This window comes from Hirundo rustica, chromosome 4, assembly GCF_015227805.2.
Source record: "Hirundo rustica isolate bHirRus1 chromosome 4, bHirRus1.pri.v3, whole genome shotgun sequence".
In the NCBI taxonomy this organism is placed as follows: domain Eukaryota; kingdom Metazoa; phylum Chordata; class Aves; order Passeriformes; family Hirundinidae; genus Hirundo; species Hirundo rustica.
In genome coordinates, this window is record NC_053453.1 from 7,148,096 (window position 1) to 7,292,274 (window position 144,179).

Genomic DNA, 144,179 nt, shown 5'->3' on the forward strand with positions numbered 1-144,179 from the left:
CCTTCTCTTCCCATTATATTTTCCAAATAAAATGGAATGGAATTTTTTGACAGCTGTGACAGACTTTCCTGTATGACTCTTCTCAGCTCTGCTTCCAAATAGTTTATCATTATGTTGTTGAACATTCTCCCAGGCAGTCTAATGGTGTATCTGGTGCAGTGCTAACATAGTGGGACACAAACCAATACCGTAGACATTATTTACCTTATAATAAGCAAACTGCATTTTCCAACAATTAAGCAAGTGTAAACGGAAATATTTGAGCTGTCTTATGCTATTTTTTCTTTCTGTTAATGATGTAATAGGAGGGGAAGTTTCCATTTTCCCATAAGAGATAAATTTTGGAAGCATTTTACCGTTCACTAAAAAATCAGCTGTCTGTGACCTCTTCTAGTGCTCTGCCAAAATATACTTACAGCAACCTCCCCCTTTTCTTCCACATGGAATCACATTAGAAAACTGTTATTTGATGCCATAAAACAATGTGAATCAGTCTGTTATGTGTTCACTTGATTAAACGGAATACATTTTATTGCTGCATTTGCATGCTTTTCTTTGAAATCTGGAGTCAAGCAACTGAATCTCTTTGAGGATTAAGCACATTTTAGTGGTGTCTGTATAAATTATTGGCAAATTAGCAGAACATCATTGTCTCAGCTTTGACTGTGCTTGCTAGGGGGGAAATGCACAAAGAATGTGTTTTGGCTTGGCTCTGATTGTGTTAGTTGGTGTTTGTAATGCAGAATGCAATTGATTAAGGTTTGGGGAAAACTATGTGTCTTAGAGCCACAGTGGGAAATTACTGAGTAGCTTCAATGATCTGTAATCTTTGTTCAAAGAAAGGATTTGACTATTTGCTTTTGAAAAATAGGTTTTGGGATTCTTTGATAGTAGAGGGGAGAGTTTTTGTCCTTCCAGAGGCAGTAGTACCAGTAAAATCAAGGTTTTTAATTATAATCAGGTAGCAATGTGTGTCACCACTTAGGAGCCCGTGGTTGTTGACTCTTCTCCAGCAGTGACCCACACAGATGCTTCAGTGTAAGTGTAGAAGCAGCTACAATTCATGCTGACACACCAGTGGAGATGGCATTTACTCATCAGCAAGGAATGCTGCTGGTTTGTATCATGAAGCATGGAGGACTTAAATAGCTAACTTAAATAATATTCCACAACTTCTCTGGGAAGCACATTATAGTCCCTTGCCACCCTACCAGTATCTTCTCCTAGCATGCAATCTAAATATCCCGTTTTGGTTTACAACCATTCCCCCTTGTTCTATTACTATCTGCCCATATAAAAAGTAACTTTTTAATAAGCCCCCCCTTAGATACTGGAAGACTGCAATGAGGTGTCCCCAGAGCCTTCTCTTGTAAGTGATAACCTCAAGAGAACTCTTGTGAAGTTCTGCTTATCTTTGGTGGTGTTCTCTCTTAGTCTTTCCCCTTGTGTGCTACATTCACTGAATCCCTTGTTTTTATTTCTTGTTGAAGTCTTCTGAACTGTGCTGCTTTGGTAAGATGTAAGGGGAGAGGAATAGAAATAAAAGGAGGTCAGGCTTATCCTAGAATACATAGTGCGTGTCACAGTGTAGAGTGACACTCTCAGTCCCCTGGCTGGGTGTGCCCACAATGAAGTCATGCATCAGGAATGAGGGACACACAAAAATAGAGTTGATCATAGGCTGCCATTGTCATTCCTCTGGATCTGTAGAGTTGCAGAAAGAATTAATTCTGAGAGAGAATTCATCAGAAAAAATTCTCTAAGGTCCATGTACTGTGAGGCTGCTGCTGTAACATCTTCTAAAAACCACAGCAGGGTTTTGTGATGTGTATTTGCAACACCATCCTTTTCCTCTTGCTAAACCAGCCCAGCCTAGTCCTGGCCTTTTTTTTCTTGCAGTAAGAAAGCTCAATTTTTGCCTGTGTTTGTATTGCTGAGAGGCTTTGAGGCGGCTCTGGATAAACAGCTCCTGACCTTTGTCTTGCAGACTGCAGGTGTTAATGAGTAGGCAATGGCACCATGGACATCAGACTGTATTTGGTGATGAGTTAAGGGTTTGTTTTGGTCTCCCTTACTCTAATTGTGCTAATTGGGGGGATAATTGCAGTGGAAACCTCCTTAAACAGAGATGAAATTTCTGCATGTTGTCAGGATATTTTGGACATCTTTTTTTTTCTGATTTCCGGAATTTGTTCCATACTGGGAAGACATAATATATTTTAAATAGTTTTTGATTTTTAAATTTGGAAAGGCAGTCCACTTTTAAATTGGTTTGGCTCTGAGTGAAACCAGCTGTGTTCAATTAATTAACAAAAAACAGTCACTTGAAGAAAAACCAGAATATTTTGGTTTTCCACAGTAGACTTTGGCCTTGCTTTCAAAATTCATTAAAGATTTAAAAACCAAATAACTCTTCTAGGAAAACCAAACCACCAAAAACCTCACCCAAACCCATGAACAAAGACAAAAAACCCACAAATTTATTTCAGATTGGCCTGCAATAAACTTTTTGAGTCTTAATTTTCTATTCTGATCACTTTTTTACAAACCTTTCTGTTTGTGATTTTTAGCAGAGACCTGAGGTACTTGGAACTTATGACATCTGGATAAAAACCTAAAGTTTTCTTCAGCCTCCAGTTAGGCATTGTAGATGCTGAGTTAAGCCTTGTTCTCATCAACATTTCCTTTGATTTCAGCATTTTACTCCCGAGTGTGCAGGGCTCAGAGCCGTGTGATTTCTCTCAAGGCCCACAGTCAGGGTACTTGGGAGGAGCTGCGAAAGGACCCCCTCTGCTTTGAGGTGAATTGCTCAAATCTTTAAATATGACAGGAGCAATAGACTAGAAAATGTTTGTACTCTAAACTCAATTTTTACATAAATGGCTACAAAAACTATAAAGTGTTATAAATAGAGAAACTAAAATAGTGATGTGAGACAACAGCAAAGAGGAAAAAGAAAATAAAATTCCCTTTCTGTCATGTACAGTTTGTTCTTTTAGTTATAGAAGAATGTAGAATAACTCTCCAGGTCAGGACCTGGGAATTGCTTTAGAAAAGACAGGGACCTATCAGAGGGTTAGTTGGAATATTGGCATCTGTTCTGACCACTGAAAATTGTTGGCTACAACTTGGGGAAGTACCATATAAAACCCCTTGATTTCCTGTAGGTGGGTCCTTTTTCTTCTTCCTTTGGCCAGAGGGAGACAGGTAACATCGAGCTGGGCCTGCTGCTCCCTCCTTTTGGGAGAGCTGGCCTGAGGCCTGGCCGGGTTCCATCGGCTCCCGGGTGAAGGGGGGGGAAGGAGAAGTTGCTGCTTTACAACAACTACTTTCTCTAAACTTCCCTGGAGCAGGGAGAGATCTCTGATGGGCCCTGATGAGAGCTATGGGCACCATTTAGGCTGAGACCACCCCGATTTACACTGAGGGGTGGGCTGAGAAGGCATTTATGATCCTGCCTGTTTTTTTGTGATTCCGGACTGCCTGAGTGCTCCGATCTCTGATGTTTCTGTGAGTTCTTCCTCCCTCACCAGTGCGGCCTTGAACATCTAACACTATGAGCTACAGAGAGAGAGACAAAGACTCTGAGCAGATTTAACCCTTTCCTGGCAACATGAAGCTTCCAGAGCTTAGCTCTTCTCTGAGACAGTAAGAAAGGACAGAGTGAGCATAAGGGAAGAAAACAGCATGAAGTCAGTAGAGCAAGAGTGAAAAGACTATTGGGACTGAGGGCTGAAGAGCTGGTTGTTCCATTTTTATTTGAGCCATGGAAATGAACTCTATATTTAGATCATTCCTTTAAATCATGAGAAAGATATGCATTTGGGGAGATGATTGTTTTGATTTGTGTGTGGATTTGAGCAAAGGTGTTTGTAATGGACTAAGTAATATTAATCTTATAATCTTATATGCTTGAACAAAGATAAAGATGATAAGCTCTCTGCGCCAGTAAAGAAGTGAGACGATATCTCTGTACCTTGAGGTGAAGAATCCTTTGCTTTGGTTTTATTAATCTTTAAAAGGTGACACCCCAGTATGCAAAAGTCTAAGACCCATGACCCATAAGCAGCTTGGGAAACTGCTCCTGGGAGGGTCACAAAAGCAGGTTTCTCTGGGCGGTTGTTTTTTGTAACAGTTAAAAAACCCACAAGAGAACTGTTCTAGGTTGTCAGTGGGATCCATGACTCTAAGAGAGACTCTTCCCCTAAAAAATTGATAAAAGACTATCAGATAGTAAAACTGACTGAAAATTACAAGTTTTGTCTCTTTATGTTGTTTTGTAGGAAAGTGAATAGTTTGTAAGGGAAGGGAAGAGTTTTTAAAGTTTCATTCTGTTTTAGTTTTTTTCCAACTTTTTATTTTTCTATTCTTTTAGTGTGTAGTAATAAAACTATTCGTTAATTTTTAAGGTTGAGCCTGCTCAACCTTAAAACCTCAACCTCACCCTGCCTCCTAGTCTCTCTCCCACAGAAAGAATAAGTACTAAGACCAGAATTTAGTGAATGTGAAACCACTACACTTAAAAGGTTTTCATGCCAGTGTGGTGTGGAAGGTCTCTCCTTTGTCATTTTCATTTTCTGTCCTCTTGTGTTTTGAAACTGCATTACTTCGTCAGTCAATACCAAACAATCTGCATCCATTGGCATCCAATGCAAAGTAGTGAAAGGCTTTCAAGACAAAGCCAAATAAAGTACAAGAATGTCAGGAGCATTCAGTGGTTTGGAAGTCCAGAACTCTGCATGTTTTAGTTATTGTTTTTTTTTTTTGTATGAAAGCCCCACATGCAAGTGGCTTTCAAGCCAGCTAAGTATTCATAGCAGGTGTTCAGACACAGACACTGGGTCGTTTTCTCAATAGTGTCATCAAAATGAATGAAAGCTCCAGCACAGTGAGATCCTCACCTGCTATAAATTAACTTCAGTAATGTCAGTTTAGATTCTGGGGCTGGAATTTATTTGACACAATGTCTTAATTTTTAGTGCAAACTCTGTGACCTGAGCAAGCTGTGCTCGCCTTTATTTGGAGAGTTTCATCCCTGCCTGAAGTGTCTGCCTGAGATAAGCCAGGATAATTATGCCTACTTCCTTCCACTGAGTACAAAGGGAGAGGGGAGACGTCTCAGATGTAGCTATTTACTTTGTTCTTGTAAACAATGAGTGCTAGATGAGGTACATTTGACCCTGATTGTGGCTTTCCATAAAAATTGAGAAGAAACTCGCATTGGCCTCAGCATTTTTAAGAGCTCCATAAAGATGAGATGTCAGAATTATGGTCAGATATTCTGACCTTTTGTCACACTGTGACCAGCCTCTTCGTCCACAAAAGGGCACACCAAAGTCAAATAAATGTAGCTTCTCAACCTGAGGTGCTTTAAGAAGTCTTAATTTAGAAAGGAAGACTTCAAGCCTGTCAAAACTTGACTCTGGGCCCTGCAGGAGGAAACTAGCCTGAGACATCAGGCATGCCAGAGGTTGTGGAGAGGAAGAAGCTGAATGCAGCGCTCTGCATGTAGGGCAGGCTGATCTATGGCTGTTCTGGGGAAAGTCACAGGGATTCCTGTTCTGGACAGCTCTATGATGCAGGGGCTTAAATGGCTGCCTCTGTCATGGAAGTGTTGATATCAAGAGATCTTTGCTGGTGGACGTGGGGATATTTAGAAAATACAAGCATCCATCTATGAGTAGGAATTTCAAGAACCTGCATCTTTAATTTTTGCATTCCAAATAACAACTACTTCCTTTGCCAGTTCAGCCCTAAAGGATTTGCAGCTTTCCAGAAATGTGTAAAAACATCTGCAAGTGCAGGAGAATTGGGCTCCAGAGAACCTGTACATCCCACACTATGTATCCATAGTGTCTGACTTTCAATCCTCATTGGAGTTGCCTTTGAAGTCAATGAGAATTTTGCTATTGACCTCAGCTGGAATGAGATCAATGGGAACAAGCCCTTAGGTAAATATGCTCAGGCACATTAATCAAAGGTGTGTTTGTTTCCTTAATGACTTTTTGGACCTGGCAGAAGAGAGAATTCCAGATTGTTTCAATAGAGTGAGGGCTGCTTTAAGAGTGCAGTTTCAAAAGCCAGACTTTTAAGATATTTTGCAGTTGTCTAAGTAGGTGGTATGTGTGTCTTGAAGCATTAGGTTGGAACACAAAGGTCACCCCAGGGACATGTGTACATGTCTCCCGCATTTCTCTTTTTTGACTTTCTGGTCTCTGTGGTGCTCCAATTACCTTTTGCAGCACTGTTGATGCAGACAAGCTGAACCAGCTTTGTTTTGGCTGGAGATAATAAATAGTCTTAGCTAATTTTCTGACAGATTTTATTCCAACCTAATCTAAGTTCTCTTTGTTTTTATATGCTACCAATCCATTGTGTGCATGACGGCATTTAGTTGTGCCAAATGAGTGAGCCAGGAGTCAAAAATGCTTTGCTAATATCTCATTAAGATGAAATTAGACATTTTCACTTTTGAAAATTACCCTATATTTTAAAAGCAGAAAGAGAAATTGAGATGCTTTAATAATGTGTTTTTTTTTTTTTTTTTAAGAAGAGAGAATTTCTGTGTGACCTTGAAAAAGCAATAATCATAAGCACATATATTGTTATGTGGATTTTATAACACAGCACTGACCAACACACAAAAACCTGTGTACAAACACTCCAGACTTCTTATCCTTTTTACCTAACCTCCTCTCTAGAAAAATGTAATGACCTTGAGAGAGTAAGGAACAAAAATGAAACCATGCTGAAAAACTTTTATCTTTTTATTACTGGTGCCTTTACACTAATACTGCTGTTTTGTGCTGAGAAAACCAATCTGTTACACGTAAGGTAACTGTAATATACAACATAGAAATGCAGTCTAAGTTAATTACAACAAGGAGCTACAAAAAAAATTTGTAGGAAAGAAGTCACCTAACATTGCAACTGTGCTTGCAACAATCACTCCCTTACTGCAGGACTATGCACATTGTGAACCATGGTTATTTACACATCCCTTACAACCGTTAACAACAGAATGGCTAAAATCAGTCTAAAAAGTTCCAGAACGTCACTATATACTGTACAATCCTCAAAAATAATTTATTACACTGTATCTAAAAAAAGGTACTAATTTTGCTTGGATGTCTTTTGTTTTCTGGTGTTCTCTGGAGTGCACAACATGTGCAAAATTTTGCCTAACAGTCTAAAAACTCAAGAACTGAACCACAAGCCACAATCACAGAGACGAAGTGGTGGAGTCCAGAACTTCCCTCCCGTTGCACACGGTTGGCACGTACATACTGGCAGATGCTGGAATAGAAAAAAGGGAAAAATCAAGTGACTTCAGGACAGCAAAAAGGAGCAGCACACAGGATTTGAATTTGTGTGGGTCTGGACCATCTCACCCCATTTAACCAAGGTGCCTAATGAAAACTCACTGTCCGTGTCAGCAGCTGAGCTGATGGAGGTGCTGCTTGCACCTCTACATGGCAACTCAGACCTCAGGCTGAAGCATCCTCTGAAGAAACCTGTTTTCACTTTGCTGCCCACTGGGTGGTTACACTTCTCCAAGAACCATCAGAATAAAATACTTTGTTTTTTTTAACGATTCTGTGCCACTGAGTCTCAGTTTATAGCACTTTGCATGGTAGTGTGAATTAATACAGCTCTAATGGTGCTAAAATATCTCAGTAAAAAACCCCAAACCTTTGAATTTTATGTGTTTTATTGGCAAGAAATGCTAAGGTCTGATCCTTTGAGCTTTCACATAATTGCGGCAGACACTCGTGAAGAAAATACATGTTGTTTTACATATGGGAGATAATCTACCATATTAGAATTCTGTGTTAATCACCTTTTAATTAATAAAAATAATCATTATAAGAACATAGTAGGTGAAGTGAAGAATTTTTTTTATAACTGAATTTAAAAGCAAGATTGTTTCTCACCTAATCACAGTAATTTCTGCCTATAATACACTTCACTTCTAGGAGCTCTGGATCAGGATTCAGTATGCATCCAGAAGTGACGACCAGATTCTGATAAACTTGTTTACATGGTATAACATTTTATACATCAGTTTTTCATTGCTTTAGTGGTATTAGGTGACAATTGAATCAGAGTATAACAATCTGTTTCCAAATGTATTTGTGTTTTGAGCAAAGAATATATTACCCCATTCTGCTTAAGTCTTGTGGATTTTAATTTAAAAGCAAACTGTTTTGACCATCTTTATTAAAATTATCCATTGGGCATCAGGAAGGTGTTTTCAGATACTCTGTGGCATCTCTGCTCAGGGCACCATAAAGCTGCTTTTTGAAAGATCCTTTAGGTTAATGGTATCAGTGACCCAGAGAAATGTGATGTCTTCATCAAAGAAAACACATGGCAAGCAATGGCTTAGTAAACTCAATCATCCAGTGTAAAAAGCAATTTATGCACCTGACAAGGGCATGCTCAATCTTCCACATCTGGTGCTGGCTGCACTCTCAGTTGCACACTAGTTCTGTAAAGATGCTCAGTATAGTTTTTAGAAAAAAAATATTCTTTCTTCAAATCCACTGGTATTTTTTATTCTTTCACTGACTGAATAAATATTTCATGGAAAACAGAATTGCTTTAACAAAAGAAATTTAGAGTCATCTACTGGACTAACCTACTACTCAGAGGGCAGGACATCTTCCTGAATTTGGAGAGCCAAGAACAAGCCCCTCCTCTGGATTAGGTCAATGGAATTTAATCTCTCACAACATGGAATTGTGTTGTGAGTCACAGATGTGGAGCAACTGTTGTATGTAAAAGACCACAGGGCATCATGTCTGTGATTTGTAAAAATGAATTTCTATTTTGTATTCTGGTTCTGAATTCTATTTTTAACTGGGTATAGCGTGGCAGCACAATGACCTAATTTTTTTTTTTTTTTTTTTTTTTTTTTTTTTTTTTTTTTATTGCTGTTATTTTTATTTCTACTTTTTGTTAGAGAATAGAAAAATCATTTCTACTCAGGAAACCTGATTCAAATCCCTGTTCTACTGCAGTATGGCTACAGGCAAAAGTATTTTGTTTCCATGAACTTCAGTCACTTAACCAGAATTTTTTAGCTTCAGGCTTTTTTTTTTTTTTTTTTTTTTTTTTTTTGAAGTCCAACACACCGACAAGCATGAATAGCTCAAATACTATGGTAACTGGGTCAGGAGGATATCAAAATTGGACAGAAATATATGATGGTAGGTGAGAAATGAGTGGCCTTGCCTTTTAAGTTTCCAGGCTTCCTGCACAGCATGCAGCTCTCTTCTAGTACTGGGATGCAGTTATTAACTCTGCTGGGTGGAGTAAAGTGTTCACAGCGAGCATCCAGCTCTCCTGAGACAGAACAAAAAACCTTACTTTTCATTACAGACCTCAGCAGTGTTAATCACTGGCCCTGCAGGGTTCTGAGCTGCACTCCGTGCCTTATAGCAGCCGCCAAGGGATTTCCTGGAATACTGCTGGATATGCAAGAGACTTCATTTTGTGTTGAGAGCAAGGACAAAAGTGTGACACCAGCATAAGTTGTGATTTGGCCCAAGTTCATGCTTTTGATCTCCCTCTTCCTGGCTGTCCCTCCTTTTGCTTAGATAATCCAAGGAAAGGAACCAGAGGTGCAATGGGAGAGCCCAGCACTGCCATGGTGACCTTGCAGCTTTGCCTACACAGCCAAGAGCAGGCAGGTCTGAATCTGCTGTCAGTGTGCCACTTAGAATCATGGAGTCATAGAATATCCTGTCTTGGAAGGGACCCCCAAGGATCACTGAGTCCAGTTCCCGGCTGTGCACAGGTCAGCTCCAAGAATCACACCATGTGCCTGAGAGCATTCTCTACTCAGGCTCACAGCTGGACAGCTGTGAGTTAATCTCAGTTATGTCAGAGCTAGTTTGGAGCCAGGACTGGGAAAAACATTCAGAGGGAAAAAAAATTGCCAGTCTGGCTCTAAACAGTAGGTTCAATTCTCTTTCTGACCCCTGTGCAGGTTGCCTGGAGGAGCTCAGCTCTGTGTGCAGATCTCCATATGGATGTAACTTGGAAAAATTACATCTAGTTTGAATTGTGAAGGTACTTATGAATTCAGAAAGGTGAGTTCTCCGTGAAGTTTTATGGGTGCTGAAGCCTATAACAGAGGAAAATGGGGGAATATCCCAATGGGGGAGACACTGCTGGGGCAGCAGAATTTATGCGGCATGCTGCCAAATGGGAATTTGCAGAACCAAAACCATGTGTACAAATATATACATTTCAAAACATGTCATATACCTAAGCATGCTTTCACTCTGCCTCTATTTGGCTTAAATCCATATTCTTTTTTTAGTCCAGACTTCAGCTCTCAAAATGATCAAAGCTAGACACTATCACTTTGACTACCCAAAAGCATCATGAGTGCCACCTTTTCTCAGAGTGTTTGACCAGTTTTCATGGCTGAGAAAGCTGTGTTAAAAACTGTTTATTTGTCACTTGCTTTCAAGTGCCACTATGCTCATGGCATTCATGATCAATGGAGTGAAGAGGTGGTGGCAGCCCTGAGATGCAATGGAGGTGGGAATCCATGAAGATAGGAAAAATGCTGACCTCTAGAGCTCTGATAATGTATAAAAATGGGCTTTTCAAAGTTACTAGAATGCCCTAAAGCTAATTTTGATGAGTTTGATATTAAGAAGTCTCTGAATGATGAAAATGCCATCGAGACCAAAATAAAAACAATCTGACAGCCCCAGGAGTGATGAGTGGAATATTTTAGACAAAGATTAGAACCAATTTGGATGGCAACCTTTTTGGTGCTTTATAAATGACTAGCCAGTTAAGAAAAATAATGGAAATTTATTTAAAATAGCTTACAAATTAATGGAAGGGAGTAAGGGCAGATTTTTCATCTTGAAAACATTGTCACTGTGATAGACACTGTTATTTTCCCAAATAATTGTCCTAGATGGAAACTGTAGGGCTGGTTCCTTTGTGTGTGATGGACGTTTTAACCCTACTTCCATGTCTTTCCATGGTCTAAAAAGCCCAACACGTTGAGCAGCCCTCATTCAATTAGGTGTAAGCAGTAAAAGTAAATAACTGCAGCAACCTTTCCCAAACAATGAAGTTGTAAGAGATCGTAAGTCTGGATTTTTATGCTTTTCTTAATGTCCTCAAGCTATTTGCAAGCTTGAAAATGCAGGTTTTAATGTGAAGATGTACACTTAGGATGTCTCTCAGCTGCAGGCAGGCTTACACACACATGTGCTATCCAGCTATTAAAATAAAAGTATCAAATTCCAAAATGCAATCCAGAATCTAGTACAAAGTGTTTATGAATCAAAATTATTTCTGACTAAACCCATTCCATAGCATGAGAGTATTAAAAAACTTGGAAACACGACTTGCACAAAATTGATAAGGAATGGTAAGAATCTCATTGGACTTACCATTTCACCAAGGTACCACACTTCTAAGAGGTTTTGGGAATTGATAGGTGTTTTGGGAGTGTTCAGCATTTCAGGCACATAGTGCCATCTCATTCAATTTTCCAAAATAGCAAGGAGTCTGGTGTCAGGACTGGATGCAATCCAGACACTGGGGACCAATAGAGCCATGTGGCTGAACTCTTGTTAAGGGACCCTGGGCATTCTTGCTGTGTGTTTTGGCATGGGAGAGCCAGGGATGGCTGGGCTTCCTTCACTTCCTAATCCCTGCTAATGTGATGCATAGCAGGGTGCCAAGTTACTTCCTTGCCCTGACATCTGAAGTGCCAAAGCTTTTGAAACAATTTTGAAATTTAGGTGGCACTCAAAAATCTCAGGCTAGGTTGTTGTGAACTTGCTGGAAAAGCCTTGCTCTGTGTCTCTCCTTTCCTCTTTATGACTGTAGTGTGCTTTTCAATTAGATTTCCAGGGTGTCCAGAGAGCTCAATGAATGGGGTGCTGTGTGCTCCCATCTTTGATGAATTAAGTTATTTAAAGCTAGACAAAGAAAAAAACCCAAACAAATATACAGATGACTTTTTTTTTTTTTTTTTTTTTTTTTTTTTTTTTTTTTTTTTTTTTTTTAAATTCATAAAACTGTCTGGGCACTTCACCCAGAAAAGGAGTGACAGCCTCAAAACAAAATCACAGCTGTGAACCTGCTTGTGATGAAGAGAGTGAAGATGAAGAAAAGAAGGGAATCAGAGCAAATGAGCTGTCCTTGCAACAGAACACTGATTGCTTCTCCAGGCTGTGGCACTGACAAAGGCTATTGATCATGCTCCGCATACAGATGCAGTTTATGGCATCCCTTGGATGCATTTTCTGCAGACTTGGAGCCTTTCCTTATAATGCAGGTGATGAGCCATTGAGAGCACGCTGCATTGTGGCCTGGATCCTGCCAGCGTGCTGCTCTGACAGGAATGCTCCGAGGTGATCTGCTCCTGTCACACTGCCTGAGTGACAGTCAGACACAGGCTCTGCTTGGTGTGTGCATCAGCCCGCGGTCAGTGCCCGCCAAAAACTTCCTGCTGACTTCAGTGAGCTTCAGAGCAGGCTCTGAGCTGACTCCCATACAAGGGGGTTGAGTTTTCCTCTCCAGACACAAACAAAATGATGCTTTCACAGGGTTACATAGCTCAGCCCACCCATCTTTACCCAAACTCACCACAACCCCATGGAAAGGTGGCAGCCTGGTTACTTACACTGGGAGTAAGTGGTCCCGGTGCCGCTGACGCTGAACCTGTTGAGGTGGAGTCTGTGAGTGACCACGTTCTTCTGGGGCTGGAAAAGGATGATGTGCACCTTGGGTGCAAACAAGCAGCCCAGCACAACAAAGCCACTGAGACTCACAGAGATGCACATGGTGGTGGTTTGCACCTAGGAGAGAGTGGGCACAAAGCACAGTGTTTCACTGTGGAAAGCTCTGAAATGCAAAATGTCAGAAACATTACTACATAACAGCACGAACCACAGTCCTGGGGGTTTGCAGTAGTGCAGGCTGGTGTGAACCTCTGTTGCATCCTTATCATCCACAATCCCAGTATCATGGGAATGTAGTGCTGGTGCTGGTGGTGCCCTGTGCCTCTGCATGTCAGGGAGAGATTGCTTGAATGTGTTCTCCCTCGTTTTAGTACAGAAAGGATAGATCTGTTCTCTTTCTCTCCTACTCTTGGTCTCTAACTTGATGAGAGAACTCTGTAATATTTGTCATGCAGTATCTGAGCAATGTTGGCTGCAGTGGGAACCAGCTCACACAGAGTGTACATTATGTGGGTTTACATCAGGTGTCTCATGCAAAGCACCCAACTGAAAACCAGTTTAGTTTCTAGCTCCAGTCCTAATTAGAGAACTTGAGCAAGTCCTTGAAGAAATATACATGTGATTTGGAGTAAAGATAACGTCTGGTGACTGTTTCAGACTGGGTCTGAAAGGTGTCCTGATTTTGAGACATCACTTTTTGGGCTCAGAAATGAATTGTTTGTAAGGTTAGAGGATTTTAAAATAGTTGCCTTGGGGCATTTGTTAATGTAGCTTTGCTGGTACTATCTTTTATTGTTTTTATTCAATAGCATAACTAGGTGCCAGTTTACTGCCTCATTTTCAGTTTATATTCTTTTCTTCCAAGCAGATTTCTTAATTAACATGTTGAATTAAACTGCTTTAAACTCTGCTGCTTAATTCGAATGATTATACATCTACAGCTAATTTTTCCTTAGTTACACTCCTGCAGTTCTTTGAGATTAGCCATCTTCCATGGGAATGCTTCTCATATCTCCTCATCAGAAATAATTGTTGCAAATTGGAAAATAGAGTAGGGAATGGACATTGTTGCTTTACATATATTCTGAGCACAATTGGTGTTTTGTCATCAATGAGGCCAAGTAATGTGATCATTTAATAATCACTTTTTGCACAACGTGGATGTTGCAAGCACCATGAAATGCGCTCAGCTTTCACAAGTTGAGTGAACATGGAGGATCCAACAGATCCTGCGTGAGAAAGGAACACCTCAGCTTCACATTCTCCTTCACCTCTCTGTGTTTTTTCCACACACCTGTGCTGTCAGGTCAGGTGGATATGGAACTGGGTGCTCTAAGGGTAAGGCAAGACAGGAGTTTTCTTATAAAACAAGAGTAAATGAAGCTACCTTTATTTTCATTAGTTTCAAGTTATGGGTTTTTTCTCTATCAAAGCTCTCTTCCCTCACCCTGTTTTTCCTACAGTGTGTACAGCCCAGAGCAGCTCAGCTGTGCTGCCATAATTATACACTCAATCAATTAAATGATTTGTGTTAAAAATAGCTCCATCCCACAGGGCTCCTTTTAATCCAGGTCACTCCAATGGTTCAGTGTGTAACCCGGCCTCACAGACTGGACTGGTGTGCTGGCAGAGGGGAGGAAATCCCCCTGGACCATGTGTTCTGCTAAGGCACATGGAGAACAGGAAGGTGATTCAGGACAGCCAGCACAGCTTCACCAAGGCTAAAGATGCATTTATCTGGAATTCTGTAACGTCTTTGATAGGTGCCCCCCCAGCACCATTCTCTCTAAACTGGAGAGATGTGGATTTGATGGGTGGGCTGTTAGATGAATAAGAAATTGGTTGGATGGTCACATCCAGAGGACAATGACTCAGAGTCCTGATGGGCATCAGTGACAAGTGGTGTCCTTCAAGTGTCCACATTTGGACTGGTGTTATACAATATCACCATAAATTACATAGATGAAGGGATCAAGTGTATCCTCAGCAAACTTGCAGATAACTCCAGGCTGAGTGGGGCTGTTTCTAAGACTGTTTATAGGTGATGCTACCAGACTAGGCCTACATTAGGACAGCACAAGTTGATTCAGAGTCAACATGTGACATTGCATGGAAACTAAATATGGGCTTCTTGAAGGAACCACATAAGTGTAGACTCGTCATGAAAACAGCAAAAAGACATTTAAAGCATCTTCCCTGATTCTGTAGTACTTGAGTTGGTTTATTTGGAACCTTGTATAAAAATTCAGTGCCTACAAGTGGTTTTGAAAACTCCACTCAGGAGATAAGGCTGTAAAATTCTCTTTGAACAATCAAGTCATGCTCTTCTTGGCCATTACTGTCTGTACTGCCCACTCATGTGACTGTCTGCACTGCTATTTCCCTCCTATGTCTGTCTTCCTGATTGCTTTGGGTGTCCTGAGCTGTTCCCTGGTGCCTTCCTTAAACTTTTCCTTCATTAGCTTCAATCCATTACTTGCTATTCTAACTCCTCCTGAGACTGAATAATCCCTTCCTCTCGTTTTGTTGCCTTGAAATTATTTATGGTCTGTGATCACGTCTCCCTGGGTTTACTCTTGTCTAGACTAAATATATTTAGCTCTTTTACTGTCACTCTGCATGTCTCACTGCGTCATTTGTTACTTATCCTTCTTTTCTAGAGGTTTTTCAGTACATTTCCTAAGCTGAGTAAAATAGTATTAAATATATTATTCCAGGGTGGCCACACCAAAAGTATGTTAAGTGACATTATTAGCTCCACAGTTTTATATACTATTTCATGTGCCTACTAATGGCAATAACACCCTCCCTAAGGTAATCTACCTTTCTTCTGGGCAGAAAGTTGAACTAATTCTCTGCAAACTGCTGCAAGGGCCAACTCCCACAGTCACTTCTCACATCATAATAACTGTGAGATTTCCAGTGGAGCAGATCTGAATCTTTTTTCTCAGACAATTTCCTTCTGTTCAAAAATATGATTTTATTGAACTTGAAGCTTTGCAACACTATCTGACAATTTAAACAGTTTAATGTTTCTAAAGTTTGCTGGTGAGGTTGACCAATTCTTGCTGCTCAGTGAGGTATGTGTTTTTTAAAATGCAGAAAGAATAAGAAGTTCTGTATTTAAGTATAAGATTTGTTGATTTTTTTTAACAACCCTGTTTCAAAGGAAATTTTGAAATTCTATCCTTACATTTTTTATTTGGAAGGAAATATCATGTTTTAATATCAGATTCTTTTGCAGAAGAAGACTGGTTAGTACAGATTTTATTTTAAGCCAAATTTCTTCCAAATAACTCATTATGACTAATTTTAGGTCATGATCTACTGGTTTTTTTTGTTTAGACTTTGACTTCAGATAGTGACGAACCCAAATGAATACTTAATTCATATGTTATGCCTCTACTGCAATCAGACTAATGATATTAATCCCTTCCAGCTCTGACTGCACATGCTCTTTTTGAAATGAGACCACTTTTCTTAGAAGTAAGCCGAAATCTGATAACATTGAAAGAGAACTTTTGTTTGCAAGGGACCCAGGGCGCAAAATAAGTGAAAAAAAGCCTTTAGTGAATGCTGACATGGTCCTCTAAAGTGTTGCATATGATTTATGGAAACGGATGCCCAAGGACTTACTCTGTAGTCACTGGATGTCACATAAAATATAGGGAGGAAGGCCAGCCAAATGATGCACGTTGTGTACATTGTGAAACCGATAAACTTGGCTTCGTTGAAGTTCTCTGGACATTTCCTGGTTTTGAAGGCATAGACAGTGCATAAAACCACGAGGATGACATCATAGGTTAAGGACATTAACATACTGGAATCTTTGACGTTGCATTTCAGGATGACCGTCTCTCTCTTCTCAGGAAGTGTGTATCGCCTGGTGCCCGGTGCCTCCAAGATGAGCCACACGGACACCACCACCACCTGCACCAAAATCAGACTCAGGCAGATGAATACCTGAGAGCTGGGGCTGATGAACTTGGGCCTCTGAGCACCATTCTTTACGCCGTCAAATATTCTGGCAATGCAGTTCGTTTTTGTCAGGAGGGCAGAGTAGCAGACTGCGAAGGAACTTCCCAGCCCCAAACGGCGGAGGGTGCAGATGGCTGGAGAAGGCTTGGCTATGAAGAAGAAAGTCATGCTGTAAGACAGGAAGACCCCAAAGAGCAATATGTAGCACAGTTCACGGCCTGAGGCTTTGACGAGGGGTGTGTTGTTGTGCTTGATGAACACTCCAATGACCATGAAAGTACAAATAAAGCCCAGGCATGCAATGGTAACAGGACCTATTGCCCAAGCATCTTCCCACTTGATGTAGTCTTCTGGTAGGTCATAGCAACCAGTCAGGTCAGCTGTGGGCCATTTTCCAGGCCCACAGTCTGCACAAGTGAATTCATCAGCCAGGTACTCATAAGTTTCACAGGGAATACAAATCCAACAGCAGACATCTCCAGGTTGCATATTCTTCATCTCATTAGGAGCGCAGGGGTCACTGCACTGGGAGACAGGGACAGAGTTCCTGGACCAGTGGATAGAGTCTACCTCCAGCGACAAAGTTTCTGCCCACTGACCAACCTTCACGTAGGAGTATCTGTCTCCAGTGAACTGGAAATTGAACACGTTGTATCGTCCTATCCCATCTCCATAGGCATCGAATTTGACAATACTGTCTGCATCATTGGGAGGGTTGAATGGAGCTGTGGGAAAAAAAAAAAGAAAGAAAGAGAGAAATGCTATTACTAAAGCTACGTATGATATCTTTTCATCCCTTTGGCAAGCACAGGCACCTGACAGCTTGCAGAATACAATTTAAGGCAAGTCAAGAAGTTTATGTTTGCCTCAGTTTTGAACTTGGAAGAAGAGCTCAGATAATGGAACTCTATTCCACTTTACATTTATAAACCTAAGATGACCAATGTCCTTACTTTATTTTGTCTTGGATGCAAATCAGTTCTCTAATTATTTCTCCCAGTATGCATCACTGTTGTCTCTCACATTTTCTCTTGAAAGAAAGAGGTCTGCTTCCAAGTGTCAGCATTCTTTGGTGAAACTTGCCTGCCATGTGTCTTGGGTTATGTAACCTAAAAATGTGTATTCTATTTCATCTGTTGAAAGCTGGGTTTTGGGAGATGTTTTTTCCTTCTCTTGTAATTCCACGTGGGAGGGGGACAGATGTCTTTTGATAATGGCCAGCCATTAAAACCAGATGGGGCAGTGTTTCTTATCTCTTTCACCACCCCTCCATCCTCCAGGGGGACATCTTCTGATAATGGGCCATTAGGGCCCACCAGTGACATGACACCTTCCATCATCCCATTGTGAGATGCTCCACCCAGTAGGGGAGGAGCCAGCTGTTCCCAGCTAGATGAAAACCAGGACTGAAGGACACAAGGTATCCTGTTTTTCCACTGGATGCCTGGAGGAGGACTGGACCCATCTTGTCACCTCTGGACTTTCTACAGGACCATCTCTACTCCACAGAACCACATCTGTTAGTCCAGGGGGATTTATTTGGACTGCTTCCAACACCCTGACCACCAGGGTGCCAGGTCATATCCCTGACTCTGCCAGGGTTTTTGCCAGGGTTTTTGTTTGCTTGCGGGTTTTTTTTTTGGTTTTTTTTTTTGTGGTTTTTTTTTTTTTTTTTTTCTTTTTTTTTTGGTACTACTAAATGTATATTTTCCTTTTTTAATATTCTTAGTAAAGAACTGTTGCTCCTATCCCATATCTTTGCCTCAAAGCCCCTAATTGCAAAATTTTAATAATTTGGCGGGAAGGGTGTTTACATTCTCCATTCCAAGGGAGGATCTAGCTTTCCTTGGCAGACAACTGTCTTTCAAAACCAAGACACCATGATATAAGAAAAATTAAATGGACAGGGCATTAAATGTCAGTTTTGATGCCAACAGTCTGGAGTGCGGTTGAACAGAGGATTCATTTTTAGGATGATGGAGAAGTAACTGTAAAGTCCTCAACAATTTCTTACTACGTCTTTTTCTCTTCTCCCTGTGTTGTAGGCAGTTATGAAACCATTCTATTTTGCTTCACTTTTACCAGTTTCTGATATTTCTTGTATGGTCTGAGGTGCCCAGCACATGCTGCTTTGGTCCTGTGTCTTGTTTGGCAAACAGATGAAAAAACCACAAGCTGGATCTGGGATCTTCTGTGAAATCAATATTGTAATACTTCTAACTGGTAAGCTCTGGAGAGTTTTGTTTTTTCTCCAGCTGAGGCTTATCCAGGGAATGAAGAAATATTAAAAATCTGTGAGGAAATTGCATTTACCATGTGATTTATTGGTCACTTGCTGTAGCATCAAAGGTAAAAAGCTTTACAGGCAGGAAGCAAAAGGATTATTTTTACCATTGATGAACAATAAAAGTGATTTTATTTCCCAGTGCTTTGGCCACTGTCGTTGCTGGAATGAATCTCTTTCCCTGCCTCTGTGCCCATGCTGTGCTTGAGCTTGAGCAATATTGTATAAGGGTGTAATATCCTCCTCCACTTCAATCTCCAGATACTGTGGATTTCATGGGGTAGATTTATTTAGCTTCTTTAAAACACCAAGACCAACTTCTTTCACCTTATTCCTGCACAACATTATCTTATTTTGTAGTACTCTGGCTAAGGTCAGTAAAACGGACACTGGGTTTTGGCGCAGAAACCCCAGCTGGAGGGATGAAATTGTCATCTGCGCATCCTCAGTGCTGCAATTGGAGTGCATTTCTTTCCCAACTTTCTGCATATTGTAGGGTAAAGTCGGAATATAATTTACAGCCACCTATACTCTCTTCTGAGTCAAGACTCTGCTTGTTCTCATCCCTGCCCTCTCCCGCTCCTTCCCACCTCAGCTGTGTCAGCCACAGTGGTGAACAGCCTTGGTTTGCAGGATTAGAGTCATGCAATTACAGAATAATTTAGGTAGGAAGGGTTCACCAGCAGGGTTCTCTGATCCAACCCCCCTGCTCAAGCAGGGACATCCCAGAGCATATGGCACAGATTCATCCAGACAGTTCTGGAATATCTTCAGTGTGGGAGGCTCCACACCCTCTTAGGCAACCTGTTCCAGTGCTTGGTCACTGCACATAAAAGTTCTTTCTCATGTTCACTAGTTCCAGTTTCTATCCTTTGCCTCTGTCTTATGGCCATTGAGAAGAGCCTGGCTCCCTTCAGACACCCACATGCACTGATGAAGTCTCCTCTCAATTATGCCTTCTAAAGGCTGAAAGAGCCCAACTCAGCCTTTCCCCATAAGACACACAATGCAGTTTCCTTATCATCTTTACACCCCTCTGCTGGGCTTGCCCCAGGAGCTCCATGTCTTTCCTGTACTGTACAAATTAGGACTGGGTAGCCCAGGAACTTGTAAGAAGTTTATTTTTATTTTATTTTATTTTATTTTATTTTATTTTATTTTATTTTATTTTATTTTATTTTATTTTATTGTCACTGTTGGCATCTAATTGTAACACCCTGTAGTCCAACAAGACCTCTGAGAACACAAAAATTAAGAGCAGCATAATCCTGCCCCAAATGGCCAGTCCTGGTGGAAGTGACATGCTCTAAATTAAACAGGCAGATAAATTTGAAATATAGGTCAACAAGAAGAATATTAAGCAGCTTTCCTCCTCTCCCTTCTCCTCCTCATGCACAGGCATGCAAGTTCCCTCATCCAGGAGCAGCATTAAAACGAAATCATAATGCAGCACTTAACAGCTCCTCAATAATGTGCTGTCATTACCAGTGTCTTCTTTCATTATTCATAACACTTATACAGATTGTAGAAGCTGTTAACACAGCAGCCCAGCTTTATTCACTTCAGTGCTATCCAGGCCAGATGCAGAGGTGGGCTGAGAGCCTGTGACTGCTGCTGGCCCCAGTGGAGCTGCAGGTCAGGAAGACAAACTGCACACTGGTTGTTTGACATCTTCTGTCTAGTGCATAACTTGAAGACCACAAGCACCTCAGTGCAAGTTACCTGAGGGTCTGAAACAGCAGCATTTTTCAGGAAAGAATTCCCTCTGTGTAACATGTTTAACAACATCTTAAAGAAGATAGAATATTTTGTCATTTAAATAGAGGAAAGTATTTTCCTTAGATTTAGCGGGTAGGTCCAGAAGGCAAAGCAGATAATCTCACACAGAGGTAGTTGAAGCTCAAGGATAATTGCCTTCCACAGGGCTGTTCCCACGCTACAAGAAACAAAAGATTTTTGTAGGACAACATGTTCTAAGTTAACCAAAGCTTGTAGCTTGAAACATTCATTTTTAGTGGCTGCTGATAGAGGGAAATAAATCACCCTCTTTCAGATGGAAAGGATGAAATCATTTAACCAAACAATGATATATTAAATTATAGTATGGTGAGCCAAAGCCTACAAATGAGCCCACTGGGTGGCAGCAATTAATATACCCACTGATTACATATAAAATCCCTATGGCATTTTAGTGTATCATTTATCAACTTGTTCTAGATCCTGTAGGATCACTTCCAAAAAGTAATGTTTTCACAAAATATGATATAATAATAATCATAAAATTAAGATGCATATAGGCAAGAAAGATGCTTATCACAAGAAAGCAGGATCTTATGTTTTAGAGTAAAAATAATGGCTTTTGCAAATTGGTTTTCCCACAGATGATGTCAGGCTGTCATAAATCACTGCAAATTTTTTTATGTCTCAGTTTTGAGAGGAAACCTACAATCTTTATAGCAGGTGTTTCTGGCAGGTCTATTTCAGAGTTGTAGCTCAGCTCGTTGCATTCATCCCTTGGGAGAAGACAGACAAGAGTCTCTGGATCTTATCAGCTGCTAGCTAAGAGGCTGAGTGGCAATATGAACTTTGCTTCCTTTGAGCCTTTGAATATTCTCCTTCCCTTGCACTTCATGAAATGAATTAGCCCTGTGTAAAGCAGTTATACAAGAGGAATTCTGTAAAAGGAGTTATCAAGGAATATAAAGGATAATTAAAAAAGGCTTAAAGCAGTGATGCTTTGTGTTCCAGCTTGCAGCATTTCAGGGATGAAGATGCAACAGCAGCGACTTTTATAAGAGCAGGAGGGCAGAAGACTGGAACCCTGGTACAGGGAGCTCAACTCTGTCATCTCCCTGGAGAAATCCTACTGGAGGAGAGGATTCCAGATTCCATTGTGCAAGTGGAGGACAAACTCCTTCAGCTTTGGATAAGAGAGGAATAACTGCAGATTTATGACTAATTTAGTAGCAGATGCAGATAAGAACATAAAATAACATCATAGGTTTTATGTAGTGAATTATGTCATTTGTTTCCATCTTCTTAAGTGGCATGAATTTTTCCAACAGTCACATAACTTGCAAAAATATGCTTATCTGCTGTTGGAAGCAGGTGAGTTGCTTTTATTTAAAAATCATTAATATTTTTGGTGTCACTGATGTAGAGCTCTTGGTGACATGAAAAATTTCAGAAAGAAAGTTCTGAAGGGGAGATTTATTTTATCTGGGCAAAACCTCTGTTTGAAGAGGTAGTATGAGAAACATATTTAAATACTTCTAATTCTGCACATTGCCTCAGCTGAGTGAAAAATACTCCAGGATTTTTTAATAATGAGATGAGGAAAACAAAGCAGTTTTCATCCTAATTAGGCACTGGAAATCTTTTAAGAGGCTGAGCAGGCGAGGGGAATATGCGTGTCATCTTAACTGGCTTAGAATCAGACGGTGTTTTGTTTGTCAGCAATATCCATGGGCCAGGAAGGATATTTTGCATAGAGTCTTGCATGTGTCTGGCACAGATTTAAGTGTGTAGGTGTTATCAAAAACATTCTCAGTAACAGTTCCTGGTAGGAATAACAACAGATATCCCTACATCTAAGAACATTCTTCATGTCCAGTAAAACACACATCTGTTCTTTGTTTGCAGAGTGTATTCTTTCTAAACGAGGTGCAGATCACAGAGACACAGATCACTAGCTAGGAGGAAATTCATTTATAGCAAGGCTTGAGGAAAGCATTGCAGTTTTTCAGCTTGGCAGTTGGCAAAGCTGGGAGATTTCATGTGGTTTAGAAAGAGATGTGAAGAGGACTATTGGGTGCACTGAAGGTACCTTCTTCCATAGCTTGTTGGCCTCAAAGACCATGAGGAGATAGTGATTAAATAAAAATGGAAGAGTAAAGAGGCAACAGGCTGGAGGTTCAGAAAAGTTGAGTAAAACCTCCTTAGTCTCACTAGATGGTGTGGGGGTGGGGCCTGACCGTATTGGGGTGCACCCTTATATGGGTGTGGGGCAGGGCCTGACCTTATGTGGGCATGCCCATATGTAGTGGTGTGAGAGTTGTTTTATTGCGTTATTAAGTTATTTTTGTAAGATTTTAAAGTTATTTTTGTAATGGTTCAGTCCACTGTACCCCCCTGTGTTTTGTAATAGTTTTCCCCCTTATGAGTTAGATAATTAAGCAGATGTTTTCTGTCAGTCATTCCTTCCCTGCACCTAGCCCTGTCAGTTCCCTCCCTCTCCTCGTGGTTGCCCTGTCTGTCACTTCGAGACCCTTCCCTGGATTCTGGAAAGATCCAGGAGAGGTGTCGAGTGGTAGGCTGGTGCCCAGGGAATCCCCTCCTACCCTCCTGTGATTTGTTAATGGTTCAGAAGTTGACACCCCTGTTACCACCCCTGTGTTCCCTGGTTGGCTGACCCGTTGTCAGCCCTCCCCCGTTTATAAGTGGCTGTCAAGCTTTGATCTCTGCTCTCTTTGGGCAGCAGTGGTCTGAGGCGGAGCTCTTTGCCGGACTCCCCTTAATAAACTACCTTCTACCCTGCCTAAAGAGAGACGACTCTTTTTCCGTCGCCGCCATCACAACTCCATCAGGTCCACTTGCTGGTGTGGGGAGCCAAGAGCCCACCGGGAGGAGGTTACTCGCCCTGCCTGTAACCCCGACCGATCCTCGTAGTAGCAGTGCAGAACTGAGCTAGCCTGCACGCCCGCCAGGTGTGAGAGGACACTGCTATATCCATATATGGGTGTGAGGCAGGGCCTGACCTTATATGGGTGCACCCTTATATGGGTGTGGGGGGCAGGGCCTGACCTTATATGGGCGTGCCCATGGGCAAAACCTCCAAACTTATGATTTAAGACTGAAAAATAAGACATTTTTTATGTAACAGAAAAATACAGTTATTTTTTAATCCCCTCCCTATTCTTCCTGTTACATATCCAGGGCAATGCCTTTTAAAACACTTTAACAAAGAGCCTAGATAATAATATAACAGGATATGGTGTGTTTGTCCAATGGGCTCATCTGTATGTATGATGCCTTGAAAAGTATCAGAAAAGACCCTGAGAATGCACATTTCTTTTCGTTCTCTCTAATTTTTAGCTCAATATGGCTTGTTGAGGTCAAAGTGACTTATTTCTGCTTGGATGAGCACTTAGACTGAGCAACAGAGACCTGATGCACCCACTCCAGTTTCTGCTTCAGCACAGTGCAGCTGGTTTCATACCTGATTGACAGAAGGCACATTGAAATTTGGCAAATTAAAAGTTAGTATGGGGAAAGATCAGAGTGAAGTGTCACTGGATTGTACCTCTCCACAATTAACAAAATACTGGTTTCCCCAGAGACAAACAGTCACTTTTAACCTCTGCACCACTGTCTCTGGATGTGTTTGGGTCATATGCAGCATTGCTTCTTCTCATTTAAGAAATGAATGAGACAAATGAGACAGATTAGTCCCCTACAAGTGTAATTTTCCTATCTATGTCTACAGTTTTTCCATTCAGGTTTCTCTCTTAGGCCAGACACTTGCTGTAGGGAATTTTAAAACTAGGCATAGACCCCCACCACTTTTGCTCTGGTCAGAGACAAAAATGTTTTCCTCAGGCCTTGTTACAAAAATCTACCAAGGGATATATGTGGATGAGTTAGTTATCCCAAACTTGTGCCCTTCAAAAGAGAATGAGTATTTCTAGTGTTCACTTTAGACCGGTATCTAGAATAGCCCAGCCAAACAGATCTGTGGAGCACCATGAGTCTATCTGAAATACGTCCACTATTTATGTATCCAAAATCAAGGGAGATGAACAGCACCAATGTCTGGAACAGAAAGGCCCAGAGCTGGAGCGCCAAGTGGTTGCAGCATGTCCAAGCTGTCTGCAGTGTATCTGAGAGCAGGTGTCTCACGAGCTGTCTGCACAGGCTGCTGTGGGGGCTATCAGAGAGAACACTCTGGGAACATTTGCAAAAGAAAATAACAAGGGTCTGAAAAACTAGAAGAATTCCTTCAGCTTGTCATTATCCTCATTATACTCAGCCTGGCTGAGCAAAGAACTCCCAGGCTACCTTTCCTGTGAATTGCTTGCCTCAAGCATAGTGTTTTACATTTCCAGGTGTGTGTTGTCCTCTTGCTTGTGCTGCTCTTGGGCATAGATGTGGTCTTTAGGATGTGGGGAGAATGAACTAGATGCTGAGTTGCAAACCTTCATCAAGGAAACTGTGAAATTGCCCTTGTTCTTTTAAAGGGAATTTAAGGGATTAAAAAAAGAATTTCTTCTTTCTTAAAGCATTTGGATTTTGAGACATGGAAGGTAAAAGCATGTAAAAATTCTGCACTCCTTTTATTTCTCCTTAAAAATACAAAAAATCTCCCCTGAAATTAAAAATATTTCTTGCAGCTTTTTGGTTAAGGTTGTATTAGTTTAAATAAAACAAATACTTATGGAAAATAATCCAAAATGTTTTTCTTTTTTTTAAAATAAGTCTGCTGGGTTGACAATTAATATGAGTAATTCGAGAGATGCCAACATAGAAATGCCTTTCAATTGATACCATTCTTTTAATTTAAGTTTATCCACTTAAAGAAATGGTTGGCACAAGAGGCAAAATGCTTGCAATGTAATTCAAACCAGCAATCAACTTGCAATTACAAAGGAAATTAAACCATGACTTCAAACTGCCTAACTCCTCCCTCAGGCCAGCTCACTCTTTTGTACACAGAAGCAAGGGGAACTCACTCCCATTATGAAGAATTATGGCCACATAATTTTTTTTGGTGTTTAGGGTGACAACACATCAGCTCAGGAGCTGGAACTGTGAGTTCTGGGCTAGCCTTTGGTAGCTCCGGAAATGTTTTGATCTGAGGAAAATTTGAGTCAGCTGGTGACTTCTCTTTCAGTTGCTGAATATCAGTGTTGCTCTCAGAGTTTGTGGTTTTGGTTGTGACTTTCTGCCAGTTCAGGGGCTATGGGTACCCTGTGACCCAAATTGAACATTTGGGTGAGGGACACTCCCATGTAACCTCAGAGGTGGGGACTGGTGCCATGCCTGTTACCCCTCTCTTCCCAGTACATCAGAGGTGCAGCTGGAAGAGATTGAAGATGTGTTTTAATTTTCCTAAAATTTACTTTTGGACTAAGTTGGGGACATGGTTATATCACAGGGTCATGAATCCTTCTCTTTTTGGAGGCACTGTTCTATGATGTGCTAATTCCACCCCCAGACTGCATACTGTCTAAGGAAGTGTAAAATACCTAATAATATTTTTGTCCTTCTTTGTCATCCTGAAAGAAATATGAATAGATTTACTTGTTAGGATATTAAAGGAAGTTGGTTAAAACATTCTCTCCTCTTTGGGCACTTGAGGATTAGAGAGGTGTTTCCAGACACAGCTCTGAATAATTTAGTTCGGTAGTTTGCCCTTAGAGATCAGAAGCAAATGAACCGTGAAATAGACCCTCTGGACGTTATTTCCTAATTGACTTGATAGGAAGCCTCTCCCAAATCAGATGTACTGACATAGATTTAATTATTTATACTGCAATGCTATTATTTAGTAGTAGTAATATTGTAGCTGTGACAAAGATGCAAGAAATTTCAGGTGTCTAAGAAAGACAGTATTTCTTATTAGACTTACAGATGGAAGAAGTGCACAAGCTTTCAGGCCCAAGGTCACTCTATTAGGTCATCAGCACCATTGCTCAATAAATTTGATCTTCATTTATTCTGAAAGAACAACTTGGCTTGGAGTTTAGTATATCAGGTTTTTATTTCCTGCTGGAAACACAATTTCTCTTTGCAAACAGCCTCATTACTATCCATTTGCAGAGTAATTGCTGAAAGCTTTTTGTTCACTTCTTTAAAAGTATAGAGTTCAGAAGCACAAGGTCTGACTGAGATGCAAGACAAGATATGACAAAAAGATGTTATGCCAAAAGCTTATTTCTTTTCCAGATATGTGGGCAGTCTAATAAAGGTATTGCCTCTTCCTACAAATCTTATGATTCTATGCTATTATTCTTGTTAAGGAGCTACTGAAAACTCTCAGCAATCACCCTACAAATTGCTAATAATGAGGTAATTTGCAAAATGAAATTGTATTTGCAGTAGGAAAATAAAACCCTAAGTAGTGAATTCTAAGGAGTGCATGTATTTGAAATAATTGAAGCTCAAATTTATTGAACATTTTGTGGAAAAAAAGGAGCTGTGGAATTCCTCAGAGCTGGAATAAAGACACAATACCACAGTGAAACACAGGAACCTTTAGGCTCAGACATATTACACAGCTCAGTTATAGCATTTGGCACATCTGACATAATGCTGGTGGAGGACAAAGAATTGGAGTACAGCTGGAAAGGTAAATGTTTCACTCATCACATGGTGTAAGATTCTGGAGTGGATCAGTTTTCTCTAGGAATATAATATGTGAATGAAAAAAGTGACCTATATTTCTTGAACATAAGTTTAATTAGAGTGCCTATTTTGGGAGTGCAGTTGTCTTACAGATCTCCTATGGAGAGTGGAAACAAAATTGGCACCTCCAAAGGTGGGCTCTGGCTAATGTGAGGTGCCATCAGGGAGGTGGTTAACTTCCTTCATCAGTAATTCTCCAGATATACTACAAAAGTGTGTCAAAGAGTATGTGACAGCTGGGTAGCTTCAATTTTGGCCACTGATGGAGAAATAAAACTAATGTTTTCAGTAAGGCCCACCACACACATTGAATGTGTTCATCTTCCTTTGTAAAGGTATGGGTCTTGATTTTATTTTTACTCTTTTCTATATAATAAAGCAGTGGCTGGAAATGCACATTTACTGAAATTGCAAGTTAATTCAGTATATTCAACAGAGTCCATCTCAGCTGATCAAATGCTGAGTCAACCAGAGAGGTGGAAGTGGGCTTCTCACAACAATGAATTCCAGTCAAAAGAAAGTGAGATAAAGGTTAACTCCTGGCTTTTAAGGTTATTCCTGCATATCACACACTGTGGAGTCCTGTTTTTGTTGCCACAAAAAAGCAACAACACACAAGGTAAGGGCAACGTCACCTCTTCCAACATCTTCAGTGTTCATTTGTTGTGTTATGCTACAACACACAACCTGCACATCCTATTAATACTTGCAAATTCTTCTGTTCTCAGGGACAGAAGATAAAGCTGAGAGCACAGATTCATTTTTGCTAATGCTTTGCTCCACTGAATCAGTTCAGCAACAGCCATCACTGGACCTCAGGGGAAAATGTAAAATGAAAATGTTGATTTATTTGCCTGTATTATGGTGGAAGCAGAGACACATTGATAGGATTAGACTGATAAAATGTTTCAGAGATCTAGAAAAGACATTAACAGTACTGCCTCAAACCTTCCTTTGACTTGAGATAATTTCTTCTCCAAAGAGCCTTTAAAGATTGGCTTTTTATTCTTTCAGTTACTGAGGCATTAACTAGCCATTAGCTATTTATTCAAATGGTTGTGCAAAGATAATGGAGGAAGTTTAACAAACTTTTCAGAACGTTTTCATCAGTTCCTAATACCAGTTTCATAGTTTTTATTTCATCCACTGTCTGTGTGGTGGAGTCCTATCCTGGTACAGCAGGCCGGTCTTTGACACAAAGCTGATCACTTGGAGCAGTGATCAGCTGCTGCATTCATCAGGACAATAGAGAAATGTCATGGAAAAAAATGTCCTTTTACAGAAACAACAGGTAACATTTATTTATAGGGGCACATGCTATATAGTTATTTATGTCAAGGAAAGGAACCACAAGAGCACAACCTTTTGCTGTTACAGGCAATGACATAACTGCTGCTTAGGCTAGAAGAGTCCAGCAACCACACCCATAAATTTCTGCATATGATCAGGCATGTCCTACTGTTTTGGAGCAAATTTAAGACTTCTTGTAAAAATTAGAGCAACAGAGAAAGTGCTCCCACTGGAAGAGAGCAGGAAGTTCTGTAGCAGAAGCACAGGAAGATGGTTGAGGCTCCAGAGCTGCACATGAACTGTTAGCTACTGATCACTACACAAATTCAGCCTTGGGAAGAAGAGAAGGTGGTTTTTAGGGCATAATTAATATAAAGAAGAGCATGTTTGCAGCATGTGCAAAATGTCCTGTGGATGGTGAAAAAACAAAATGCAGTAACAAGAAGGTTCAAGGCCTCTCTAAGAAAAAGAACCGGGACTGTCCCCTGATCGTGGATGCTGGAACTCATCACTTCTGCTACCTGAACACCAGGAGGTTCTCCCTTTCCTTTGGTGTGTAAAGACCACTGATTTTGGATTTGCTACTCTTTGTTCACTCTTTATAAATGCAATCTCAACAATCATACGTCAAGTATTATTTCTTATTACAGAACTGGGTTAAGTAAAATAAAATTTTAAAGAACAGTGGGTGAGTGCTCCTGTGAATATGCATGTTCATGCCTCTCTGTGTGTTTTCCAATACATACAGCAAATGTGCTTAATACTGGGTCACAGAATCAATGTGATATCTAATGTAGCCCCTAGGAATCACATTCCACCCTGAAAATCTATATTCTCTCAGCTACAGTGTTACATGGGATTTCTGTAGCACGTACATTCTGCACGAGGACTCTTTTCAAGCCTGGGCTTCCCTCAGCTTTCTCACACCAGTAGTTTCCCTGTTACCCCTGAGCACAGTGCAATCCCTTCCCTGAATGAAACTGTGGTGTTGTCTTTACTGAGCCTCATATTTCAGCCAGAGAACTGGTAAATATTTCATATGTACAACGCAATTGTTGCCTTGCTTATTCCATCAAAATGTCTGGAATCTGTGTATAGCAGCAGGTAGAAAAATGTACTGCATGAAGCCTCCACTGACTTGAGGAGCAATTGCAGATACACATTTAAAAAGTCAATACTTCTCAGCCTTCAGAAATGGTCTTGAATTTCTTCTGTAAGAAATGTGCTAGGTGTATACATGTCATTAGCCTAGAAGAGATGAGATGATTCATATTGCCAAGTAGAAAGGTGGGTTTATACAAGAAAAGCAAAACCAGGAGATGAAATTCAGATGCAAGACTCAAGGGGCAGGGGTCTTCAGACTGCGAGGTACAAAAACCTCTGCTTTCCATCTACTGGGTGTTTGCAAACACTATTTCCATCCCCACAGCTTCTGGCCCTGAGCTGTTCTCCGCATGCATTCAGGAAAGAGAGAGTTTTTGTGTGGAGACCCTACATAACAAATTACTGACCTTGGTAATTTCTTTACAAAATACATGCCTGAAGTTTAAGAATTTGTATTTTGAGACATGGTCCTTTCTGGCTTAGTGCTGAACCCATTTTCATCCCAACAGTGAGCAGGTGAGCTGTCCATGAATGGAACAAAAAGCAAAAGAACGAATCAAAAGATTGCTCCTTTAGCCATGCTACAGCTAGGATTTAATGGACATTTCTGTTAGAAGTTTCTCTGCCTCTGACAGCGCTGTGCATGAATATGTGTCTTGCTCCCCTTGCCTTGAAGAATTTTAATATTCTTTGTCTTCACTTGTTATATGCTCAGACAAATACACTTTCATGACAGGAAGAAGGAAACAAAAGGAAATGACTCATCCAGATAACAACAATGAAATATATTTTTACATTATATTCTATATCTGCTAACTAAATAACCATAAATATTGCAGTGATGCCAAGGCAGATATTTTCTGAAATGCTTTTAGAGGTGTTTAGAAACTTGGCTCTGACAAATGAGGAAATGAAAGTCACACACATTTGTCTGTTAGGTCCATCCAGTTTGCAGTTGATGGGAGTTGTGTAGAAGATCAGTTTGTGAAGAACATGCATATGTAAAAGGAGCTTCTGCTCCATGAAGATATAGAGGTGGTTGTTTTTGAAAAAATGGGAAAAAATTTAGGAAAAATATGTTAGTGGAAAACATAAACAATGGCTGTTTTGAGTTTGGGTTGAGTTCCTTTGTCTCTTTTTATAGACAAACAGGCCTGTATCACTGAGTGGTGGTGTTTTTTTCACAGAGAATCAGAAATGGAAAAGACAAACTTGAAGGGAATAGTTCAGGCTTTGCAGAAATCTTAAATAGATTCACATGGTCATCTGGGCTACAGTTTAAGAAGTACAAATACAGCAGCTGGCTTGGGACAGGTTCATCTGCAAACTTGTTACGTGGAATTGATGGAGAATTCAGGCCATGATGCACATCTAGATAGCAGCACCAGGCTGGGCTGGATGTCAGTGTCTCACTAATGCAGCTGTACTGGTCTTGTCCGTGTTTCTGTTTAACCACTGCTAGCCTGGAAATATCTTTGTACTGTGCTCGACTGGGCAAAGAAAATGTCTTCCAGGGATGTAGTGAAATTAAGGTTAATTCAGGAGAAAAAATACTTTTCTATAGATTATGCTTTCACTTCTGCCTTTGTAGTGTAATTATTAGCTGCCAACAAGGACATAGGTTTTGTAAAAATAACATAACATTTAGTTATATTTGGCATTAGACATCTGGATTTGTTACTTTCTGTAGTTTTCTTCATCACCTTTTGAAAAGATGAGTTTTCTTGGAGACTCACTGGAAGGCCAGGACACACCTGGATTACCCAAAAGAGTAGAATGCAATCACCTTCTTGTGTGTTGTCCTCATCCTCAACACTTCTGTGGTCTTGTTCTGAGCACAGCCTTTGCATTTGTCAGCCCCTATTGTAGTATCTCATCATGCAAGTGAGACTAACAGATATTAGATATGCAAGTGCCAAAGTGCTCTTCTGTAACAGGTTGTATAGAGAAGAATCACGTCTTTCCATGGGCTTTTCAGAGCCAAATTAGGTGCTAAAATGTAAGGGATAGGATCCTGAACCAAAGTCTTCTTTCTCACCTGATAGCTTCTCCTTCAAGGTCACAGGAAACAGAAGCAGACCTAACATCTCTTTTCTTATGTGTAAACATTTCTCCCAGGTAAATCTGCATGGAGAATAAGAATATAATCCCATGGTATGTCCTGGATTGCCCCCTTACAGTAAAACCCAGTAGGACTGAAAAGGGAATGTGCATAGCTGGGAGATGAAAAGGTTGTATGAGACTTCCTACTCCTCTGAGGATTTGTACAGAACCTGGGTGTTTGGGATTCACGTATCATTTGCCAGCAAAACAAAAGATAAAATAATAACTATTATAAAACAAGCAGCAGGCAAACACAGGAGCCTAATTTAGAGAAATTAGGTTACCAAGCTTTCTGTCTCTCAAATATGTGATCTGAAAGAAAATCATTGCTGTTTGTCAGTCATGGGTTTCTCCACAAACACAGGGTGTCTAAACTCATCCTCATTTACACACTCACATGGATGCTGTGAAATCTAGAGATTCATGGCTGCCTAAAGGCTACATTATTAATAGGAGATAAGCAGCTGACCATAAATTGCATACAAGGCATAGACTATATAATTTTATGTTCAGTATTTCGTAGCTCAGCTGAAGTGGTGGGTTTAAATATTCAAACAGAGGAAACTGAGATGGAGATCTAGCTGCAATTTTAGGGATGCCAAAGTACTTCTACCTAAAAATGCCAGTATAACAAGTTTGGGGCTGTTGCTGGCCTGTGCTTTCTGCAGGCTTTCCAGGAATGACACCCAGCTGGGTAAAGGCCAAAGGCAACATACTTCCAGAGACTTCCTGAGGACTATGGAGAAAAGCTGTTGCTACTCTGTGTCCTGCTAATGCTGCATTTCCCATTTTTCTGTCCATGGGAGCTCAGTGCCCATGTCAGGCAGAGGGCAGTGGCAGCAGGCAGTGGTGGCAGCAGGCAGTGGTGGCAGCAGACAGTGGTGACAGTGGTGGCACCAGGCAAAGGCTCCTTGCCCCTGAGTTAGATGGGGAGCAATCATCGAGCACACATTGGCCTCAGCTGCTGGAGCTTATCTCAAGGGGTAAAACCACTATTCAACCACTGCTCCTGTTCACTCAGGCTAATTACTGTAAATTAGTGACAGAGGAGAGCATGAAACAGCAGCTTTTTATGATGGTCTCTGGCTTGATACCAGATGCCATTAACAGGTAGGTCACTGACCTGCTATTATAGTGGGAGAAGTTTTAATGGAAATTTTATTTGGAACATGTGTCCTAGAGATGACAACACCTGTGTCCCTCTGGCAGCCCTGGTATCCAATTGAGAGGGTGCAGTGAGTGACACATATCACATAGTACAGATCAGTTGCCTGCCATCATGATACCTCAAACCTAAACTAGGTGTTGAAAAGGTTCTACAGTATTTTAGTTTCAACTAAAGACCTGAGCGAATTAATCTGATTGCACAGCTGCCTTACCTTTCAGCAGGAAGTTAGACTAGATACCACCCAACTTACTTTAATCTTTAATTTTATGATTTTATATATTATGAATCTATAGCACACACAATTAAAAAATCTATATAAATGCATCTATATAACTATATAAATATAGAAATATATACACATACTAAAATCTTCAGGACAACTAAGTAGAGGTTGGCGTATTTACTCTTGAAGGGTAAATTTACCCAAAGTAAAGGAACAGCAGATCTCATCATGCTTGTGAAGAGAGGAGGAAGAAGAAAGTAGATGGGGGCATCAGGATTACCAGGCCTTCCAAATCTCACTGTGTGTCTCAATTTACACCAGTGTAACTCTAATACAAAGAGAAAATGGGAAAATACTGTGCAGGTTCAACTGTTCCTCTGCTCTGAAACAGCAAATCTCAAGTGTGCTTTCAGAGACTGTCCCTTAGCTGCTTGCAAGGTTTTAAACACTATGACACATTTGTGGTCCCAGGAAAAGGCAGTAATTTCTTCCTATAAATCCTAGACATCTTTTTCATGTGTATTTTTAATTAGTATCTTGGGGAATTTGCTCATTTTCCTTGCCTTTATTAGCTACAAATCCATCATGTATTCTACAAATAAGCATCACAAGGAAGGCTATGAGGACCTCACTGCTGACTCAGTGCTGAAGGCAAGGGGGATCTGACCTGATGAGGAGGAGCTCCTTGGGTGATATGATGGGGTAGCAGGGCCATCTGCTGCAGAGCCTGGGCTGTGAGCTCTGGCTTAGGCTGCACAGGTACTCCCTGTAAGCTCATAGCTGGCCTTTGAAGTTTTTGCAGCTGTAATCTGCTCATGATAGCAAGTGCAACATTCTTTTGGTCTGTGCTCCATGCAGCCACACTGAGCATTGAGTTTTGAAGTGCACCTTCAACAGGAAATATTTATGGCTAAATCCCAGAGCAGGGATCATGCAATGCTGCTGTGCTCAGAAGTAAGGTGACATCTGCTTGTTGCAGACCATGACTTAAGCTCTTTCTTACTTGGATGGAGCAGAAATGATGGAAAGGGTCTGTGAAATTGTGTTCCGACAACAGAAGTTACCAGTGTTCAAGAATAAATGAGAAAGTGAATTTGTGCTTCTGCTCCATATTATTTCAGTGTTGGCTGGGGCAGAGTGAGGAGGAAGAGAAGGAAAAAAATGAACCACATAGAAATGCAAGACTAGGTAAGAATAAAAGTTTTGTCTTAAAGTCCAGTGGAGGAAAGGGGACAAATTGGACCTTACAACCCTTTTCTCATTTGGAGTAGTTGTTCTGGTTTGTCAGGGGAGACGACTTGCCCAGGCTAGACTAGTTTTGATGATGCAGGCTTTGTTCTTCCAAGTGTACTACTTTAGCCAAATTCCTCCAACCAATAACTGTACAGGTGCAGGAAACTGCATAAGATATGTGGACATGCACACATCCCAAAATCCAGCCCCCCTCTGCCCATATGCTCCCATGCTAGACTGAGGGCAGGGTTAGTCCTGTTAGACCATCAGCACTTCTAACTGGAGTGGGAAAAGCTGGAGCCCAGCCCCACACTCCTGGATGACAAGGCTGTTATCCTGCAAAACCAGGTAAGCAACCCTGGAGCTAATGCTGGTCTTTCATTATCACTGCCACCCTTCCTCACCTCCAGTCCAATGTCCTGGAGGAGCAGCTACACCAGGGAGCAACATGTAGGGCACAGCTGTGCAGGACCCTGCCACTTTTTTATCCCAAATGATGGACACCCCTCTCACACTGTCCTGGCACTTGTCAAATGTGAAGCTTGCAGTAGTGCTGTGGGCAATGACAACACTGCTTTTCTGTGTTCTGCTGGTGGCTTAAACAAGCTGAAATAGTCAGCAAAGCTGTTTGCTGCACTGTCCCCTCCACCCTTGCGAGGGGGCAAGGCTTCTTCATCCCTGGATTCGTAAAACTCCCAGGAGCTCCTCTGTATGCTGCCCTTCACCAGGCAATGCTGGGCATGGCAATAAGTTGAGTTTACTCTGCTCTGTGCCATGGAGACCTTTACTTTTGTTCAGCACTTCTTTGTTGTTCTGGTAATACAAGTTAACAGCCTCTTGAACCGGCATCCCTTTATCAGCAGAAAACCACCACGATTTAGAACATCAAGAGCTGTACTTGTGCCTTCAGGAGGGAATGTAGAGGACGGGAAGATCAAGAAGATGAACCAGCCTATATCTCTTTGAAAGGCCAAACAAACACTGAAATTGATAAGTGCATTTATCTAGGGGCTGGACTTTGCATTCTCACATCCTGCTGCTGGAAGATGGAATTAGGCACAGGAATCTCTTTTGTCCTTTGCTGAAAAGATCCCGGATATGACGACATTTACCATAAATGTCTTACTGACTTGCAAGAAAATAATGTGCCCGGTGTATCTCACAGACAATAAGGAGTGAAATCTCACCATCTTCATTCCACGCTGCAGTTCTGTGGAGTTATTTCAATTTAATGAAAAAGCCAAAAAAAGTCAGAATCCAGAGATATTAGTGAAATACCTGTCACACAGCATGTCAGCAGCAGTGGCAGCACAAGAATGTACAAATCCTGGCCAGCCCCATACAACCACCGTGCTGTTAGCTGCTCCCAGAGTATTTATTTGCAAATCACATTATTGGTGTTCCTGAGAGTCTCACTTCAGACTTTCAGCTAAATGGCAAGTGAAAATAAACCTTGACCACTCTATACTCCATTTGTAGTCAGCAGCAAGAGATCTAGGGGCAAATGATATCTCCACGGGCTGGAGAACACTCTGTAAGCGCTGATCCCCTCCATTACCTGTAATCAAAGACTAATCAAAACTAATTTGACTGCAAAGGGTAAATGTCTAGAATTGCTCCATCCCACACCAGTCACAGAAACGTACCCAATCATTTACTCAAACTTGTGTGTGTGTGAAATACACCATGTTCCAGGAAACTGGGATGAGACATTCAGGGCCGTTTGTTTGATTTCTTCCATCATTTCTTTCTTTGATTTCTATGCTAACAGGGCTTATCTATGTGGACCCCCACCTTTCAGCATAGGAGGCATTACTTAAATAGCTGCTTGCTATTTAAGCTATGCTATTTCAACTATGCTATTTAACCTAATGCTAAATTAGGTTATCACTGTTCTGTTTCTTGCCTGCTGCCTTGTGGTGGGTGTGGATTGCTACCCAGGCTAAAGAAGAGAGAAAATCCACAACCTGACTTGGTTGCAGTGCAGCTGCTGGACTGGTAACTTCCATGCCACCCTCTCTCTGTACTGGGAAAACGTTCTCACGTTTGGAGGTAGAAATATGAGACCATCATTGATCAAATGTGCCATGCGACAAGGCCCTCATATTGCATTAACAGCTCACCCAAAGGTTTTCTTGAGCCAGGAAAGAGCAAAGAATAATTATTGGTCCCATAGAAATCAATAACAAGCCTTATATGTATTAAAATCTCACATATGTATTAATTTTTCATACTCTTCTGAAAAGAAGAAGGTGTGGAAGATTTGCTTAATAACTCCCTACATAAAAATCAGTCACCGGCTCAAAAAATAACTTACATTAAAACAGGGATTCACATTATAATAGAAAACCTAATAATAAAGAAGGGAGATGAGCAAATCATGTTGTAACCTGGTAAGAAAATGTATATGGAACAAAGCCACTGGAAAAGAACTTGACAGGTTTCTTAGTGTTTTAAATTGGAAATGAAAATGAATGGAAAATAGAGCTCTTCAGAGTTTCAAAGATTTCCATGCTGATTTTTAATCAAATTAATTTGGTTAAAGAAAGAAACTTCTGTTTTCAAAACTGAAAAATTACAGGCTTCAAATTTTTTTCCAGCTTGAACAGCTTCAACTCCCAATTCATAAAAATATAAAAGATTTCAGTCAAAATTAAAACTAATTTTTCTGGCTCTAGATAAATAAAAAACTTTCCTGAGATTTTGGTCAAAGAAAATTGGGGTCATTTTGACTTTATATCTAGACATTGAATGGGAAAATTCTTGGGTGTTTAAAAATATCTGCGTGTTAGAAAAATGATTAAGAATCCTTATTTGAACAAAGGTTGCTTAGTCTTAAGGCTGGAATCTATCAATAGTGTTTTCATTTAACTGCATAAAAATACCTGTAGTGTCAGAAAAATCTTCAAAATAATTGAAGTTTAAAATATTGAAGTGCCTACTCATTTAGGTTGGTCATTACAGTCGTGAAGTATCTCCCTGGCAGGGACAGAAGCACACCACTACGTTCCCTCCTGATCAGCATGCCAGGAACCAGCTCCTATGAAGTGCTGTCCTCCTAAAACCAATTGATTTCAACAATTTAAACGCATTCAAGTATCTCTGAGGGTAAGTGCAGGCAAGCGAGAAAATAGTTTTTATGTTGTAAGTGATATGAGGAGGGGAAGGAGAAAGGGTTATTCTTTATTTCCAGAGCTCTAACCCCCAAATTTTGCTTCATTCTGACTTAAGTACTTGGCTACACCAGTTGCACCCCACTGGGAGCTTGAGAAGCACCAGGGATGTGGTCGGTAGTATCTAGAGGTCATCTGAGTCAAATGCTGAGAACTCCACTAAAGGAGGGAAAAGTTCAGGCTCCAATGTGACAATTTTATATAGTTTTCAGTGTTATTAGCATTGTGCAATTTCTGAAGATCTCTTGGGTTTGAGCATGCTGCATCCTACACATGTTTATCCTTCAGTTCCTGTTGGAGCTTGTTCTCACTCAAAACACAGCGTGGTGGTTCCTTGCTATCAACTCAGTCAGTTAAAAATATCAGTTTCATAATACATAGAAATGCAAGTACAACCTAGATGCTTCAGAAGAAACTCAGACAGGTGGCAACAAGAAGACAGGATGTTCTACACTTGTGTCCTCTGTAGATCTATTTGACTTCACTAAGGTGTAATATTGTTATGGCATAGTATTAATAATAAACTCATCCATATGATGTGGCAAAACCACAGAGATGCTACGTGCTGTGCAGCCAGTCCCCATGAAATTTGCTCATATCATTCCCAGATTGACCACCCTCCTCCACATCTCCTGCACATGTTTATAGTTTTTTTATACTTTGCTGTTAAACCTCTAGTTCTGCAGCACAGGTAATGGCACTACTCCATATATTTAAATAGTTTGTGTGCATCTGGTTCTATGACAGTAATTATTACTTTACTATTGCAAGGACATTGGCCATGGTCCAGCAATTATGTAAATTCATAGCAAAGCGAGGGAGAGAAGGCCAAGTCTTGGCATGGGAATAGCAGGTGGCTGCCTGGTGTAACAGGTGGTGAAAGGACCATTGGCTTTCAGACATGCCCAAACTGGCTGTGAATTAAATGGGTGTTGGTTTGTGGAATTTTAGAGGATGGAGTGCAACATTGCCAGGATCAGCTGTTGTTACCTTCACCTCTTCCTTCTGCTGGTAGCAGGAGGAGCATCAATCTGTTTTTTTTTTTAGGGTTCTGACCAAACTCTTCTTCCCTCTCCTTTCTGCCTTCTTGTGACAGGAATGGTCTTACCTGTGTACCACCCTGGTCTGAACAGTGTAAATAGTTGCTACCAGGAATTTGGCTAGCTGTTACCATGTCTGATGAACATTTCTTTAATTACAATGCTTAATTACATTCTGTAGGTACCAAAAGAGGAATTATTATTACCTGTAAAGTTTACTTTCAGAAGATAATCTTTGTACAGCTTCCTGCCATCCAGATGCTTCATGGCATCACAGAGTTTGGTGGTGTTTGGACAGAGAGTCCTCTGCATTTTATGCAAGGCATGAGCCATTGCATACACAGCATTCACAACAAACATGATCTTGGATTCTTGCTCGTAGTTGGAACTGTTGATGGTGAAGTGCTTTTCACAAGCCTTTTTATGTGGTTTCCGGTTCTGCAGGTTGCACTGGAACTTTTGCTCCCAGAAGTCCTTGAACCAGGGGTTGCGTCTGTTGTTGTAAGGGCTGAGGCTTTGGAAGTACTTGTCAAACTCTTTAACTGGATGGGAAGCAAGTTCCAAGGTTATGGCTCCAGAGGCTATGTGCTCATTGCCCTTGACAATGCTCTCCTGTGCTCCCCACCCGTCACTGGCAATCCAGGTAAAGGACACATTGAAGCGGTTGGCAGCTGCGATGAGCTCCCGGGAGTCGTCGCCTCGCATGAAGAGCACCACCACCCTGGCGTTGGGTTTCTGGAGCAGCTCTCTGATCACGCCGTCGTAAGACTTCCTGATGTTGGACCGCCCCACCTTCTCGGAGGTGGCGATGCAGATGTTGCGCAGGCGAGCTTCCTGCTCAAAGGCCTCGATCCCCGTCTCCCCATAGTCCCCTTCGGAAGCCACTGTTGACACGTAAGTCCAGTTGAAATACCGCAGGATTTCAGCCATGGCTTTTGCTTGGTAGAAGTCTGGGGGCACTGTCCGTGCAAAATAATCGTAGCGGGATTTGTCGCTCAGCTTGGCACTGGTGGAGGCGTAGCTTATCTGGGGGATCTGGAAGAGTCTGAGCAAATTTGCCACCTGGAGACAGAGCAGGATGCATGCATTATTAAAGAGTGGTATTTATAAAATGGGACAGAATTATTTAGGGAAAGGCATTGACAGTGTTTTTTAATGAGAGATGTTCTGACGATCACAGATTGAGGGTGTTGACTGAGGATGTTGTTAATAAACTCCAGCAAAAGCGTTACACTGAGCATATGCACAAATCCTGTTCTGATGCCCAGTTAATTCCCTGAGCCCTGCTGGGACTGTAACGGACCTTTATTTTCGTGAAACTGAGTCTGTTTAAACAACACATAATTAGACACAAATGGACAATATATTTCAGTTTCAGACTGTTCCTTACTAAGGTCTGGGGATTTGTGTGCCTTTGCTGTCCATAGTGGGATTCATCTTCTCCAAGATTCATGGTATTTGATGACCAAATGCACTAATAAGACATAAATTTTTGTTTTGTGGAAATATCACAAATATACCTGCCTTTTTCAGAGCTTTCTTATCTCATTTATTCAGCCAAAGTCCCAACCTCTTCTATTTTTTACTCATTTGAATGTTTTTTCTGAGATATTCTGGCTGCAGACCAGCTGAGATGGCACATTTTTTGCATGTTAGTACTCTTCAAGTGTTTCACAATGTCACAGAATTGTAGAATTGTCTCAATTGGAAGACACCCTCAAGGATCATTGAATCCAACTTATAGGTGAATGGCCCATACAGGGACCAAACCTATGACCTTGGCATTACAAACACTATGCTCTACCCAACCGAGCTAATGTCATGTTGACCTACAGTTTTTAATAAATAATAAAAATTTTTACTAATATCTATTTGCCCTTCTGGTTTGATTTATGTGGTCCAAAGCCCTGCTTCTTCTTCTTCTTTTTTTTTTTTCCCCTTATGTGGCTATGTCCAATACTTAAATATTTCCAAATCTACTCTGCTGCTCCCACAGACGTGCAACTCTTGATCACATCTGGAAAGAAATGAAGAAAGGTAATGGCATTTTTTTCCTGTGATAATTTCTTAAATGACAAAGGGAAGAAGTTATGTCCAGCAAATTAAATTTAAAGTTAATCTTGCAGTAAAGCCTGATGAAACAGTTTGAAAAGCAATAATGTACTTGAGATTCCTGCAGAAGTGTACTTAAAATTCCCAAGGGAAACTTATTAAAAATTGCCCAATCATTTAATTTTTTTTTAATCTTCCCCAGATGTTTCTTTGACTACAGACTGTCTGCAAGAATTCAAAGGCAAAGGACTGTTCTGAAGAAATGTTGTAGAAGAGGCAAATTTTGAAGGCTCAGACATCAGTAGCAAATTAGACAGTCTGGTAAAAAAATCCAAAAAACAATAAGAATTTTATTGTTTTTCAGCAACCTGTATGACTTAGGGTTTTATAGATTTAGAGTCCACCTTTTCTGTAATGCAGACACTGAACTAGTGTCCTGCTGTAGCTCAGTCTGCCCTTGCAAACTGGTGTAATCTCATCCGGGTCAGACTCTGCTGCCAGCCATATATGCACAGGGACTTTCTCAACCTCTGGGCCACAAAGAACCGAGGACTTCAGGATGTTCTTATCCTCCTGTCCTTCTGGAACACCAGGGAAAGGCCAAGTACCCTGGTATCCCAGCTGTAGCTCTTGGGCTGAAATTTGCCTTCACAAAAATAACCATTGATAGTGGTTTATTTTAGTTTAAGCCAAAATTAAACCTTTTCTACAGCTTAGAAGGAGTATCCTGGGCTGTAGCTGGCACTGCAGTTTTGCCAGTGGGTACAGGCACAAGGCTGGGAAGTGCTGTGGCTGAGCGAGTTACTGTCCCCCAGAAAGCAGCTGTTGTGTTCTTAACCTCCCTGCTAGATGGTAACAGTCATTAAACTGCCGTATACTGGAAGTGTGGGATTTAATTTCCATCTGGTGATGGAAATGAACAGCTTTAAAGCAACATGACGGGCAGAGAGGCTTGTTCTGTCACCAAGGTACAATGGATGCTTTGAGCATTGTTAAGTCCCTGTGGCTTTGTAACTTTGATTACTTGCCTACATATCCACAGGGTCTGGTCCACATGTCCTCTCTCAAGAGCACTCTGATTTGGTAATAAGAATGTACTCCATGTAGCTATTCTGGAACATTTCCTGCAGAACTGTGTGGGCTGGAATTGCTATTCTTGTCTCAGTTTATTCTAGCAGGAATTATTTTATTTGTGCTAAAACATAATGAAGATCTGCACACATATCATTCCGCATTTCCCCACTGAAACTTGTTAAAGAAGTCCATTTTCAGCAGTTCAGGTAGTGCTGGTCAGTGAGTGGATGATCCTTCAGCTCACAGAAAGGTGCTCCTAACAAATATAGCAGCTTTAAAGTTAGTTTGGTATATATATTTTTTTTTCTGTTTGTTTGTGCCTTTTTTTAATTTTAATATTTTTTTTCTTTTAGTCTAAGCAGCAAATGCATTTATAGAACTACTCTCCCAGTTTACATGGGGGGACTCAACCTTGAAGGCCACCGCACTTCTAGGGACCCTGCAAACAACTGCAATTCAAATCCCCTGTGCTCTGGAAGAAGAAGGTTTGCATGTGTTTACAGCTGTTTGCTGTAAAGCTCTTCATTACAAACCTGGTAAATTTTTCATGGACTGAAAATTTTAAAATATAAGAAAGTCTGATTAATCATAAAGGATAGTGACCCAATCATCCCTGAGAACTATTACTGCTCATAGAATTAAATGAAATAGTATCTGTTATTCAGATCAGGACACTCTTCTTGACATTCTCAAGTGGGGATTTTCTGGAATATTGCAATGTCTTGATATTAGGGACTAATTTTTCAAAAAAGCTCGAGTCTCAGGCACTTAGCTGATGCAATTGATTTCAGAATAGTCCCTTTTTCCAGACTTTTTCATGCTCATATGAACATTTGATCACGAAAATGTTATCCTGGTTAAGAGACTAACAGGATAAGAGCACGGGTAGCAGGCTCTGCAGAGGAGCTGATATCTGGGACTATGTCTGCTCAGTGTAGTCGAGGACAGTGGGATGTAAACCAGAGTTATGTGCACTGAGATTGAACCAGCTGAGGCACACCTCCAGTGTAGCTCCATGCTGCCTTGGTATGTGTAGAACAGCTTTAAAATTGCAGCGCAGATCCAGCTTTTGCTAACTGAGATAATTTATTCTGGCAAAGCTCCAGGGAGCAATTTAATCAAGCTGTGGTGCATGCAATTAGTGCCTGAAATCCATATGTTGGCACTTAAGTAGCAGTAGTAGCCAGGTTTTTTCACTGTCAAAACTGGTGGGTTTTGCAGATACCTTTGAAGATAAATCTGGATGTTCTGCACCTGCAAACCAAAACAGTCACTTTGCACAGCTTGCTGTGAGCACAACACGTCGATGGAGTCCATATTCAGAGAGATGGGAAACATTTGTTTGCTCTTATGCTGCTGGGCTTACTAGTGCAGCCACTATCCTGTGGTCAAGTGTCCACTCCCCAGGCAAAGCTGGCTCTCACTAGCTGGGGATGGTGGGGGATTTGTTGCCCAACATGAGCATGGCAGTAAGTCCAGTGCCAGCCACGTCTCTCCATAGGGACATGCTGGCACCAGCTAATCCTGCAAATGGAGTGGCTGTGGCAGTGCCAGGGGAGACTAGCGTCATTTCCCTCTCCACATCTGTCACTTCTGCTTCTCTGAGCTGCAGGGACAGGATAAATTTTTGTGGGATATCGCCACTCTTGTTTAAAACACTGAAAATGGCTTCATAATAACCACCTGCAAGGAGCCATGAATTAGATACAGCTATCAAACACATGAACCTGGTTTCTGAGTGTATTTGTGGCCATTCAAGAACCCTACTGGTCAGTGGGGACCTCTATGTCTCGGTAACCACTATCTGTCTTATGATTTGTTGAATCTCATTGAGCATTCTCTTAACCTTCAAAAGATTTTTGTTGTTGTTGGCAGTAGGATTTATTCTCATGTTGTTGTTAAAATTTCCCTTTTTAATGGCTCAGAGATTATTACATGGATTTTTTTTAAATTTATATGGGACTGGAAAACACAGGAAATATTTTGGAGAAAAGAAGATAAATCTCAAAAGTGCTAGAACAGGTAGGGCGTCTTTATCATAACGCACAAGTGTGTATTGCACATTTGTTGGACAGAGGAGGCCCCTTGTTAGATGACAGTGCTCTCTGCCCTTCTGAAGTTTAACCATGCAAGAATCTCATGGCACTTAACGTGGCTTAATGAATCTAATTTCACAGAGCTCCTTTGAGACAGGAAAGAGCTACTCTGAACAGACAATAAATTAGGCTGCGGAGCAGAATAAGATTAAGGTAAAAGAGTTTTTCTCTACTGAGAAACTGGCCAAATTTCTGTCTCTGTGAGCTGCAATTTGTCCTAATGGAGATTCTGTTGCTGCCTTTGGTCTCCTGAGAAAGTCTTTCTATTTCTGGGAATAAGGTTCCCACAGCAAGACCATGGCAAGGCCACGTCTCAAGGCTTTTCTAAATTGTGTATCGTTGCTATAACACAGAGCCTGAGCTTTTGCTTTGAAGGAACATGGTCTGCTGCTAGTCTATGTTTCATCCATATTACTAAATGATGGTCATCTACCTTGTTGGCTTTTTGTCATTATTTGGGCTGTTGCAAGTCAAACAGCATCTAAAGCATTCATGCCAATATATAATACAGGGGGTTTTCTTATTTAAATGTTTCATGTTTCTTAAGTCTAAAAATATACCAAAAATTTTGGCAGAAAGAGCTATTTTAGAAAGGCAGGAAAGAAACACTGGTTCTTAATGGGCTGGGATGTGAGTGTGTGGTAGGTGGAAGGCACAAATCTAATGTGAAGACTAAATGTGGTACCTCTCTGGTCAACAGTCTCCACTGGCCTGTGCAGTCTTCCCACTGGTCCAGCTCCTGGGATGTAAATTTTTTCTCAGGTTAAAATCACCTCTTTTCCAATTTATAAGTATTTCCTTCTGTCCTCTGGTCCTACATCATGTTGATAAATACATTTACATTGTGTTCCTGAGAACAAACCTGTACCTATTGAAAAGCTGATATTAGGTTCTCACCAAATCTTCTCCAGGCTAAAAATGTGCAGTTCCCTTGATTTCTTTTTGTAGGGTTTGTGCTCCACACTCTCCTCCCCATGATTGTGTTTGTATTTATTGAATCATCCTTTTACCAAGGGACCCAAAGGTAGAGGTAATATTCTAGATGTGATCCAATGAGAATAGAATAAACAGAAATATTTATTTCCATCTATGTACTGGCTGTGTTTCTGAAGGTACAGCCCAGCAGGCTGTGAGCCTACTGAGCTGCCAGACTGTACCACTGGCAATAAATATGAGCAATACTGAGAAGCTGGGCTCCACCATAATTTTCCCTCTTCTCTTGGAATTTAGTAGTCTCCCACCTGGGGACAGTGTGACCCAGGGTGACTCAGTCTGGACACTTCTGACATACTCACAGAATTTGGGAGTATTTGGGAGGAGGAGAGTTCAGTGATGCAAATGCAGCTGCTCACCTTGGACCCAAGAAAAAATTCACTCCGGGCTAATTTGTTTTCAAAGGGAAATTGAGACCTTAAGGGCCTCACTGCTTTCAGAACTGAAAAACCTTTATCAGACTGAAACATCACCTCTCCCTAGCCCATTTTAAAACGGAGGGTGCCATCTCTAGGATATTACAGCAAGCACTATTAAAGGCAGTGACTGCACAGGGGTCGTGTCATGACCTGCAGCAGAAAGTACCAATTTGGCTTCAGCAGGACTCCAAGCACTGACCCCAGAAGGTCGCTGGGAATGCCAATATCCCAGTTCTTTAAATCATTAAAGGTCAGTGGTAAGGAACTCAGCCGGATTCAGTGAGGTCATTTAGGAGTCCCAGCCTGGCTTGTTCTCCTGTGGAATCTTCTGGTGCATTGCAGGACTGAAGCAGTGGTTTTCATCAGCTTTCTCATTCTTTGGTATTAAAAGGGCTGCTTCCTAACTGGTAAGTAATGTTCCTTAACAAAATTCCTTCCAAAAGGCAACTCAGGAAAAGATAATTCACTATCGAACAAATAAAAATGTCTGGCATTTTTTGTTAGCAGGAAGATGGGTGAAGGAAACATTATTTTTAGCCCTGCTCTTTTCCTGAAAATTTGGGCAATGAAGATGGGAAAAATATAGCTAAATATTTGCAGTGGACTCAATAGCTGTCACACAGAGAGAAGCAGTGTTTGAACTGTGAAATAACTTGATCTGCAAAATGAACATCAGAAATAAGGAATACTGTCAGAATGACAGCTAGGATTTCTGCACAGGACCTGGGAATTTCTTTTTATATTTGTGTCTGTCCTGTTGTAAAAAGTAAATGACGGAGGGCATGCAGAGAAATGTTGTGCTTTGAAGGAATTCTTTGGAAATATTTTTTCTTTTTTTCTGTAGGGGATGGCACAGTGAGCTGTAACATATACACTCTGCCTCCATACAGCATTCCTGTTGGAGTGAAGTAAGCTGAGAACCAAATTTCCACTCTGAAAAGAGACCTGTGCAGAAGACCTTGCTTTGCATGAGGAGTGCAACTCTTCTCTGAGACTTCATAAACCTGCCTGTGACTCCTGTCCCATTTACACCTGATCAGAAAAGGTACTAAAACTGGGGATGTTGGTTCTAAAGGAACATGGAATTGCTTCTGGAGGTAAAAGAGCTATCAGTGATAAATACTGTAATTCGGGACTCATAACTGATGAGTAAATACTAGTCAGAAGGGGTAGAATGAGTGTAGAGTAAGTCCTAGTCACAAGAGATAGAATAAGTGTAGGTGATGTCTAGGTGATCCTAGCTAGTTCTTATTTTTGGCCGCTTTCTCTTGTAGTGACATTCTTTCCTACTTGGAACAGTTCATTGCTCTCTACAACTCCCTGAAAGGAGATTGCAGCCAGGTGGGGGTTGGTCTCTTCTCCCAGGTAACAAGTGATAGGGCAAAAGGAAAGGGTCTCAAGTTGAGGAAGGGAGGTTTAGATTAGATGCTAAGAAAACTGGTGGTCAGGCACCGGAACAGGCTGCCCAGGGATGTGACGAATTCATCAGGTCTGGAAATATCCACAAAACATGTAGATGTAGCACTTGGGAACATGGTTTAATGGTGGCCTTGGCAGTGCTGGATTAAAGGTCCCACTTGATGATCTTAGAGGTCTTTTCCAACCTTAATGATTCTATGATTCTCTCACTGTACAGTAGAGCTCCTTCCTTCTTACCTGTGATCTCAGTGGTTACTTATCTATCCTTGTAAAGTCGTACAATTTTCCCTTAGCAAAAGGAGAAAATGCACACACTGAAAAAGTAAAATTACAGCCCCAAACCAAAAAGACTGCAAAGTAATCGGTTACTGTGGGATTTTCAGAGAGGCCAGAGGGAGGTGCCCATATTCCTTTGAAATCTCTAGGAAAGAAATGCCCAGTGTTCTTTGGACACTTTGAAAACCTCAGCCCAGTGGCTGTTCAGTTTCTGGATGTGGAATAGAAACACAGAGAGGAATAAACAACAAAGATCTGGCTGAGAGGTATTGGAGAGGGGAAGAACAGAGATAAAAGAGGAGAGAGTTTAAAGGAGACACAAGGAAGCTGGCAAGAGAGTGTGTAGCTCAAATGCTGGTGGTAGGTGGTCCATCTCACAGAATAGATTTTTTAATAAGGATCTGGTTTACTTTTACAAGCACAAAATCACCAGAGGCTGTCAGTGCACAGCACAAATGGTGTGTGTGGCCTGGCAAAACTCTGCAGCCCCCTGCACATTTCTCCTGCTCACATCCCTGTGGGGTCCATGCACAGAGAAGAGAGGGGCGGAGCACAATGTGTTACGTTTTATTTTTTTGTTCATTTAAGGATTTTACACTATTTTCAGTGGTGATATAAGTCAGAAGCTATTGTTAAGACTCTGGTTGAAAGATGGTTTATCCTTGGAGGAGGGAAATGGAGGTGATTAGCTTTCAGGCTCCATGAGACCTTGGCAGACTTTTGTGGCTAAGGAGAAATGACAGTCAGGAAAAGATTGCCAGTAAATGAGTACATATTTTGAATTTCATGCCAGATGGTCACTCACTTAGGAGTGCCTTTAGCTTTTGTGATAGCAGTAATGCACCGTTAAACCTGCTCCAGTGGTTTTGTTACAGTTTACTTGAGACACAGCAAGGGACTGAAGAAAAGACTGCAGGGCACTGGTTTCTGTTCTGCCATTTTTTCTGGATGAGGCTCTAACTTGGAAATAACTTTCTTGGTCGTGATCTGGAGGTATTATGGGTTGACAGCCAGGTTAAAATCCTTACATCTATGTGAATATAGTATACATAGAAATTAAAAATCCAGCTCACCTAAAGGAATGTCTTAGTTTTTCTAAGAGCTGACTGCAGGGAATGGACCCTAGTCTTAGTTTTCAGAAAAATAATCCAGTTTTCAGAAACAGGGAAGAACAAATCCAGAAATTGGATAAAGGTATTCCTGCTTCCACACCCCTATTCCTGACAAGAGCTGACCTAAGTAAAAAGTATGGAATTGGGATTGGCTATCCAGGTGCTCTACTGCAAATGAATACTGCCTGTTTTTCTTACCATTTTTACTGCCTCAATCTCTCCAAGGAAAATATGTTTGAAATTCCTGTTGTAAACTACGAAAGAGTGGATAACCTTGCTCAGAGGAAAATGAGCCATGAGCCCAAAAGAAAACCCTCCAAATTTTGGATTCTTCACCTCCCGATGCTAGATTTAACTCAAGTCCTAATTTTATTTCATGGAAACAGCTTTTTGAATTCTATTTTTTTTTTAATAACATGAGGTTTTCCATTGACTAAGAATCCTGGCTTAAGTTTTGAAGGATCAAATGCTGTGCAGATTGGGCTCAATGCTAATTTAAACACAACATCTAAAAACTAATTATCCAGATCATCATTAACGATAATAGCCTAGTCTGACCAGAAAATAATTAAGCATTCTGCATTCTCTTGTTGTTTTTAGTCTCTGCAAAAAGTGTTCATTGCACATACTGACTCAGTGGGGAAGATGTTCATTGCTGATTTACCAACAAAATCTTTTATTCCTTAGTGGAAGGGTAATGAAAGAAGTACAAATCTGACAGCAGGAGCATCATGAAGTGATTTGGCAGACAGCTGTCCAGACAAAAAGCAGGAGGGAGGCTGGAGGGAGGGGAAGAAAAAAATATTGAAATATAAAGACAAATTCACAGGAGGGGGAAAAAAACCCCAGAATTATTTTTTTGTCTGAAGAACTCAGCATGTTTTATTTTGAGGCTAAGAAACTGCACTGTGGACTTTATGGTGTTTACAGCTCTCAGCAAAAGAAAAAAGCTTGCCAGGGCTACATCTGGAAGCATCCAGCACCCTGGTTGCTGCTTGAAACCACAGGGAATGGGGATGCCAAGGCTTGCACAAATATACCCCCCTGGTGAAATATTTTGACTTTCAGCGGTGGTCTGATTCCAGTTGTTACTGGAGCTACTTCGTACAGGTGACTGGCTCTGAAATCAGTATGGCACCAAAATACTTGCCTTTAATACTTGAAAGTCCTTACAGTGTCAGGCTTGAGTCTGCAATGTCTATTATTCCTGACAGGGATTTCCTTTTGAAACAGAACTTGTGACTGGCTATCTTATCAGGATGGACAACAGGAGTGAATTATGTCTTTTCTAAGGCTTAATTACATCTTTTTTAGGTCGTGTGAAATGTAGAGTAAAGCTAGAAAAGAGAGACTGAAGGAAGGCCAACACAATCCATGTCAAGAGAAAATAAAAACTAAATACTTTTTTTTCTAGCTGGAAGATGCTTGATGACAAGTTGAATGATTTGTGAAACTATTTATTTTTCTGAGGAACTGTGTTAAGAAAGATCTTATATTTGAAAAACTATTGACAAGTCTAGGGAAGATCATAGAATAGTATTAACTCTAAATATTGTTCCATTATCCTCCTTAAGTTTTCAAAATTGGATGACATACAGATTTTGATACAGCTATGTTATCTTTTTTTACATGTACTGGTTGAGAAAATCTCTAATCAGGACTTCCAATTTCCATTGGAGAGCTGCCCCAAACCTAAGATTTTGGAATATGAAATATCTATATACATTCTACTATGTATATTTGATGTGTGTTGCATCCAATCTAGTGCCTCAAATATGGATTTAGTCTTAGGTCACTGATCACCAGAGACTGGCTGCAAAGGGGCAGGCTGACAGATGTGCAAGAGGCACAGACTACTTTAGAAATGTGATCTGACTCCCTCTGGGTTTCTGTGGGGGAATGAAACACCTGTACCATTTCCTCTGTTGTATCTTCTTTCATAGATACGTCTTTTAGGCTACCTCATATCTTCATATCCTTTGGACACACTTGAACTTAGGGTGGACTGAGAAACACACTGCCCACAAACCAAAGGTACAGCAAAAAACCTGCCACTCCTCCACCAGTGGGATAGGGCAGTCTTATGACACTCCAAAATATTTTACCAGCCTTCAGACAGTTGTAGCTCTGCTGAACCAAAGGAGGTGTATTACAGAATTTCTTCTTTTTGTTTCTAGTCACTTCTGGATCTCACTTAGATTTTAGCATCCACAAACACCTACCCTTTGCTGGTTTCATTTGATGTACTCTTTGTGTGATTTGAAAAGACAATGAATAATGCCTTCCTTAACAGTTTCTGCTGCGCAGGGTTCTGTAGCTATCATTTCCCCCCTTCAGATATCTCTTTTTCAACCTGAAACTTGTTCTTTGTGCTCCAAGTGATCAGATCCACATAAATGGTGAAGGACACATTCCTGCTGTGCTAGGTGGTCCACAGTGGGACCAAACCATTTCTACTACAAGAGGTGGCTGAGGTTCTGCCCTGCAGAAATTGTTCTTCAGTACAGGTAAGGATTTGCCCTTATTTTCCCTACTACGAATACACAAATGAATTACACACTGGAATACAAAAGGAAAGAAAATGTAATTTCTTTAAATTCTTCTGTGTTCATCCATGTCCTATTGGATCTGACTGTGCTCCCAAATTATGGGATTTAATGCCTTCACAGGGGCAGCAACCAGCTCCCCAGAGTAATTCTGATCGAAATGAACATTGAATGAACTCTTGCCCTATTTATGAAACAGGCAAATGAGGTTCTGTGGGCTTTCTGTCACTATGGGGATAGTCTGCAGTACACAAGAACTCTTATTGCTGTTGACACTGGTGCAGTGATTAAGGCCTGTGCTCAGTCTGGAAAAATGTCCCACACTGAGTCTGAAAAAATATCCTGCACTGTCAAGACTTGATGCCTTTTGAAACCTGCAGCTGACCATGAATGAGTGGTCAGACTAAGACCAGATACAGAGTCTTAATCTAAGTCAGTCTGGGTTTAAGACACCACTCACTTGTGATTATGAGTCATGTGAATTGGCTTGTTTTATTTGACCCAAAACAATGTGACCACGGAATCACAGAATCATTTAGGTTGGACAATATCTCCAAGATCACAGAGTCCAACCTTTGACTGATCACCACCATGTCAGCCAGACCATGGCACTGAGTGCCACATCCAATAATTTCTTCAATATATCCAGGGATGGTGACTCTACCACCTCCCTCCCTGGAGAGTCTGTTCCGATGTTTAACAACCTTTTCTGTGAAGAAATTATTCCTGGTGTCCAACCTGACCCTCACTTAGTGCAGCTTGAAGACATTTTCTCTCAACCTGTCACTGGTTGCTGGGGAGAAGAGGGCACCCCTCACATGGCTACAACTTTTGTTCAGGTATTTATAGCTATAAGGTCCCCTCTGAGCCTCCTCCAGGCTAAACACCCCCAGCTCCTTCAGGAGGAGTCCTTCACAGGACTTTCTCTGTGGACTCTTCACCATCTCTCTTGCCTTTCTCTGGACATGCTCCAGCGCCTCAGTGTTGCAGTGAGTGGCCCAGAACTGGGCACAGGATGTGAGGTGTGGCCTCACCAGTGCCCAGTACAGAGGTCACTGCTCTGGTCCTGCTGGGCACACCATTGCTGATACAAGCCAGGATTCCACTGGTTTCTTGGCCAGCTGGACACACCTGGCTCATGTTCAGTCACTGTCAGCCAGCACCCCCAGGTCCTTTTCCACTGGGACACTTTCCAGCCACTCTTCCCCCAGCCTGTTGTGTTGCAGGGTTTTTTTGTGCAGGACCTGTACTTGGCCTTATTGAACCTTGTACCATTGACCTCATTCCAGTGATTCAATCTGCAGAGTCCTCCTCCTCTCCAGCAGATCAGCACTCCCACCCAACTGAGTGTCATCTGCAAACTGACTGAGGGTACACTTTATCACTTCATCCAGGTCATTGATAAAGACCTTTTATCATTGATAAACAAGCCTGGCCCAAATACAGAGCCTTGGGGAACCCCACTAGTGACTAGAAGTAAGAAAAGGATTTATTTTTTCATTTTAAATATCTGTTGTTGAAATGACAAATGTTATAAACATGAAGCATGGTAGGAAAACATATATTTAGACACGTAGATGGTATCATTTATGATTGATGTGAAAGCAGATATCTGCACTTGGAGCTGTAGAAGTGTCATGAAATGCAAAGTTCAAAATAAATCCTTAGACTTTTGGAAACTTCGGACGCCTTCAGGATACACCATAACAAGAAGAAGTGGACAGCTGCTAGAGGTTTGAACTACAGTAAGTATTTTAAAGAGTGAATCGAACTAATATAAATTCATTAAAAATCATATGCAAGATTGACCCCCTAGGGTACAGCAATCAAGCTAAGATATGCTTTATTGGCAAACATACATAAGCAGTGGTTGTCTCACTGGAATTGCAGGTAAACAGTTCTCAGCTGGTGGGACTGCTGGGACTCACCTGTATGGAGACGCTGCTGTAGGAACCACCTATGACTCCTGCAATGAGCAGTGGCAGATTCTCCTGGATGGCATACGAGCCATCAGGGCACATGTACTCTGTTTCATCCACTTTAGTCAAAGATGCCCTGACGAACTCCAAAGACTGTTCTAAGGCATATGTATCCCTGGAACACGTGTCCAAGATGTGAACTCCAAGCTTAATTCCTGGAAGCAAGTAGTTGTCTTTGTTGATTTCATCAATAGCAAACAGCATGGCCTCCAAGCGCTGGATGCCTCTGTCTTCATTGATTCTTCCACATTCTTCTATCCCAGTGCCTTTTTCCTTGATTGGGAATAAGCCTCCTAAGACCAAGTCTCCTTCTATCTTAATTTCCTTTCTGACAAAGCTGTGGTCACTTAGGGAAAGGAAAACTCCTTTGGAAAATAAAGCTAGCGCAAGGACTTGGAGTCTGGTGAACATCTTCATTGGTCCCGTTTTAGCAGCTCTAAGAAACATTGGTGGGAGCAAAACCACTCTTCAGTCCTTCTGATCCATTGCCAGATACGAAGTGCTGTCCCACAAGCCAGTGAAGACCAAGCCAGCAACTCTTTCCCCTGGACCTCTAAAGAAGAGATGGAAAGAATTAGAAAAGGCAGAAAGAGACACAAAGCTGTGAGATGCCTTAACCACATAAGCACCCTGTCTTGAGGCAAACAAGAATCTCTTCCAAGCAAATTAAGGTTAATACATAAATAAGTGAGACATGAAAGAGGAGAATAAGAGATATGACAAGAAGGACTCTCGTGTTTGATGCTTGCTCAGGACATGAAAATGCTTGCGGCTGGACCTTTTCTCTCTAATGTTAATCACAGTTCAGTGCTCAGATCAAAGGGAGAACACAGCAGAGATGTGTGTACTTAGGATATGATTTTATTCTCACTAAGGTCAGGACAGTTTGCCAATGACGAGAAAAGGAGAAAAATCAAACTTCAGAGCAAAGATCACAATGTAACAATTTAAAAAATAAATATACATACAGAAAGCCTATTTATACAACATAGATACATGACTTGTCCATAGACTCCTGGTCAATATCTCTTCAAATTTATCAAAGTGGCTGCCATGATCTCCCAATCCTGAGGTGAATTGTGTGGCAATAGTTAAGCAGAACACTTTAATAATTTATTTCTGTACTTACCTTGTCCTTAACAGGGTATATACTATTAGAGTTGCAAGGTTATTTATAATTTAGAAACACTTAGCACAAAGAAATTGAAATCAGCAACAATTAAGATTTAACACTGAATAATGAATGAGCATGCTCATTGCAAGGCAGCTGTTTATCCTAGTACAATTTCAACATTGTTGTATCAAATTGTGTGAAAGGATAGATTTTTATTTTTTATTTTATATTTTTATTATTTGTTCTCTCATAAGTCAGTAATGGGTCAGATGCACTGTTAAAGGTCTTTCTCTACTATCCTAATAGTCTGAGCTGCAGACTGTCTCAGCAGAATTTTTCATTCAGAAATGTCAATGGTAAAAAGGCTTCCTTATCCCTAAGTGATCTTTAAGTAAACAAGTTTGTTTATCACCTGTGAAATATTAAACAGGTAATTTTTAAGAGAAGTAATGATGTTGTTTGTATTCAGAAGTACTTTCTATATCAGACTTAGTATTCTAATTTACCAAACATTATTCAAGTGTATACAGGGCATATAAAATGGTGGTACTCTCATTGGAAATCATTATCAGACAAAAAAGTGACACTTTTTTTTGCATAAATGGCTGTGGCTAATAATTCAGTTTCATTGACTTCCATTGTTTTCATCACTAATCCACCATTTGGATAAAAACAGGATTTGGGATTTTTTTTTAATGCAATATCCATCTTATCTCTGTGGCTTCTGTTGCCACTGTATCTCAGCAAGCATTTATACATATATCTTTATAACGGTGGCAAGATATTTGTTTTCCCCGTTTTACACTTGGGAGAAAAAGAGAGAGATCCTCAGAAGATTCTAAATTCAGATTTTGATTTGCTCAGCACTCACTATCACTATCAAAATTTGGAAAGGTCATCTGTGCCCTGAACCTCCTGCTTCCCACTGAGGCACTGAGTCTGAAAAACTTCCTAAACAAGTTCTTCCAAGCTTGTTCCTGAGTGATTTACCTAAGGTCATCAGCACAGCCAAGAATCAAACTTTGATCTTTCCCAGTGCTCCTCTGATACCTTAACAATAAACCTCCCTTGCTTCCTATTGCTCCCTCTGGCTTTTATGTGATTCCTTTAGAAAGGTTATATTAAACCAATCTGCTTTCAACAGCTCTTCAACATGACCAAGAGCAACTGAGTTTCCCCAAGAAAAGGGTTTAAAGGGGGGCTCTCTATATGGTTTTCTAAAACTGTCCTGGGACATACCTAGAGTTACAGTGGATTGACCCTCATGGCAGGGAGGATGCTCTCATTCTGCTGATTCCTTCATAGGTGCTGGTTTCTGCAAACAGCATCTCCTTTCACCTCGCAGCTCCTCCGTGTCTCAGGAATGTGTGTCTCTGATACACCAGCATGAAAGGATAGAAAGGTACTGAAAAATATGTCATGGACAACTGATTTGCCAAGCAAAGTATGCAAAGGATTTCTATGTTCTGTCACTTATGCTTATGCTGTTACAGTGGTGCTGCTGAGGGAAACTGGAATCAGTGATGGCACAGCAGGGATTGGTCCCTGCAGAGCCCAGGGGGTGATCCGAGTAGGTGAGGATTGGGAATGACCATGACTCTGCTTCTTCCTTGCCAGCTTGGTGTTGACAGCACTGGTCTGAAGGCATCCAGGGATGTGAAAGGAGGAGGTGGTGGGAACCCCATTTAGATTGGAGAACACAGGTGACATCCCCTGTCACAATCCTGCTCTATCTGGGGACACACTGCTTGGTAAGGGGTGTCCTTAGGTGGGGGCCATCCACCTACACCAGTTGTCTTACCCTCCCCAGGGCCTGTGAAGTTCTGAGCTTGTCATGGGGGCTTTGAGACTGCAGGGTGACACCACACTGATGCAGAGTCCTGATTCCCTTGAAAAACATCCTGTTTTATCCTGTTCAAATCCTCTCAATACATGGAAAACAGTAAATGAAAACACAGCTTAGGGTATCAGATGTGCTTCTCTCCTTCATCAGACGTGGCAGCCTGTGCACTGCTGCCCATGTGGTGGCATTGCAGTGTCCTGCTGAGCACCAAGGATGCTGAGCAGAGGTTCAGACTGAAGGTGTTAATGCAAAGGCTGATTTGTCAGGGGGGCTTTCCCATTTGGGCTGTGAGGGCTGCATGCCTCCAGGGTTTCTCATTGGTGGGACCCTTGAAGGAAGCTCTGAGGCAGATTTGGGTGGTCAGTGAGCAGCATCACCCTGGTGACACTGAACAGACACCTTGGTGTGATGGAGACTATTAAAGCAGATCACAGAGATGGGCTTGCAGCTCAGTTCCTCTCCTGTTCTCTCTGGTGTGCACCTCCCACATGCTTTCTCTGCACCTTGTGTAACTCAGGACTATTTATACAAATACTTCATACCTATTCCAGGCTGATACAGCCCATAGTCCTCCTCTTAAACATGGTGAATATACCACTGATCATATCCTTCCTGAAGTGATTTCACTATTCTGACCACTCCTATTGGCTTTTGCATACTAAAAGCATGTTTCTGGGATATTTCAAAAATAAGTATTTGCTGATCCAGTGGAAATCCTTTTTTTTTTTTTTTTTTGTTTATATTTAAAGTTTTAATGTCAGCTACAGGCAGGGTTGTGTTGTTCTAGGTGTTCTGTTAGTGCTAAAAATATGTGCATTTCAGCCCTATAGCCTTTGGATCTCTGGTGGAAATAGAAGTAGCGTCTTGGTGTAGAAGCAATGTAAATATCAACATGAAAAATATACAGACTGAAGGAGTAAAGTTTCCATATCTGCATTAGGGTGTTTCTGCCAGCATTGCTCTATCTGAACTTTAGCCAGAAGCACTCAGCTTGTGAAACATCTTCATTTGGCACTCCAGAGCCCCTTCTCTTTCTACCACAAGAGGTCCACATGGAGAAGCTACATCTGCCCTTGGGGGACACTGTAAATACTTCCCTTAGTGAAAGCATCTCACTTGTGTACAACAGCAGCTGTGCTGCTCTCATTGAAAATCCTCTTGCCCCTAGGTCTGAATCATCAGCTTTGGTGGATTATTTCTCTGTATGTGAAAAGTTGGTTGCAAAAATTTACTATTTCTTGGTGTAAGTTTGCTTATTTACTATGGATAGGTGCATTCTTTTTTCTGCAAAAGCAACTAAAATGAGAAAAGTTTGGAGTTTGGGGTCTGGGGTTTCTGTGTTCAGTATCCCACTGATATAATTTCCAAAACTAAATCTGTCTTCCAGGGCTATATTCACATGTCAGCTCTGGTCCTTCTGTCTGTAGCTCAGGGAGCAGATCCACCTGTGCTGTTGGGTCAGAGATGAATTCTTATCAGATTAAACATTTTCAGTCTATTTGTCTAGAAGGTGTCAAAATTCAAAGAGAATTGCTGTTGAATCTTTCATTTAGCCAGATTACTTATAAATCAAACATTATTGCTCATACATCAGTGGCAATTTTGTTCATGCCTTCCATCACACCAGCACCAAGGCTTGGTACTGGCAGTCCAGCATTTAGCAGCCATGCATTTTCCAGTCTCCTAGTTATAAGGATGGAATGGGAAGCCTTACTGAAAGCTGAGGCACTTCAGGTTGCCTAGCTATTTCTCAACACCAGTAACTAAGGAATAGGACAATCTACATGACTGGGCTAAAACTCTGGAGAGGTTTCTTGTCCTCCCTACCATGTACTGTATCCAAAATTTCCTCACATTTGTTCCCCTTCACAGAGTTTTGCAGGGCTCATCTGTTTATGCAGCTTCCTGACAAAGGATGCAGCAAGAGCTGACGTGGGTGCTGGAGAAGATTATGTTTAGCTTTATTGTGGGTGGCTCCCCCATGGCAGCTGAGGATTTATACTGCATTATTCAGAACTATAATGTGTTATTGTGGTGCCTGGAGCCATATGTCAACTCGGTATCACCTGCTGTCCTTTGTAAACTTTCTTTGGAGGAAAACCATGCCCAGTGTAAAGTCACAGAGGAGTCCCCACCACACCTGTGCTCCTGTGGCATTTTACAAATATTGAAGCTAATAGTTTCATCAATAGATCTTTCTCCAAGGTCACCCATCAGAAGAAATATCTTTCCCTAAGCCCTTGCTGTGCCCTACAAATTTTGTCTTAGGGAAGCAAATTTCTGAAACAATTCAGATTTCTTTCTCTCAGAGATCATGGATAACTTGCACAGTAGCATAGATCATCCAATACATTTATCACATTTATACATGGCCTGGCAGAACTTGACCTTATTACCTGATGAGAACTGAACTGAAATATAACGTCTTATTTAATCAGAAAAAAAGTGATCGACAAGCTTGAGTCTTCTTGCCAATTATAATTAGAGATGTTGTCACCTCTGGAAGGGAAATATTTGTAAAGTAACCCAAAGCTTACAGTGACAGACCTGTGCCAAGCTCACAAATTGCTCACGCTGATTCTGGCTGGCTGAAATCTGGTAGCTTAAATCAGGACATAAAAGAAAACAAAGAAACAAACAAACCAGAGAGAAGTTGCAGAACACATGGTGAGGTGGAGAAAACAAGTAAGTCTCTTCTATGGATATGGAGAAGTTTCTTCATGAAATGTTAATCAGGTGCTGACATATAAATTTGCTGAAAATTAATCAAAGTGCTTTAAATTCCATTGTTTGCTGCTACATCTCATTTTTTTTTTTTTTTTTTATTCTTACCTTGTGAAAAATGACAAAAATGCTTTCCAATTAGGTGATTTTGTGAATTTCATTTCATCTTGAAAACCCATACATGAAAGAGCACTAATTATTGTAATTACCACCAGAAGCAGCATGAGGCTACAAACCATATAAGTTGATGCCATGTCTAGTATACTGTAAAAGAATTTTAAAAGCCCTAAAAATTTAGGAGAAATTTCAGTATAAAGACATATAAAGCAAGAGATAGTACATCAGTGTAGAAGTAAATCATTGCTCTTAAAATAAAAACTTACATTCCCTTACTTTAGAACAAGAAGAAAAATTCAGAACACTGTGCTACTATTTGTACTGTGTTAGCATCAACATCTGATGCTTTATGTTTTCTACAATGTCAACATACAGCAGATGCCCAGCCCTCTCCTCAGAGATCTATGATATCCTCTTTCAGAGAAAAAAATGTATTTAAAATATTAATCACGCAGGAAAACAGATGTCGCTGATGTGTCACTCTAAGTTTCCAGATATTAAATAACTCTATAGATTAGAACTAGATGTATTAATTTAGCCTGGTGAGGAACAAGGACCCCCTGAAGATCACCAGACATTAATATAGTGTGGAAATACAGGTCTTTGTTATTTGTTAAAATACATGAGAGCATTTGGCACCAGCTGATTTCTTCCAAAGTGAGTTTTGTCTCAGGAGAGGGAGTAACAATGAGCAGACCACCAGAGGCAGAGCTCTGGGTCAGGCCAAGCAGACTCCTAAATCATTAAAGTTTCTCCCTACTCTGACAGTAAGTACATTCAAGTGCACTGAGAAGTCCAGCCGTGAGCCCGGGGCTTTGTGCCATCTGGACAATTTGTGGTGTAATGATCTTGATGTAATGCAGAGTTAGACCTTTCAAAGTCCCACCATCTTCCCTTCTGTCTTCTTTGGTCTCAGCTGAATCCTACTGCTTTTTGTCCATCTGCTTATTTCTTCCAGGCATTGGTGACAGCTGAAAGCCCACCTGCAGCGACTGCAACGAACAGGCAAGTGCTGTGTGCTTATTGATTGTGTGTTAGTTGACTTTAGTCTCAGCCTTCACGTGTGGTCCCAGAAAAGCATGGAAAAGGAAAAATGGGAGTATAGAACCTTTGGGGACAAAGGAGCAGCTGTCTCCTGTGACCTGTGGATGTCACTGCAATTATTCCTCCTAGGTAGTGTGGGAACACCAGCACCAGGCTAAGGTCAGCAATGTCAAATGTTGGGTGAGAGAGGTGATGGCGTAAGTGTGGAGTAGTCTTGCCCAAAGTAAACCATGATGTTTTCAGTGTCCTGGGGATGAAATATTTAGCTAAGAAAAGCTTTAACACTTGTGCTTAATGCAAGTGAGGCTTAACTAAGTGAAGTTAACACCATCCAAAACATAGCCCCCGAAGGAGTATCTGTGCATTTAGTCTTTAGACACACGTATTTAACCTTTCCCTCTTAATTGATTCTTAAGCATCTATGTTTTTCTGTCTGCACAGAGATCATTGCTGCTTTGTGCTCCTAATCAATTCTCAGCTCTCTGCAGTGCCTGCAGGGTTTTCCTTGAGGAAAACCTTGGATCTCCCGGTGAACCTGTGTTCCAGCTGAGGTGCTCTGCCTGGGTATTCTTGGCTCACTCCAGAGCCAGCTGCCAGATTTCACTCTTGCTACTGTGCCAAGACGTTTTCCTCACATTTTGGCAATACAGAAAATATGGTTGAGCCTCTGCATATGTGGAGGGCAGAGAGTCCTTTGTTACTGTTTTTTCAGTTGAAGCTCAGTCTGGCTGGCAGCACAGACAGGTTAAGAACCACACCAGACTCACAGAGCAGCAGAGTGTGCACCCTTTCTCTTCTCTGGCTGCATGTGGGGTGACTTCTGCTGGCACCCTATCCTGGCTTGGACCTCCAAGTAGCAGCATTCAAACATGGCTTGGAGCTCTCCACATCACTGGTCAGGATGGGATAAACTGGAATAGTGGAGGTGATGGTAAGCAGTGGGCAAAGTTCCCTCTGTGGCTCCTTCTCCCTGCCTCAATTTAGTGACGCCTCTAATAAAAACCCTCCCAGGTTGGTGCTCCCACCCCTGCCTGGTCTGAGCTGTATCTCCCAATTTGCCACAGGAGTACCAAACAGCTGGAAATTTTTCAAGTTAAGATGGTTCTTATTTGCTGATCGAGGCAATATTTCTCCCTCTGACATATTCACTGCTAACACTTCAGAGAAGGAGCTGATGCCTTGCCTGTGCCTGTGCAGGGCTGAACTCCTGGCTCATCACCACTGACCAAACATTCAGTGATGAGATTTGGTCTGCTTAACTTGCTCACTATCATATGGCAACATTTTAGGCACTTCTGACCTCCTCCAGGAGAATCTCCTGCCTAACCTGGTTTAAGAAAGACACCAGGTGTCTCTGGGACCCCCAACCAAAGTCACGAAAATATTTCTAATGAAAATATAGGCTCTTTGGGTTTGCCCAGCATCTACAATATGAGGCCTGGTTACCCAGACAGGGTTTCACCTACTGGCCCCATGTTCTGTTGTGTTCCTGGTAACAACACAAAGCAATAGAAAGGAATCAAAACGTGGAAAGAATGTCCAGGTTTTAAAGGAAGACCTATTTAGCAGTGGATTGTAGCTTTTTGATGTTTAGTTGTTTTCCTTCCTTTTTCTATTTTTTTAAAATTTTTTATTTTTAACATAAAAGTATTAAAAAATTAACAACCGTAGCCTCTGTTGAAATGATCCTTCCCTACTCCACCCCCCTACACCCTCCCCTTGCAGAGCCCAGACTGGTAACTCTTCCATCACATGAATGTTACCTCCAGGCAACAGCGTTCAGCGGAGTGTGAAATCACAATTAACCGAGCAAGTGTTTTGTAAGTGAGCAGAGACGGCCACAAATTACATCCTGCTATTAGCTGACTTCAGAACAACATTGTTGAACAGCTTCATGATTACTGGGCTGTGGCGTGTATTAAAAAAACATTAATAAAACATAATTGATTGTGAATTGTGCTTACTGCCTTTATAGTTCTAATCACAAAAGTCTCAGAAGTTTGCTGGAAACAAAAGCTGCCCTCAGCTATTTATGGAAACTGGATCATACTAAAAAATTTTACAGAACTTGTTTTGCAGCTGTTGTAAATCAGTAAACTACTGAAGCCCATGGGGTTTGCTGGCTGATAGATCCTCATTGCCTTTTTCTTTTCCAGTTGGCAAAGAAAGGCACAAGACTGCCTTACCTCCACCAGAAAGTACCACTGGAAGTGGAAACAATGCCCTCAGTCCCTCAGACCTGCCATGCACAAGGTGTGTTCTTAGTTGTAGGTAATGTCACTGACAGGGAGCAGGAGCTGCTATTTACTGAGAAACAGGCAAATACAGAGCTATACTTCAAAAATACTCACATTTTTGTCTCTCTTTTGGGCCCCAGATTATTTTCAAAGTTTAAATCATGTATTCTTACCAGAACCTGGAATGTTAATGCTGATTCATAGTTCTGTTTGGGCTCATGGAGAGACAAAATATGCCACAAAAGTTTACGGCTAGGTTGTCAAACTTGTATGCCCTGCTATGAATTTATGGACTTTAAAAAGGCTGCTCACAGTCAAATGTGGGGCTTCAAAAGAATTTGAGGCCCAGTCAGTGACACAAACACTCTGCTCTTCTTCATCAGTTAGTGCTTCAGGGATCTAAATCTCACTCTCAGGCTGAGAATTCCCAAAACAGTTCAGACACTGCCTGCACTTGCTGATCAAGGTGATGCTTAACTCCACTTCTAAGCCAAGTTTAGTTGGAGGATGATGGACCTCTGCCAAAGTCCTCAGGGAAATAGGCTCAGCGATGTGGGCAGGAACTTGCCCCAGCTGAAACTATTTAAGAAGTTTCCTCACCCCATGAGAAGTGGCATAAAGTGAGAAATAAACCTCCCAAATACTGAATCTCTCCTGTTGTGACCACTAAAAATGCTAGTGCTAGGGAGTGTTGAAAAATCTTAGAAGTGGATCTAAAATTAGGTAATATAATGCCTGCATTATTTATTGACTTTTTTTCAGCCTGTGCCCTGGCAAATAAACTTGTATAAACAGTGGGAGTAGATTGCTGAAAAGCATTTCCTGTTAAAGAGCTAGCAGCAAGAGTTATTTTTAATGAAAATAAACCAGAGAAAGCAAAAATTTTCCTGTTTCTGCAAAGATTTATCTCATGAAGGCAGCAACAAACATTCCTTGTCTTGAGCATGGGAGTGACTTCTACTGCTAAGAAATGAAATGTCAGTCAGTTATCACTCAGGCTCATTTCAATTTAGTACTCAGCTCTTTGCAGGTGCATCCTAGACCAAACAACTCTAACCTGCACCAAGCTTCTCCTCTTTCCATACCACCTGTCCCTCCCTCAGATCTGATGCAAACTGCTTGCTTGGCTCCTTTCATGCAGCCCCACAGCAGTGGAGTACATGCAGACATCTATTTCTATGAGAAGAGGCAGAACCTCACACCCCCAAAACACACGCTGCGTTCTCTCACTCTAAATGGCCATTGCTATGGCAACAATAGCTTAACTCGAAATTTAGAGAGGCATTTAGCACGAATTATGAAAGAAGAGATGAGGCACTGGGTGAAGCCATGCATGGTTTGATGGCCCACTGTGGCTCCATTCACTGATACATTGGGACACCTGGGGACCTTGCCACTCATAGCCTGTCACCTTCTGCCCAGCACGGCACAGAAACAGCGTTCTCTAGCACTGGCCTCGCCTTTATTATTTTCTGTGCTGACAGTAAATGGCCTTTCAGCCATCCGATTGGCCGCGGAACTGAGTTTGCAGTCTGCCCAGCTTGGTCCTCAACACCTCTGCCACAATAATTCATGGCCTGGGGGTGTGAGGGGGGAATTCCTTGCTAATAAAGGGAAGGAAAGGCACAGGCCCTATTTAGAGTCTCTGGAACAATGCTGGTGGCTCTGCATCAGCGTATCTGGTGGCAGATGAAAGCCCAGCTGAGTTGCAGGATAAAACATAGTGCATGCCTGTGACACTTCTCCTTGCAAGGAGTTTGCTTTGTGGTGCCAAATCTCTGACATAATGACAAAGTAGAGGAAAGACAAACATGAATAACCTCAAGAATTCCTAGTGAATTCACGTTTTTTTAAAACATGTGCAAACTCTGTCCTATGTTTTTATGTAAGGCCACATCTTATATAAGCCAAGATGAAAGGTCTAAAAGGAGAGAGACTTTTTAGAAGAGCATGAGAGCGAGTAGATTTATGTTAAACATAGAGAAGAAATCTTTCCTGTGAGGATGAAGAGGCACTGGAACAAGCTGCCCACAGAGGCTGTGGACTCCCCATTGCTAGAAGTGTTCAAGGCCAGATTGGCTGGGACTTGCTAGGGGAGTTGAAATTGAATGGTCTTTATAAGGTCCCTTCCAACCCAAATCATTCTATGGTTATTCTATGTGATGTTTCTTTGCTTTGGACGAAGCACAAAATTGGCAAAAAATATTCAGAGAAATGTTCATATCTAATTGTAGACATCTAAAGTGAGGGTGCTTCTTTGGAACCTAAAGCTAATTAGGATGAACCTAGGAATTCACTGTGCTCCTTTCATCCCTCACTAGAGGCATACAAAGAGTTTTGGCCAAGGAAGAGTTAAAACTGCTTTGCATGGATGTTTGTATAGAGGCTTATTATTTCTTGGAAGGTACAGTCCACAGTAAGGATGTACTCCTGCCTCACTCCAGGAGGAGTTAGATCTGATTTATTTTGGGAGGTTCAGGACTGGATATTCTTTCTGTGTGGCCTGAGTCCCTTGTAATAACAAGCTCTCTTGTTATTACAATTCTCATTGCAATCTAAGATTAATACTTGTATCCCAAATTTCACCGAGACCAGCATGAATGAATAATAATCCCATTAAAGAATTCAAGGGCTGGCCAAGAGTCACTAGCTGTATTTGTTAAAGAAACTGAACCAGAGGTGAGGATTTCATTGCTTTGCTTGCACTTTCTGGCTTTGACTGGGGAGAAACTTCATGATTGCCAACATTTCTACTGACCACAGGAAAGCAGAGCCATCCACATGGCAGCAGGCATGCAATGAAAGTCATTCTGTGATAATTGCCTCAAATTCTCCTGTCAAGCAATGATTGAAAAATGAGAGCTGAGAAACCACAAGACCAGGTGCATGAGGAAAAAAGTAGGTTAGGAGCTGTACAAGCCAGATTGTGAATCAGGCTGCACTCCTCTCAAGGACATAGTCTTCCAGTTCCACAGCTTGTTTCATGAAGAGGAAGATGATGGAGAGGAACCATCTCTGGAGATTGTTTTTCCCAGGGCTGTGGTGTGACTCCATGTGCCAGTGTCATGGCTCTGGGAGGTGAAGGGCCCTACATCACACATGATGAACTGCAGAGGTATCTTCGAGCAAGGAGAAAAATCAGGAAGCAAACAGCAGCCCTGGACGTGGCTCTGCTGCAGCAGCAGCTGGGCAGCAGCTCAGGATGTTGCTGAGCCGGGAAATATGTTCTGGGAGTCACACTAAAAGTGCCTGGGAAGAGGGGGATTACAGAAGGATAACAAGCATGGGAATGTGAAAGAATTTGAGGGGAAATTTTGAAATTTATTTTCTAGGGCAGATAGCTTTGACAAAATCCTAGACCTTTAAGCTACATGACAGCTTGCAGGGAGGAAGGTCTTCGGTTCACTAAGTTTTGAATTGAATGACCTTATGTGTTTTTTAGGACTGTAACACTCAGTTTGGCAGCAAGCAGTGAAATACCCTCCCTTCATGGCTCAGGCTATCTTTTTCTCAGGAATGCAAAATCAGCATGGCCAACATCTTCGGCCTTTTCCTATTCCACACAGGAATGAAAAATATACATGGGAAACAGGGGAAGCCTGTGAAAGAAGGTGACAATATTTAAAATGGGAACTCCTATGGCATCTCTCCAATATAAAATGCAGACAACACTTGAGTAACAGCCTACTTTTCTCACAGGCTGCATGTTTTTGGTACACCCTAGTATGTTGCAGAAGTGACATCTACATTTGCAATAAAAAGGTGTCAAAGGCAGCCAATACTCCTGACCAGAGGAATTCTCACCTGTTTGGATAAGCTACTGACTGCTCTGGCTGTGCCTCACCTGTAGCTTTCCTGTCTAAAGCTTGCAAGGCATGAAATCAGAGTTTACTGAATTCAGAGCCAAGCTTTCACTGATGTCAGTCAAACACAGGCTATCCCCAGGTGACACTTGTGTTCCAGTTTGACTGTTTTCTTTCTGACATAGAATAAGACCAGGGCATTTTATTTTTTCCAAGAGAGATACATTATCTGGCAGTTTCCAGCTGATGTAAGATAGGTTCCAATAGTGATAGAGCCTATCTGTGGAAAGCCTCTTTGCCTGTGGTTTCCTGCAGGGGTTTTTTTGGTGTTTGCTATGTGGCTGAGCTCACTCCTTAGCCTTTATCAAGGGATTTAAATCACATTCTTCATTCCTTTATTCAGCCACTTTCCTTTCCCCAAAAAGGAAACCTGTAACAAATTACTGTCTTCAAAATCTGTATTTTGTGCAATTTTGTTGACACTGGCTAGCATTCAAACTTTATTGGAATTGATAGTTAATGTAATTTCATAAGCCCTATTTCCTTAGGAAAACAGCCTTCAAAAGACTAGGGCCATGCTACAACACTCCTCTATCCTTGCAGGGGCCTAAGCTTTAACTTCTAAGCCTCCCCTATTGTTTGTAAGCCAATAGCACAGCATTATTCCCAGAATTTTTTAATTATAGAATGTGATTCATCAAATACATTTTATATGTATTGGAAAATGAGGAAATAAATTGCACACTACTGTATCTATTTCTCTCCATGGACAGGGAGCAGGGTCTACAGAACTGGACAAAGGAATTTCCTGGGTGGAGTGGACTCTTCAGACTCTCATTTAGTCAATGAGGCAAACATGGCCAAAAGCTGTTGGCATGAAATTAATTTCACAGAATCATAGGATCAGTGAGTCTAGAAGGGACCAGTGGGTCACCTGGTCCAAACTCCCTGCTCAAGCAGGGTCATCCCGGAGTACAGGATTGTGTCCAGATGGTTCTTGACTATCTCCAGTGAGGGAGACTCCAAAACCTCTCTGGACAATCTGTTCCAGTGCTCGGTCACTGCACAGGACAGAAATTCTTCTCATGTTCAGGTGGAATTTCCTGTGCATCAGTTTCTGCCCTTTGCCTCTTGTTCTACTGCAAGGCTGAACAGGCTCAACTCCCTCAGCCTGTCCTTGTAGGAGAGATGCTTCAGTCCCTTAAACATCTTTGTAGCCTCTGCTGGACCCTCTCACTTGTACTGAGGAGGCCAGAACTGGACACAGTATCCAGATGTGGCCTCACTAGGGGTGAGTGGAGGGGCAGGATCACCTCCCTTGACCTGCTGGAAATGCTTTTCCTAATGCATCCCAGTATATCATCTGCCTTCTTGACTCCTGGAGCACATTGTAGCTCATGGAGCAGCTTGTTGTGCCCCAGAACCCCCAGGTCATTTCTATTTTAGGCTGATTCACACCCTGCACTCTATTGACTGTATTGATGAAATCCACATGTAATCACTCAGGTCACGTGAGACATCAACAACAAAGATGTCTCAATAAGAGGGACTCCCCTTCATTCTCAGATTGTCAGCATAGCAGAGGTCTGGTGCCTCTGTCACATTATTTGGATATTATCAGGCCTTGGTAGTATCAGACCTTGTGCCTTAGCCCTAAAAGCTCTCCTCTGAGAGTAGTAGCAATACCACATGAAACAGGGAGAATTCACATTTTGAAAATCCATTCCCTCTGTGGGCAGTGTTTCAGTTTCATTCTGGGATCATTGATTTGCTGGCTTTGAGCTGCTTTCTTCATCAAGCCCAGAGGATAAGCTTTTTTTGCACTGCATCTTTCTCTTCTATAGCTAATGCTAGTTTATCCTCCTTCAAATCTTATGTAAAGTTTTTACAGGAGAATACGCTCTTCGGCTGGTTTTTTTTTTTTTTTAATATGAATAAACCAGAATAAACTGGAAGATTGTCAGTATATTTTGCAGATTATCTGTGTTCCAACTCTACTCACAGGAAAATGCAAAGTCGATTAAAACCCACCAAGTGTAATAAATATGTTTTTTGATTCTGTCAGCATGGTTGAAGATAAAAGCTAATGGCAAATCCATAATACATTCATACAGATCAAATGATCTGTCAATCCATAAGCTTGCATTCATGACAGATTAACACTCTTATTTTCTTCACAGTGTGCCCCAGTTAGTCCAGCATGAACTTGGTGAGTTAATTTGTCGCTCTGCAGTCAGGGTGTTGGCATGCAGGAAGTTTGTTTGTTACAATAGCATTTTAAATGCTGGAAGTTCCATTTCTTCAGTCTGTGAACTGTTCCTTTCATTGGTTCCTGCTCAGCTCAGCCCCTCAGCACCTCTCAGGTGTACCCCACTCCTTGTTCCCAGTTGTGACCTCCTTGTGATCCTCTTCCAAGCAGTCTCCCTCTTCTTGCCAGCAGCTTCTTTCTCCCAAGTTATTTGTGCACTGAGCCTCAAGCAGAAAACACCCTATATTTCCAGTCACCTAGGGCTTGAGACAACCTCATGATGGGAAATATTTGATAAATTTAACAAGAGGCTCTCCAGTCAGAGAAAACTTGTACATTTTTCAAGATAAATTCAATGATTTGTGTTAGTTACCAACATGAGACTTTTGTCTGGTCCACTGGTTCTGTGAGTCAGGAGTGTTATAGACTTGAACTACAAGTTCTCTTGTATGAACAGACTGTTTTGAGCTAGGACTGTAATCAAAAGAAATAAAACACTGTCTAATGCAATGGCCAAATCAAGTAACAGTGAAAGAGGCTCCATTTGTGTCAATCATAGTTATCTCGCTGATGGATCTGTCCCATTGTTAATGTTAAAACCCTCTTTGTCCTCTTGCCCCAGCTCTTCAGAATTATTCATTCATCCTGAATGAATATTTTGTGCTTAAACTGAATCTTAGAAGCTTATTTAGAACCACTTAAGATCTTAAATTAAATATGAGTGTAATGTGGGGAGGCATAGAAATGAAAGATCCATAATTTTTCAAGTGTAAAATTAAATTCCTCCCTCTTTTCCTCTCTGATTTGATGCATCTAGTACAAAGTATATGGGATTTGAGTAGGTGTACTAAGAAATTCTGAGAGTTTTGATAGATGTATGCATGTGAGAGATATATGACTATTGTAGGTCCACAGAAATATATAGATTAGTTTCTTTTCTGATAAAAATTGCAGATTTTTTTCCATTTACATTTAAAGGCCAACAGAACTGACTTAGGATTTTTTTTCCTATTTTATCTGTTGCATCTCAGGACCCACAGGGAAGAAATTAAAAACTCATCTTCTGGCCAGCATGGAGGCTCAAAGCTTTGATGATTTCAGCTGTTAAACCTGCTGTTCCACAGAACCCATTTTTGACTCCTAGCTCTGCTGCCCAAACCAATGTGCTGATGCTTGGTTGGGAGCGATACGGTTCTAGACAGGGTTAGCAGTTTGTAAAATTTCCATCAGCCTAAGCAGAGCAGTGAGCATATATGTGCATGCATGCATGTGGGCTTTGTTGCTGTTTTCAGCATTCAGGAAACAATTACAGGAGAGCATTAGCTGTGCTTCAGTGCAGACTGTGAGTCTAAAGTAATGACATGATCTTCACCCAGGGACTGAGAGTGCCCCAAAAGGATCAGCAAGACAACAGGGAAGAAAACCTACAACATGACTAATTTTCTCTAGGTTTCTTTTGTGTTTTGAACACCTAACCCTTACATTCAGAATTTTTTTTCTTTTTGGTGGAATTGTGAATAGCTCTTTCCTTTTCAGCAGCTGAACCGATAAACAAGATTTTGTGTTCCTCCACAATTACAGGTCCCTTTATTACAAGGTATAATGCCATCCCTGTATTTTAGCAATGAGAAGCTGTGGAGAAAATGAAGTATGGCCTGAATCAATGGCAGAAGAAGCAAAGATCACTTCTTTCCCAGTGTCAGCATAAAACTCTCAATCATGGGTGTCTAAGAACAATGAAGAGAACAAGAAGCTGCAGGCAATGGGGTGTTACCTTCAGTACAGCCCAGTCCATACACAAGAAGACATGGTTCCTGTTATAAGACCGATATAGCTGCAAAAGGTGAACAACATTTAGTTGACCAAAACACTTTTTCAGGTCTTCATCATCCAAAAATGATTTGTTTCCCCTCAAAAACATTCACTGCATAGCCATTTCTCTTTACCAATGCTGCCTCACTTAAACTAGACAACTATGACCACAGTCCTAGTTCTTTACAAAGCTATTTGCCCATGAAGATAATTAATTTCTGTGGGGAAATGCATAGCCAGCAGCAGAACCAAGAGAAAAGAGCTCTATAATAATAGGTCAGAACTATTTAAAGTGCTCTGGATAATCATTGTGTTGTTGATAAGAAGGATCCAACCCTAGAATTTTCTGTGAAGATGTCCTTCAGCACTTTTTGACTGGATGACAATCATCTAATTTAGATACTGACTTCCCCAAATCTCAGAAAAACTCATGTACATCATGCATTTCCTGCACTCTAGTCATTAAAGCACATGAGATTTTTTTTTTTCTGCTGGTTTTGGGTTCACAATATAATACACAAAACCCCCCTCCAATTATTGGAAAGGCTTCAGTCCAGTAGGTAAACCAGCACGCTGAAATCTGGTTCCAGTCTCATCTCTGTCTTTGGCTCACCTCTTTGTACCTATAGAAAATAGAAGATGATATTTCTCTGTGACCTTGCAGCTGTGTCCTAAGGATAAATGCTTGGAATGTGCTACACGCAGTGAATAGCAGGCAGGTCAGTGAGTACACTCTGTTCTTCTTTGCATGGAGGTAAATTAGATGTGCCTCTGATGGCAGCAGAAATTTGGCCCCATTGGCTGAATCCCATGATCGCCAGGCTTTAGACAGATTTATTCAGCTGGCACCACACCTCAGGCCTAACTTCAATGTTGTGACATATCTTGCAAGGGAAGGTATCTTTTGGGTTGTCAGGGAATATATTGATAGTTAAAGCAGGAACTAGGGGCACGCTGGTAAAACAGGAGATACTCTCTGGAGAATTTTATCTTCTGCTCCCTTCTGAAAGGACTGGTGGAAGAATTCAATAGAGCATGTGGGGTCATCTTTGCTGCTAGCACATAGCAAAAAAACCATTAGATAGCCATTTTTCTGGGGCTCCCTCTACTTTCTAGGCACGTGAATGTTCCTTAGGAAAATCCCATGGGATGTTCAGAGATTCTGGGTTTGGCTGCTGCTCCAAAGTGCTTTTTGGAGAGCCTTTCTAATGTCTGTGGGGAAGAGCAGGGAAGCCAGCTGAAATATGAGGGTATCACTAACACCTATTGAGTCTAAATTCCCCTGGGCAAGAGCTGCTGGTTAGACAGACACCATAGGCAGAGTGCTTGACAGGCTGACTCTGCTTTCTGAAGCCAGAAATCCTACAGCCATGAGCAAGGTGCTGCTGGGAACTCCTCACTGCAGAGAAAATCGCCAGCCCAGAGCTCGTGTTGTGACCTACAGCATGCTGGGGGATCTGGGGAACAAGGGAGCCTTCTCCCCAAACAACTCTTAGTCTATCATGCCTTGAGAAGCACCAGCCTAAAACCTCAGCATACACCAGTTGGGCAAGCACCAGTTATTATTTGTATTAATTATTCATGTATTTCCATTTTATTTAATAACTGAGTTACAACTATTCATATTACTGTCTCCTTACTCCAGCACTTACACAGACCCAAAGGGCAGATGATAAATACATTTAATACTTCCTCAAATGCAAATGTTTTTGTTTGTTTTTCAATGTTTACTTGCTTGACTGAAGCATTTCACTTGAGCCTTATAACCCTGTTAGTTACAGCAGACTGCAAAGTGGGATTCATGCCTGGGTAAAGGTAATTTGCTTGCTTTACAACACCAAGATAAATACTGGTCTGAAGCACCATCATTAGGTCAATCAGGTCTAAGACATTAAATGCCAAAATATTTACAATTCCATCATGATAGCCCCTCTGCTCCTCCTCATCTTTTCCCCAGCAACAAGACCCTTTAAATCTTTAAAATATGGGAAGCAGAAAAGGAGTCATTAATTTTACTTGCACAACAGCATTCACAACTTGACATCTTCTTTAAACCCAAAGGAATTCTGATAGCTAGGGCAATGAATGTGTACCAATATTTGTATTGGAAGGACATAGTTTTCAGGGCTGAATACATATTTTTCTCCTGCAGGAAGTTGACAGTGATGAGAGTATGTAGGATGCTTTACTACTACATTCACATGATGCTACTTAATTTCCCATCTCATCTTGTTCAGCATATTCCTTTTGTGTTTCTTAGATCAATAGAACTGCAGTAAGCCAACAGATTTTTTTTTCAATATTTTGTAGGATTCTCTGTCCTTACCACCATACTTAATACCTATTGTTTTTGGTAAGACAAACTACTTAAATGTTATATTTGCTACTTAGAAGGAAGTTGACTTTATGTTTTGGGGATAAGAAATTCAATTGTAGAAAGCTAAACATATATGCGTGGAGCTGAATGCTTTTGGAAACAAATTCTATGGGCTTTCATATTTGTATCACTGTCATGATTTTGGATGGAAAATGGAAAACTTGTGACGAATGCATAATAGGCCATTGCATTTCTATCTGAGACAGAAGGAACGTGCTCTCTTCTTCAGAAGGGAAGACAGATGAAGGCAAGCAAGCTGCAGAATAAAACAAGAATTAAGTGATAGCCTCTTGATGATCATTGTTCTGCTATCTGTCCATTATCTGTCTGGATGTAGGTAGCAAACACCACATGAATTTAAATAAAACCCATTACTCACACTCACTTACAGATGTGATGGTGGGAGTTGCTTGACAGGTCTTACACAGGAAACTTGGATGTAATTGAGCCCGTTGCTCTGTTGATTCTCCTCCAGGAAAATTCTCTACCTGTGCAGGAATATTTTAAGACCTCACTAAATTTGACAGAGCATTAGGTTTTTTTGCTTATTTGTGTTTTGTATCATTATTGGGTCTCTACAATAACAGATGGTGAAATCTCCTGAGTAAGCCAAATGCCAGTGCTTTTCCTTACAGGATGTCATGCAAAAACACTAACAGCTCAGTTAGAAACCAATGGGCCAGCTCCAGCACTTTTTAAAGTTCCTGGGTGTCTTTGGATGAGTTCCATGACACAGCTGAATAAGGCAGGCAATCTGCTTTGAACACTCCTTTATTATTCCCCGAGTTTCTGCTGAATATCCTATCAAACAGGCTAAAAATCTCTCTTTCTCACTTTCTTTTTACAATACACAGGTTCTTTTAGAGATGAGTAAAATCAGGGCAGTTTGCAGGTAAATTTAAAACACCCATTTGTTTTTCCTTCTTGAATCAGGGACTTCTCAGTTCTGAGATCACCACTGCTGATGGTTTGTGTTTGCTGGCAGCAAACTATTATAGGATTGCACTTGGCATAGGTGACAACCAGCTTGGCCAGGCTTGTCTCTCCTTGGTCTTTTCCCCATGTCTTTCGCTGTGCCATATTGAAGGAATATTGCTTAATAGCTATAATGGGATGTTTACATCTCCTTCATGCTCCTAGAGCTGTCCTAATTGACTCTTTTCTCTCATCATGATTGACTTATCATCTGCTGATCATGAAATTTCAATAAAATTCATAAGTCTCTGTCAAGTGTGACTGTAGGGAAATTTCTCCATCCCTGTAAGTTCCATAGTCCACACTGGTGATATGAAACATGTTGGAGTCTTTTCACCACATTCATGGGCTTTGAAAGTAAGTTGGGATGTATTTATAAAATCCATAGATCTAGATGGTCTTCTATTTATATCTAACTGCATTTCATGTTGAAATTCTTATTTTAAAGTACCTGTATCTATTTATGATCACTTTTTGAGTTAGATTTCCTTTTGAATGAACTGCTGGTGCTCCCTTAACAAAGAGGGGTTTGCTTTGTTGTATCTCTGATCTGCCCAGGTTCTGGGACTGTCTGTAGGACAAGAGTCAACAGCCAACAGCCAGTAATGGACACTGAGTGACACAGTAGCAATAGGGACAAGATGTCTGTCAGCTTCATACAACCCTACTTATGTACAGATGTTTATGGGTTTGGGCTTTCATTATTCCAGGCCCCCTTGTTTTTCAGAGAGATAGGTCCTGAACTTATCCACTTTGGCATTTTCCGTGAGAGAGGAGAGAGGCAGCAGAGACAGAGAAAAGAAGGCGATTCTTATGAAGTGTCTTCAAGGAAAGTTAATTTCTTTTGACTGATGTCTGTGGAGTTTTCATATTTATTCAGAAGGAAATCATGCTCAGCAATTGTCATTACCTCCCAGAGAAGTGCTGCATTCATTTGAAGGTATATTTGACACATATTGTGTCAAAGCTCATGGTCTCTCAAACATGACATGTGACAGCTGAAATTATTTGACATGCTCCAGTTAAAGGAATTGAGAACCAAATTCCCGGGGCTGTGGACAGTTTCTGTACATAAAGCTCTCTTGGAGTATAAAGGAGATTTTTCAAAAGCATTCAAAATCGGTTTTTCCTGCTCTCATAGAGTTAATTCTGGATTCTTTTGATCACCATGGTAGTTCTTCAATATATCTGAGCCAGGTTGGCTGAAATGATCTTAGCAAACAGGATGGGTCATGGACCACTCTTATCTGGATACCATCTGACACAGCTGTGCTATGCAGAGAAAATCTCTGGAGCTCCAGAACTGGAAGGTCCCATTCCACAGATCTGATGTGAATACTGCTGGGGCTAAGACGATCTCCAGCCTCTTCCTAGGAGCTGTCTTGGGAGAGTTATATTGGTCAAAACTCTGTGGCTGGAGATTGATTTAGCCATTAAATGATACAATCATATTCTGGTGTCTGCCACCGTTTAAGAGCTGTAGCTGCAATCTCTGAGCTCCTCTGCCATCAGTACAGATGATCAGAACTGTGCACAGTCCTTGACATGAGGAGCTGCACCCTCATGTGTATAGCTGTGTCTGCCCTCATAAATGAAACCTCTGTGGGACCATTCTGAGGCAATGAGATAATTAGACCCACAGCGGTGGGCACTCATCCAGCTGGCCTCTGCCAGCCTCTAAAAAAGGGGGCCCACATTGTAAATGTATCTGGTGAATGGTCCCCACTATGTCCCCACACATGTCAATGAATTATTCAGAACAATGTCACACGCCAAAAGAACTCCAGGGACCATTCAAGCAATTTCTCAGTATGGGCAATCAGGATTATATTGTCAATGCCTTTTCATTAGCACTGCTTAGTTCATTACTAATACAGAAAGACAGTTCTCACCACTTCTACTATAGAAACCTTCCCTGATGCATTCTAGCACTCGATTTGCTTTGCTAATAGCTGCATCAAGATTGTCCCTGGGCACCATATGGGTCCCTGAGAGGTCCCTCACCCCCAGCTGAGAAAAGTCATGTGCCTCTTCCTACGAGGTCTCAAGGATAAGCTTCCAGGTGCTAACTGAAATTCCTCATACTTTTCTAAAGTTGAAAGCTCCCTAGTCAGTGAATACAACTACCAAGGTACAGACAGAAAGGGTATTTTCTGAAGGTGCAAGGTGGTGTGACTGCCATTGCACAGGATATAATTTGAAACTTGTGTATAAGCCACGTATTTTTGTGAAAATAATAATTGAAGTAGGTATAGTTATAGAGGAGGACTACTACAAAACAGAGGGGACTGATGAGCCTGTTTGAGGAAAGAACACTGTGGCTTCACGTTTATCTTAGTGAAAGGAAAGCAGAAGTTTTTGACAGCTGTCCATAGACACCTCAGGGGTCTGAGTACTCAAAAGGGAGGAGAGTAAAAGACAGTTCTGGAATTAGAACAAATGACTGTAACCTGGTCCTGAATAAACAGACAATGGAAATTATAAAAAAGTTTCTAAACAGCAGAGGAATGAAGTTTTGGAAAAGCTTTCTGACTGCAGGAATAACAGTCAAAAAAGAAAAAAATTAAGAGGGAGCTGAAGAATTCCAAAGAAGGGGTTGGTTATATGACCTGATGTTTCATGACAGCAAGAACTGAACTCAGTGACCAAAGTCATCCCTTCAGGTCCTATCTCTGATGATCTGAAAAGTATTTAAGAAGACCATGTCCCATTGATCTGCAATGACAGAGAATGTGGAGACTGAGTCTCAAGCTCTCCAGATCTAAATGCAGCATGATACCCTTGAGCAACCGTCCTGCCATTCCATATAATAGCAAAAGAGCCCAGGAATATCTTCTGTGGCAATAGTAACTTGATTTACCATGGTTGTGAAAGAATGGACTCAGAGAGTAATTTTTCCTACACTGTAGTATCTTTTCCTGGACATGCTGTAAACATGAGAAATAAATTGACAGATATCTAGATACAAATTTTAAATCAATGAGATCTGAAATGCAAGAGCTTTTGTATCCAAATGGCTGTTTCATGCCCTAAATTCTCTGAGTTGTGCTTAATACTTGCAGCACATAAGGCATGCAAAAACCACCCACTCACTACTTCAGAGCCATTTTTCCTCATCTAAATGAAATTTCTTTAGTTCCATTCATCTTACATCTCATTCAACAGGTCCCTCTGCAGCAGTGAAGGGAAGCATGTTTCAATGTGCTAATCCAGCTCGGAGATGGATTAATTGACGCTCATGCCCCTCTGATCACTAGCCAGATGTCTCTCCCCAGCTGGCAAGCCTTACTAATTTTCTTGTTGTTGTTGTCGTTGTTAATTCTGAGTTTCCAGCCAGCGGGGGCTCAATCAAGGGCAACATGCCCTCTGCCGACATTTTGTGTTCTTTGGTCTGCTTTCCCTTGGGCAAAGACATACAGCTATGAACCTCCTTCCCTGGCTCTTTGTCATCTGGCCTGTGGCCCCTGGAGAGAGCTCTCCTGGTGCAGTTGTGCTTGTGTATCCGGCACATTGGGCCACCACGGGGCTGTGCTGTGAATATTCAAGGTGGGTGAAGGAGGTGTATGAGGCCCAGAGGGCCAATTCCAAGAAGTGACCCAAAATTTCAGGTCTGTGCATTGAATCTTTTGGGGAAAAAAACCAAAAGACTCATAACAGGAGTTAGAAATATTTCCTTCATCAGGCTATGAAAGGAAGTTTTTCAAGATGATGTGAGAGAAAAGTCAAAAATGTTTGAGGACTGTGCATGACTAGACCAGTTGGGACACTAAATCAGGAAGAAATCTAACATAAAGAGTAGTTTGAAGATGGGACGTATGTGAGCTCCAGGCTCTGCTCCTTCTTCTGTCATTGCCCTGATGTCTTGGGCAAGACACTTCACTACTCTGGTGCTTTCTAATGCCTAGGAAAGTCTGAGGTATTTTTAAGGTACTTGCTAATGAGCAAGGCAGAGTGAAAATTAAACATAGTTTGCATCACTGAACATACAGCCATGTATTTTCAGTGTGAAGTTATCTGGCTAAAACCATGATGTTACCACATGGAAAGGTATCAATTTTGGCCAGACTGTAGAACATTGTTTCCTCTTCTCCCATTGCTTGTCTTGGGTCATCACTGTGATCACATTTAGTAGAAACTTAATGTACAAGAATTCGACTGGATGGTACAACTTTTATTCACCTCAGCAGTGACGTCCTCACACACAGGTCACTGGCAGTGGTCGCTGAGGGAGGATGGCTGAGAGCAGAGGCAGCACAAGGAATATTTGAAGATTTGTACAATTTAGCAGCAAGACCCTGAAATTCAGCTATGCATACAGCTCGAGCATTCTGTGAATTATAAAGGTGGAACACTGGTTTTCTAATTTTTCACCAATGGGGGTTATTTATTCCAAGATGTAAAGAAAAAGAATTCCTGGATTATATGAATATTCATCTTTTTCCTTTTTCCAAATCAGTTCAACAGGATAGGAAAGAAAAGCAAACACTTCTCCTTGTTTTTCATTAGAAAAGAAGTTGCAAAATATAGTTTCGTGACAAGGTCAGAGGAGCACAGCTTGAGAAGAGAGAACTAAGAAGTTCATCTAAGATGTAAATATTAGGAATTCAATTGCATTTCTGTGGACCCAGAATTTACTACTCCAGCTGAAAATGTGGATGAGCTCATTTCTTCAGCATCTGAACAGTTGTTTACAATTCATAGGTAAGTAAATAAGAAGAAAATCTCACTCTTGTAATTTAGCATCTTTGTTTTTTTTTAGTTTAGGTACGTGCCTTGTATAAATCTCTTTCCAAAACCACAGATTTCTTCCCACATCAGGCATAGCCCCAGGGAAGTTGTTTTACAGGGAAATAAAGATTTCGACCTTTGATCACTGTAACCCGGCTTCTCACAATCCTGAAAACAAGTTTCTCAAAAATTGGAATGTGAGCAACACACGCCATCAATATCAATTACTGCATTGTTAGGTGGTAAATTTTCCCCACAGGGGGTGAGCAATTCACTTGATGTATTTGGCAAAGGGTTTGATTCTCCTCCCCACTGGCAGCGATGTGGTGCTGACAATCTCTGTTCTTTGATGGGGCACAGAGCAGAGTAAGGGAGAGCAGAGTTAGACTCAAAGCTCTGCGAGTGCAGAGGAAAGCGGGCTCTGTCAAGAGAGGATTTATGCCGTCTGAACAGTGAGCTGCAATCTTTGAAGAAAAGACTTCAAAGAGAAAAGGAGAAAAGAAACAATGTCTAATCTTCATACAAATGCGCTCAGAGGTCTCTGAAATTCAGAAACTTCTAAAATTTAAGAATTAATTATCACTTGCCAGAGGGAAGCTTTATTCACAGGTAAGAGTTACAACAACCCAAGTCCTCTAGATGTAAAACTCATGGACTTATACTGAACTGACTAAAGCTCAGTAAATCACCCTCCTTCCTTTTGGTGTACTTGTACACTTTCCAAGTGTTTGATGTTATCCTTCACATTGTTTATGTGTGAAAGCAGCTTCTAAAATTTTGTCTTTGAAAGGACATGTACTTGGAAATATTTTGGTACAAGAACTGTGACTCACAGGTTCACATTAAAACATGCAACAAAACGATGCCGTTTCTCAGCTCCTGTTGGCTTCTGTTTACTGCAGCAAAAGACAAGATTAAGCAATTGTTCAGCTCCACAGCTGCATAAATAACAAGGAGCACTGGGGGTTACTAAAAGCAAAGCACTGCTGTTCCGATTCCTCTTAGCAGAATGGAGTGTTTAAAATGACCCTCAGGCCAGGTATCCAGAATATCTCAGCACCTCATAGGCTCTCATATTTGTTCCTGTAATACCCTTTTGTGTAAGCACTTCTCATATTGATTTTACATTTGAAATCTGGAAGCTAAGGAGGTGCTAAGACACATGGTTGTGGGTGGGTGGGGGGCAAGTTAGTGGTGAAATGAAGAATTAAGCGTTTAAATATCTGGAGAACTCAGTTACATGATGGTGCAATTGTGCTCAAGAAAGTGACTGATTTATTGTGGGTGTCTGACCAGAGTCATATTCAGGTAATGTGTAGTTTAAATCCTGCGTTTACTGAAGCCGAGGGTGTGAACCCAGCTGGCTGGTGTGGCTCAGCTGCTGCACAGAAACACATTAAACTGCAATAACTTGATTGTGCATCCCAGCCCTCTCTTTTTAAAAGCTCTGTCTGTCTTTCATCTTTAAGAGTTCAATGAAAACAGCTGTTGCAGAAGCTCACAAGAGAGCTGTACCACAGCAGGGAAACAGTTCCCTGACATGAGCAAGAGGGTCTTCAGACCCAGAGCAGCTATATCTGGTATACAACTAAAAACTTGTCTCTCTTAAAATGTCAGTAAGCCAAGGCACCTGTACTGACAGGAAAGGAAATGGAAGACGGAGACCCTATCCAGTGCAGCTACTTTAAAATAACAAAACCCTCTGGCAGGATTGGAATTGCTTCATTTTATGTTTACATCCATATGGCTTTTGAGGTTAAATAGAACTTGTCTTGATATTTGCCCACCAGCAGTCAGGAGGCATCTGTGACTGCTTCCTTGTGCATATGAATACTTTGCATCTCAATAATAAGCAGCTCCAACTATTGTGCACCACCAGCATTGCCAGAGATGGCCAGAAACTGAGTGGACATGGCAGCTCGTGATATGGTTTAGTGGACGTGGTGGGATTTGGTCAAAAGTTGGACTTGATGATCTTGGAGATCTTTTTCAGCCTTAATGATTCTATGATCTACTGCTGCTTAGGAGTCCCTGGCTGTAGGAATGCACCCCCACCCCCCAAGCAGGTATTTCCAAATAAGGAAAAGGGGGTTTAGTTACAACCTTGACTTTTATGGAAAGGCATCAGAAGTTTCTGTGTCCCTCTCACCATGGCTGGCTCTGGCTCAAGAGGAGAGCACCTACTGGGCTTTGGAAATGGTTCTCAAAACCTGTAGCTGTTGCTATTGGCAGTAAGACAAATTATTCCTCCTTAATTGTTTAATACTTGAGAAGGAGCACAGAGGTGCTCAAGTGCTTCTTTGGGGTGTCTTGGTCAGGTGTCAGATGTTTCTCTGGCTTTACAAAATACACCCAAGGAGCCGTCTCTCAACGTTATTAAGCCACTGTGGGAGGTTGCAGGCAGCCCTCAGACTTGATACATCTTGAGGAGCTTATTATGCTCTGGCCACGTGTGAGACTGTATCACCTGGCCATCCCAGAAGATCTAAGTAACTCAAGGTCATTGTATCATCTCAGGTTAGCATCCAGAAGGATGCAAAAGACAGAGTTTGACCCTGGTGTTGCATTACAAGCAGGGTTGTGGGTGTTTGTTTTCAAAGGAAATTTTCTTCTGCGAACAATCAGAAAAATCCCAGGCAGTCTCCTCTCGCTGACTGTGGCAGCTCCCAAGACAACAAAACCAAAGGTAATTGGTGCTGCCTCTCCCTCCGAACGGGAAATGTTGATAGATACTTCAAGTATTTGTTTAACTGTGGATAGTTGACACAGCTTGTGAGAAATTATTCTGGGAGGAAAGGAAACCTCCCGAACTCCTCCACTTCCTTTGTCCCCGGCTCCTGCTGGGTGCTCTGAATTACCCCTCCAGCAATGTCCCTGCCCCGGGGCAGAGTCCTCCATCCTTTCCTCTGGGCTGGCGTTCTGCTGCCGGAGCCGGGGATGCAGGATGCGCGGGGACGCGCAGGGACGCGCAGGGAGCGGCTCCTCGGCGGGCAGGGAGCGCTCCCGGCATCAGCGGGGCCAGGCTGTGACACCCCAGCCCAGGTGGGGTAGGTCAGGCAGACTCAAAACCGGCAATGTGCTGCTGAGCTATTTCTACCCAGTGGGGGATATCTGCTGTGTTGTTGGAAGATTTTTGGTGTCACTTATCACATGCTCGGTATAATGCATTGCCTGAGGCATAATTAAATTCAAAGGGCATGTCTGTGTTGAAAGGGAGGGTTGCAATTTGTTGCTGTTAGGATTTTTCATTAAAAACTAAGTAGGTTTTCTGACTGGCAGGAGGAATGGTTGCAGAACAAAAATGCTACTGAATACGGGGAAAGCAAAGGCTTTTCTTTTTCTTCTTCATTTTTTTTTTTTTTTTTTTTTTTTTTTTAAATAACTACCTGCCTGACATCTCCACACTGACTCTGAATAAAGTACAGCATTTAAAAATAGTGGGATTGTAAAAGTAAGACAAGGCAAAGAAAAGAAGAGCCTTGGCATTAAGAAAGGTCGGGCAGGTGATAGGTATATTATATATACAAGATTGTATGTGTATATCAATCAGTACACACAAATATCTGTATCTATACGTGTGTGTGTGCGTGTATGTTTTATCTCCAGAGGAGAAATTTCCCTTTGCTGTCGAAATTTTCTTGAAAGCTCAGTTAATTAGTTCTCATAATACCCATGGAGGCAGGCGTTAGTATCATCCTTATCCACAGATGAGGAGATAGGAAAGAGCACAGAGAGCAGGATGCACAGAGAGATTAAGGGTTTTCTGCTACAGTGAATTCAGTGTAGAGCTGGGAATTCAGTCCAGCAGGCAAAATCCTAACCCTATTAAAAGCAATGGGAGACTAACTTATGAGAAGCCTGGATCTGGCAATTTTTGCTCGCTTTGTTCAAACCTCTCTGATCTATTCAGAGCTATGGGTGTCCTGATGATGCTTTCAGAAGAAAACTACACCTGTGATTGTGTACAGCTCCTGGTCAAATCTCAGCGGAGTTCCTCAGTTTCAGAGCTTCAAAACAGGGCCTGAATATTTCTTTGAGGGACTCTGTACCATATATTTACATATATCTTAAAAATAGTCTGGGGTGATAAGTGAAGTAATTTAAGATCTTCCTAAATAGAATACTATATTCTCCCAGGCCACCAGGGTCACAGAACTGAAATTTTACATCCCTAGTTGCTATATTCCACCTCACAGTGCTATCAAAAAATGACTGGAGGATTTCAGCTAAACAGATGAGCTACTTTTAAATTAGATTGGGTAAAGCAAGCTCATTAAATTAAAAAAAAAAATAATTATAATGTTCTCATTTTATAATGGCTTTGTTGCCTTCTTGCTTATATACTTGTTCCAGGGCAGTATTTTCATGTTATTAGGGTGCTTTCAGCTCTTATTTTTAAGCTCACTTCATTAGTGTTGGTAGAACACTTTGAAGTAGAAAATGTGAGTGCTAAGTGGTATCGCTGACACACTTTCAAGGCAATGCTTTTGCCTTCCCAGAGGTCATCTGAAGCAAATTTGACACACCTGCAAATGTGCACAAATTGGTGCTGGCAGTAGAGGGACAAATTTCCCTCAAAACCGCTGCAGCAGCTGTAAGCTGGCTGCAAGTGTCTGGAAGAGGATTCCTCTTTCCAGCAGGAAGCTGCCAGCCTTGCTGTGAGGAGTCTGGCAGTGAAGCAGCTGTGGAGCAGAGCTCCACTGTCTGATACTTATGCGCTGGATAAAAATTCCCTAAACTCATCTGGAAGTCTCCCAATGGCTCCTCCAGTGTTGGGCACTGAGTCTCCAATTTCTTTTTCCTCAAAAGGGCTGTAATGGAATGAGGGGTGTTGGAAGGAGCACAGTGTGTAGGGTTGATGTGGGAAAGGCTGCTGTGGTGGGCAGAAGATGCTGCAGCTCTTCAGCCATGAGGACAGTTTCATAGAATCATAGAAAGGCTTTGGTTGAAATGGACTTTAAAACTCATCTGGTTCCAATGCACTGCCGTGGACAAGGATACCTTTCACTACACCAGGTTGCTCAGAGCCCCATCCAGCCTTGCCTTGAACAATTCCAGCGATGTGGTGTCCACAGATTCTCTGGACAACCTGTGTCAGGGCCTCACCACCCTCAAATAAAGTATTCCTCCCTAACATCTAACATCTGTATCTTGGGGCTTGTCCACTGATCAGAGGTTTGCCAGTTGCTGTTGAACACCAGGATTTACTGCTCTTTTCCCTCCAGCCTAGAGCATCCCAGGGCAGAAGATAGGTTTCTAACACCTGAGAAAAGGCTTACCTGTGAAGAGTGGTATCCACAGAGTCCTGTGGCACATTTGAGAAGTCTGTGGCATCAAAATTAATTTTGAAAATTGCTGAAACCATGGCCTGGCTACCTGTATCCCTTCCCCACCACCTCCTGGAGTATGGGATCACAGGAGGGATCCTGTTGGCCTTGGGGTATGATTTGGACATGCACAGTGCTGCTGCTGGTGTAAAATAGGAATCTGTCCTGGCACTGTATGGCCTTCCCTCTAAACTGCAATAGCACAGCTGCCCTGCTTGCTTGTGGCTCTGATTTATTACCTTGTCGTATTTCAAAAGCTGAAGCAGGTTGAGCTTGGTCAATGTTTAGTTGGAAAGGTCTCCAAGGAAAACACAAGAGCTAGAGGAAATGTTCCCTGAGTCAGAGTCAGGGCAATAATCCAGTGTGGTGTTAAGGATGTTGCTTTTGGTCTGATTGCAAAATCAATGTATGGGCCACTAGTGGTCTGTGGGGAGGGACTGTAATACTCAACATGACTGGGCAATAACTGACTGGTCTTTCTTTTCTTACAAGGGTCAACTCTACAGTGGGTGTAAATTGGATGAAATGGAGATGATGAATCTGGTTGATTGCTTTCGCTGTTTTGTCTCATTACTTGGATTTAGAGGTTTGGTTGTTTTTCTTTGTCATCTTGCTTTGTGTGTTTCATGATTTCTTAAATGACATGGAATGACATAAGATATAAATATTTAGCAAATTTTTTCCTAATAAATTTCTGAACTTCTGGAAATTCACAACTTAAGGGTCCTCCTCAAGGTTTGGGGATCTTTTCTGCCTAAAAATATTGTTATGTGGACTTGAATTTTCCCTCATCACTCCCAAAGAATTGTCTGAAATCTCACACTGCTCACCACTGTCTGCAAGGTTGGATCCATTATCTGCCAGTTTCTTGTACTGAGCACCACCTCAAAGAAAATCAGCCACATCTCTTACTATTTCCTCTGCAGATGTTTCAGATACTGGACTCCATCTGCCAGTGTCCTGGGATGGTGCATTTCCCCACATTCATCACATAGCTTTTTTGAAATGGCACCCGTCAAGGAACACAGACATTTTTCTCCTGTGAAACAAGCTGCATATAATAGAAATCGCAATCCCTCTTGTTATAGTAAAAACTATATTAAAAGAACACTCATCTGAATTTAAGGAGATAATAAAAATGAACAATTTCATCCGTGCACCAGTTTGGCTTCTCATGTTTTTAAACAAATACCCATCCTTCATCTATCCTCCACTCTTAGCACAGAAAGAAATATTTTTCCATGACATGGTGGAATTCAGATTCAAAAGCTGTGTTTTCATCTCCTAATTCTTTTTTTTTCTGGTTTAACAAACTGCAAATTTGAAGTATGAAAGGTACTAAATGTTCTCATACTAAAAACTGCAAAGCAAGCAGAGAATCTCTACCTATACTGTTATTGCAGGCAGTCATTTCAAGAATGAACTGACCAGTTTTGAGGATGGCAAGGTGTTTAAGACCCACTATAAAAAGACTCTGTGAATGTAGTAATTAGCTCTGGCCCTCCACTGGGAAAACAGAGCCTTGATAAGCACACTACAAAACCCCTGTCAGGAGTACAAGTGCTTTGAAGAGAGCATTGAAAGGAATTTTGCTTCAGAATATAAGAAAGTATGGAATGTGAGATTTCTCAAAGGAGAAGATTATGCTTTATTTGGGCTTTTCTATACAGATTGAGGAACAGAATGTGAGAAAACTTCACAACTTATTTAGGAACACAGATATTTGCTGGCTGGACTGCACCCAAGTCCAATCTAGCCTAGCATTTTGTGTCAGAGAGTGGCCAGCACCAGATGCTGCAGGGGAGCATCTGAACAGGTCGTGTTTCCACAAGTGGGCAAAACATCTCCCTAATTTCCAGTTATTGCTGCTACTGTTATGTGAAGATTTATTTTCTTTCTACAGCACAAAAAATAAGCAGAGGTGTCTATTTCAGACTTTAGATATCGTTGCCCAAAGCATTAATTGCTTCCTCCCAGTCATACACTGAATGAATATAATGAAGCCAAAAAACCTGGCTCCCAAGCCTGCATTCCGTAATTCCAGTGCATATTTCCAGTAGAGATCCCCACAGTCTGGGATGTGGCATGGAAATAACCACTCTCCTTTGGTCACACAGCAGTCAAGGCAAGTGGGAATCTGCCCTGTGGTTTTGAATGAGGTGCAGGACTCTTTCAGCAAATCAACATCTCCCAGCCCTCACAGAGGGGACGCAAAGGAGGTGTGGGCCAGGCTGGGACCCTGTTGGCGGGGTTCTTACTGGTACTGGCTGCCTTACAGGTACTGTGCTGACTGATACTGGGCAAGCTGTTTCTCATCTGTGTTGTCTCTACAGAGCAGAGATACTGACATTTCTCTTCTTTGAAAAGTTGTGTGATTGACAGCTGTGGCTAAAAAATAACTGTAGAATATGTCAGAAGAGATTGTTTCTTAGGACTTTCGGCTCCACCACTGAAACTTCTTAAAACCACCCACAAAACTCGTCTATAGAAGAGAAAAACATCTTCACCTCCATGCAAAGCTGTGCCTTCTGTTCCTCTTTCAGAATTAATCTGAGCCTTTGACTTTTAATTCTCGCCTTTGGCTTTTTTGTTGTCATTATTACTATTATTGAAAACACACAGCATAAACTTAACTGAGGTCAGATCCCTCATTGAGCTGCAGTGGAGGAAGGGCATTTGTACTGGAAATTAATATGGCTAGCATGTCTGCCTTGGTTTTGAGGATAGTGTTTTCATGTTCTTTTCCTTTCTTCCCCAGCTTTCTCCTCTTTTGTATCTGCCTGCTTCTTTCCCGTTTCTTTCACAGCCGCTATTTTTGCTCCAAGCAAAGAACTCAGTCATGCTCTCACTCTCTCACGGGCTCTTTGTACACTTGAGGTCAGGCTAGCAAACCTCACTGGAGCCAAGCTTTGCACCATTCCCTTGCCCTTTTCATACCCTCTGCCTCGTCAGTGTTCTCTGTCCCCCGGGTTTTCCCGCGCTCCCGGGGGCAGCAGTCCCTCACTGGCACATCTGGCTGGGCTTTGCCTGGGTGCTCTCAGTGGCTGCAGTGCAGAGCTCCTGTTGGACACTGGGCCAGTCACTCATCTCTACTCTGACATATTTTATCTGTTCCAACCACATGATTTTCAGGGAAAGGGACAGTCTGTTACTCTTTGTCATTACCCACTGTAGCACAACACAGCTCCCCTGAGGTTCAAGGCACCATATGCTTCTTTAAAAACACAATCTCTTTGATGTGCCCTCACGTTCCTCTGAAACCACTTCACCCTCATGTCCCTTCTTCTCTCTACTTCTCTCTTTTAACAATGTCTTCCTTTTCAGCACTGTGGTCCTTCTTCCTTTTCCCCATGCTGCCCTTGCCCTCCTCCAGGGCTGTGCTGCCAAGCCTTGGGCAGCTGCTCTGTGTTGGAGATGGGGCTGGGACCAGAGGACACCCAGGATCTGCCAGGAAGAGTCAAACCACTCTGTCTCCTCTCCCTTGTGAGGGAGCAGGGATTTCTATGCCTGAACCTCAGTGGGCAGGGTACTAAAAAAAAGAGGAGGCAGAGCTGTATATTGAGCTTATCAGAGGTAGCGTAGCTTGTAGAAAAGGCTGTATGTACAACAGGGAGCAAACCTTGCTGGAAGGAGTGTTTAACACCTGATTTGCAGAGCCTCATTCCTTGCAGACCTGCACTAATTTTGTTCACTTTCACTGCCTTCCATTTTCTCATATCTGCCCTAATCTATGTTTCCCTGTATATGGTTTTGTCCAGTTGTATTCAACCTTTCTCCTACCATTCCCATCAGTGTGGCCTATGGGCTTCTTCATTCCAACCAGTGCTCCTAAAGTTCCTTGGGAGTGACGCTCCAGTGAGGCAACAATTAATTCCTGTATCTGTAATTTGTTTATCTCCTTCTGTAGCGGCTTACAACAAGCCTCAGGAGAGGGATATAAATGATGAATGCAGGTTAATAACACGGGAGTCTGCGGAAAATTGCATTAAAATGGCACAGCAGTAATGGATATAAAAACAACTGAAGCATGTGGTGAAGTCCCTACTATATCAAAATATTTCCACTGGTAATATACATTGTAGTTTGTGCTAAAAAATCTGAAATTTTAAAGGGATAAAAAATTAATACCTCTCTTCTAGGGAGAAGAAAGAAGGTTAGGTAAATTATTCTCAGTCATTCCAATAGGTGAAAAAAAATAAGCAAAATGAGTGAACTTAATCCTATTTAATTTTAATCATTAAAAGGCCTGGAGCCTAGCCATGTGTGTCAACAGAGCTCCCTCTCTCATCAGTGCAGAGAGGCAAAGACCTCGAGGGAGACAGAAAAAACCCAACCCAGAAAAAAAATGCTTAAAAGCGGGGACACTGGCACTCCCTTAACTTGAGGAGACTAATTTATCAGGTTTTATGTAGGCAGGATGTCTAACCCTTCCAACAGCTACACTTGTGAGCTTTCTCCTTCCATTTTTAAAAAATGGCCTCAGGTCGCTACAGCCAGACTAAGATTAGCAGAACTATTTGTAGTTTCTGGTATTCCAAAAAGGAGGTAAGAACATTTCTATTTGCTTAATAACACAGAGGCAGCTCATGGATTTCACTATCTGCACTAGAAACTCTCTGCCGGATGTGAGGTGTTGGAAGCTGAGCTACACACTCATCAGGATGCTTAACAGCCTATATATCATATTTGTGAACATTTTGTGTGCCTGCATGAGCTGAGGGGGAGCTACCTGTGTGAGCTGACATCACAAAGGGGTTTCAGGATACCTGCCACAAATCTTCAATCAGGCAAACAAATTGGTGGAGTTTTACCTTCTCATGACAGTTCATAATTCTGCTTTAACAGGTTGAAAAAAGCTGTCAAGAAGTGATGTGGGAAACCGTCACACTAATGTGGAAAGGGAATTCTGCTCCATTTTTTCCCAGTAATAAACAGAATGAGAACGGAACACAGTCATGGGGGCACAGCGGGACAAAAGTGTAGGACATCCCACCCAGCCATCCCAAATCAGATTGGGATTGTTCTGTGTCAGGATGATGGCAAAAGGATGGGAGCTACCTGCTGAACTAAGAGCACAGTGTCCTAGGTTACAATGTAAAATGTGCCCAAAGTATGTATTCTATCACCATCTACATGAAATGTTGTTGTGCACCACTGTTTCCCTTGCCCCCTCCCTCCAGACTATCTTCTGTTAATGGCCCATCAATGCCGTCCTGCATGACTCATAGATAACTCTCCCCAGGAACTATCTCTGTTTAATAGGCAATCAAGGACCCATTGCAAAACTGATAAAATAATATCAGTCCATTGTGAGATGCTCCGCCCAGGGGGAGGAGCCAAGAATTCCCACCTGGATATAATCGGGGCCTTGGGACAGCACAGGCAGCCTTACCCACTGGACTCCCAGAGGACAAGAGCTACCAGACCTTTCTGCAGGAACACTGCTTCAACAAGACCACTTCATCTGGACTGCTACCATCATGGTTTCAGGTTGTATTCTGACTCTGTCAGTGATCTTTTGTATCATTGCATGTGTTTTATTTTATTTTGCCTTTTTTTTTTTCCTCTCCTATTAAATTGTTTTTTCTGGCTTGGAGTCTCTCGCTGGTTTTGCCTTCAAGCCAGCACACACAGGTAGGGTGTGTCATCATGGAGAGATGTGTTTCTACTAATACACTTCAGCACAAATAGTGCTGATGCTGGTTTTTGAAATGATAAAGAGGCATTGGGTAAATCCTTTGGCTGGAGGTGCATTCCCAGGGAGCCAAGAGTGCAAAATCCCACTTCAATAGGATAATGTAGAAGAAAGCGCTGCAGAAAAGCATTTAGTGAAAAAAACTTAATACATATAGTTGTCTGTTCTTCCAAAGCATGAGCCAGAAATCTGTCTGAAATGCTGTTTTTCAGTGTGTGTTCTGGGAACTCAGTCTGCTTCTAAGGTAAGATTTTTTTTTTTTTTTTTTAAATGCTATTTCTCAATAACAGTAAAATTTCAGTTTTCAGCCTGTGGCCTGTGATTCTTCATGGCTCCAGGATTAACTTCCTGATATCTATGCTTTTCTACTTTTTTGAGAAACACAATCCTAATGATAATATATTTTCAGCAGAATCTGCATCCACAGGGATAAATAGGAAAGGTTTAGCAAAAAGGAGTTAAAATCACTGGTACAAAAAGGTTGTTTTTGAATTCAACATGAGAAAATTGATAAAGATTCCTCTGGGCTTTTTTTTTTTTTTTTTTTTAATTTAATGGCAACACCTTGATTAATGGAAGAACACCTACCCCTGTATAAGGAAAGATTAAAATGTGAAAAAGGTAGATGGTGAAAATCATTGATAATATCAACAACAATAACTGTCCTTGTCCAGGGAAAGTAGTGAGGAAAGTGCTGAACTGGAACCAGACTGCCACTTTTATTGTAGAAAATATAAATGTAGCATTGAACTCTGCTAGTTCCCATCAGGCTGTTCTTAGATACTCATGGCATCAATTTTAGCAAAATGCAGATTTTTGGGGGTATTTTATTATACAGCAGGATGGCTGGTTTGTAGGAGAAATGTTGCTGGATTTGCCACAGCAATCTGCCAGACGCAGCATCACGAACAAAGTGGTAAAAATATGAGCACATTAAAGATATTGAGGATTCAGCTGATCCAAGATGAGCCTGCAAAGTGCATTTTCTTTTACATGTCTTGAGTTTGCTCAGTGGAATAACAGTCTGTCAGGTAAAAATAGTTCACAAAAGGAGAAGATGCTTTCTCCTCGGTGTTGTCTCTGTTTCTCACTTCCTACATGTTGAGATGTCGTTTGCTTCTGTGACAAGTTTGTGTTGAATATCCAATGGAGAATTAGCAGGTGGAACAGAGATCAAAGCCCTACCCTGCTTAATATCTGCAGCATTTCTCAGCTCTCAGAACCAAACCAAACCACAGAAAAAAATCATTCAGGAAATAGGCTGTCAAATGACCAGATAAAACCCACGATCAATAGGAACACTGAGGCAAAATCCACATTTTTGAATAAATCATGTAGATGGTCATTCAAATCACAGAACTCAGATGTATGATATAAGCTACTGGTAAAACTTTATGAAATTACAGTCTTTGCTGTTATCTTAATAATCTTTAGCTGCTTGTTCATCTGTATTTGTGGAAAACATGGCTTTAACTCTCTCAATTCACCATGCTAGTCTCTTTTTAAAAAGGTAATAGCATCTTTCATATTCTCCTAGGGCTGTTTTGCTTGACTATGACATATGTATTTGTCAAAGACAGATGTCCAGAATTATGAAACATCTAGCCTAATTCACAATTTTTTTAAACACAATGTGAAATTAGGAACCAAATAGTTTTTAGACATGAGTTCTGTACCTCTAGTCATCCACTGACAGTTGGGATTTATTTTAAAAAATACATTAACTCTGGGCTGGAACAGTTTAAGAACAGTTTGGACCTAGTAATATATGAGTCATAAGGAGAGTTGTTTCCTGGTTCTGTGAGTACTTTTTGACTGATTTTAGCAGTAAATATGAAGCCTGGTGAGACAAACAAAGGTTTATCTATAAAAACAGCCCCTTTCATCTATTTAACTACAGCTATGATCACAAGAGGGCTAGTACTAGTGGATTTGTGAATTCAAATGGTACAAAATAATAACTTGGTCTGCTTTCCTGGTATTTATGGTTCTGTAACTCAAAAGTTATTCAGTGAAAATCAGTGGAGGTCCTTCAATTTCATGCCAGAGATACTTTTTTAAGCTGTAAAGGCATTAGGAAAAAAACTCCTACATTCCTGGATGGGAATATGTTAATATTAATTTTCAGTTTTGTAATTCAGTTCTAGATTAGGAAAAACTAAATCATCAAAAGCACTAGTGCAGCATCATCATCCTGGTGGGTCAGTCCTGGGGACAAAGTGTAACAGGGCTATGAGCAGTCCCTGTGTAAGTGCAATGGCTGCCTGTATTGTCCTCTGCCACATTAAGAGATACTGGGGCAAAGGTGTGTGATTACAGACCCTTAGTACAAGGAGAGAACATAAAGGTGAGATTTTTTTCCAAATCCCCGAACCCTGAAGTTGAATACAGCCCAGGTTATAAGACTGGAGCAATGCAGAGGGTGAGTTCTTTTCAGGTTCTGCAGGGGAATATCTTTGTAATTGTTGCTATTACCTGGTTAAGACACGCAAAGCCAGAGTAACATCTTGAACTAATCACTAGGATGATTTTAGTATGTAAAGGAATGAACCTTTTAACCAAAATCACATCCATTGAACAGAAGACAGGTGTTGTAAAGGCCTTGTCCTGATCCTGTTAATACTCCGGTCATTTGGGACTAAAAGTGAGCTGACTTGGTGAACAAGCAGAAAATCCAGCAGGTGGGGAAATCTTTGCAAGGTTATGGTATTTGGGAATCTCCAGGATGCTTTGACAGCACCAGAATTCCCCTAGCTCTAATTGAACCAGCTTCAAAACAGGAGACACTGCAAAGTGCATCAGAGGAGGAGGAATAAAAGGTAGCTTTGAGGAGGAGAAAGGAATACATGAGGGAAATCATGAGAATCCACTCCTGGGGGCTATAGGGCTCAGGTTCCATCTGTTTTATGCAGAAAGGGCAAAGTCTAGCCTTTGATTGGCGATCTTCAAATGCATGACAGCTTTCAACCGAAGACAGCAAAGGCTAAAGAAAGAAAATAAAGAACTCAACCCACCAGGCACCAAATTTAAACTAAACTAAACTCTGGTGAACCCTGTCAGGGAATCTGTGCTCAAAAAGGAAATCAGGGAACCTGAGGTCTCAGGGGCTTCTGACGTGAGGAGGAAGAACAGGTATTTATGATACTGCAAACGCCTCTACATGAAAACTGGAGTCTAGCAGAAGTGACTTTCTGACAGCACCACTTGGAAGGAAATGTATTTGCTTTAATTTGTGCTATGCAACCTCCTCCACACTCAAACCACAGAAGCTCTGAGCCCAAATCAGCTTTATGAACAGGAAACAGTGTTTTAGTTTAAGAATGTTAAATTCTTCTGGCTTAGGAAATTGTTGCTTCAGTCTTTATTATAACCAAGATGAAAGTTATCACATATGCATAGTATGTAAACTGAGAAGAGTTTGCATATCTGAGTACCTTAATATTGGACCAGTGTGTTGACACTATGAGATGACTGAAAGAGTAACTTAATGTTTTCTGAAAGGTCTGACATGCAAATCTTTCAAATCAACAAGATCAAGATGAACAGTGAGCTTAGACTTGAATGCTTGCCAGGTTTTCTAATGTATTTCTTTCTCACTGTAACACAGTTTTAATTTGGCATCCCTGAAGATTATGGATGGCTAATTCACAGATCTACTGACTTTAAAGGCAAGACATAGGGGCCATAACTGACTTTCCAGCTTGGCCTCTTGCATAATGCAAGCAAAAACACTGCCCTGTATTATTTCCCACTTCAAGACTAATAGTTTAACACTAAGAACTTAGGAAGATTTGAACTGGGTTAAAACAAAGGCTCCTGTTGCCCATGTCTGTCATTATTCAGTCTCTGGGAGAGGTCATCTGCGTACATTTAAGGAAGCATAGGTGTAACCGTGCAAGAGATCCCCAAAGCACAAGTAAGTTGTTGCTTTCATGTCTGGTTAAAAAGTCAAACCTCAACAGAAAAGCAAACTCTGAATTCTGAGAGAGAAAATTCCTTTTACAAGACAAGCTTATCTCCAAATAATAAAGATAGCTTTGTGGGATCTCAGACACATTTTGCCTTCCTCCGATGTGTTGCAGAGAGAAAAATGTCTCTTTTTGGAACAGACACAGAACAGACTCTTCTGGAAATAAATGAGGGAGGACAGCTTGGCAAGGACCAGAGGAAAAACCAGCAGCACCATGTTTTCCTCTCTCGCTGACATAGCACCTTGTTTGAGTTCAGTTACAGAGCAGGCTATGAATAAAATTATGACTAAAATTTCAGTCATGTGAGAAACATAGATAAAACTGAGCCTAAACTACTGGAGTCCCACCCTAGACATTCCAGAGATGTAGACCTCTACACTGTGGCTTCAGGTTATGTCTGCTGAAGTAAATCCCCCCTTCTTTGCCTTGATTTGTACAGAAAAAAATGAGGCTGTGGAATGAAATTACCAAAAGAAGCACCAACTCCTTGGTAGTCACAGAAGTGGTGAAAAGTACAAGAAGTCACTACAAATACTTCTCCTTCTCCCCTACTCCCTAAAGTTCACAAGCTTTTTCTGAACTGGGGAAAACAAGATTATCTCATAGAAGGGGCAATGGTGAGAAACTGCTTGTTCTTCCAAACATCTAAGTGGGAGTAAAGAGAATTTTGCTCTTTTAGAGGGACATGAGGCAAATGAAATATTATTTTCACTGTTGATGTTAATCACAAGCAAGAGGCTCCAATAGAAATCCGCTCATTTGACTTGAAGTGGAAAGAATTACTTGCCTGTTTAGGAAAGGTTTTTATGTGGTGTAAGCCTGCAGAGTCTGAGATGAACTGCAAGTATTTGGTTAACTGCAAGAAGTTCTCAGGAAAATTAATGATACTAGAGACCCAGAGGCAAAACAATTAACATAGCTGTGTGACCAGCTAAGCCTTCAAAGTTGCTCTCCACACACTTAGTTGGGCTGGAGAAACACGCGACCTCAAGGGCTTGGGGCACAGGGTTCTCAGCCTGCAGACAGCAGGAGTTTTGTGGGCAAGAGTGAGGAGATCACTGCCTACGTGCCAGGCACCAATCCAAATCCTATTGTGTTCTCTACAGGCCCAAAGGTCCTCTGAGACATTGCAATTTTACTCCAGAAGAGTGTGACTGAGCTGAGAAAATAACCCTGTTTTGTAATTTCAGGTATTCTTGTCTGTTGTCACTCTGAAAAAGTCAGCAAAGGTCTTAGAAGCTCAAGAAGACCATCTCCTAAGGATGCAAGAGGCAAAAAAGGAGCTTCCTAGCAATTTGTCCATACTCTGACGGCTCTTGGAAAATTTCAGGGAAGAAAGAGGCTTAGAAACATCTGAAGGATGTCATTAAACTGTGTTCCTGGGTCCTGCAGTGGAATGGGATGATTAAACAGAGGAAGAGCTCCAGGCCCTAAAGCATGGCTGACAGTCAGCAATGAGGACAAGAGCCTTGGAAAAGTCTACACATATCTCTGACCACCAGAAAATGCCAAGCTCCATCCCTGCATCTCAGCAGAAGGGAAGTGAATTGACCCTGGTACCAAGTGAGGTTGAGCAGGGGCAAGGAAATGCTGTAGTGAATCTTCTCATTGTGGAAATGTCCCCAAGCCTGAGGTTCAGCCAAGGCTGCTGTCTCCATTTATCTTGCTAGAGAAGACCAAGTCCTAGTGAAGAGCAATGGACAGGGAGGATAAAGTGTTATCAGTAACTGTTTACTCAGGAAAGGCTTTGAACCGAATTTTTGTTGTTGTTGTTGCAGTAATCAACTTGGGAAGCACTGTGACCCTTGAAGGAGTTTTTATTGATCACGGCAGAATAGGCCATTAATAGAGAAGAAATTATCAGAGAAAAAGATATTTCTGCCATTCTCAATACTGTTTTCATCAAAGCCTTTTTCAACAGCAATAGTTCTTTCTTTTGCTTATACTCTATTTTATTTTCAAACCAATGCTATTTTCTTCACCTAACACAAAGTCCTTTACTTTGATAGAAGCTAAACATTTCCTTTAATGAGCATAAGAGATAATAATGTAAAGCATTAGTTGGAACCATCATGCAACAAAAACTCTATGCCATCTAAAAACACTTAATGCACAGGCTGACATTTGTCATCTCTCTAAAGAGCATAAGATTAGAAGTGCTACAACTCAGAAAGAAAGCATTGTCCCACTGATGAGATAGTGCTTTCCTTTGTGCTAATCACACAGTCTAAAACATGTCTTTGTATCTATTTCTTATGTTAAAAACCCTAACAGAATGTTCCTGTAATAGGTGACAAAGAAAAAAACTCCAATCCTAGGACTCTGTTTTTTTCATGAGCATTACTTTGAGTCCTTCCAGAGGCAATGAATGTTTCATGGCTTGATGGCCAATTCAGGAGACTGGAAGATCTCTCAGACTGAGAAGTGTGCCAGTTTCAGACCACTAGAGAAGGCATAGATAGATACACTGGCCCGAGACTCAGAGTTTTCCAAATCCAATCAGCAGTCTCAGGTCCATCACAGCTGTGGCCAGACCAGATTGTAAACAAAGCCGCATTAAGCTCAAGGGGTGAGAAATTAATTAGGAAGAAAGAACTTTGGTGTCATTAGCTAAAGCAGAAATGAACTTAAACCGTAAAATAAATATTTAGACTAGACACTAGGGGAAAATGTTCTCATCATAAAGGTACTGAGGCACAGGGATATGCTGTCTGGGAGTGTTTTGGAGTCTTTACCATCACAAGATTTCAAGAAAAAGTAATATTTTTCCAGAAGTGATATGATAATACTGACTCTGCCTTGGGTCAGGAGATAGATTGAATTGTCTCTTCTGGCTTTGTTTATGTTGCACAACCCCTCTATTTCCTGTATTTACAAGCTATCTCTGTCCTTGAAGCTTGTAACAGTGCAGTTACACTGATTTACACTAGTTGAGGGATTGGGACACATTCATAACTCATGTTCTCATGCCATCAGTTCCCCAGCAGCTTTGTACTGGTGATGGCCAAGCTCAGAGTGCAGCATCCACTCTCAGAGAGGGGCAAGTGAGATGTTTTAGTACAGCACAAAGATTTTGCTGCAAAGTCTTCTCTACTGAGTAAGAGTAAGGGAAGGAAGAAGCTGACTTTGAGAAGCCAAAACTGCAGTTTATATTATCTCTTGAAGCTATTAAATGATGGAAGTGCAGCACTCCGGACAAATTGAACAGCACTGCCAGTTTCTGTAACATAGACCAACTCCACTGTTTGTTGCTAATTTATCACAATCTAGTATTTGACCCACTGAATCCTGAATTAAATTTTTATACATTTGTGAACTATTTATACTGTATGAAAATCAATATCTTTTTACTCTTCACCTGATTTAGGGCAGATAAAAGGAATATTTCAGTATTCTATGGGGTCAGTGCAGAGAAGCCTTGAATGATGAAAGATACAGGATCTTTTGAATGGAAGAAAAACTTCAGGATAGAAAGGAAAGAGTGTAATTTGCATGAAATATCCTTCCTATCCATGACATGAATATTTTCTACACATACTCAAAACAAAACATAATGTCCTTTTAGAAGAAAACATCTAACTCTATCACTCTTTAAGAAAGAATTATTAATTTGGAAAATTTTTTCTTTCTGAATTTCTTTGCATTTTGTATGAGCCATAAAGCCTCAAAGGAGTTATTTGAATTTCAATATTATTGCACACTTTTATTAAAATATACTATAACCCCGCTTCAGTAATTAACGTGAAGATAGAACTCTTAGTCTGAAAACTGAAATCTCTCTGTTATTTCAGATTTTTCCTAAGTGTGCTTTTGATTAAATAATTACTGAACAGCAGTGTTAACAATTTATCTGTGATAGAGAGCATGTCACAAATTTCCTACTCATGTTCCTGCAGTTTATACTTTTGCTGATGTGTTTTATGAGTATTTATTAAAGATGATGCCTTGAGTTAATAACATAAACTACCTACTAGTTTCATAATCATCACTGCAGTGCAGAAAGCTTTAGAGTTACTGTAGTTCTGCATTGACGACGTCAACAGATTTACTGCATTCATTTCCTTATGCAAATATTCCAAAAACATACATAAGTTTATAACCTTGTATAGTGTGCTGCCTACACATGAGGGTATCAAAGCCTGTGAACAAGCAGAGTAGACTCTAAAGTTGACAGCACAAGGCATGCTGCTCCTTCCTTTCTTGTTTCTCTGTTGTCCTAATATTAGAGCTCATTTAATGCTTGGTTTTGCAGACACATAGGGACTTCTGCACAGCCTCTACACTGAGGCGAGGCTGCTCATTGTTTTTACATGATATGTCTGTCTTTACTGAAGTCACTCATAAGGAGTGTGCATGTGAACTAAGCAGAGACTTGTGATCCATTCTTGCCCTGTATACATACATGATTTGCCCCTGCATGACAGAGCTTGCCTCTCTTGAAGGACGACTTTGCTCTTGCAATTTGTCCATTTTTCCCCCTCACCACTAGAGGTTTGCCAAATACAGACCCTGGCATAGGAAGCCTGAATTATGTTCAGGTCAACTGAGAGAAGAAGAGGGTTAGAAGGGACCCAAAAAGGTCTTGATCTTGATCTTCATTTGCTATTACCCAAATCAAGATCAACTTTATTTATGTCTTATCTAACTCATGTCTTGGGTAACTTTTTTCTAGACACTTTGGTGAAAGGAACTTCTTCAATTTCCCAGAAGTTTATTCCATCTTTCCCATTCCTTACAATTAAAAGTTTTTCCTGAGGTCTAGTCTTCTGTGTGACAGCTTAAGACTTTTACTTACCTGTGACAAATCTATTTGTTCCACACAATTCTCTGTGTTGATATTCCATGCACTCCAAGAGATTTATAGTCTTTCTTAAAATATAATTCTCAAAACTGGGCACCATATCCCAAAAGTGGCCCTACTAGTGTTGAGCAGAGATTAATATTTGCATTCCATATCTTGAAGACAATATTAACAGGAAAAATATTCCTGTTTATTAATCCTAGTAGAAATTTTCCTTTTTTCACAGCAATATGATACTATCGTGTTGAGTCATGCTCTTCTTCCGAGCTTCCATAACCTTAAACCTATTCCTGCTGCACTGCTACTTGGCCTGTGGTTCATATCCCTTATTTGTGGTAACGTCTTTGTGAATAATTTTATGATGTCTGTTTTCCTCCAAGAATTATTTTGGAAACCAGAATCTGATAATATTAATGTACAGCTGGTCAAGAAAACAAAAACAAAAACAAAAACAAACCCCCAAAAAACAACAAAAAAATTACTTTTTTGAACCTGGAACACATGATAATCAAGTTAGTTATCAATAAATCTCTATCTACTTATCTGGAAAACAGTCAATTACACATCAAAACAATGTAAAAATTAATGCATAATAATAGTCAGCAATCAGCAATAAATTTTAGATCAATTCTTCTGGTCAGGTACAGTCTGGACCACTTTCATTGAACACTGCATAGAACTATGCATAATTTTGCAGAAAAATATGTCTTAATTAAATACAGAGAGTATCTGGAATCAATACAGGTAGAGAATGCATTCAGATGAATCTTATGGAAAGAATTTACATTTTATTTTAGGAGAAGAGCAGTACAGAGAGTTCCAGTCACATCTTGAAGTCCTTCTGCTACTGCTATAATGGAAGTTTTGCTTGAGAAAGGACTATAGGATACAAGACCTGCATTTCAAGTGAGATTTTTTTAATTAATAAATAAGGATAGGTGAATTAATACATGCAAAATAATTTTGGCATGGATAATAAAGGAAATATCTGGAAAAATTATTGAATGGATTAGCACACTTAATTGGTCTTAGGTTGTCTAATGGACAATTAGCCTAGTGTTTAAACCCTCTCAATCCATTCATCTTTGCAGCTCTTGGTCTCTAAAGATAAATGCAGATCATTCCAAATGTGCTTTTATTTTTGAAAATTACTTATATTAGTATTTAATTGTGATCATTGGCATGGAAACGATCTCATAAATGGGAATGGACAAAAATGGGACATGCTAGAGAACCTATTACATGGTGCTTTAAAAAAAAGTGTTGCAAAAAATTTTGCAGCACTCTAAAATAATACTGAGATTAGTCCTGTCAGTTAAATAGAGGTGCATATACCTGGAAACTGTTTTTTAAGGCCTTGGGAACACACTGCTGACCATTCAATAATCACATTACAATGCCAGGCCCTGCTGACCATGGATCAGACAGTGTATCTTAGGTACCTGATTTATTTAGCATGATCTATGTTCAAGAGCCAACATATCGGATGAGTGTTTGGGGTTTTCTCTCCTACAAGTGGAGAGAAAAAATCATCAACATTCATCCATGAGTTGCCTGAACATGCCTCTCTGTGTCTCCCTATCCCAGACTGTAAAAAATTTCTCTCTTACATGGACACCAATAGTCCCTTTCACCCAGTGCATCCAAGGAGTGATTATTTAGCTGTCCCAATGTGACCAAGCTAGACAGAGAAAAGGGACTTCTCTCATACATAGTGGTGGCTTGTGCTCTGGTAGAGTCGAGACAGTTAAATCTTCAAAGCAGCTGCTTACTGTTCAGGGGGAATTCAAGGCTTGGAAGTTAAAAGTCAGGAAAAAGTGAGCTGGACTCAATTCACTGAGACACATTAAAACAGCATGTTGATTAATTTGAAGACTAGGGGGAACTTTTTTTTTTCTTTTTGCAATATTATGGTGCCCCATGAATTGCTACAGATACACGAGCTTTTTATTTTTTCCTTCCTGAGGATATTTTTTTTTTTTTTTGGCCGTTTTGCGTGAACCTAACAGATGTAAAGGTTCTCTAAGTAACCTTTGGGGCAAGTATTTGTGGCAGCATCATTAGGACCTCTCTGACATTATCCATGTCCTGGGTATTTTGGGAAATATTCTAGATTGGCCAGGGAAAAGTTTGAGTCTTAATAAAAGAAGAGAAATTAAGCAAGTGAGGCACAAAGTATGTCTAGGGGTCATGGAGTTCTGGATTCTTGCCTAATGCCACATTCATCAGGCTTAATGTAGTTGAACTCTGTGTGGGTTTGCCAGCAGCAAAGTCTAACATCTCATTGGAGACCTCCTGACTGTGATCACGAGCCTAAGAGCACGAGCTGCTCCTGCCTTTCCACGGGCCTGCAGCTGGAATACCCAAATGAGTGCTCATTACACATCTGTATCCATCACCCAGCTCTGCAACATCCATCCATTTTATGGTTGGAGTTGGTCTGGAGGCTTCCCCACCATGAGGGCTCCTGCACTTCAGACATGGAAAACAATGCAGCAGTCAAGCATCCCCTCTCTTTAGCAGTGACTGAACCAACAGAAGCCATGGCCCACACAGACCCTCCTGACAAAGACAAAGAAGCAGGTTGTTCAAACAGCCTTAAAATTTTTTCTTCTGAGATGTTAATGTGGTTGTGAGAGCTTGGTTGGAGGTGGATGTGGTTGCAAACTACGAATGGCCACAAGAAGTCAAGAAAAAATATAGGAAATTGAAATGTGACAGGACAAGGACATCACTATGGCTCTGGGCAGCTCCTGAGGGTTCTTTGGGCAAAATGCTGGCTGGAGTGAGGCTTGGAGAACAGAAGAAAGAAATGGTACAAAGAATTTCTTTGAGAAATGTCATATTCAAGACGAGGGAAGTCAAGCCTTTAATTGCTGGTACTCATCTTTTGTGTATGGGTCCAGATGAGCTACTGGAGAAGGCAAAAGGAAAACAGCAAGAAAAACAAGCTACTTAGAAAAGCAAATAGCAAAAGAAAACCAGTTATTTCACTGAGTCGGGAGGAGATGACTGAGGGGAACATTACCTAAATGAACATTAAACAGCCCAAATCTAATCCTTTTGCAATATAAAAGGCTGGAATGGAAAAGAAAATGCTGAATTGCTTCAAATTTCCATAGGAGAGAGGATAAGAGTGATAGGCTTGGTTGCAAAAAGTGGGATTTAGTTAAACTCTTGGAGACCTTCTGCCCATAAGAGCAGTGAGGCACTTGCTTTTGCAGGAGGCTGTGAAATGTCTGTCATTTCAGATTTTAAGGAAATCATTCACCAAGTCTCAGTTAATAAAGGCTTCAAGACAGTTTATGCCATCTTTGGAGGGGGAGATGGATCAGATGAGGTCCTTACTGGTGTCATTATCTGCGGAACTATAAATGCTGCGTTCAGACAAAGGGAACGTTGTGTACAATCTATGGAAATGAAGAATCTTACATGAAAAGGGCTTATTTCCATCCATTTCTACCCTAATGGACACTGCACTCTCTCAGGATAAGTTCTAATTGGAACCTTGTGCCCTCGCCAGGAAATCACAGGGACTAAGAAACCCTATTATTCTGCAGCCGTTCCCTGGACATTGATTTAAGGTAGTTAGGTCTAAATGGAACTATTCGTCTGCTTCCTTCCTTGAAAAAAGGTGGAATAGACAGGCAGATAAGTAGAAGTAATGTAAGACTTGACTACATCTTACCTACTGGCCAAAATACCAATATTTTTGGGAGTGGAAGCATCTCCCAGAGGTAAGCATCCAACACAGCATGACTGAGTCACCCCCCTCCTTGCTACTGCAAGCTTCAATTTACATTCCACCCTTTGGACAAAAACCTGATATACAAATTAAATCTCAGCTCCCAGGTGTTACTTCCAGACTAAACTTGCCCTTTCTTCATACTGAATAATGCCACTAGGAATAGGTTTATCTGAGCTTGGTACTCAAGGAATTAGCATTAATTGCTAAGCTTTGTCCTGGATATTTGCTTCTGGGAAAAAAAAGTCTTGTTTAGGTGACTGATATTATTGAGAATTTCATAATCCTTAGAAATCTCAGAAATGTCAATGACACAATAAAAATAAAGCATCAAACCTTATTCATCAGAGGCCTTTAATGCTGTTGAAGTGTCTGATATTTCCAAGAGTCTTTCAGCCTCCGAAACTGTTAAAATAGAAACACCTTTCCCACATTTTCCTTCTCTGCATTTAACAAATGATGGTTCTTTTAACCTCCTTCTCCCCTCTTTGTTTGCTCAGGGGATCAAAGCCTTTTTATTTATTTCTTTTTCCTCCCAAGCAGTTTCTGGAGTGTTGAAAAAGCACCACCAGTATACTGAGTTTACATTACAAACAAGTTAAAATTCCCAGTCTGTCAGAGCTTTTCTCCTAGGATACCAAGGAAAGCAAAGTTCAGCTAAACTGCACAATTAATCGGAGATCACTCCTGAGTGAAGAAAAAAAGATTGCTTTTAAGCAGAGCTATTCTCTTCTTAGAGATTTAAAGTCCACTTCAGAAAGGAAAGCTATTATTCTCTGAAAGTTATCTGATTTTATTTGTATTCCTGGAGTGACTCTATTAAGTCATGTTCCCTTTTCACCCATAAAATCATCTTAGTGAATCAGCTGTGGGATTGGCCCTATGTAAATGCACCTTATGACAGTTACAATGACAAGTGAATGGATGAAAAAGACATGGGCTGCATGTTGCTTTTGTTGGAACAGCAGTGGGGTTTGTTCTGCTTTTAAGACCTGAGGTAGACAGTTTATATCTTGGTTATGAAGTAAATGCCCGCCCCGCCCCCCCCCCCCCCCCTTTTTTTTTTTTTTTTTTTTTTTTTTTGGTAAATGTATTTTGTAATAATGGTGTGATAAAGAAGCTTGAGCTGTATGTTTTAAGAGTATTTGGCTAAAACAGACTTGAGTGTTGGTCTACCATTCCCACACAATTGCTCTCCTTTTCCTCAGCTTCTGAGAGCAGAAACTTGCCTGATAACCTCATCATCAGTCAGTGTGGGATGAGCTTGCACCTGTTTAATAAAATGCATTGTCTGCTGATCTCTGGTATTGTCAGGGCTCTCCTAAAGCCATGGTGGCTGCGAGGAACAAAATGAGCAGCACAATTAAGAGATCCAGAGGGAATACAATGAAATGCTTGCAAGATAGATTTTACAAGTATACTTTTGTGTGTTCTTACAGTGTTTGGAAAATATTTAAGAAGATTCCAATAAATTTGGAAATTTTCTAGAAAAATGGTATTTTATGGACAAGTATTTCATATAAGGAAAACAGGAAATTTAATAGTCTCTATGCAAATAACACAGTGTACCATCTATTAGGTGTTGTGAGGCATCCTTTTCACACAATTTTGCCAAAGTTTAATTCAGTATTACTACATTGATGCCCCACATGGGTGCTTTTCTCCCCTGCTTTTGGCAAGGCAGAGTTAAATTACTGGTAAAATACATCTGTAGCAAGGTAAAATCAAGACATTTAATTTGTGGTATTAGAGAAACCTCTGGAAATTTTATAATGGAACCAAATGCAGTTTCAGTTGACAGACAGTGAAGATGTCTTTCTGAATAACTAAAGGATTGTAAAAATGCCATTAAAAATCTGTGATAAAAAGCAAAACAGTCCATAGTCATATTCTTGACTGGTGACATTCAACAATCAAATACACACAAAATCTCACAAAAAAATTATAAGGAAGCTTTTTGAAAACTGATTTGTCATGGCAAAACCAATTATATTTTTTGCATAAAAAATATCAATTTTAAATGGTGTTGCAGAGAAAGATAATTTTTGACATTTCTGTGCCACATGAGCTGATCCATGCATACTCTTAATACCTCAGCTCTGAACCCTACATGTGCTATTGCACAATATTTTTATCTTTCTTTTTTCCTCCTTTCTCTTGTCATAAAAATACAGATAAATAAAAGGGAAAAAATTAATCATTCTATGAGTTCTGGAAACCTTCTCAAAATTTGCTTCTTGATTTTTATCACATTTCTTACTACGTGAGTCTAACAGTAGGGTAGCCAGTTTCTGCTAAGCATTACAAATGTAATATTTTTAAACTAACAGAACATGTCTTCTCATGCTTTCCTGATAATTTCTTCACTATATGATGCAACCAATGTGAATTAAATTAGTAATAACAGTATAATATATAATGATTAAAAAGCAATACAGAAATTGCTAGGCAGAAAGTACTGCATCCAGAAGTACCTCAGCCAAAAATCTCTTACAAAACACTCATGTAGAAATGTTCCCTTGAGCACAGCTGCAAGTGTCCCATTGTGGAGGCCTGGCATACACAAGCTGGGGACAGTTTGGGATCTAAGGAGACTTAATCACAGCTACATTACGGAAAGTAGACAACTGGTATGGTGAGGTGTACTTTTAACTGCTCAAGGTCAACAAAGTCAGTGCTGGTTTAGGAGCTTCTCAGAGAACCCTAGACTATCTTTCCATCGGGCTCCTTTCCCCACCAGGGAGGAGGAGTGTATTTAACCTGCCTTTCTATAACAGAGACAATTTCTGTAGCAGCCCTGCTACTACACATCTGTGGAGCGGGGAGTCACACCACTGATGAAATGGTATTTAGGAACTTCTAGGGCTGAAAAAAATTACGAATATATTTAGGGATAAATTTTAAGAACTTAGGTGTGAAACAATGTTTTGTAAGATTTTCAAACCCTTTTCAAATGGTGCCCCATCCTACACCTCAGCATCGGTTTGACCGCCCAGTGTTCAGAGCCCGTTGCAAGCCATTAATGTCCCTTTAGTGTTATATTTGGCATCTGACACATCAATTTTGCTGAAAGAGGATTAGAATCTCTCAGTATAATCAGACAGCCCACTTGTCTCAGCCTTGTTGCCCACTTGTCTCAGCCAGCTTCTCTACAGGGCTCATTCCATATGAGAATCCCACTGCTCCCTCCATGAATTGTCTGCAGCATCCTCCTTCACAGACCACAGGGCAGGATCTCTGTCAGCTCTGCAATGTGTCCTTTGGAGGACCAGCCACCACAACCCAAAGGCTGAGGCTTTGCAGAGCCCCAGATCATGCAGTTATGTAGTTGTGTGTCCCTTCTCCAGATGCAGCACATAGGTAACACAGAAATTGTCCCTGGTTTGTGTGTGGGCTCCTTAGTGGAGCTTTTAATGGAGTGGAAGATAATGTATAAATTTTACTGTATTTCTCAGCTGAGGGTGCTGTCAGTGTCTATATTCTGCATATTGTCTCTTCTCTCTCTCTGACTTCCACCAGCATGTCATGTTTTAGACAAAGATTTTTCTCAGTTCCCAGGTTCCCTTCAGCTCTTTCCTCCTCGCATGCCCAGGCCTCAGCTCCTCCTCTGTACCACTGGGAGGTGACTTTTCTGTACCTCCCACACCCTTTAATACTCTTTTCTTTCCTTTTTTTGTTTTGTTTTGTCAGTCCCTTCTTCCCGCTTTTGTCAGTGCTTTTCCTCTGATGTCATGCCAATCCCAATCCTTTCATTTTTCTTCCCTATTTTGTTCTTCCCTTTGTTCCCTCCTCAAGCACTTCCCATTTTCTCAAGAGCATTTTTGTTTCTTCTCACTGGCATAGTCTACCTCCCCTATTCAGCACCCCTTCTTTCAGGTACCCTGTTCCTTAAAGGGTACTCTAAACTAACATGTTCATCCTTCTTCACATGAAAAACCAATTGTCCCATTATTTCTCCTAAGGGAATTCTGTCTTGTGAATTTGGTGACTTTGTGGTCACCCATTTAACTTTTGACTTAATTTTCTCCTGCAGACTTCCTTGATTTTCCTCTGGAATCTGACAATGTCTTCATTGACTTCACTACCTTCATCTGCATTAAAATCTCTTCCTCCCACAACTGGCTTATCATTTAATTTACTTTTCTTCCAGCTTGAATAGTCATTTGAGTATCTCTACTGATATATTTTTTTCCTTTTCTATCAAGCAATTTTCTTATCTTTATTTTCCCAATTTTTTCTTGTACAGAGACATTTTCCTCAAACTTCTTTTCATTTTCATAATTTTTTCCCTTCTCTATTCACTTTTCTAATGGAGAATTTCAAGGTCCCACAGCATCCATAAAAAGTCCAAGTTCCCATTTCATCCATGAAAAGTTTACCAGCGATTCCTTCTCTAGGCACCTTGCTTGATGCATGTTTGATCTAGTTTATATACTTGGTTATCATGCTGTGTCCCTTTGGATGCACTGGGAAAGTGACTTTGAAGGTCAGGATCACCAGTGCTATCAAGTTCAAGCCACCTGCCAGACTTTGAAGTGTTCTGAGGGAAGGCTGCCTCAGTAACTGGGATTAAGGACATGCTTTTGCATGTGGATATGCTGGGCCTTAGGCAGTTTGGAAAAGCTGCTAACAGGATTCTTAAATTTTTGAGAAAGCCTGTTGATTTATATGAGGAGCCCATGTATTTCCTACACAAGCAGTATCATTGCTGACTGCATAAATACTCCCATAATCTCAGCATAGCCATGAAAAGAACCATGATAATTGTTCCAACTACATAATTTTATATTAGAGTTGACCAATATCAGATAAAAGCAATATAGTTCTACATCTTTTTTTTTTTTTTTTTTTTTTTTTTTTGTCTAATTTGCTGTAGCTCTTGTAACTTCTCCTCTTTTTGACTTTGATAGGTTCAGTGATTTACCCCCATGAAAATTTGCTACATTACTCTTGAAAGGCAGGTGGATAAAAGACAGTATATTTCTTGCAGTATTTTTGAAAATCTGCACATCCCTGAAATAAATGCCTGAAAACCTCTTAAGACAATAAGGTAAGCCAGCAAATCCTTTGAGATCACACAGGGCATTCTGGGCTTATCTGAAGAAAGAAACCTGAAGAAATTGCACTAATCTGCAATAGTTAAAGCACTCCTAACAATGAACTGTGGTTTTGTCCCAGTGGAAATACCTGACAATTGCATTGAGGCTATTCCCAGGCATCTTTGTGCCTTGAAGGATTTTTTTTTTTTTTTTGGTCATTTTACTCCTACTGCTAAATTAAACTCAGAGTTTTCTGTCAATCTTTATTTTCATAAAATGAAATGTGTTTCATTTTTTTTTCTACCAGTTTAGGGCTGGATTATCAGAGTGAAAGCTGTCTTGCTAAATCCACAGCAAGAAACAGTCACAGGCAGAGACTTGGGAGGATGGCACCGCTGTAGGATACTGCCCTGCGTTCCTGCCACCTTTGGACCTCAGGTCCACCATGGTGTTGCTCTGGACATTCAGGGCTGGCTGCAGTGGCAGGGTGGCTGATTCTTCCTCTGGTCACCCTGTTTTTTTGGCTGTGGATACCCCTCCATTGCAAATGCAACCCACTCAGGGATTAAAGCACAGACTTATTCTCCACACTAGGAGAGAGCAAGAGGACAATATTCTCTTTAACTCACTGACCTGGACTAAGTTCTTGATTAAGGTTTAAACCAGCTCTCAGTTTTATACCATTAAGCAAATAAAATACCCCAACAGTAAATATTACACCATCTTCACAAGAACTTATATAGCTTGCCATAGTTATACACATTCCCACACAGACAGTAATGCTGTCTGGTCCTGGAGAGTGTCAAACATCTTGGAGGTGTTCTATGACATCCTGAGAGTGAATTTACCAGTGACAAAAATACAAACTGATCAATAACTATAGTACAACAAGGCAGAGCAAACAAGGCGCAACAATCCTGATACAATTTCATAGGACTTTGGAGACAGCTTTTGAAAACTGATCAGAGGATGAAGTCCTGTCAGTAGGATGCTGTTGGCAAATTTAGCAGCCTCATAGACAGGATCTCACACCCTGTGAAATCCTGAGGCTGGATTCTCAAACTGTACTGATAAACCAGACTTTTGGTGGGTGCACACCTCATGTGACCCACCTGAATTCTTGTGGGCAAACAGAGAATTTAACCCACTGGCTTTAAAGGTAAAATTGCAATTTGACCCCAGCATAAGCAACATTAGAACAGGTCTTTCACATCTTATAGTATTCTATACTGAACTCTATGAGCCACAGCACAATTTATGTTCTGTATGAAACTGCCATGGGCGAGTTGTGTTCACACAAAACATCCAAATTGTTCTTTCTTTAATGCCACTATACGTCCCTACACTGCCTTCATTTCCAAATTCAGGTCCACTTATGTAACACAGACCACTGAACTGAATGATAACATTGTTTATAATGTATTTCTTTTATTTTGGCTCTCCAGTCTGATTTAGTACATTGCTTTGTCACATTTATTTAACTGTAAAAACATTATGTGAATCCAGAAAGATACCTTACCCCTGCATCTTGCTTTAGATCCAGTCTTTCAATGATAAAATTAGAATCTTACTTCTAGAAAAGGTGTCAACATTTGCCTAAAAAAACTTTATTCCTTTATTTGTAGAAGCTTAAAAGTAGGTCATCAACACAAGTAACCCAGGCAAACATCAACAGTGATTAGAAAAGCATTTTGACTCCATGATGAAAGTCTAGTTTTAATGTACTCAATACCAATGCCATTTTGATTGTCTTTAAGTTACAGAGCAGTAGAGCAACTAATATATTTTCTGTTTTGAAGAGTGTTTTATGTTTTATATATGATGGAGGGCTCTAAAGATATTGAGGGTAGTGGACAGCCTTATTCTTAAAACAAACCCCTAACAACCAAACAAGAAACTCACAGAAATTAAAGTATGAAATATTCTAGTAGGGGAAAATTAACTTGCACTGCTCTTCAAATAATCAGTTCATTAAGAAGGATTCACATGAATTGTTACTGGTTTCACTCAAAAGATGAACATTACAGAAGTATAATTTTTCTATTACCTTAATTGTGAATAAAACTTGTTTAATGTGCAATTTTTCCCAATATAATTGTAGAAGTTACCTTTCCTTGTAATACATTTATCAACATAAATAACAGCAGAAAAAGTCATCATGATTTAGGTGCATTTCAAGAAAATGAAAAACATAATTTTCCTAAAATATGTATTTGATCAGGTGGGCTGTGTGATTTTCAAATTGTTTTCATGAATATTTAATCAACATGAGGCATATACTTATGCAAGCTGAAATAGGTACCAGTCTGTGTCCCAGGCTGTTCTGTTTCACAGTCTTCCAATTAAGTGTTTTTTAAAGCTGATTTAACAAACAAAAAAAACCCTAAAAAAACCACCACCACCAACAAAACCAACCCAACAAACTAACAACAAAAAAGTAAAATAATCTTCAGCAGGTGGCCTAAACTGAGAAGACACCAAAGAACTCACAAACTACCAGCAAATCCTTAGTTCACTTCAATGCAGTATGGGTGAGATGCCTGCTTAGTTTTTCATGAATTGCTTGAGTTTTATCAAGATTGGTGAAATACAAGGATGTGTACATAAAACGATCCATTGAAACTCTGTGATAATGTGGGGGCATAAAGCCCCCAAAATCCAACTCTCCTCCCCACATCCTACCTATACACTGGCATGGAGATACTCTGTCTCACACCCACACGAGTGTCCCAGCTGGCACACACACGGGTGAAGGTACGTACCCACACACCTCTAGGTCTACAGAGGGTTAGAGAAACGCTGTCTAGGAATAAGAAACACATTCCTAAGAATCTGTACATATAAAACATCCACATGCATCCGAACAAACACAGAAGCACAGATACAAACCTGCACACCCAGAGACACAGGGACATGGACAAGGCACAACCACAGGCACAGACAGCTCCAGAAGCACACACACACACACCTACACCGCTGGCTGTGTACTCACATGGACACACAGATACGTGGGCAGATATATGTATGAGGAAGAGTTACAATGGCTGTATAATCCCTGCTAATCTCTGCTTCCTTTTTGAAACAAACCGGTATTAGGATCCTGGAGCGAGCCAGGTCCCTGCAGGGTCCTATTCCCAGAGGAACAAAGCACTTCCAATTTCCTTAAGGTTCCCCACCTCTCTTCTCTCTCCCAGCAGCAGATCCAGGGAGATGAGCTGGGCACTCAGCACAGCTTTCCCAGCTGCTGGCTTGGCACTTTCCACCCCAGTTTAAGGAAGGGCATAGGATGGCAAGCTGAAGATCTCATCCCTTCACCCCCAAAGCCTGTGGGAGCAGGAACCTCTGGGCAACATCTGGACGCAGCTCCTTTCTGCACATTGTCGTCCCCCCCCCCCCTTCCCCGGTCCCCCCAACTGTCGAGTACAGGGGTGCCCCTGAACCCTTCCCTTCCTCTGCAAGTGTAAAAGCCCTTGTTCTCCCCCTGCTCCCTCCTTCCCCGTTTCTCCTGCCCCCCGAATCCCGTCTGGAAACCTCTTCACAATTCCCCGCTCTAAACTTTTTCCTGGCTGCACAACCCGCAACCCCCGGGGCAGCGGCTGCGTCTGGTCCAGGCACAGAATGGGGCGGGGGTGGGCTGCAGGGACCCGGGATGCAGGGATCCAGGCTGCAGGGTGTGGGATGCAAGGAGTGGGATGAGAGGATTGAGATGCGGGATACGGGGATGTGAGGATCGCGATGCGCGAATCCGAGACGCAGGATGCAGAGACGGGGATGTGAGATGCAGGGACCAGGACGCGGGATAGCAGTGCCCAGCTTCTTACCGTGCAATGAGGATAGGTCCTGATGAGGGTCTCCAGCTGCCCCCGGGCATCGCGGGCCTCCCGATGTGCTCGTTAAACATCCACCGGGGAGTCTCGCCCCCCAAACTTGTGTGAGCTGCTTCCTCTGGGAACAATCACCCTTTCTCCCCCCCACCTTGGATCGGATCCCGATGGAAACTCATCAAGGCCTCCTAAGTGGTCAGAGGTAAGCTGTGAGGGAAGGAGAAGAGGGGGACAACGGGACGGAGAGGTAGCGATCACCAAGAGATGATCCCCTTCCTTCCCCCTGTCCTCCGGAGCACCCGCTTCCCTTTCCTCTGCCCAACTTTGGCTCTGCTTAGCCAGGCAGCGCCCGGGACCGGCGCTGTGAATTGGGGTCCCTTTTCGCAGCCTGGCATCTTTCTAGATTTCCTCTCCTTTCCGGGCAAAGGGGATTGGCGCAAAGCTTTAAATTAGGAGGCGACCTAGAGTTGCAAAGACAGGGAGTGGGAGCTGGCTGGCGTTCGCAGACCGCCTCCCCCGGCGCTCGGCTCTGCGCGGAGGGGCCGGCTGAGCCTTATCCCTACCATTTATTCATTGACTGCGTTCCTAGCTCTCACTCCGGAGCTGGCTATTGCTCCTGGCACGGCCGGGAGCGGGGCTGTGGCAGGAGCCCTGGGAAGGAGACGAGCCCCACGCTGCGGGGCTCCCCGCGGCTGTTTAACTGCGCCGGCAGCGCGGGCAGAGCGCAGCCCGGTCCCGGGGGGAGGACAGGGGTGTGGGGGGGACGGGACACGGGGACGCTGCTGTCGCCTGGCAACCCTGCATCCCTGCCCCGAGCATCCCTCCTCCAGCGCCCTGATTGGACGGGGTCGGGGCGGGGGGAGCGCACACGCTCCTCCGAGGATGCTGCGCCCCGGCACTGCGACTTGTCGCATCCTCAAGAAGCCGGGAGCGGGCAGGGTGAGCACAGAGCAGCCGGGAGAGCCGAGGCGGTTCAGGGCGTTGTATCACCGTCCTCCTGCCTTCTCGCTTCCAGCTGGCTTGATCAATTTGCTTCTGCTCTACATCTCCTAGAAAAATAATGTATTTGCGTGTGTATGTATGTATGTGTATGTATGGGTGGATGGATAGGTAGATAGATAGATGGATAGAGGGATAGACAGATAAATAGATAGATTAGATAGACAGATACAAAGAATATATACCAATATGCACACAAATATATGTATACACACATATTCATTTGAATACATAGATACATGTATATGTATTATCCACAGTCTTTATCTTACCTCTCTATATTCTAAGTCCTTTATGGGAAGAGAGAAGAAAAATAGTTACTAAGAAAAGATCAGTTCAGGGTGCAGCAAAGCTGGATGCAAAGGGAAAAAGAAAGGTACTTTTTGGCTTGTATATATTTGAAAACCACAGATTTACATCAGCTGGAGTGTTAACAGAAGGTTGTAGTCCTAAAGAAAGAATTGAACCCGGTGAGGGGAGTGAGCTGTAAGAATCAGTGAGGATGGATGCATTGACTTCAGAGAGGGTGAGTTTGAGCCACGCTGCACGGGGCATTGCTGGTGTTATATGTGGCTTCATTGCTTATTCTCTGCTATGGGGGACAGTGAGCAGCTGCTTCCTGCTGGTGGGGTGTAGTATGGAGAGGATGTCTGTAAAATCCCAATACTTCCCTTTCCATGCAGCTCCAGTAAGGACACTGTGAATTTCTCATTCTTTAGCAGGGAGGAGCCCATTGCCCACTTCTCCCCGAATGTTTCCCTCCACCTTTGGGCTTAACCTTAGGCAGCTCCCCACCAGTGCTCAGTTAAAGTGCTGCAGTCAGGAGCTGCAATCCAGAAGCTCACATGGGGCCACTAATGTTTCAGCAGCCACAGTTCCAGTAAGGAGTTAAGCCAAAGCAAAAGGAAATACAATAAAATAATCTGCTTCTGCTTTGCAATATTTTATGTTTAGTTATTTAATATCTGTTTGCTTTTGTGATCTACCATTACATTGGAGCTACTTGGCTAATTCTATGATTTTTTTCTTTCTTGTAAGCCAAGGACATTTGCTGAGATGTGCATGTTAAATTGTTTCATTAAGGACTAAAGTTAGGCAGAGAGCAAAATCAAAGACAGCAGTTTCTCTCAGGTTTACCCTGCTTTAGATTGGATCAAAATGTATGTGAGACATTGTTGTAACATCAGGGTAAGCTGGAATGAATAGGAAATCAGACTCATGTCTTTCGAATCATAGCACAATTTGACAAATAGGTTCAGAATACATTTTTTTTTACAGTCTTGCAGGCTGATTGCCAGGAAATCTTAGTGAAAAGAAGGATCTGATTCTGCACTGCGTTCTACATAGCAATCATGCCTCAAATGACTATGAAAGTAACTTTTTCATTGGGTTAGATGTAAAATCCACTATGTATGAAATTGGCCACTACAGGCACCAAGAAGAATCTGGCTGAGTTGTGTTGTCTTATTTGCAGCAGGTCACTTAGAGCCATGGAGGTGACCCAGTCATTTGTTCTGTGCATCAAAAAACATCAGTAGTACCAATGGTTTATTCCCTTTCCATGCCTTGCTGCTGTGCAACATCTGATATCAGTCCCGAGCACTGCTACTACTTCCATTTACACATGATTCATGGCTACTGAGAAATAGGAAAATAAACCTGAACAGTCAAACAAGATGTAGGCAAACTTACAAGGGTTTCATTCCCACTTTCCTCCAGGGTTCCTCCTCAGCCAGTTCTCCTGGCACAACAGGGTCTCAGCCATAAGACAACCTAGCCCTGTCCTTCTAAGGCAGGATTCTGGAGACCTCATTTCAGTTCATGACTCTGGAAAACCATGTTTATTTTTGTAGGGAACGCCACTGTCCCTCAATTCTCTTTTGGGGTAGCAGGTGGTGCATCCTCGTAGGGTGTTCTGAAGATGCAGCCATGTACTGAGTGTGTGTTTTCAGTCAGTCAGATGTTCAGGCTGGCAGATACACACAGTGTGACAGTGCAAGGCAATGCAAAGATCTCGGTGAAGCTCTGGGCTAAGCTATGTTTGGGTGCTACTGGCAAATCATTCATTTCAGGCTAAATTGAGCACCTCATGCTACACTTCATTGTAGATACATCCACAGTTAGACACAGAAATCAGCCTGTGTAACTTCTGCCAAGGGACAGCTTGGGGAAAACAATCAACAGCCCTCAATGTCCGTGACCTGGATCCAAAGAAGGGGTTTTAACATGAAATGTATTTATATCTTTTCTCCCTGTGAAACAAAGATGGTAAAGCAACATTAAATTTTCTGAAATAGGAATATTTTGCCTTTGTGAATTATCTATTAGTGAAATAGTAGTTATATCTAGTTAAAAGATCAATTCCTTTCAAATTGAGATCTCACATAACACTCAATTGAGTTCATAGAAAGCTTTGATGAGCTGAAGAATTTGTTTTTATAAAATTCGTGAATGTGATTAACAGGCTTATCACCACAAATAAATAGATGCTTGTCTTTTTCTCACACAGAATTTTAGCATGAGCTTCAAGACTGTTTGCATAGGAACTTTCCAATTTTACATTTGACATGAAGATAGTGTTCCAGCAAAACACTTTGTAGGGTTCACTAACTTGCTATAAGCATCTGTTTTGGGATACACTCAAGTTATTTGCTGATTAAAGACTAAAGCAAAGCTTTAGAAAAATTGAAAATGTGCTTATACAGCCAGTAAGTGATCTATGGATTGGGCCTGGCCTACCTGAATAATTCATGAGGCTTATATATTTTCTCCTTTCCTGGGGACCTTACAGAAATGGGCAGGAGTAAGGCCACAGATCAATGAGGCTTTTTCTAGCAAATTGCTCCCTGCCATCTGATTTCCAACAGCTCTGCATCTGCTTCCTTTGTGGAAGTGACGTGTGAGTGGGCAGGATCCTGTTCTGTGGCTCTGCCTGAGCTAGGAGTTGTGGTCATCACCCCAGGGCCAATCCTGGCTTACCTCTGTGTTTTGGGGCACACATCAGAAGCACCTAGAGATGATATGTTTTCCTGGGAGTCTGCCAGTCTCAGGGTACAAAGCCCGGTTTGGATGGTCGTAGTCAAAGGGGTCCACACTTGTCTCCACAACACTATAGCCGTGTCACTCTCTGCTCCTGAGACAGAAAAACAAAAATTTCATAATGGTTGAGGCAGGGATCTACAAAACCCCACACTCTCTGGCTCATCCCTACCTGCCAATTGTGAGGGACATGGTCAAAGGAACAGCCCAGTGGCACTTGGCTTTCAGAGGAACATGGTAATCCCTAGGGAAGTTCCACAGTGATGAAGATCTTTGGGGTAAGGGGTGTCTCTCTGTCATACTTCAGGACCTTATGGATTGCTGTGGAAAATTGTGCACTGCTGTGGTTGCTGGCTGGACACCAGTGCCCAACAAAGCCCCTCTACTTCCTCAGCTGGGCAGGGCGTAGAAAGTATAACAAAAATAGACTCTTCCTTTTCTCTGAACACACAGCACTGATGGTCTTCATCATGAAGCTCATCATCAAAATGGAATGTCTTCCTTTCTCTTTGTTAAGATGCTTTGAAGAGATTTTAGGTCAATACACATGGTGCAGAAAGTCCTCATGTACATTCAATGCTGTTCTTATGCCTGATTCATGTGGCATCCCTTGGACCTTCAGGGACATTTTTATTCCCTGTCAGATGTCCTGTGATGTCTTCATTAGCTGGCTGAAGGGATAGAGGCCCAGTACCACATGAAGAATATGCCATGACATACTCAGGCTGTTTTGGGGCATTCTGAGCCTTTCTCACATCCGAGGACGGTGGCAACTCTGACTATGAAGGCTCAACACAATAAAAATCGGTGCTTCATGTGGTGGTCTGGCACCTGAAGAAAGGCACACTGTCTGTGCACAAGTAGCAGCATCCTCCCTTCTGCCTCCATCTCCCACGACCATCAAAGTCTTTACCTGTCTCTTCTCCTCACCTTTCCTCCAGTGAATTTTCCTATTTCCTTCAATCCCTCTGCCTTTTTCACCTTCTCTTTTACTCTTTAGATAGCTGGCTTCCTGCTCATGCCTGTTAGCCATATCTCCAGTTAACCCCAAGGTCTCCTTGCCCCTTCTCCACAAAGAAACCTCTTTCCATGGAAAAAACCCAGCAGCTGTTGTTCATCTTCATCAGCTACAAGAGGCGAAAAGGTCTGACTTCACTGTGGGAACCAGCTGCCCTCTTTCCACCTCTGCTTCCTTCTCAGAAATCAGGTTTCCCAACATATTGCTGGAGACACATGTGACATCCAGATGTTGTCCAAATGAGGCTCCTTCATAAAAATACATGAGCAGCAAGGGTCCCTCCATGTGCCTGCAAGATATACAAGTATACTTGCTGCACTTGCACCCTCCAGCCCTTCCCTAGCAAAAATCTGCGGCAGTTTGTGCAGGTGCAGGGATGAACATAACACAGGATCTGCCTGATGCATGCAGGACACTTCAAATCTCCAGCTCATGACTATGGCACCAAGGTCCACCACCCTTCTGCATCTTCTCACTCCATCCTTCCAGTCTCTGATACAGGAGGTGTTATTTGTCCTCTGAGAGGAGGCTCTAGCCTTTCCCAGGAGGTGCAAGGGACAGGGCATGTCACAGTAGCCTGTTCCAATCTCTGCCATATTTAAAGAACATGAACAGATGACCCTATTCTACAGAATACTGACTGTTAACTCTTTCTCTTTCCATACGGATAATTGGATACCAGATTCCAGAATTTCCAACATATTTTGCTTTCAATTTAAGTCACCTCTATGTTTCTCTGCATTATTATTCTCTTTATTAGTGTCTGAGCTGCTAGCAGTCTGACTTCTTCAAACTACTTCTTCCTCCCCCCTGAAAATCCCCTAACATTTCTTCTCTGTGAAACACTTTCCCTTCACCCATAGCTCTTCTGTGTAGGAATTACTGCATTTACATATTTTGTTTAAGGTTCTTAGGAATTATTGACAGGTTTGCCTTGCCCCTGGGGGGTGATGTGACATAGTCAGGCAGTGAACCACTTAAAGCATTGACTGGCACTTAGGAGGTATTACTTGTGACTCTGAATTAGGGCACGGGCCAAGAAATGTAGCACAGTGCTGTCAGGGGCTGTGGCACACAGATCCATTTCCTTTATAATCCCATCATATCTATGACCTACCACATACAGAGCAACGTAAGAGATCTACATTTTCCCATTAGCACAAGATACGGGCTTCCTGTGAAATAAATTTACTCACAGTCCCTACACCACTGCTTTGCAAGCCTAGAAACCCTGTTTTTATTATGTCAGTGAGTTTATTACAGAATTCTTTCACACTGAGAATCCATCTGGATATACTACTTTCAAAATGTCCTGCTGAGATTCTGCTTTGCCACTAGTTAAAAATGAATGGATAAATTTATAAACAGGAAGTTTATTGTATTTTTCAGCTGAAAGACATTCTAGATTTTATCTTGGCTTAAATTTTTGTTGGTGGCATTTTGGTTTTTATTGTGCTTTTTTTTGTCTTTTTCCCAACCATTTAATTTTACTAGCACCCCTGGAAGGAACAGTGAGTCCAGAATTAGAAAGCTGAAATAAAAAGAATGAAGTTCCTGGAAATGAGACTGGGACAAAAAAAGCAAGAAACCCAAATCAGTCACAAGCTAAGGATCATGACTTTCCCTTAACAAAGACAAACCATTTTCTAACAGGAAAAAACATACCTAGCCATCGAAGACTGCTAGTAGCATAAAATATAATTGAGCAGATGGTGACAAAAATAGCGCTTGAGCTGTTTAAAAGCCTTTTATTGAATGCTTTTTTTTTTTTTTTAATTTTCTTTCCCCTCCAGAATGCTGTTGTTTTCTCTAATTTAAGAAAAGACAAGAAACACAGTCAAATTGTGAGATCTGCATATTTTTTCTTCAGCTTGTTCTATTTAAATTGCACACCAGTAAATGCGGTTAAGAGAATAACTTGAAGTTGTAAAGCAAAGAGAATTAACATTGATAGTGGAATCTTAATTCAGCTCCCTCGTGCATGTGGATACACTCTTTAATTCATTTAACACTGTCTTTTTTTCTCTTTCAGAAAATCCTGACACATTCAGCACCCTAAAAAAATAGAGTTTTGTCAATAATTTGATTTTCCTGTACTGCTCAGTGACTCTGCCTTGCACTTTGTATGCTCTGCACTCATCTTTTTCTGCATTACAGGAAGAATAGTCCATTTCTTTTCAGAAAAACATTCAGGTGTTTTGAGACTTTTTTGGTTTCATTTAATTTCTACTCCACTCCGGAGGTAAGGGCTGGTATGTTGCTTTCTGTTTCCCAGATAAGATATATGCATTAAAACCCAAAACTTTTAGTGACTTCTTAGTAGCTGATTTTTCACATTTAGGAGCTCTACACTTACAAAATAATCTACATGATACCTTGAAGCAATGACTGTTGCTCACCTTATATGAGGTTTGTGCTCTCAGCTGTTGGTTTTTATCTGGTCCTAGTTTGACTAGGAGAACATTGTGGTTTTCTTAGACTCATTCTCATAAGTGACTAAATCTTTTCGTATGAAATTAGGCAGAGAGGCAGAGAATCAACATGGAAAAGTCCATATCAACAACCAAATTTTGGCAAGGGTGAAAACTGTTGTGAGCTGAGCTTGATGGTGGGAAATGCTCCGTAATTAGACTACTGCTTGGTATTAATCCTGAAGTTCTAGTGAAAAGAAAAGAAAAGAAAAGAAAAGAAAAAAGAAAAGAAAAGAAAAGAAAAGAAAAGAAAAGAAAAGAAAAGAAAAGAAAAGAAAAGAAAAGAAAAGAAAAGAAAGAAAAGAAAAGGAGAAAAAAGAAAAAAGAAAAAAGAAAAAAGAAAAAAGAAAAAAGAAAAAAGAAAAAAGAAAAATAAGAGAAGATCTCCAAAGCAGAGATTCTAGATGGATTTTGGCCTGGTAGCTCTCTTATGGTGTAGAAGGAGCACCTCACTTGGTAACAGTTATCAGATCCTGGCCATAGAGCAGAAGCTGCTTTCTAAGAGCAGTGTCTTGTGATCACATCAAATTTTCATCAAGGAGAGTATTTTCTGTCTAATCCTGGTCAGTAGCATGTAGGGAGAAAAACTTGGGGACTGGACAAAAAGGACATTTTTTCTCTTGATATCTTACCTATGGCTTCCAGCAACTTGTGCTTTAGGGACTTTAATCTTCTTTTGATCCTTTTATTCTGTTTGCCTTTACAAAACCCTGCTGTGGGGATTTCCCTCACCAAAACAGTGTGTGAAAAGCACTTCCATTATTTTTAATTTTAAATCTGCCTCAGCAAGAACCCTGATCTAGTCTGTTCTGGGAAACCATAAATACCTTTTCCTTCCTCATTCTCTTCAATCTATTCATGACTTTAGACATTTTCCATAGCTTTCCCCTGCATAAAAGATAAAAATTCCAGACTATTCAGTTTTACTTTCTCATGGTTTGGTTCTGTTCACATTTTTGTCCTTCTCTATTCTTTTTTGACTTCACAGTACCTTTTTCTGAGATCAGCACATGACCACTTCGAGCCCTCCAGGTGTGGGAGAAATACCTATTATTACAGTCTCATAATGATGGTGTTGGTTTTCTATTTTTTTTTCCTCTTCCTTCCTAAAAAGTTCTAACATTTTCTTTGTCATTTTGACAAAGGAAAGCTGAGCTGGCATTTTCAGAGAGACTATCACAAATAGTAGTAGTTTAGTCCATTGTATCACATGCAGGGCTACAGTTATTTTTTGTCTCATCTGCAGTTTTTCACATTCACTGACAGTGATTTTCATCTGCCATTTTATTGTCCAGTCAGTATTGTGAGATCCTTTAGTGCCTTGCAGCCACTAGTTTGGCTTTTCACTATTCTGAGTATCTCTCTATATAAGTAACAGTCTCGTGTCTCATTAGTCAACCATTTTCCAGACCTTTACAGATTATGTTAATCAATATTAGTCCCAGAACAGACAATGGGGGAACTCACTGAGGGATGGAGGTCTTCCTTCACAATGAAAATTGAGCATGAATTCCATCCCTTTGCTTCCTCATTTTCATGCACCTTCTATCTGCTCTTGTTTTTGCTAGGTTTCCTTGAGATTCTTTTATGAGAATATTCATCAGAAATGTTGCAAAGATGCAAATAGAAGTTATCTGTATCTTATAGGAGCCAAAGTGCTCCTGCAGCCTTATGCAGCACAGCTTTCCCCATATCAAGAATCTATTCCCAACAGATTTTTCCACACATTACTAAAGACCATTCCTCACTAGTTTTCTTAGCAATTTTCTGGTGTGACAGACAGACCTATTAATCTCTTTTTCTCCAGATCACCTCCAAAATAATATTAAACAACAGCTGACTTATTCTGCTCCTCTGGTAACAGGGCTGAATTAAGAAAGAGGCTACAGATCACAGATCAGCAGTTTTGTATCCAAATCCCTTTACCACTTGGGACTCAAAGTTTTTTATTTTTCATTTTATCACTTTTTTTATATATTCTTGCTCTTGACAGCTAGATTTGAGACAGATCACCTCTAAAGAAAAGATATAGTGAACACTGATGCAAAAAAATAATTTGTGTTTTCTGTTATAGCCTTAACATCCTTCAGTGCTTCTTCTATACCTGGGCTATTTATTGCCACTCCAACTTTGGCAGCTTTCTTCTGAGGTAGTAAAGTTAAAAAAATTGCTATCTGATAGTTGTGCCTTTTTTTTTTTTTTTTTTTTTTTTTTTTTCATATTTCACCTCAAAACTCCTTCCTGTTTAATGTCTGACACAGAAGCTTTTATAGATCATAAAGCAATTTCCTAAATCCTATCTTTAGGACCAATAGGCAATTGACTGCAGAAGAGGGGATAATGTAAATAAGCTGAAGATGAACTTCCCAACTGTTTGTGATACGAATGTTTGTGGCCATGTGGATGGCATCTGAAGTGTCTTGTGTGAGGTCGATGCCAGGACTCATAAGTTCAGTTTAGTGGAATATCAAAGTACCCTTGCAGTTACCTCTTCCATCAGTCCAGCGACACAGGTTTACTTCATCAATTCTTACCTGGCTGTCAAGGCTTGCCATAGAAAATCTTGTGAAGTAAATGGGAAATACTTTGCTGACACTGCTCTAAGAACTCTCATTTCTTGGACTGGCAATTTAATTTCTGACTTCCTCACCTTTCTGGTCGTACTTCTAAACATTAAAAGAGTCAGAGATATTACCCTAGCAGTAACCCCCTCCTTTTTTTCTTCTCTCTCTGTTTCATATTTCCTGAATTGCTTTTATGGGAGCAAACCAGGAGAATGGGAGGGGAAATGTCTAACCTATTACACCTGACTGATCAATATATGTCTTTTTTTTTTGCACTACAGTAGAAAGATGAAGTTGTCTTAGGTGGTTTCACAACTTACAACTAACTTTCTTTACTTCAGTGTAGGCAGACCCAAAGAAAACCTGTGCATACTAAAGAGTAAAAAAGGCTTGAGGACATCAGCAAAGGAAAGACACTTCTCTCTGGTTTCAGCTCAATGGGACTTGCTGACATAGTTCTACTAAGGAGAGAAGAAAACTGGCACCAAGAGCTTGCAAAAGGCCTGGCAGATTTATTACAAACACCAACTACCTGTATCTAACATGTAAACACACATTGCTAAATACTTGAGACAACCCCACGCTCTGAGGGTGGCTGTCAGAATAACTTTAACTTTCTGAATTTGCTAGTCTACATATACACCTGCTACTGATGAAGTAGATGAGACAGGCAAAGGAAAGATTTGACTTGCTGTAGATTATGATCCAAGCAACTGAGACAGAATGAAAAAGGTCTGAAAACCAGTTGACACATCAGCTGTGTGTCGTGGCACAGAAAATAAGACCTCAAGAGTGAAATATCTATGGCATAAATGGGAAAAGTGGATTGGCCACGCTCAGATCATTGACCACACTCAATGGAGAGAAGCAACAACTTTTTTTCCTCCTTGTTTTCTTTTAAGATATGCAATGGATCTTACCCATTTTTTGACAACTCTTTTTAGATTGTAGGGTGTTAGATGACTCACATCCTTAACCTGCCTTCTCCCTCTGCTAATTGTGAAATGAGTCTTGGTTGCACCCCAGACATTTGGCCAGATAAGCAGCTCTGTAAATGTTGTAATTGTCTGTGTCTGAGCCCTAAATGCACCTGGTGAAGGGGTCAGTGGGGTCTGCAGAGGGCTCCCTGTGGCAATGCCCATCCTCCCTTCATGCCACCTCGGCAGCCCCATGGTTGCCAGCCCTGCAGCTCTCACAGCACAGCCACGGAACCATTCCTTTCCTCTGCAGTGCTTCCAACACTGTCAGTCACTGAAACTGAGAGGATCAGGAAAGAATAAAGAAAATCCCCACTGCTTTTTGCCTCGGGGTGATGGAGGACTGCAGGAATGGACATGCCAGGATCACCTTGATTTATAGAGTGGCATCCTAGTTGTTCTCATGTATTTAATCCTTTTGTGCCAGCTGGAAGTTGAAAAGTCTGCACTGTAAAGTTGAATTGTGTACTTATAATTCTAATTCTAATAATAATAATAATAATAAAAGGAGATACAGAAAAAAAAAAGAGCTTGTTTAGGATTTGTAAAATCTAAAATCTGTTTCCATATGACTGTAGATATTCCTATAGCAAGTGTGAGAAATAATAGTAAAATAAATGGTACAGATAGAATTTTTTATTTTTTTGTCTTAATAGCATTAGAGAAATAGCAGAAAATATTTTTGTATTCTGTTTTGCTCTGACTGACACATTCATGTTCAAATTTTAATGTTGCCAACACCCATTCTCTCAGCAAAAACATATTTTTGTGAATAAATTCTGTTTATGTTATTTCTTACAGTGCTAAAACTGTCAAATAATTATATTAAATACATATCTGTGATAAAAGATGAGTGGGATAGAATGCAGGTGACTGCATGGAAAATAAACTTCACAGCCTTTCACTTGCACAGTTTCCTAATAAGTTTCTCTCAGACATTAGCACCGTAAACCTCTGAGATGCTCCTAATACAGGAAACACAGCAAAATTAAACTGAACTAATCTCAAATATAAGTGAATTTCTATCCAATAAGCATTCTTCACTTATTTCTCTGCCCTCAGAATTACACTTTTCTCAAACATAAAGAAAAGTGAGATCCACCATGACCATTTTTTACCCTATTAATGTTTATTTACACATGTTCACCTACACAAATCCTTCCAGCTTCATACTTATTGTCTGTTTTTAAGGTGAAAGTTTCTACCATGAGAAACATGTATGAAAATACATGTTTCTCATACTATGTATGAGAAACATAGTATGACTTTGTGATAAAATTTACTATTCCATAGAATTATTTAGGTTGGAAAAGCCCTGTGAGATCATAGAGTGCTATCATTAACCCAGCAATGCCAAGTCCTCCACCAACCCATGTCCCCAAATGCCACATCTACACATCTTTCAAATGCCTCCAGGGATGGTGACTGCATCACTGGTCTGGGCTGCCTGTAATTTTAGCATAGGAGACTTCTAAGTATTTAAGTTTTTAAGGCCTTGACTTATTCAAATGAAATTAATTTTGTGTGTTTTGGGGATTTGGGGATGAGATTTGCAAGCAGATACTAAGGCTTTGAAGATATACAAATGTTATCTAATGCAAATTCCTCTGGTGTTCATAAAATCTCATCTCACCGCACCTCATTTTGGATGTGTCTGGAACCTGCTGCTGCACAGCGTGGAATAAGCCAGCCTCCACCTCCTGGGGAAGCACCAATGAAATAATTATCTGCTTGCTAAACATTTCCTGCCTTAGCTGTGAAGCCTGATCCAAATCTGCTTTGCCTGTGACCTTTCACAAATCCATTTCTCCAGGGCTTTTTACGGCTGATGGATGCTACAGGGAGCTGGTGGCATGTTCGCTCTGCACCTGCAAATCCTGCAGACAGAGAGATGGCAGCTCCCACACCACTGAGAGGTGCAAAGCCTGATTTCCTTTTGGTCCCTGGGTTGTGAGCTTCTCTTTGAGGATGCTGTGAGAATAGGAGGGATTCATCTGATTAAAGACAGATATTTATAATGGAGGCATATTTGTGAGCTACTCACCTGAATCTTCCTTTCTCTATGTCTACCTAATGATGACGTGAAGAGAATTCTGAAGGTGCCTTTTCCTCTCTACTGCTTCCAAAGACAGCCTCGGGCAACCAGCCCAGGTGAAAACGTCTGTCCTGCAGCATTAGGAGAGATGGATCCAACTCTTCTCCGAACTCCTGTGTATGGGTCACGCTGTGGGGCTGCTCACATTTTCAGGGTTACTCATGTGCATCAGTGCATGGGTGTGATCTGAAAAGGCAGGCAGGCAGATCTGCCCCTCTTTCTAGAAATGGGCTCATTTATTTCTGCTCAGGATTGCCCAGAGAAGATGTGGAATCCCCATATCTGAAAGTGTTCAAGGCCAGGCTGGATGGGGCTCTGAGGAACTTGGGCTTCTGGAAGGTGTCACTGCCCATGGCCAGGGGTTGGAACCAGAGGATTTTTAAGTCCCCTTCCAGCCCAAACCATTATAGGATTCCATGTGGTGTTTCCAATTTCTTCAGAGTCACCTTCCTTACTCTGATAGCTGAACAGAAATCTTCGCCACAAAGAGCACCTGCTATACTTTCAGATGCCACTATATTTCAGTGCCTGGTCAGATGTCTTGGACCTTGGTGTCCTCTTTCCTTCCTTGTCTGCCTCAAGGTGATCCAATTTGACCTAGAATTTTGGGGCTTGCCTTCAAGGTCTGGTACTTTAAACGTAAGCCTTGAATTCTTGTTGTTCAAATCCCCTTGGATTGCCTGGAAACATATTTTTTCAGGCTTCCCTGTCAGGAGTAGAAAAGGTGGAAGAACTGTAAGAAAATATCTCTTTTATATAAACTAGTGGATCAAACTCAGCAATGGACACATCAAAGTATTTGCATGCTTGATTTCTATTTCTCTCAGAGGGAGTGCAAGCAGGTAAACATTTTCCTAGATCTGGCCCAGAGGCTAAACAAACTTTCAAAGGATATATAACATTTAGGTATTTTGTAAGTAAACAGTCTTTGTCTGCACTAAAGCAGCCTGTTTTCAGTTTTCACACGTAAGAAAATTTCTGCTCATCCTTTTAGACACAATTGTATGTGGTGGTAAGTTGGACAATATGGCATCCTAAGGAGACTAAATTACCCAAATATTTCTTGTATGGAAGGCAAGTGGAAATACAACCATGCAACCTCCTGGCATGCAGACAATAAGCTCCAAAGTGACCTCAGAAGTTTATTGGTTCCTATTTCTGCTGGCAGACAGGAACTGTTGTGTTTAAATCAAATCAAGCAACCTAATAGTTATGTCTAATCAACAAAGAAGAAAAAGAGGAGGCTGCTATACTCCTTCACCTTAAGACCTTTTTTTGATCCTACTGCTGGAATGGAGAGACCACACCAAATTGACTAAGTCTGGGACCACAAACCATGTTAGTTCAAATTGCAACATATTTCTACTTTGTCTTTTCCCCTGCTTCGTTTATGGTTAACAGCAGCTGTTCTTCATGGGCCTCAAAAGAAAAAGGACTGTGTTCAAACACCAACACATTACTTTATCAGTAAAATTATTTCTTGACACTTTTGACTCTAAAGTTTTGTGTATGAATAATCCCCTATTCTGTACAAGCTGTTTCATTGGAAGTGTCTGATAAAGCCAGTACCTAAACCCTTATTTCCTGAGTTTTATCCCAAAGCCTGAAATGTCATTTTTCTAAGCACTCATCAGAGTGAATCTGCATCAGCTCCTTCACTCTTGAGATGAACTGTGCTACCAGAGGCTGTTTTTGCTATACTTGCAGTCAGCAGCATCCCAGGCTGGAAGAGTGGGAGCTTTCAGTGCTTCCAGCATGGATGGTTACACCTGATTGTGCAGGCTGTTTACATGGAGGAGATGAGCTCCTAAGTGATGTTTTTGTGACCTTTTGCAGAACTTAATGATGGGAGGACTCATTTCCTAGACTTTATGAGCTATTTTGATTTGACCTCCTTTGATTAGGAGGTGAGATTAGATAAGTGTTCTGAATAAAAGCACCTGGGGTGCCAGTCACCTAAATGCAGGCATGAAGTACCCTTTGAGATGCCCCAGAGCATCTGAACTACCTGCCTATCTGCAATACATAGGAATTACCAGAGGCCCACAGCTCCCTGGAGCTGCAGCACAAGCAAGTCAGAATACTAGAGGATTTTTTGTTCAGACAGTTGATTTTTACCTTATCCTGCAGATATCACTCACCTTGAACTTAGTCAAGAGGAATCCTTGTGTTAGAACAATTATATAAATATAAAAATTAATTTCTACAGTCCCCTTAGCAATGGAAAAGTAGATGCTTTTGCTTTGGTTTTGGAATGTTGTTCAAAAAAATCTCAGGCAAGCAGAGGAGAAAGAATCTTACCCATCTCTTTCTGTCTAAGGCCTAACTTTTGGCTTCATCTTCAGCTGTCTAAACTGCTATGCCTTTGGTCAAAATCAATAAAGTCATGCCAGTTGATGTGATGGGGATATGCCCGAAGCTTAACTAGATCACTTGCTTCAAACATAACAAGAAGACAAGGGCTGCATCCGCATCTTTCAACCTTAAGTTCCCCGAGCACTAAATTAAATCATGCAGTGTCTAAGAATAGTTGTGCCATTAAAAATGTTGAGAGGCAGTTAAAAGCCCAACTGCTACCCATGACCCAAATTCAAAATGGCCTTCAAATTTATTTTAGGATGGCTTGTGATGCTTTTGATTCCCCCTTCCCTTGATCTGTTGTGTAAATTAGACCTGTTGTGGAGGAGCAGTGGAGATGTTGGTGACAGATGATGTTCCTAGTGAAGTCTCTGGGGTGAATTTCCCTCTAACTTCTACTGGTGTGGTGTCAAAAGTAACCCTTAAGCCAATTAATTGAATTACACAAGTAAATTACATTTCTGTGGGAGTATACCCTAGGCAAAATTACTTCCTAAATTGCACCTGGACAGCAGTGTTAATGAGGGCAAAACAAATTTGTGGTATTAACAAGGGGGAAGCTTGGTTAATAATTCATCCATAAAATGTGCATGATATGAATGATAGTGAATTCCTTACAGAATCAAAACACAAACAAAAATCCCTCTCTCTGTCCTCAGGGATGAGACCCATGACATTCAATCTATATAATTTTCAATCTACCATGTAAACCTTCCTTTAAAAGTCTTTAAATTTGAATTTAATTGATACCAGCTTTTGATTAAATACAGACTACATAATCTATCATTGAATCAAATAATTATTATTACAGTTGTGAAATAAAGAATTATGGAAGAGCCTTAAAGAGAACTGCATGGCAGGTGAGAAACAAACAAATGAGGGTGGGGTAATCAATCTCTGTACCATAAAATGCTAATGTTGTCCTAATAAATATGAATTCTCTTCAATTGCTTGATATGCTCCCTACCAAGCATATCACTCAGACTGTAGCATACTTTAGTTTACTTTAAAGTGGCACTATTATTAACACTTTAGCAAAATTATAATAGTTCCCTTTCATTTTCATAAAAGTAATTAAACTTATCAGTTTTCTTGTTATGCAACAAGCCAACCAATAAACGGACAAAAAAAGTTCAATTTGTGGTATTTTCGAACTTGCATCCTATGCACCAGGGATTATTCAGATGTGAGATTCTGAATTAACAATTTTTAAAAATAAATATTAAAAAAAAAAGAGGAAATAAGAATGATATTGGAAGAGAAGAAATCCTGTCAGTTCCTGCATTGATGAAATTGTATTAACTACAAGATAACTACTAATACTTCACTGCAAGCTCACAATTTTTTCAGATAAAGCTGACCTGGTGACTCCAGAAGGAGGCAGAAATTTATATTGCACTTAAATAAACAAATAACTTACTATGGCGAGAAGTGAATTGTGTGCTTGGATGGACTGGGCTTTTCAAGGTACACTGAACTCAGAGGATTCACTGAATGCAAGTATTCATTCCTCTCATTGAATGTAAATTAAAGAACTCTGAAAATAACTGTGCCATGAAATCTCAAAGATAAAGGAAAAAGTTAAGAGAGGAAATAATATTCTTTGAGATTTCATAGTTTACATTGACCAAATTTCAGCCCCCTCATGAATAAAAATACTTAATATGTTTTAAAAGCAGTCCTAATATATTATTCAGAGACACGTGTAGAAGTCTGCATTTGAATTATGAGCACAAAGAATGAAAAGACAAAAGATGGGCAGCCTGACTTGTAGGGTTCCATATGAAGAGATTCTCTATCCTTTGAAGGTCAGTTATGCTGAAATAGAAGTCCAGCAGGGATGTTCTGCTTTTCTTCCATCCATATGCTGGCCTGCAAGGGGAACACCCACCAACTCAGCTGTTTCACTCTATAAACAGAAGAAAAATAGAGAGATGTGTGTTAAACTCAGCCGATTTCACCTCATTACACTGTGCTGCCAGAAAGGCTGGTTGCTTGGATGTGTTATCCCTGTCCCTCTGCTGGCAGATTAGGGACAGGGACAAGGAGGCTGAGAGGTGAAAACCTACCAAACAGTGTTTCTGATCCCAAGCTTCTGAGAGCTAGGAAAGCTCATGTGAATGTTGCCAAGTTTTCTGAAGAAACTCTTTTAGACTTTCTGACTCAGAAAAGTGATAAGTGAGGATTTACACTGTAGCAAGAATTTATTTTTCTCTTTTGTCCATGACACTTTCATAATACCCTTTAACAAAATATTATGCTTGATTTTCCTGTGAGTAAGATATTTGATGTGATATGGGTGAAACAATTTTTTTCTGTCACAAACCTGGTCTTGGACCAGATCTTCAAAAAGATTCAGACCCCTAAGTGTATCTTCCACCAAAATTTTCAAGTCTACTATCTTGAAGTACTTTTACATCCTTGATTTTATTCAGGCTTATGTACCTTAGGTGCCTATATATATATATGCACAATTGAACATCTCACAAGGTGTCTATCAGCCTGCTTTGCCCTTATTTTCTCAGTATAACAGCTGGTTGTAGCTGATCTTAGTCTTTAGAAAATGAGCAGGATAGAAATTATCTTTCACTTTTTATATACATATGCAGGCAGCACAGCATGATCAGGCAACAGGGCTTCTGTTGTAACAGTGAACACAGTTCTTACACTTAATTGGATGATCATGAGATTTGAAAGCATGAAGATTCTCGTCAATCAATACAACTTCTAAGCAAGTATTTTGAACTGCACTTTCAGATTTCATGAATTGGAAATGAAGAGACCCCTCTCCTTTGGGGATCTGTGACCTCAGTGAATACTGAAACAAAGGAGCACCAGACCCTTACCTTTTGAAAACATTTATGGAGTAGGGCTTTGCTTTCACTCTCTGGCCACATCTGATGGCAAATTGCATTTTTATTAATTTATGTTCTTTAATATTGTGGGCAGGAAGACAAATAACTGTCTCAGTATATAAACACTTCCCTGCAAATGAACAGATGAACAGATTTCAAAGCCGGTTTTCCTCATGCTCATCTAATTAGCTTTCTTATATGAGAGGTTGTGGTATTTCAACACAAGTAAAAGATGCTGATTTTCAAGTGAAAGTTTGCAGCTAACTCTTAAATAAATCTGTTCTCTTATTTTGGAGACATATGGAACAAATTTTAGATCCACCCAAATTCCTTAAATTTTGCAATATATTTAAACCACATAATCACTTAGGTTGTAAAAGACCTCTAAAATCATTGAGTCTGAAGTAGCTGGACCTGTGTGACTCACGCAAAGGAAGACAGGAAAAAAATCTGAGTTTTGGAATTCCAGTACAGTGTTTTCAACAGCAGGAGTCTCGACTTCTCCTCAGACCAACACCTGGGTTTTCCTGCAAGCCTCTACCTGTGTGCTAAACTGAAGTGACAGAGAACACCATCAAAACATTTGTCAAAGAAATATTAGAACATGTCACAATATTTCAAGAGAGCAAATGAAATGATTACTCACCCCACCACGAGTTTTGATGTCTGTTTTAGTGATAATCTCTGCTGCTTTAAAATACACAAAATAATGAACAGCTGCTCTGGCTGATGAAAGGCAGAAGCAAAGTTGAGGTACTAATCTCTCATAAAAAAAAAGTTTATTGCATCTGGAATAAAAGGGCAATAGGCGATTATTGTTGATGCAGAACAAGTCACAATAACAATAAGAACAAAGTAAACGTATTCATCCCCTTCCTTCCTGAAATCTGACTTTGCTACCTTTGTAACAGACATTTGGATGGTGTGCACATCCACATGGTTCTTGGGAGGGGTGAACTGCTTCACTTTCCAGTACTCTGTCTTGATGCAGTGCCTTTACCTGTCCTGGTTTCATCCGGGGAAGAGTTAAGTTTTTTCTAAGTAGCTGACCCAGTGCAGTGTTTTGGATATAGTGGGAAAAGGATGTTGATAACACACTGATGTTTTAGTGGTTGCTCAATTGTGTTAAATCAAGGACTTTTGATTTTTCCATGTGTTGGAGTCCAGGGCTCATGGAAAATCCCTCAGGCTGCCCTGGGGGGTCCAAGACCCTGCCTGGGACCCCAGGAAAGCATTGCCTTTGACCTTAGTCCATGGGAAAACTTCCAACACTTAGAGATGAATTTAAAGCAACAAAGATTTGAAAGAAATAGTACTTCAGTTTGTTACAGGGTGAAAATATGTAGTTTGGGGGGTTTTAGTATGGAGAAAGATGAGAGCAAGATGGAGGATTTTGGGCGGTGCCTCTTCTTCTTCTTCTACTCCATTTTCTGCTGTGATGGTGGCACAAAGACATTGGTAAAATGGGTTTGATGCAGAAATTGCATGTTTAGAATAGGCAGAGATTATTGGCACAGCACTGTAAATATAGCACATTTTAAGAGTTAATTGGATTAGAAACCTTTAAAAGACCTGGGAATTTTCTGGCTGGCGTTCTTGCCAGCTGTGTTTTCCAGTGCACTAAGCTAGGTGTTAGCAGCGTGCGGACCTTGAGATAAGAAACTGAATAAATATCTCTAAAGACCAAAAAGCTGCAAGTTCCACTCATCTTTTAACCCTGGTATGGGACTTTGTGTGAGAGAAAACACCCAACTCCCAAATCCATGCTCTGGCAGTGACCAGATGTACAAGAAACAGGGGAGGAGCATGGCCCGAGCAGGAGACTGGAACTGGCCAGAGGGATGTTCCAAACCATACAATACCATGCTCAGTATGGAAGCTGGGGGAGTTGACAGCTGCTGGGAGTTGATAAACAGGGAATGACAATTGTGGCTCGTGGGTGGGCTGAGCATTGATTGGATTGTGATAAGAAATTGTGTCATGGATCACTTGTTTCTCTCCATTACAAGTGTCATTATCATTACTCTAACTACTAGATTTGACTTTATTTAAATTTTAAAATAATTTTTATCTCAACTCATGAATTTTACCTTTTTTATTTATTTTTCTCCCCATCCCACTGGGGAGCCAGTGGACAGCAGAGTGTGTGGCTGCATGGCACTTAGCTGTAACGAGGGTTAAACCTCAACTCTGTACTCAGTTACCTATTGGTTTTGGTTTTGGACTACAAGCCGACTATGTCTGTTTTTCTTTCTATACCCATTAATTATTGTTATTCTGGCCAAAGCTTGCAAACTTTTAAGCAGAGGAGTGTGCAAGGAATCTACCAGGAAATTACCTGAAGAAAGAAAAAGAAGCAAAGGACTCTGAAATCAACCTGGCTGATCTAAGCCACTCTTCATAAAGGTTCCCTTTCCAACCCTACACCATCTTTGGACACTCTTTAATAGCTCAGTGTATTTTTTATGTTGTGGTGCCCAAAACTGCACACAGCTTTGAGGCGAGGCCACCCCAGTCCAGAGCAGTGTGGGACAATCCCCTCCCTTACCCTGCTGATTCCCCATCCTGTCCCTACAACCAGAGTTTCCCTGTCCCAGGTGCAGAACTCCGGCACTAACCCTTGTTAAACTTTACATGGTTTTAAAGGGACTGACAGCCCTTGTGGAACAGGTTGCTGCCCAGAGGGCAACAAACACAAGTGCTGAAGTGAATACACTGACTCACAAAACTCTGCAGACATTTCCTTGCTCAAATGCAGGGCTCAGATGGATTCGGATTCTTGCTGACCTACGAGGGATTCTCACATCTTGGCCCGTTTTCAGCTGGCATAGATACACCAGCTGCTTCCTGCCTCACAGTTTCCCGGGAGAGGTGGAGGTGAGAGATGGGCACAATGCAGGCCTTTGCCATACTTTTAGCTGGTTTAAGAGTCTGTTGGTGTTAGTTCATGCTGAGAAATCAATTCAGACCAAGGGCTGTGATTTCTCTCTATTCCTGCACTGAGCAGGATGCGGTTACCAAGCCAGGGCAGTGGAAGTGAACTGCAAAGGATGACTACTTTTATTTGAAATTTTCATTTATAATCCTTTTTGTTACATTGTTTTTAAGAAGATAGTCTGCATATAAATCTTTATAAAATCACGAATGTCGTATAAATCATCTGTGTACATGATGGGGTCTGCAGAGAAACAGATACTTTAAAGTGAAAATTTCATTTAGGAAACCTCTATGTGACTGTTTTATACCCCTATATCTAGTGATATATTTGAAAAAAACTGAAATAATATAAGAAAGAGAACAAAATAACACCAATGCTTTTTAGGATAAGCATTGAATATAAAAGATCAAGCAAACATCATTACACTTGATATTTCATCCAGGGGTTCAAACCCATCAGGATTTAACATTTATTAGAGATTAATGGAAGGATTAGGTGAAACATGATGGTGATTCAACCAGAAGCAGGGCAATTGTCAGAGAATGCTCTCTGTGCATGTGTGTAGCACATCAGCTCCTAGAAGGAATCAATCAAAAGCGAAGGCCCTGGAAAAACAATCCCAAATAGCATGGTCCTAACTGGAGCAAAGCTGTGACAGAACTACAGGTTGTGCAAATTTGCAAAGCTCAGTGATTTGTTGAGTTAAAAAACAGGGGCTCTACCTATTTGCAGTTTATTTTTTTAATACGTATTTGCAAATGACAGAAGTGTTAAGTTCAGAGTGCCTGATTTTCTTCTCACTTATGTCAGCGTCAATCAGGGATATCTTCACTGAATTTACTTAAGAGGCTTCTTTCTGTCCTCTGGCTTCCCTGTGGCTAGTCCTAATTAGAACTGTGCAAAGGGTTGGTTGGGTAAGTAATTCTGTAAAAAAATAAGATTAAAAAAATCTTAAATTTAATAAAGGAACTGAGATATCATTTTGTGCCAAAGAGGTCTTATCTTGGCTTGCAGCTGAGAATATGTTTATCTAAGTAGCAAAGACTCAAATGACTTTCAGGCTTGTGTGGTATAAGCAGAGATTCAGAGAGATCCTATCTGTACTCCAAGTCAGGTAAGAAGCAGTTTGGATATTTCAGTGTCTGAGGTGTATGCAAAAATGGGGAAAACCTGCGTTAGGTCATTATTTCTTTACACCTGTTTCTTTACATGCTGTCTCCCAGAAAATAATGTGTTATTGTGGAAATGTCAAAACAAAATATTTCAGCGTTCTGAAAAGTTTTGTTTCTGTTTGTTTGGGATTTAGACACACATTAATGTTGTAACAGTGATGGTTTGGTTCCCTGAAAAACTCTTCCATGTAGGACAAATAAATAATTTGCTAGGGTTGCCTTTTTTTTTTTTTTTCCTCTTGAGTAATAGTAATTTGCATCTGTGTAAAGCAGAAAAAAAGTCAGAGCAATGAGATTATGCTGACAAGTGCCTGATACAAGCAAGAGGAGAATGAGAACTGACTGACTGATGGAACCAGACAGTACCTCTCAGCTCAAGTAAGTAAAGGTCCATTGTTCCTGGGCTGCTGCATCAGCAAAGCAACTAAATTAAGGAATTCTACAGACTTCCCACATAGTTAAAATGAACTAAAGCAGATTGAATGTAGAGCATTACACACCAGAGGAGGAGAGCAAGAAGGGTGGGGTTAGAAAATTAAAATCTCAGGGTACAAAACAAAAAGAAGTAAAATGCTCAGCCAAGGAAATTATTATTATGATAGTGAAAAAGAAATGCTATTACAGTTTGAAGGATTTCAATTCTATTTTATGAACCCTGGTTTGTATTTATGACCTTCTGAGATCTCTGCTAAAATAACTGTGCTCAATTCTCCATGTATCATGAAGCGTTTTCTTAGAACATTTGTGCCTATATGGGTAGAATCTGTCATTAGTTTTAAGAGTGGGGATGCAGAAATATCTGGTTGTTCTATAAATAAATACTGTACACCCTGTTTGTGTGGAGTGACCAATATCAGCTTTTCTCTTTGGGCTGTGAAGCTGGAAGTATCTGCCTTCAAGCTGCATGACTCCTTCTGGGATTTCTCTGAATCCAAGTAATCTCCTTGAGCAATGGATTCATTTGATGGCTAACAGTATTGCTGCCAAGAAGACATTTGTCATATCTTTAGGCTAAGAGGAGGAATTCTGCAGTACTAGCTAAGTCTTCTCCACAGGGGAAATCAGCGTATTCTTCTGGTTATGCTGCAGTCCTATGATCAATATATTTGTTCACATTTAATGCTACATGTGAAAACCAGCATTCTCATTTTGAAAACAGCTGCAAGCAAACAGTGACCTACATATAGGATTTGTCTTCTTTCCAGCTTTATTCTTAACAGAATTTATGTGGCATTAATTGTAAATAGCTGGATTTGAAGGTGTCTTGTTTTTTTTCGGAGGGAAGTTGGCATTTAAATCTTATTCTGCCTAGCTAGTCAATAACAATGTTCTTAGCTTCTGAAACTTGGACAGATTTATAGCTTCAGCAAACTTTCACATTGCCATTTTTAAGTACACATCATATATTTCACAGATCTTCTCAGCAAAATTTTGAGACATGCCAACGCGATTTAGAAGTCTAGAGTATATTTAAATATGACTGAAGCTTTTGGGAAAACAAGCCCCAAAGAATTCCAGTAAGATTTAGACCATCCACAAATTAATTTCCAAAATGTCACATGTACCTAGATGTAAAGCTATCCAATGCTCTGATACATATGACAAAGATATTAATCTTAAGAGTCCATGTTCTTAAACCAGGGGATGATTGAAGATACTGATAACTTCCTGCTGCAAGAGCCTGTCAAGTCCATATATTTGTGGTATTCAGTATATGAAAAAACAGCAATGATAGTGCTGGGAAGACCCCTGAATCTCCTGGCTGCACATCACCTTGGGGAACAAGCAAAGCACAGACCTCTAACCCAGCCCAGTGCTCACATACCCACATCTAGGGATAAGGAGCAAAAAAAGAATGTTTCTGGTTTCCCAATAACTTTATTGTATTCAGATAAGGTAGAAAGTCTGTTTAGGCTCAAATGCCTCCATTTGCTGAGAGAGAGTAACTTACAGCTGTTGTGTGTGAGGAATTTTTAGTACCATCAGGAAAGGGATCTCTCAAGTCCTCCTTCTGAAGGTTGTTCGCTGCAAATGGGACCACTAAGAGATGTCTGAGGAATTAAAAAGCTGGGAGAAGCCTTTAACTCAGGTAGCTAAAGCAGATCTCAACAGAAGCCTTATCCCAAAGATTACCTTGGGGATCAATGTCTATTCACAAAGAAATGGAGTTTGTTTTGAGGCGCCTCTCCTATCTCCTATCTCACACTGCTGGGTGTTCCAGACCACCTCCCTAGGATTCCAGAACCCAGTGAGTGCTGCAGCCAGGGAAATTCTACTTCCAAATTAACTTTTTCCTTATTTTCCTTTTTTTTCTTTCTTGTTTAGGACTTAGCTTGATGCAGGTTGGGACTAAGCTTGAAAACTCTCTGCTGGATGTTTTTGTCAGTTCCACAGCTGCAGTAAGAGCTGTAAAATTATAAAATACATCAATTTTCTCGCAGTGTCCACAAAAACTACTGAAGCTCACAGCTCTTGAAAAGGCTTTCAACGACCCTGGAAGCCCTTAAGATACTTGAATGGAGCTAGGCTTTTAGACTGAGCTGCAGAAAGCCTCCGTTGCTGCAACCCACTGAAACCTGAAGTGCCATTTTTGCTGACTGCTCCAGACTCTCAGATCCTGGGAGCCTGTCTCATGGCTTCAAGCCACAACTACATGGCATAACCCACCTGGATGTTTTAACAGAGATGGCTGTTTAGAAGTCACAAGCCCTAGGAAGGCTGTCATATTCGGCTCTAGAGGTTTCCTCTTTACAACAGGATTTTTTGGGCAAAATTTCTGCAGGGCAGTGAGTACAAAAAAACTATTAAAAGACCCAAAGTTATATGGAAAAATTGGACTGCAGCTTATTAAGTTGCAGCCACCTTTATAATGTTGCCTGATGCCTTTTATTATGTTTTCACAACACTTATTACAATGGAAAAGAGAAGAGTTGGAATATATACAATGTGTGATGAAAAGACTTAGTAAACACTAAGTTAACCTATCCCTCTTCAGTTACCTTAATGATTTATGGTTGATGCTAATTAGTTCTAAAAATTCCCATATTTTTACCTGCAGGAATTTTTGGAATTGCCTTTCCCTGTAGATATTTGAATTGGATGACTGCTTGAATTGCACAGCATGTAAAACTCTCTGAATTGTTGTGAATCAATGGGAATGCGGACAGAACTGTGCACTGTTATGTTTTTGCTCAAACTTAATTTGCACAGCTTTTATCTTCCTGTGATCTTTGCTGAATTTAGATTTTAGGACCCCAGCTAATCCTGGAATTAATTTCCAGGTACAGTAAAGATGACAAAATCATTAAGAGTAGCCAGCATGGCATCACCAAGTAGAAGTCAATTTGACCAACATGATACACATCTGTGGTGAAGTGACTGACCTCTTGGATGAGAAGAAGGCAGAGGGTATTGTCTGTCTGGATTTCAGTGAGACCTTTGATAATATCTTCCATTAGACTCTCACAGAGAAGATTTTGATCTACAGTCTGGGTGAGCAGACAGTGAGGTGGATTGAAAACTGGCTGAATTTCTGGGTCTGGGGCGTGGTGATCCACAAATCTAGCTGGAGACAGTGGCTGTAAGAGTTCCTTAGTGACCAGTACTGGGTCCAGTCCTGTTAAACCTCTGCATGATGGGGCAGAGTGTAGCATCAGCAACTTTGCTGGTGACACCAAACTGGGAGGAGTGGCTGTAACACTAGAGGGTTGTGCTGCCATCCAGAATGACCTCAACAGGTTGGAGAAAGGCGTCAACAGAAATGTCAAGAGGTTCAACAAAGGGAATTGCAAAGTCCTGCACCGGGGGAGCAGCACCCTATGCACCAGCGTATGATGGTGACCTCTTCAGTGGAAAGAAGCTTGGCAGAAAAGGACTTGGAAGTCCTGGTGGACACCAAGTTCAACATAAAACTCTCAGTATCAAAGTAAATATCTGTGCAGATTCCATTTAGACTTCTACTATATATCCCACATTTTTTTATAAGGCAAGTGTGAATTGACCTGAGGGCCATCATTCAGTCTTCAAACCTAGTAAATACTGTACTGCATCTTGGTTTTCACATCCAGCTCTTCTGAATTTGCTGTTAATTCCTCCTACAAGTTTTCAGAAGAAAAGACCTTTGCATAATAACAAAATACTGATCTGAAAATGTTTAATAATATATTTTTAGGGTAGGATAATTTCACCTGGGCATGTTCCAAGGAAACTTCTCTTGGATGAGTTTCACTTTTTAAAGTGAAGAATCACAGTGCAAATCTGTTGCATCATCTAAAATTTAAAGACCACTTACATAAGGATAATCAGGGAAAGGACAGAGTGATCAGGATTGCAAGTGTCTGAAAATAAAGATAAGACCAGATCTAGATCTGCTGGTATGAGCTTTCTGTGTGGTGCATCTCAGATGATGGAAAGCAGCTGTAAAGTGGCATAGCCAGTATTTGTGATTCTCTGCGTCAGTGGAGCTATGCCAAACAGTTCTGGTGTATCAACAAATCCAGGGCAAGTGGCAGCTGCACCCTTCTAGACAGATAACGCTTTTTCTGCTGCAAGTAATGTGAAGAAGACATTTGCATGTACACAGTAGAGTATTTGTTTGCATGTGTACATGCATGTGTGTTTCCATGTACACCTGCACAATTCTGTGAGTGTGGTGAGCCTGGTAACACTATCTGGTGGTAAATTTACCCATCATCTCTGCTGATAAGAGCAGTTGCCTACAGTCTTGCTAAATGTTAGTCTGAAAGCTGAAGTCCTCCACATCATCAATAATACTTTTTGGACTCAGGCAGAATAAAGGAGGAAAATTACAAACAAAACAAAATCCAGATGCACATATTAGGTAAAAAAATCCTAGTGTGTCTGGGCATGTGGAGGAGAGACTGGAACAGATTGTCTCTAAGTGGATGCTGGGGTTGGGAGGTTGTGTAAAATGGACAAAGTACCACAAAGGGATGGAGGTTCAGGGAGAGAGACAGTTTAGAAAATTGTCATAAGTACATTTGTTGGTCTACATGGGGGGTAGCATGAGAATCTGGAATCTGCAATATGCATGGATAGGATGGTTTAAGGCTGCAGATAAAATGGAATAAGATTTAACATAAAAAGTACAAAAAAAGAAAGATCTTAGGTCAGTAGGGAAAAAGAAAATCATAGGAGGTGTTCAGGAAAAAAGATTGACCCAAAAGGCCAGGAAGGGGAAGGAAGTGTGGGGGTAGGTCAGTACTGGATGTGCCTATGGTCCAATAACAGCCTTCAGCTGGGTTCAGATACATGAGCATGTAAAAAAAAGTGGGAAATCTCAAGGAAGAGTAAAGATAAAACTGACTGAACAAGGAGATAAGAAGTGTTTAGGTCATAGTTGCTTGCTGTATGGGAAATGATAGACAGGACACTCAAGCACAAATTATCCTTGCTGGGACTGAAGTATGCTCAGGAGAGAGTGCTACTGCTAATTTCATTTGCTGGGCTCAGAATAATCTCTCTTAAGCATCCATGAACTGTTGGTTTTTTTCCCTGAGACCTGTAATTTGCTCGTGTCCTTGTAGATTTTCTTATATACACTGTGTAGAAAAGACTAAATTTCAAAACCCTCCACAAAATATTCTGGAACTATCTAATCTTTCTAAAAAATATATTCTTCATGATTTTTTTTTCCTCATATTGAACAGCAGTATTCTCAGTGGAGGCTTAGCTGTTTTGATTCAAACAAATTAGTTCAGACTGTGCCTGGATAGCCCTAGCAGGGAAAAAACCTTTAATCAAGATGTTTAACAGAGTTATGAGACACCAATGAAAGATCCTGAAAGACGGAGTATCAAGCAGCGCTAATTACAGGAAATGCTGGAATATTTATAGACACATACACAGATATTTGTAGAACAACCTCTAGGCTTTAAACTTTTCTGGCCTAATCTCAGGGAAGAGACCCTTTCAAAGGATAACTTAAATATTTTGGTTCAGTGTGTTTATACGCAACCCATGAATTTCTTTGAAAAAAATGAATGGAGTCTGGCACATGTTTGGGGTTGTGGCTGACTGTACATTTTATTCATTAGGGAATATATTTTGCTATAAATACCTTTATTTGTTTGGAAGGAACTGCATTTTGACTTTGATTTTTTTAAAGATAAAGTTGACGCAATTGTTATTAGTCATACTTTATTATCTGCTGGAATTTCAACTAGTGCCTAATCCAATGATTGCTGAAAACATTTTTGATTCAGAAACAATTTATTTTCTCATATTACCAACAATGTCACACTTTGAGGGTTTCTTTGCAGCAGAAGTCAGAGAAGTCACACTAGAAGAAAATTTGGCTTGATTTAAGTTTCTGAGCATTAGAATCCTTCATAGTGACCTAACAATTATCCAGGGTAATTCAAAACATATTCAAAATGGCTGTAATTTCACATTCAGCCCCAAAAGCTGCATTTAGGTTCGGTGTACGTATGAAAACACGAATCACCAGCTATGGAAAGCCAGTGATATTGTAGTGATGACCACAAATAAATAAAAGTCTTCTACAAGCAGAGCTCTTATTCGCAGAAATTAAATGCATTTTTCCAATTATATAAGAGCTGGAAAACTGTTGTTTTAAACATTAAATCTTATTATAGATTAGTGTGGATTACAGAGAAAAAGAGCCTGTTTTCCCTCTACATTTCATTTGCCTTCTGATAGGAAAAGAATGCTGTTATTCACAAACGTTTAAGCCATGATTATGATGCCCATGAATCTGTAAACTCCTATTCAAACACAGGCAGCAGGAAAGGGGCTGTGTTAATTCATCTGGCTGCAGGTAAGGGCTATATTCCCTGTTACAGAACACCCCCTTTGTTGCACAACAGTCTGTGCCCCAGGAAGGAGCACTGCATCTGAGGCACATCTTCAGGCAAATACTCCAGGGTATGACATTTACTGAGGTGTAACCAGGAAATGATCACTTAGCACATGAAACCTAAGGATAGAAAAGAATATCCAATATTAAAATGCTGGCTTCTTGGACAGTCTTACCCACTCCACTGAACTTTGTGAAAATGTCCCTTTACACCATCTGAAACCTTGGACCATGGTCTTTTAGGGTAGACATCATTTTCTCTAAATTGCTTGCCAAGAGGAAGCACGGCACTAGATTTGCTGCTACTCAGCTAGATATTTATCATGATACTCTACTTCAGCTGTGTCCTGCTGCTTTTAGGCATCCTCTTAATGTTTCTTTTTACTTAAGATAAATAAATTGGTGTCATCTTGGAGATTTAGTTGCAACTGCAGTTCATAGGTAAAAAAAAAAATTATACCTTGCAAGCAAGTTACTTAAAGGAAACAAAGCCCCAAAACTCCCATAACTCTCCCAAATTGTAAACCTCAGGAGAAATTAATTAGAAATGGCAACAAATAGCAGTAGTGAAAATATTACATCTTGAAAATATTATCGGTCCCCTACTATTCTTTAAGCAAATATAGGAAAGAAAAGCAGGCATTGATGTTTCTTTTACTGCTTACATGAGCCGTAAAATAAAATGTTTGGAAAATGCCAGTATTAAATGACAAATCAGGTAATTTAGAACACAAATAATACTTTATTTATCAGAAGTGAAATAATATCGATCAACCCTTACAACTTCTGTATCAATCTGCTATTTGGAGTAAATAGAAAAATAAAATATTTCCTTAAAAACACTCAGATGATTTGTTTCAGGGCTCATAAACATCTTTTATGAACAGCCATTTAGTAATACCTAATGTTAAGTAATACCAGTGGTGCTGTAACTAATCTAGACTGTGTATGCCAAAGAAATAATGTTTAGAGAGTTTTATGAGACTGATCTAGTTGAAAAATGAGATCTGCTGTGGGGCACAGAAACATTGTGAAGCTTGTCTACTTTTTTCCAAACTGATGTGATGCTATTGTTGCATATATTGCTTTAGAAGGCACAAAAACGCTGAGGGCAAGCAAAATGTCCTTTTGAGGCTGGGTTCTTACCTTGAGCTGTTGTGTGCACCCAGAGGATGGGCAAAGCAGGTTTGCCTCCCACTCCCAGGGGTGCTGGGCAGCCTGGCCACCTTCCCCTTGTGCAGGGCAGCTGCACCCTGGATGAAGCCTCCTTCCATGGGATTCATTCCAGGAAAAGTGAGGGGGGTTTCTCCTTTCACACTGGTGCTCTCAGAGACCTGAGTGAGCAGGGTGGGTAGATTGAACCACTCTGTGCTTGGAAGAGTGCTCGGATGTATTTTGGAAGCAGTATTTGAATATCTGCTATGCCATTTTCTGATCCTTCTTAAAACAACATTCTGTCATGAGGCACACATAGGCTGGCTGTAGTTACACTTTTTGTGTGCTGTGATAAAATTTCATCATTAATTAACAGGATGCCTCGCTACTCTGCATTCTCTTGTCCATCTATTGATTCCTGCCCTACATTTTATAGTCTATGCTTGTAAGCATCTATATAGCACTTATCATGCTGAAATCAGGGTCCATGACCATGTTCCCTACCTCAATGACTTAGGGAACAGCTCTAACATTGGTTTTAAAGGCACTATGGTGGTTTCAATGATTTACTGTGATGTAAAGTCTGAAGCAGAAAAATAGCCATGCTACCCATGATAGGTAGACTCTTTATGCTGGGAGTAGGATTCAACCCATTCTAAGACAGATTTATAGTACGAAAGATGAATCACACTCAAAAACTTTTTTTCTCTCTTCTTCTGAGTATGAAAAAAGATGTTTAAAATGTGTCTCACCTAGATGCCACTGATATCTGCTGTGTCTTTTTGTAATTTATTATATACAGAGCAACATATGTCAGCTCCAGCAAACAAGATATTTATTTATCAAATAAATGAATAAATACATCCATCACTCTTTGAAAAATACTGGGACATTTAAGTCAGGCACTTGAAAGCAACATTATAGTAACAGAAACTCTAAGTGATAGCAATAATGCTGGAAAGCTTTTATCAAATTAAGTGAAGGGTTTGGATCAGCTCCCAGCAGCTACAGATTCATTTCTCAGAAACCAGCAGCTGGTTACCTGCAGCACCTTTGCTTGCTGTTCCAGCAGAATCCTCATGTCCTGAATGGATGCTGGGAATTGCTGCCAGGCTCTGCTGAGTCCTGTAGATTAAGACAGTCTCACAGAGCTGTGCACAGGTATGGATTAATCCTTTCATTGAAACACTGGGATTTGAAATAGGAGTTGTTAATTTTGGTTGACAATTTCTTGGCAGAGAGGAGACGGGCAGATACCTTCACCTCCATTAGTGGTTCTTGTTTCTCCTGTTTTGTTAAAACAGCTCATCATATTTGTAAGCTTCAATGAACAATTCTTCTTCACATACTCCCACACAAGGATCCATTGAACAACTTGCATTGTCTCAGCTATTTTAAGGATAAACATTTCTTCAGGAGTGCTCATGAAACCTGTAATTGCTGAAGTTTCAACACCAATAAATATCACCTTCTTCAGTCCATTACAGGGGGTAATTTCGTTGTTACTTGAGAAGATACAAGTTAGGAGGAATACCTTAAAAACAATGTCAGAAAACTAGGATAGTATAGTAGGGCCTTGGCTCAGGAGTGTGTTCATTCCTGGAAGGAATGTTAGATGAAAAATATTAATCAGTTACTAATGATACAAGTAACCTTTCAAATGAAGGAATCACATTTATCTCAATCTCTCTTTTTTTTTTTTTTTAATACTACTGAAGCACAAGCAATATTTACCTAAATCAGACAAGATGTTACAAGAATTCTAATGGATAATACAGTGAGAATTTAGTAAATAAAGATTGCGTAGAGACCAATTTCCTGAAGTGCCTTGCTCCCTTAAGCTTATTCTTGCTTTAAAATAGAATTCAGGGGTGACTTTTGAGAGCCTTGCATCTCTAATAATTTGTGGGAGCAAGGCTCCTCCATCTCTGAAAGTGTATTGCATTCCAGCTGCCTTAGGTAGCTCTAATGTAATTTGCTTGGATGCAAAAAGCACTACAGTAGGTTAGCATGGCAGTTTGCCCGGACTAATATAGCAACTTCTAGATGTTAATTAGTCACAGTGGAGCTCCACAATACCTTGTTTGTTCAGCACTTGCTCAGGTATCTTCATGCTGCACGGCTTTATGACATATAGGTATAAACCTGGGTGCCTCTAAAATTGTAATTTCTTGCCTGAGAGAAAATTAACGTAACAAACCAATGCAGATTCCATGTTTTGTAGCTGCCTGCTGATTTCCAGATCAGGTGCTCTCAGTCAGGGCCAAACCTCCCCTGCAACACCTCCCTTCATCAGCAGGGAACTTTTGACAGGACTAGGTGTGAGATAAAACACTTTTTAGCTCTTGCTGTGCCATGCTGTTAAAATGGGAGTCACAAATCCCAACTCTGTCCTACATTGCTCTGTTGATGTTGCAGAACTAACTTAAATGAAGCATAATTTAAACATATTTAGAGGAAAAGTTGCCTTGAGTAAATGATTCCCAGCAGAAACTGTGGGAAGAACCCTCCATAAATCTTTTCTATCTATCTTATAATTTGAGGAACACCTGTAGGCTTCCTCAGGGCTGTACTCAGCATCCAATTTGGAAGCAGAGCTGCAGATAGAGTGGGAAGCTGTAGAGATCAGGCTGCATCCAGTTTTATTCTAGTTCAGCTCTGTTTGGGATGGTTCACTTGGGAGTGCCATTTCTCCACTGGAGTTATGGTTAGAGACAAACTCAGAAGCAATAAGTGACCCACATTTTTCAGCACTTTTCTCAGCTTTCAAAAGCCTCATCTGTTGCCTTTCCCCCCTTCATTAAGCTAGGAATGATGACAGACAATTGTAATGCTTAAAAAGACAATATTTTGCGGAAGAGAGAGCAATTTCTATTTGGCCCTTTGTCGTGTAATTCCACGTTTCTCTTCTCTGTGCGTGTAGCACTGGTGGAAGGTGCCAGACTGACATGCTTGGGAAATGAATAACTCTTTTTATGCACAGTTGGTGTCTGAGTACATCAGAGGTTTTGGGCTAGTAAATCTCCTTAATCCTAAGAAGTAAATCACTAAAAGACGTTGTAGGTAAATGTTAATTATTTTCCCTGAAATGGAACTCCAAATCAGAGAGGAAGGAGATAAAGAAATTCGGACATGCCTGATAATTCTGAACATATCACCAGGAAAGGCTTCTCTGCCTGATAAGGAAGTGTCCTGATCTCTCATCTTGTTTTGAATATGCCTACCAATTTCCTACCAAATGTCGCAGCCTACAATCACTCTGCAGCTAACCCATGCAATGCAAACACAAAACTACAAAATTGTAGCCTTTAGCTCCTCGGTGGTGCATTTACTTTGAAGACAAAACAACTGTGACAGTTTTCCTTAAAATGTGAATTTTCTACTCATGGAAAACAGCAGTTCAGGTTTCTAAAAATAACTGTCATCTTTGCATGCCAGAGCTGAGAGGTCTAAAGAATTGTGCCAATTAATTGACGAGGGAACTTAAAAATGGAAACCTGTCAGATGGATGTGCCTGGACCGTAGATCAGGAGGAAAGGAAGACGGAGAGCAGTGTGTGTGCTGGCATTTCTAACCAATCATG

At 40.9% G+C, this 144,179-nt stretch overlaps 1 protein-coding gene across 7 annotated transcripts; it reads right to left on the reverse strand.

Annotated features, from left to right (window-relative positions):
• Positions 1 to 6,746: 6,746 nt before the first annotated feature.
• GRM3 (glutamate metabotropic receptor 3) lies at positions 6,747 to 110,815 on the reverse strand. 7 transcript variants are annotated; one of them, XM_040062785.1, is made up of 8 exons: positions 110,115 to 110,788; positions 72,402 to 72,500; positions 55,047 to 55,180; positions 52,643 to 53,246; positions 38,934 to 39,789; positions 16,365 to 17,431; positions 12,671 to 12,845; positions 6,747 to 7,296 (listed from the first exon to the last, which is right to left on the reverse strand). In XM_040062785.1, the coding sequence occupies exons 4-8, from the start codon at positions 53,138 to 53,140 to the stop codon at positions 7,223 to 7,225; spliced, it is 2,670 nt and encodes an 889-aa protein (XP_039918719.1). In that variant the 5' UTR covers positions 53,141 to 53,246; positions 55,047 to 55,180; positions 72,402 to 72,500; positions 110,115 to 110,788; the 3' UTR covers positions 6,747 to 7,222. The 7 variants fall into 7 exon arrangements, with proteins under 7 accessions (XP_039918719.1, XP_058276336.1, XP_039918720.1 ...); XM_058420353.1 differs by lacking the exon at positions 55,047 to 55,180 and adding an exon at positions 69,598 to 69,657 and having other exon boundaries at positions 110,115 to 110,765; XM_040062786.1 differs by lacking the exon at positions 55,047 to 55,180 and having other exon boundaries at positions 110,115 to 110,815.
• Positions 110,816 to 144,179: the final 33,364 nt, after the last annotated feature.

What these genes read in the sequence shown, in the direction of transcription:
- GRM3 (XM_040062786.1), bottom strand. Translation starts at nt 53,140, where the DNA reads ATGTTTCTTAGAGCTGCTAAAACGGGACCAATGAAGATGTTCACCAGA. An exon ending in ACAGCAGCGTCTCCATACAG is followed by an intron (nt 39,790 to 52,642) that starts GTGAGTCCCAGC and finishes CTCTGTCTCCAG; the next exon opens with GTGGCAAATTTGCTCAGACT. An exon ending in TCTGAAAGTAAACTTTACAG is followed by an intron (nt 17,432 to 38,933) that starts GTAATAATAATT and finishes TTTTTCCCACAG; the next exon opens with CTCCATTCAACCCTCCCAAT.